Here is a 144,179-nt window from a genome sequence, read left to right as displayed (position 1 = left end):
CCCAAGCAGGTTCCCTGGGCTGGGTCCCAACCATCAGATCTTCCCTCAGCTGACCCTGTATGCACTGAATTAGTTTCTATTTCTTGTTTCTTTTCCCCTGTCCTGACATTTACTTTTGAGTTGAGAAATATAAAGTGAGATAGCAGTAGGAAAATCTTTCTCTGTTTTGCAAAGTAATGGTGGTACTTTGGTGGTGTTCAGGACTTATTCCTGGCTCTGTGCTCAGAGATTACTCCTGGCAGGGCTCAGGGGAGCCTATGTGGTATTGGGGATCGAACCAGGGTCAGCCTCATTAAGACATGTGCCTAAACCCTGGTACCTCTTCTTATCATTGCTCTGGTCCAGGGTCCAGGCACACAGTTGGGAGACAGACTCCTTGGAATATCAAGAAATAAGGAATGGATTCATCCTGTGACCCTGTAGTAACTGTGATGGTGCTGAAGAAGTGATGGTTTACCATGAGAAACTGAACCTGGAGGTGTTGAATCAGAGCCCTCTGGATCCCAGTTCTTCCTGCTGCTGAAATGGAACAGGACTTGGAAGGGGGAAACAAGAGAAGTCTGGAAATGTCTGTGCATACTTGCTGTCTTCTGGAAGCTCCTGGGGGCACTTTGGGTGGGTTGGGACCTGGGAAGGAGAACTGGACATCTGTAGGAAGAGAGTCTGATGCTTGTCTCTCATGCCCTCAGCTCCCCCGCAGCAAGCAAGGGAGAAAAGCAGCGTCTTTGTTCCACCTTCCAAATCCCACACAGATGCACATTGAGTAAATGCAGAGCCTCCAGGGTCATTTTTGGAAGCAGAGTGCTTGTTCATGCAAGCATGATGACAGTAGAACTCTGAAAAGACCTACGGAGCGTCTCTCTCCTCTCTTCCCCCAATCCCCTCTCTCTTTCTAATTTCATATATATATTATATATAATATATATATATTCTTTCTGGGTCACACCAGGTGATGCACAGGGGTTACTCCTGGCTTTGCATTCAGGAATTACTCCTGGTGGTGTTCAGGGGGCCATATGGGATGCTGGGGATTGAACCCGCGTCAGCCACGTGCAAGACAAACACCCTACCCGTTGTACTACTGCTCCAGCGGTAGTGTATTTTTTGCACACTTCTATTACTTCTTGGTGATTCTTATCTTAATATCCTACTCCCCATTCTGTGATTCTTCCATTGAGCTTGGCGCATTTAAATGTGTGCCTCTAAGAAGCTAAGAGCATATGCCAATGATGTACCTTTTGCTACTTGTTCTTGTGGAACCCTGCGGGCAGCTGTTCTCTGGCCCACAGCTATTTTCCCAAACGCAGTAAGGGGCTTTGGAAGGCTTGTGGGAAAGAAACTCAGATGGGCATATATAAGCTGGTGACCTGGACTTTATTAGTTCACAGTTTCAGATGCTAAAAATGAAAATGTAGGGAAATAATTCATATTCACAGGGGCTGTTGATTACATTGTCCAAGTTACAACGTTTTGGACTAAATATAAAAAGGTATTATTGTGTGCTTCTAGTCCTGTGTGGACTCAGGTAGCAGCTGTGAGGGGGTTATAGTCAATTAATTGCTGTTTTTTTCCATAGTTCAGTGGAAAGAAGTGGAGGAAAAAGGACTGGAAAGTGTTTTCAGAGACAAGAAATCTCGAGCAATGGATCGACCTTCCTCTCTGCTTCCTTGGGACTTCCTGCCACCAAGCCAGTGTGGGGTGATTTATTCTTACATGAGCAGAGGCCAGAGATGCTAGAGGAGAAAGGACCATGCAGAAAGGGGCAAGTGGCTGCTCTGAAGAGCAGAGAAAAGGGGAGAGAGAAACATCTTAGAAAGCTGCAGGGGACTGAAAGATGCCTTCTCCACTCAGGTGTAGAGACAATGGCTTCTCTATTTAGGGTTCCCAAGAATACTCACAACTGTGTTCTCCTTTCTTATCAAACCTGTGCCTTTCACTATCCTTTAATTCAGTGCAGTACTGTGTAGTAAAAAATAGCCCACAATTTTAAAGTTAATTGTCACCACATCCTGAGCAAATTGTCACCACATCCTTTGCCAATTATGCAAATGGCAGACCGTCTTATTGCTCACTGATTTTCACGACAGGCCTATCAGCTGGCTGCCATGGTGATCCCCAAATCAGGAAGCAGCGATGGAGACAGAGTGGGAAACGTGACCTGGGACAGGTAAGGAGGCTTGAGCAGGGATTAAACACATTAGCGTTGAATTTGGATGAGATATTGCAAGATGCTTAGGTTTGGGCAAGTTGATTGATGGAAATAATTTTTTTAGTTGAGAAAATCATATTATTTAATAGAAATAAGGCTTGATCCTCAATCTCAGTATTGTAGTAAGGATTAAACAGTATTGTGGCACTTACATACCTTGTACATAAGATCTCAGCATGTGTTCCACTTTTACTGGTACTTCCTAGGGCCTTTGAGGCATTTTTCACCTCAGCTGCTTCTCACCGTGCTTTCATGTTAAACCAAGCTTGTGTGTGTGTGTGTGTGTGTGTGTGTGTGTGTGTGCCTATGTGTACCTCTGTGAACAAGCTCAGTCTCCTGGTGGATGGGCAGGAAGGGTGAAGGAAAAGTAGGGTGGCCTGTCAGAATTCAGAGCTACACCACAGAGGGCTCTGTGAGAAGGACTCCACCTGCTACTTTTTTGTTTGCAATTTATTTTGATTTGACACAACAGGGCAGATGGTTGGGAGAATGGGGGCTGATAAGAGTCAATTTTGGGTGACACATGAATAATATGTTTGCAGAATAAGTCACCCATATTATCTTAGGGGAGTTGCTGTGGCTCTGGGAGTCATCTGTCTTGTGTATTTTATAAGTATGTTTGGACCTGAGCATGCCCCTGGCTCTCCAGTCATTTTATGCACCAATGTTTTAGGCAACTCAGGTTCTGTAAATGGCAAGAAGCTCATCTGTGCTTTGGATGATTTTCATCTGCATTCTAGGGCATTCTGGTTGTAAAAACCAGAAAACTCAGTTTATGAACCCACAGTAAGACCTCATTTTGCTTTTCCACCAAAATGCATAGAAAAATCTATTAACCAAGAAATCTATTAATTTGAAAAGGGCACTTTAATGTTGCTTTATGTCATTCACATAAGCAAGCACATCCCACGAGTTATTCTCATGCATATACCTTGTCCCTATGAGGCAGGAGGACAGAACACAACATAGAGCTTCATTTGGCATGACATGGGGGCAATTCCTGGGGTCACAGCAATGGAGCATTGAGCAGCAGGATTGCAAGAGTACCGAAACAGAAAAAAATGAATGGGTAATCAGTTCACAGATTGTTTACTTCCTGGGGATGGCAGAAGCAGGAGCACAAGTAAACTATTAGCAGATTTGAGTAATGTTGTTGGGTGGTAATGGCTTCTTGCCTGGACTTTCTTAGTAACAACAAGTCTCACAATGGAGATGTTACTGGGGCCCACTCAAGCAAATAGATGAACAATGGGATGACAGTGCTGCCTACAAAGTGCTCCATAAAATTTGACTGAGAATTACTGAAAGTCAAATGGGGTTATGGTGGGGACAGAAGAAGGGACTCCAGACAAGTGGCCTAGCTGCAACTCCCTTCCCTTCCATGCTCAGCAGCTGCACTTTGTACTCATAAAGATCACAGTCAACATTTCCCCTTAACTCAATAAGAATCTTAAACCTCAGGCAAACTCCATTTGTTACCTCTGGAATCCAGCTAATTTTCTTTTACTTGGGTAAAATCCTTTCAAGGCATGGCAGTTACTAGCACTTGTGACATGCTGGGTGAGGGGCTTGGCTTTGGAGCTTAGCTGCTTAAGCTCAAATATTGCTTCCTCCATGAGAAGCTTCATGATCTTTGGCAAATGACTTAACTAACCTCTGTGCTTCTGGTTCCTCATTAGTAATTTGAGAGATTCACAGAACCTTCCCCAGTACTTCATCCTGAAAATGGGGTAGTTAGTACAAGCCAAGTACTTCAAGTTAATGCTTGTCACTGCCATTAGTGCTCAAGAGTTGCCTTGAAATTCCCTAAAAATTCAGGCAGATAGCTCCACATCTCAGACCCTCTTCTTGATCTCTCATCCTTCCAGGTAAGGTTAACATCTCAGCTGACAGCCTCAGGAACTAGAAGATGGTTCCCTTCTCTTTCCGCTGCATTCTGTCAGCCTCCGTGCCTGCCCTCTGCATCTTATGAGGCTCACCTCCACGTCTCTTGAATCATATGCACTCATGTGACACTTGACTCATCACAACTCATATTGATCACATTTATATCTCTGGTCACTGGATGAAGATAGGCAGGGAAGGAAAAAAACACTCAGTCTTTCCCCCCAGAGTTTCCCATAGGGGTTAACTTCAAAGATTCACCCTCAGCAAGGCAGAAACACAGTAAACACAGTGGGGGAAGACAAGTAGAAGCCCACCATGCTCAATGAACGAGAAGAATAACCCAGAAGGCTCATCTAACACCAACCAGCTCTGTAAACTCTCAGAGAATGACTTTAGTGACACCCAATTGGGGATGATTAATGAGCTCAGAGAAACAATGGCACAGGTGTCAACACAAGACAGTATAAGAGCAGAAGTGAGGAAAGTATGATCAGAAGTGACAGAAATAAAGAGTATGGTAGGTATAGAAAAAACTCAGAAGATCTGAGCAGCAGAGTATGAGGGAAAGATCAGTGACTCCAAGGTCAGAGGCAGGAACCCTCTAAAAAAACAACAGGCTGGGGCTGGAGCGATAGCTCAGCGGGTAGGGCATTTGCCTTGCACGCGGCCGACCCGGGTTCGATTCCCAGCATCCCATATAGTCCCCTGAGCACCGCCAGGAGTAATTCCTGAGTGCAGAGCCAGGGGTAACCCCTGTACATTGCCAGGTGTGACCCAAAAAGTAAAAAAAAAACCAAAACAACAGGCTATATTTAAAAGTTGGAAAAGAAATGAACAGAGAACTAGAACATAGTTCTCAGCAGAGAACTATGGGAAGAGTTCAAGAGGAACAATATAAGATCCTCAGAGTCCCCAAGGAACAGCAAGGCATGTTTGATGAAAAACCACTAGTGAAAGAAATCATAGATAAGATTTCCCAAAGTTGAGGAGTGCAGGCTCCCAGATTCAAGAACCCCAAAGGGTCCCAGTGAAAATAGACCCAAGTTGAAAAACTCCAAAGCACATTATAATTAGAATAACAAGTCCAAGACGAAGACAATACAAAAGCAGCAGTACCATAAAAGAAGCTCTCATACAGAGGACAGTCCACAGGATTCACAGCCCATCTATCAAATGAGCCCAAATAGAATGATGAAATATAGTAAAAATGAAACAAAACTCAATAAAGTGAATACATCACCAAGAATACTCTCTCCAGCTAGATAATCATTTAGACTTTTAGGAACAATACAGAGCTTCATGGACAGACAATAACTCATGGAATTCATAGCCTTGAAACCAGTTTGGCAAGAAGAATTAAAGGAGCTTCTACAAAAGAACAAGACAAACTTCTCAGCACTTTGTCACTTAGTGTGGCATTCACTTGTGGCACTTAATGCTGCCCTCTATTGGATTAAGAAAGGCCTGTCTTAGTCTCCCACTCTGTTATTCTATATACCATAGATGAGTGCAATCTTTCTAGGTTGACTCCATGGCTTCGAGGCTGGCCTCACATTCCGGGGAAAGGTCAACTCAGAGAAGCGATCACCAACTACACTGTAGTCGAAGGCCATGTGGGGGAATGGAGTTGCGGGCTGAATGAGGGCTAGAGACTGAACACAGCGGCCACTCAACACCTTTATTGCAAACCACAACAGCTAATTAGAGAGAGAAAACAGAAGGGAATGCCTTGCCACAGTGGCAGGGTGGGGTGGGGGGGAGATGGGATTGGGGAGGGTGGGAGGGACACCGGGTTTACGGGTGGTGGAGAATGGGCACTGGTGAAGGGATGGGTTCCCAAACTTTGTATGAGGGAAGTATAAGCACAAAAGTGTATAAATCTGTAACTGTACCCTCACGGTGATTCTCTAATTAAAAATAAATAAATTAAAAAAAAAACAGTTTTATTAAAAAGCAGGTTTACTGAAAAAAAAAAAAAAGGCCTGTCTATTCCTAACTTGCTAAGGGGCTTTATGTTTTTTAATAATTATTTCTTCCATTTATATAGAATGTTCTGTTTCTACTCTGGTGATTTTTTACATTTACAGAGATTTTTATTACTTTATTAATTTATATTTTACTTATTAATGAAGGTATTTAAACATTATCTAGAATATAATACTTTCTAACATAAAGTCAGTATTCACTTTTAAAGATAAGTGGTACTTTTATAGTCCTGTTTAGATTTTAACCTAAAAATTTCCTTAATTCTCATCTTCTCACTCTTACTAAAATGTGTATTTGTGTTACTATTTCATGTAAACTTTAAAATACATCAGCATAGTTATTCATAGTACTAATTTTTAAATTTGTATACCTATTAAAATAAATAGAGTTTTGGGGGCTGGACGTAGGTTGTTTGCCTTGCAGACAGCAGACCCAGGTTCAATCTTCAGCACCCAAATGGTTGCCTGAGTTTGCTAAGAGTGATTCCTGAGTGCAGAATCAGGAGTAACCTCTAAAAACCACCAGGTATGGCCCCCAAAACCAAAAAAATTAAAAATAAAAATAAATATATAAGTCTTTAAAATTTTGTATCAATTTTTCTTTTATTTATAAGGTTTTTTGAATATTAAGAGCTTATCTTTATGTATACGCATGTAGGTGTCACCACCTCCACAACAGAATATTTAAAAGGTCTCTCTCATTTATGTGATATAAAGAAGCAAAATGATTAAAGTCATCATAACTGGAGATTTTGTCACAGAACTGAGCTTATGTGGGAGGGGGCTGCCTGGGAGGGTCATTAGTGAGGGAAGTGGCTCTTTGGGATGGATATGGTGTTAGAATGATGCATGCATGAATAGTATTGTAAATCCCGGTATATTAATATAAATGTTTTGCAGAAAGGTAAACTATCATTTGGGGTCAAATTGATCCAATCAGCTAAGGGCAGAATTGGAGAGAGATGGTTTGCCTCCAATGCCTCTGAAATTTAATTAATTTAATTGAATATGACTTAGACTTAAATTTTGCAGACCTTTCTCCCCGCTCTGTGAAGTAGAATTTCGCACGAAGGAGACGGTGGTCCGATCCGGTTTGGAATTTTGGGACAACAGCGACATCGGTCAGGCAAAACTTTTGATTGAATATGATGTGGTCAATTTCATTGTGGAACTGTCTACCAGGAGACTCCCATGTCCAGCATTTAGATTCGGCCTTCTGGAACTGTGAGTTACCATGGATGGTCTTGGTCGACATGATGAATTCAGACAAATCTCTCACCCTGATCATTTTAGGCCATGGGTCCCAATGTGGAGTTCTTCAGGTAACTTTCTTGGACCTATCTTGGCATTAAAATCACCAACAATGATCTTGTAAAAGATGTGATCTTCTTTATAGAACTACTCCAGTTCCATATGGAACCTCTCAATTTCTTCTTCATCATAGTTGGAAGTTGGTGCGTAGACGAAGATAGAAACTGCAGGAAGTGAGCCACATCTATTTAAGCATAATCGTCTTATTCAGGTTGTTAGGCATTCGAATGAATCAATGCTCATGGCCAAGTTCATGTTGACAAGGACACCAACGCCACCAATGCCTCTGTTGTCGCATGTTCTGAGGAACAATTCTTCTCCAGTGTCAAAAATGGCATGATGTGATTGATGTCTTCTCGTTTCGGTCAGACCAATGATGTCGTACTTGATCTTCTGCGCTTGTACCATCAGGTCCTCGATGGATGCTTCTGATGCCAGTGACCGTGCGTTGAAAGTACAGACAATCATCTTAGTCTTTCTTCATTTTGGCAGTCTAGTTCATCCCCGAGAGTTTTTCAGCCTCTCCTTGCTCATCTTTCTTAACGCTGCCGTATTGGGGGCTCTTTCAGTGTCAGGTGAATGAGGCCAATTGTTGTTACTGTTGTTGGCATATTGAATATGCCACGGGTAGCTTGTTAGGCTCTGCCATACAGGGGGATACTCTCAGTAGCTTGTCTGGCTCTCCAAGGGACAGAGGCTTTTAGGGCGGCCTCCAATCGCAGCAAATTTGAACCCTATCAAATATGGTGCGGGAATAATGGGTATTAGTGTCTTGTGGTTCAGAGAGTGGCCTGGAGCATGGCGGTGGCTGGGTAGTGGATGTAGTGGTGGTCGGCCAGTGAGGTCTGGCTTGGGTAGGGTGGGGCATCTGGGTTTGATCCCTCCCTCAGATGCCAGAGATTGGGGGAGGCAGACAGAGGATCTTGTTTCCAGGTCTCATTGAGTTCAAGGTCGCAAAGTTCTGCTTACCTGGTTTTGTGGGGCTTTACTCGTGCATGAGGTTCGGCCCAAGTGTCTGGAGAGCGGCCTGGAGCGTGGCTGTGACTGGGTAGTGGATACTTAAGTCTAAAATTTAAGTCTAAGAAAGCAACTCCCAGAATGACCACCAACTGGGAGCTCTTTGGCACTATTGCAGCAATGTGGGAAGATGCCATCCTTGACAACATCAATGAGGAATACGATCGACTGGTTCAGCACTTCCATGACTGTACAAAGAATGCCAAGAGTGAGAAAGCCACAAACAGACGCCTGTCTTTGGAAATTCTCGAGCTCATTTGTCAACGTGGTTTGGCGCAAGCCTCAGGCAACCACAAGCTAACTTCTGAGCTCACAAAGCTGTGCAGAGATGCGATAAAGGAAGACCTCAAAGAGAGAAGAGCAGCAGTGTTGGCCAGTGCAGCAGAAGCCAGGAAAAGTATTCGCAATGCTTGCCTGTCCTTCACCAACTACAAGACCAAGATGACTGCCCTCTGACATCCCGATGGATTTATAACATCTTCCAGAAAGGCAATGGAGATTATTATTCATGACTTCTACTCGGATCTCTTTGACAGCCATGTCCACCTGCCCACATACCAAATTCCGCAGGATGGATATGTCGTTCCCAACGTCCTGAAGTCCGACACGTCATGTTGTTGGTAAAGACGCATACAGCACCTGGTCCGGACAAGGTCAGACACGAACACCTGAAGAATCTGCAGCCAGTACTCATCAATACACTGGCTCAGCTTTTTACATGCTACCTGTCTGAATGTAAGGTTCCGTCTCAGTCGAAAACCAGTGGGACTGTTCTGTTGTACAAGAAGGGAGACATCCACGACATCAGCAACTATTGTCCCATCTGCCTGCTCTCTGTCATCTATAAGTTGTTCACTCATGTCATCCTGAATAGGAAAGGCAGAACACTAGACAAAGGACAACCATGTGAGCAAGCCCGGTTCCGAAGGGGATTCAGCACGATAGACCATATCCACACAGTGACCAAACTCATTGAAGTTTTGTGAGAGTTCAAGATGCCGCTCTGTCTGATGTTCATAGACTTAAAGAAGGCCTTTGATTCTGTTGAGACTGAGGCGGTCATAAAAGCCCTAGCCAAACAGGGCATTCAAACTCAGTATATTAAAATCCTCTGCGAGCTTTATTGTGGATTCACCACCAGGATCTCACCATTCTACAGGGAAGTGATCATTGATGTAAAGAGAGGGGTGTGGCAGGGTGATACCATTTCACTGAAACTCTTCAGTGCCACCCTCGAGAACATCATGCAACGACTGGAATGGGAAGGAATGGGAATGAAGATAGACGGTCGGCAATTGCACCACCTCCGCTCCGCTGATGACATCGTTCTCATAACACCACACATTAGCCAAGCGGCACAAATGCTGGTGGACTTTGACCACGAGTGTGGAAAGGTCGGATTGCAGCTGAATCTCAACAAGACGATGCTCATGAAAAACGAACTAGTCCCTGAAGCTTCATTAGCTCTCAATGGAACGAACATCTCTGAATGCAGCAGCTATGTGTACCTGGGTCGAGAAATCAACACGAGGAACGACTTGGCACCAGAACTGTGCAGGAAGAAGAGAGCAGCATGGAATGCCTTCAAGAGTATCGAAGAAGTGGTTAAGAGAATGAAGGACCTTTGACTCCAGGCACATCTTTTTGATTCCACCTTTCTTCCTGCACTAGCACATGCCTCAGAGACCTGAGCAAGCAGGACGAGAATGCTATTAGGGTATCCCAAAGAGGAATCGAGAGAGCTATGCTAGGAGTATCACGTCTCACTCAAGTGAGAAAAGGAATCTGGAGTTCTGACCTCCGTTGACTGTCGAGAATCAGGGACCCTGTCTCGTTTGCCAAGGCATTGAAGGTCAGATGGGCCGGTCATGTAATGCGATTCAGAGACGACCACTGGACTAGAACTGTTTCCGACTGGATTCCATGGGACGTCAGAAAACCTAGTGGCCGCCCACCAACTAGATGGTCAGATTTCTTCATCAAATCCCTGAATGAACGATTTGAGGCTCTTCCTGTTCCTGGAGCGAGCGGATATCATTGGGCTACACTGGCATGCAACAGGGACAAATGGAGATGTTACTGGCGCCCGCTCGAGCAAATCAAAAGATCAACAGGTCAACAAGTAAGTGATACAAGTGAGTGAGTGAATTGAATATGCTAATACATTTAAAGACCATATCAATCAACCACAAGAGCAAGACACCACAGAAACCAAGAAGACGCTGCAATGCAAAGACAAGCTATAACTTGGTGGGCGTTGATGCCAAGAACTTTAATCACTTTGTGTTAAAGTTTCCCAGCCTATCTTAGTTCAGACCCCTACAGTGGAGAGGGCTTCCCCACGCATCTTTGCTGTTGCTACATCTGCCCATCTCCGTTCTCTTCTGACCCTGTACTACAAAATCTCTTTCCATAGCTAGTGGGCTGCCCGCCCAGACCATCTACTGGTGAGTGGTTTGACGCTTCACTCACTGCTTCAAGGTGAGCTGTACTCTCTGTCCACTGGAACCAAACAAGTCAGGGAGCATGGTTCATTGTTAAATGAACAATGGCCATGCTTGAAAGGCTCTCACAAGACAGCTGCCAGTTGTCTTCTGAATTTGAATTTCTGTGGGTAGAATTTTTTTCCTGTCAGCTTATACTCAGGCAACTCCCACGTTCAGGAAGGGCCAGCATGTGGATGTGGGCACTTGATGGGATCAGACCACCTGGAACCAAGTCCCCGGTCACCCTCAAACTCCACTCTAACTCTGCCGTGGAGCCAGGCACACACTTGTTACACTTCACTAGAGTTGGATTAGAGGCAAGGGAAGATCCATCCAGTGTCTGACTGTCTTGGAATAAGAATGATAAGAATGACTAGTTCCATGGTTCTGACCTCAGCTATATCACTATCACTGTCATCCCATTGTTCATAGATTTACTCGACCGGGCACCAGTATCGTCTCTATTAACTCAGCCTGGAGATTTTAGCAGCCTCTCTATACTCTTCTTTCCCAACGATTGGAGGCTCTTTCAGGGTCAGGGGAATGAGACCTATCATTACTGTTTTTGGCATACTGAATACACCATGGGTAGCTTGCCAGGCTCTGCTATGTGGGCAGGATACTCGCAGTAGCTGTGTCACCAAATAAAAGACCACCTTAACACCTTAAAAAACTACATGAGTACTGGAACAAAGGCAGAGCTGCAGACCAATGGAACAGGGAGGAATATCCCCACACACAACCTCAAATGTATGATCATCTAATCTTTGATAAAGGAGCAAGAGATGTGAAGTAGAGCAAGGAAAGTCTCTTTAACAAATGGTGCTGGCACAACTGGACAACCACATGCAAAAAAATGGGCTTAGAACTCGACCTGACACCATGCACAAAAGTCAGATCAAAATGGATTAAAGACCTCAACATCAGACCACAATCTATAAGGTACATTGAAGACAAGGTCGGCAAAACCCTCCACAATATTGAAGATAAAGGTATCTTCAAAGATGACACGGAACTAAAAAATCTAGTAAAAATAGAAATCAACAAATGGGACTACATTAAACTAAAAAGCTTCTGCACCGCAAAAGATACAGTGACCAGAATACAAAGACTATCTACAGAATGGGAAAGGATATTTACACAATACCCATCAGATAAGGGGTTAATATTAATGGTATATAAAGCACTGGTTGAACTCTACAAGAAGAAAACATCCAACCCCATCAAAAAATGGGGCGAGGAAATGAACAGAAACTTTACCAAGGAAGAGATACGAATGGCCAAAAGGCACATGAAAAAGTGCTCAAAATCACTAATCGTCAGAGAGATGCAGATCAAAACAACCATGAGATACCACTTCACACCACAGAGGCTAGCACACATCCAAAAGAACAAAAGCAACCGCTGTTGGAGAGGATGTGGGGAGAAAGGGACCCTTCTTCACTGCTGGTGGGAATGTCGGCTAGTTCAGCCCTTTTGGAAAACAGTATGGACGATTCTCAAAAAACTAGAGGTTGAGCTCCCATTTGACCCAGCAATACCACTGCTGGGAATATATCCCAGAAAAGCCAAAAAGTATAGTCGAAGTGACATATGCACTTATATGTTCACCGCAGCACTGTTTACAATAGCCAGAATCTGGAAAAAACCCGAGTGCCCTAGAACAGATGACTGGTTGAAGAAACTCTGATACATCTATACAATGGAATACTATGCAGCTGTTAGAAAAAATGAGGTTTGCATATAGTGGATCAACATGGAAAGTATCATGCTAAGTGAAATGAGTCAGAAAGAGAGAGACAGACATAGAAAGATTGCACTCATCTGTGGAATATAGAATAATAGACTATAAGACTAACGCCCAAGAATAGTAGAAATAAGTACCAGGAGATTGTTTCCATGGCTTGGAGGCTGGTCTCTCATTCTGGGTAACTCAGGGAAGGGACCACCAAGTAAAATGTGGTTGGAGGTCATGTGGGGGAAGGGTGATGCGGGCCGAATACAGACTAGAGACTGAACACAATGGCCACTCAACACCTTTATTGCAAACCACAACACCTAATCAGAGAGAGAGAACAAAAGGGAATTCCCTGCCATAGTGGCAGGGTGGGGTGGGGGGAGACGGGACTGTGGAGGTGGGGAGGGATGTTGGGTTTACTGGTGGTGGAGAATGGGCACTGGTGAAGGGATGGGTTATCGAACTTTGTATGGGGGAAACATGAGCACAAAGATGTATGGATCTGTAACTGTACCCTCACGATGACTCTCTAATTAAAAATAAACTAATAAAAAAAATTAAAAAAAATTTAAAACACTAAAAAAAAAACCTACATGAATAGCTTTTTAAAATATGAACTTGGAGCAAAACACTCTGCTCCCTGCAACCCCAAACTGGGTGTCAGTTGTTGAAATGAAGCTAGATGAGCTTCAGAATGTGTTCCTCTTGTCTGGGCCTCTCACACTCCAAGTTGTCACTTGCATGAAATTCCAGGACCTCGAATACCTTTCTTCCTTGTCCCTGGAAAGTGCCTATTCCCCAAACCTCACCCTGAGCTCTAAGCATGGGTGGAGCATAGGGTCCCTATTTTGTCTCCCAGATGCACAGTATTTCCAAGTAATACCGGTGAGCTAATCAGGGACTTAGACATTTACCATCTTAACCAAGTTTTGGGGGAGCTACTCCAAGTGGTACTTAGGCTCAGAGGCTATGAGGTGCCTGGAATTGAACCTGATCCACAAGCGTGGTCCCACCAGCCAATAGTTCTGGTTGGAAAATAAGCTTGCTGAGCTTATCTAACATCAGTTCAAAGCAAAGAAAACTGATATTCTTAGCAATTTCAGCAAACTGCTCTCTGGGAACTATGAAACTTTGAGTAATATTTTTGCAGAAAACAGCTAAGTAAGCCCAGTGACAATTTTCCAGGCTCTCTGCAGTTCGGAGACTGCAAAGATTTAGCCCCCAAACGTCACTTCTAAATGAATTTATTTATTTCTTATGTTGGGACCAGCCAACAGGTAACTGACATTCAACTCTACTGGGTAAGGATTCTAGGAAGTGCTCTCTACTATCCTCATTCTATAGGCGAGGAAATGGAGACAAGAGTGAGTACTTTTTGCAAGTTAACCAGTTAAATAGCTGGTAAAAGTAAGTTAGGACACTGACTCAGTATGACATTTTATCTTATTTAATTAATGAATGATGAACCTGTTTATTGGTTTTCAGACCACCCCAGTAATGCTCAGGAGCTACTTCCCGCTCCTTACTTAGGAATCACTCCCTCTACTGCCTGGGAAACCACTGGGCCTCCTGCACACAAATCATGTGCTGTTGAGATCTCTCTCTGACACTTGGTTTTGCTTTCATAGCTTTCCTGAGATATAATTCATAAACACTTCTGGACCCCACGCCAGGCTCACATCTGGGGCACCCAAAGTCATCAGCTAGTTAAAATCTAACTGTGTCACCCCATTCAAAATTTTTCAATTCCTGAAGCATCTGGCTGCATTTGTGGCCATGCAACATCTCAAACTCTACACCAGTGATAAAACAAGATTGGCACACACATTGGATGGGTTGTAGAGCAGAAGGCAACCAATCTTGATTAAGAAAATATAAACACACAGGCTTAATCTGTAACAATATGTTAGTAATCTCTTCTACAAAGGCTTAATAGCTCCATGGTAAGATACAACAATATTCACATATTCTTCTAAGGAAATATTGTTTGATCATTTTTAGAGAATTATAACAAGCCATATAAAATAAATTATTCAAGGCCTATTATAGGCGCAGGCATGATGGGTGGTTGGGAAATTGGAAATAATGTTGGTGGGAAGGTACAGTTGTGGTAGGATTGGTGTTGGAATATTGAATGTAATAAATTATTAACAACTTTATAAAAATTAATTAATTAATTAAAAATAACATACAATATGACTAGTTAGCATTTAATGGACACAATTGTTTTATTATATTCGGAGTTTTGAACCCCTCAAAAAAGCATTGCAAAAATTTTCTATTACACCCCAAAGAATCCTGTATCTGATAGAATATTAGGCAGCCAAAGAAAAAAATGAAATCTTGCTGAAACTTGGTTGGAGCTGGCCAGCATCATGTTGAGTAAAGTAAGCCAGAGGATGAAGGATAAGTAAGAGATTCTCACTTGTCTATGGTATATAGAACAGGACAAGGGAATTGTTTGCTTCAAACTGTTGGCCCTGGATTAAGAAGAAAGGTAAGAAAGGGGAGGCTGAGGAAGAGGTGGGAAAGTGATAAGGTGGATAAGGTAACAAAAGGACATTTGTTGGAGGTCTTGGATAGTTTGATTGTGGGAGGTGAGGCAATGGTGTATATCAAGATAATGAGAGCTAACACTGTTTTAAGCATGTGATCCAAACTGTAATAATTCAATGAAAAAAGGAGTTTGTTAAGGCAATAGAATGGTCCAGGGGTGGGAGACTCGAGCCATTTGTAGAGAGATACTGACTCTAAAGGTGGGTTTGGAGTTTCAACACTCTATACCTGAAACTCTATTATTAACAGTGTCTAAATACAAATTATTTTTTTCAAGAGGAAACTTATTAGCAGCCACTGTCATTTTGCTCACATCTTAAGTATTCCTAGGCAATTGCCAGTCTACTTTCTTTCTGTGTGGATGAGCTCTCTATATTTGATACATCATAGAAAGTAAGTGAGGTTCAAGACCCTAGCCCAGGAATCAAGGCAGATGGCAAGCCCTTTTCATAATTGTATAGGCTGTTTCTTATGTAACTTTGGAAGTACATAGAAAGGGGTCCCAGTGTAGTTTCAGAAATAGAGAAGCTGCCTTGCAGGCATGATGTTGTGAGTTAAATTCCTGGAACCATTCATAGTTACAACCATCCATAGAGACAACCATCTTTGTGACAAGACAATCAAGTGAGGGATCTCGCAGGCACCAGTACAGAATATCCCACTCTTGGTCCTTGCAACAACGAATGGAAGATGAAGGGGGAAAAGGAGGAGTACAGAGACAGTAGAAGTAAGCACCCCTCATATTTGAAGCATACCAAATATAAAAACCTGCAAACATTATTACACATCAATGAAAACTGACATGCAATTATTTAGCTGTCATATCCTTGACCTTGAACATCATCTCTTTTACTCTGTTGCCACACTTTGCAGGCACTCACCCAGCATTCCGAGAGGAACCTTCCCTGACAAACGCTGTGTTAGTCTTCTTGTCATTTTGTGTTGAGTCTGTCACCACAACTGCCTCAGACAGCTGTCTCCTTCTCTAGTTTGCAAGGGTTCTAGTGCAGGTGATCTGAGGTCTCTGTCCGATTGAAGATCCTTCTGTGTTGCTGGCTCTTCTGTTCTGTCCTCCTTCACCTTCTCTGCCCTGCAAATTGCTGTGGGCAGCATGATTTATTCTCCTGCCACAGACACTGGGGATGTTTAACACCCATGTCTAATAGTTTCCATATAGAATGCCCCACTTGTCAACTGTTTAGTCTCTAGGGTTCAGGTTTTGTTTCCCCAAGTGATTAATTATACCTGAAAGCTACAGGAATTATTCCTTTGGAATCTTTGGGGCCTTTTCTGGAAGTCTGTTGTGAGATGTGTGTTGACTGGTGCCTTGGGTGTTGGTGAAAACTGCTTTCATTTTGCAGTCAAATTAGTTCTAAAGGACAAGAACCTTTCAGAAACTGATAGTCCCCATGAAGCCACTGTTTTATTGTGCATTTGTTCATGTTCATTCACTCATTCCTTTTCTTATTGGGGTGTGGAGACACACCAAGAAGTTCTCAGGGCTTACTTCTGGTTGTGCTCAGGGGTCACTCCTGGCAAAGCTTGGGGAGTCATATAGGTGCTGGGGAACTAACACTAGTCAGCAGGGGGCAAGGCAAACACCCAATTCACTGTACTATATCTCCCTCATTCCTTTTCCTATTGGCTGGTCTAGGGCTATCTCCAAATGCTGTAGGGTATGGGACACTCACCTCTGATCAATGTTGTCCCCACCAACAATGCTTCCCACTTAAGGGACAAACACGTTCCATCCACCTGTATGAGTTTGAGGCAGGACTCACAAAATTCTGAGACAAGCAAGAAGCCTCTTTCTGGAATGGAAAATTTATTATCTGGAGGGAATTGTTGTTTTGAAAGCAAGGACTGACCTATTACTAGAAGTGAAAACTTGGACTGAAGAGTTAGCACTTGGGTAAGGCAATTGCTTTTCACATGGCCAAGGCTTCTTTGATCCTAGGCACCACATATGATCTCCTGAGCCCCACCAGGCATTCTCTCTGAGGACAAGCCAAGAGTAAGACTGCCAGGTGTGGCCTCAAAACAAAAACAAAGAAGTGAAAAAAACTGTGAATTACCATGATTTTTAAAGATCTGTAAGAGGCCCCGAAGATGTGTAGGAGCCAGAATAAGAATGTCTTCCTCTCCCTACAACCCTGACTCCTTTTGCACATGCTGGACACACTCATACCCACTGTTGGGGCACATTCCCAACTTTTGACAGGCAGGAGGGCTTCAAGATCTAGAGAAGGAGAAGGACTTATGCATGCCCACAGTAGAGTTTATTGAATAGGATCTTCTTGGGCTCTTCCTGGTAGTAATTTCCCACCCAACACCCCGTACTGAGCCCATCTGAGCCTCTCCTGGAAGCCTAAGAGGTGACTCCTCTTGAGTGGGCCTGGAGACAGAAGCAGCCTTGTCACTGAGGATTGACTGCTCTTTCCTACATAGGAAAGGAGAAAGCAGGTACTTATTCAGGGTGAGCTGGCCCCTTGGGATGACCTGTGCTTGTGGAGTTGACACTCTTCATTCATCTATGATCATGTTCAACTGCTACTTTTATTATTTAAAAATCATGATGAGAGACTCACAAATGAATCTCGGAACTGAGCAGCTCGCTGCAGGGATGTCCCCAGACCATGCACCAGGATGATTGCACCAGGGCGCCTCATATGGGAGCAGGTATCCTCTCTCCGCCTGTACCAGATGAACCCTGGAAGCCATAAACGTCCAGAAACTAATCACCGCCACCCTCATGGCTGATTGTCACAGGATCATTCTGGGCCTCCCGCGCTGAATAAACCACCAAAAAGCCCAGGTATGTGGGACCAGTGACTGAAAAACACCAGGCTTCATCATGTCAGGACTGGGCTGTCCCTTCCCATCTCCCTGCCCTCTGGGGTCCTGGCTGTCATGCCCACGAGCTGCCTCTGGGTGCCATTTTAGCATATTAATGGCCATGAACCAGAGACTCACAAATTAATCTCAGAACTCAGCAGCTCGCTGCAGGTATGACTCCGGACCTAATTATTATTTAAGTTTTTAGAATCCCAGGATTGCATGGCTGCAAAAGCAGTCGTGTGATACCTTATACTATTTTTTGCTCTTGTGTTGAATCACTGTGAGATAGGCCGTTAAAGACATCTTATACTGTTCATAACAAGCAATACAAAATATATTATCTAGCATCTGCCTGTGGGGCAGGCTTGAGTGGTGGTGGGAAACTTCGAAATAATGGTGGTGGGTAGGTGTACTGGTGGTGGGATTGATGTTGAAACATTGAATATAATCAATTATTGTAAACAACTTTATGAAAATAAAATTTTAAAAATAAAAAAATCATGATGAATTTCAACTGGTCTTTGTTCTTTGTTTTGATAATTATTTTTTTAGCTTGTGGGGCCCCACACAGAAGTTTCCCACATTATTTATGGCTCTTAAAGATTAATCCTGGAGGTGCTCAGGGGAACATATGCAGTGATAGGTATTGAACCAAGGTTGAACATGTACAAGGTTACCTTCTGGAACCTGGTTTTTGTTCTGAACAACTCACACTATGATGTGACCATAAACACTTGTGTATTCTTAAGAAATGGTCTGAGGCCCCACCTCAGATCACTCAAAAGACCACTGTGGTCAGTTCTAACATGAGGCAAGAATTGGGTCTTGCCTCCCACAATTGCTGATGGACCAACCAGCAGCCCCATTGGTCAGACACAGGCTTACTAGGAAAATCTGGGCCTGTTCCTTTACAGCAAAAGGCACTCACCAGGAGTTTACATCTGACAGTGTTGTTATGAAATGGGCTACAGTATGAAACACCCCTAAGTGACGTATGTGGCCCATTAGGGAGCTGGGCCACATATAGTTCTTATTTGTTCAATAAATATGCACTGAAGAATTGCATGGTTGAAACCTTTTCATCACTAGGAATACCCCCATTATTTTTGTCTCATGTGCTTCAGCTTAGGGACATAAGAATAGCTCATTAATAGAGATGAAGTTATCTGTCTTTTTTTAAAAAATCAATTCCATTTTAGAAATGACTTGAGGATTCTTAGTGATTTGTCCTTATGTAGGAATCTCAAGGTTACCAACAGATCCTTTTCTTTGGGTATTGTTTACCTTCTGCGTCTCAGTCTGAGTGTGTGTGTGTGTGTGTGTGTGTGTGTGTGTGTGTGTGTGTGTGTTTGTGTATACTTCAGGATGTATATTTTGCTCATTTCTTGTATTTGCCAAAGATTTGGCAATTTGGGGACACAAGTTCTTGGATCCTAATCTCCTGGGATCCCAATTGTCTGAGAAACAATGAGAATTTCACAGTTTCCCCAAATCAGAGGAATAAGGGCTCACTATCACATATTTTGAATGGGAGTTTCTCATTGATGCTAAAACATATGTTCAAACTAGCACTTAGAGGCCCACCATAATTCCACTCTGGGCTCTAAGACCCATTTAGCAAGTTGATATTCTACCTCAAGCAACAACAAGTATCTGCCCACGACAATGCTGAGGCCCTTCCTTCTGGTCAGGCAGACAGTACATCTTGTATTACTGCTTTGTCCCAAGCTCAACTTTCTTAATGAAAATCCTTCATTCCTTTGGTCTGTCTCTAGGTACCTCTCATCTCTCCTGAGAAGCTAGAAGATTTAAAGCCAAACATCCTTCAGTGTTAAGAAGGCACCAGGAGCTACGATTAAATATGTATTAGAATAGTGCTCTCACAAAAAGGGTTCATAAAAGAAGTCTTATTTGGAATGCCTGGGTCGACTTTGGAACTCTCTGCTCTCCATTTATGCTTTCTGTTGGCTTGATTCTGATCTGGACCATTGATTCTCCAGCTTCTGGTGCAGTGTTTCACATTCCTTTTTAAATGGAACAGAAGCTAATAAGAATCTTCACGAATCACAAAATCACGAAAATCCTGTTAATCACCGATTTTCCTGAGTGGGCTCAGTAACCTCTCATTTTGTCCTTTCCCTGAGATCTTAGAAGGCTATCTTGACTTGGCCCTCCCAAGGATGTCTCACTGGGGGCTCTTTCAGGGTCAGGGGAATGAGATCCAGCTTGTTACTGGATTTAGCATATGAATACACCATGGGATGCTTGTAAGGCTGTCCCATGTGGGCAGGGAACTCTCAGAAGATTTCCAGTTTCTCCCAGAGGGAGAAGCAGGCTACATGATATCTTCTGGGAGCTTGCTTTTAAGTCTCTCTCTGGATGTTGGCCGTTGATAGGATTATACACACCTGGGTTCCTCTGCCAGTACCTTCATGCATGAGGTTTGTCCGAATGTGTGGAGAGGGGCCTCCAGCATGGCTGTAGCTAGGTTCCGGTAGTCTTCGGCAGCCAAGAGCTCTGCTCAGGGTGGGGAGGGAAGCTGGAGCCCATCCCCTCTGAGAGGCCCTGGGGAAGACAGCCAGGCATGCGGGCAAGAGACTCTCTGCATCGCTCTCTTCTGAGAGCTTGCTTTTAAGCCTCTCTCTGAATGTTGACCATTGATGGGATTACACACACCTGGGTTCCTCTGCCAGTACCTTCATGCATGAGGCCTGTCCGAATGTGTGGAGAGGGGCCTCCAGCATGGCTGTAGCTAGGTTCCGGTGGTCTTCAGCAGCCAGGAGCTCTGCTCGGGGTGGGGAGGGAAGCTGGAGCCCACCCCCTCTGAGGGGCCCTGGGGAAGACAGCCAGGCATGTGGGCAAGAAACTCTCCTCTTCCAATAAGAATCTTCAGTGACTTATTTTCCTTCATCAGACGATAGATGACATCACTCCCTTCGTGGCTATTTTTATATACCTCTCCCTATTCAGCCTCACAATAAAGATATTAATTGCACAATTTTAAAGCTGGAAGGAGATTAATGATTCTCTCCAGTCTTTTTCAAAAGGGTGATACCACCCCCCATGGGGTTCTAGACAACCCAGGAAAGAACAGTGACCTCATATGCAATTGAGGGGTGCTCTCTGTTTGTTCACTCAGAGAAGTAGATTTCTAGTTAGTGTTTTCTGAGAAGGGGAACATTAGCCCAGATAAGTTTGGGAACCTCTAACTCAGACCTACTCTCTGACTTTACGGCTAAGGAAACCATGAGAAGTGATCCTCAGTAACCACAGATTATATTTCACAGGGAGTTGATAAAAACCATAGTTCTGAACCTCTTGATTAAGTTGGGGGGAAAGGGTCGGGAGAGAGAAGTTTGAGAGGGCAGAAAGAAGTTTATGACAGAAAGTGGAATAGAATAGGGAACTGGAAGCTGGCAAATAATGGAAACAGAAGCTGATCTGTAAAGCAAGACCCAAATGAGGAGTTAGATGTTGGTCCAGACATGTAGAAAGAACATGGGGGCCCCTTGAGGCTGTTCATAGCATGGCTTACTCTCAGGGAATGTAGGAGCACAACAACCTGATGTGTGGCCTCGTGAGCCCCCACAACTGGGAACATGTTCTACCTCAGTCCACAACTGCCAGGGGCAGGAAATTACATGGAAGGTGAGGAAAGGGAAGTAAGTGTGTGGGGGAGGCATGAGGAAAAGAAAAAAAAATTGAGTTGTGAGTTTATTTTCTACTCTAGTTGGTAAAACGCAGTAACTCTGAGATTTGGGTCCTACCCACCCCTGGCCTCCCTCACCTTTATTTGAACTATTCGGATTAAAGATAAAGAAGATATGGCTGAAGCCTGTGGAAAAAAATCCCCTGTGTAGGCTGCCACCAGCAGGCTTCAAGGCTGTGGAGGGGACATGTTCACCTGTGTTCTGGCTCTGTCACACCTTCTTGGCTGACCAGTCCAGGGCCCATGGCATCTGCCCCTCTATCTCATGACCTGTCTCTGCTGCCTGAGGAATTTTCTGTTCCCACTTGAGATGAGACTGTAGATGTACCTACCACCCACATGTTCTCTTGGTATTCTGGTATTCTGAGATACTGCAGGCAGACATGGAAGCACAGGAGTGTTTATTGAACCAAACCCCATTGCCTGGATGGCACTGCTAAGGAAAGTGGCCTCCTGGGTGACCTATGGCAGGTTAGAGGGAGCGTCACAGAGGGGTGGAACAGGAAGAGTATCAACCACGTAGATATCCAGAGTTCAAGTTTATCTATTCTGAATCAGACTGTCAAGAGGATAAAAAGCCTCATCAGCATTTATTTCTTAATTAGAAGCTAAAAAGTTTGCCCTCTATCTCTAATCATATTACTTATTTGTCTATTTATTGCTTCCCTTCCATCCTCTTCTACATTCTGGCTTATTTTGGTCTCTTTTATAGGTGACTTCTGGGAGAAGAATGGGACATTACCTCCAACATTTGATGATTCTTGGTTGTCTGCTTATAGTTGTAACTGTGGCACCAATAAAGATAATTGGAAAAATTCCATGCCTTATGCTCATACATTGGGCAGAAGGAAGGTGGCCTCTGGCCTAGTAGGGGCTCATCCATTGAGTCTACTTTCTTTCTCTGCAGGGGAAGCAATCCTTCCTGACCTGGGATGCAGTACTCTTCAGTCTGTGTCCAGCAAGACGGGGTGCTGGCAGTGGCCCCTCCATTAGTGAATTTCCATCACTTTGATGGTGCCAGCCCAGTGACTTACTCTCTGCTAAACCTGTAGTTCCCACAGATTAATGCCTTTACTTTTTTGGCTTTAGCAGAAGACAATCTTCTGATCTCCCAGTGACATCTAAAGCATAGAGGTTATTGGCTCCCATTAGTAGAGACCACCAAACAAACCCCTCTTCCTCTCCTCTGCTTCCATGCAAACTGAGCTCCCTGGAGGCTCCATGGAGAGTTGTCTCCTCTCTTCATTCATTGCTCTCCTCTTCCTGGAAATATACTAGTTATTTCCCCCATAGTCCCTCCTGTTCCTTCAATCCTTTGGGGTTTATAGCTGCCTCCCCCACTCACCTTTGCTTTCACCTGAATGAGCTTTTATTTTTTATTTTTAATTTGATACAAAGTAAGATCTATTGGTGGGTGACTTAGGTGAGGCAGTTCTAAGGTTCTCAGAAGTGCAGGGCCTACCATTTTTTCCCCAGGAGGCCATGCTTAGCATTATGTTTGCCTCCATAGCCATGTGAGTGACTTGCTTTTCAGCCACCATATCCTCAAACTCCTCTGAATTATGGTTGACAAAGCCCCCTTCTTAGAGATTTGGATCTTTGGGTGGCCAGAAAACTTGAAGTTGATGCCACTGAGAATGACTCAGGCAGCTATCCTGTTGGTGAGTATGGACACTACAACTTGGCCAGTGTGGACTCTGGTCACCGTGTCAGGCTTTCCAAAGGTACCACCCATTCTTGTCTGTAACCAGTCAGCACAAGTGCAAGTCAGTCAGAATCTTGTTGATGAAGATTACAAGGAAAGAGATGGAGTTGCATTTGGTTATGAAATCTGCTTATACCACAGTTTCCCACCATGTCCTTGTTGATATAAATAGGGTTGCCTCCAGGGCTTTGGAAGAGAGCTGACACCAGAGAGTGGGAATTCATCCACTTTGACCTTCTTCCACCTATTAGAAATAAAGTTGGTATAGATCCATTTTCAAGACAAAGTATTTAATCCTAGAAAATGACTGGCAGCATGTCTACTTAATGACTTGCAGCTACAGAGCATTTGAACCAACAAATAGTGTATTAGGAGGTGGGGTGTATTAGGGAGGGAGGTTAATGTAGAAACTCCATACTGGCTACAAAGCATATATCTAGGAAAGTCTTCCAGCCACAAGAGAACAAAAAGAGGTAGAGACAACAGCAATAACAAAAGCAACCAATAGGGGTACATGAGTTCAAACTATCCAATAAAATTTAGGTGACTTTTGATAAGATTGTATGTTCCATGGTACTCATCCAGTGAGGAACAGGAGATGGGATTTATTGTTAGGGAATATGATGCACATTCTGGCCACTTTGGGTATACCTGCTCCTTAGCAACTCAATCTTGCAAGACTCTAATCAATAGCTGCTAAAGCCTCACTTTTGCTGATGCATTTTTAGACAGGTGGAATATTTCTCATAATTCCATGTCAAAGTCATGAATCTTAGCATTAGGTTAACCAACAGAAGCAAGATTTTGCATATAACTAGTTCTTATGGGAGGGGTGGTGGGCCCTAGAAGCTCTAGGATCTGAAGACTTGTGTGGGTCTTTGAATGTAAAAACTTCACTTGTCTCTTTGATAGGTCAACCTTTTGCCCCTAAAAGAGAACTTAACTAGCTCTCACATAGCCAGTAGAATGGTTTTCAGTTCCAGAAAGATCACGTGTATAGAAGCAAGTGGAGCTGAAAATAAGAATATTTGGGGAAAGGGATCTCAAGAACATCTACTGGAAAAATCCATCATTTCCTTTTAAAGCTCCTAAATATCTCTTGATGCTGGTACTGGGAACTCAGACAAGATAGAGGGAACCACAGTAGAGTCACTGAGCTCCCTGGGAATCTTTCCTGTGTTGGGAGTACCCTGCAGACCAGGAGGGAAGGCAAAATCAGTGTTGATCTTTGCATTCCTGTAGAAAGAATTTTCAGAAGCAAAAACAAATTCATCATTATTAATATAATATTATATAGTAAATATACTTATGTACTATATAATTATGGGAGAGAAAAGAGCTTCGGAAAGTAATTAGGTACCCAGAGTTGGGATGTGTGGGAAACCCCAAATTGGAGTGCACAGGGTTTGCTTTCTCTAAGCCCTCTGTGCAGATAAGAGTCCATAGCTAAGACATTATCAACGATAAGGGACTTCCAAAACCTGGTGGTCCTTATTTAATGTCTTATCACAGGCTTGGTTCTTGCTGAAACATCTCCAAAGGAAGTCCAGCCTTAGGCATCCTCAGTGTGGGGATAGATGGAACTTCCTTTTAGATCACATCTTAGTTCTGGACTTGGATTGGCCTTGCCAAGAGCTCCCCTTGTCTCACTACTTTATCTTTCTCTTTTGGGGCATACTAACACTGGCCCCACTTCCTTTGTTTCTTTGTAGGACAGTGGGCCTCTCCAAGCTCACGCTTTTCCCCTTCTGATTCCTAGATATAAGTTTACCAGATTTAGAAAAAAAAATAGATTCATTAAAAAAACAGCAGCAAAATGTGCAGCTAAATTTGAACTTCAGATGCATAGTGGGGGGTTGTACTTTTAATACAGATAGGTCCCATACACCCTTAGTGACATTCACTAAAATGTTTTCATTGTTCATCTGATATTTAAATGTAACCTAGTGTCCAGTATTTCTTCTGGTAACTCTATCCAGGTGGCCTTTCTTAATTCTCTGAAGATCTAGGAGGTACTCATCAGCAGCACAAAAGGGCTTTCTTTTCAAGCCTTCTCTTGTCTTAAAGGGAACTCCAATTATTTACATAACATATGGCAGACTCACACACCCATGCAATTGTAATTAGAGCCACTTATTCATTGTCAAGTAAGGAACACAGCCCAGACATATTTCCCAGTTGTCTTCAGTTCTGCAGCCTTATATGAAATAAATAAATGCATTGCTCTGTCTTTGTACTTGTACTCCAAGGGTCTGTGACTGTGTGTGTAGGGGGGGTCAGAGAACACTGACACCCTTCTGGGACACTCCTTCAGGATCAGCCCCCTGGTTTATTGTTTGGACCCTTGGAGGGAATGCTTTCTGGGTGTTGCTATTTCAGAAAAAATTGCTTATCTCTTCAGCCTCTTCACTGAGAGGGGCTAGCAGGTGACGTTGTTCTTAGCAGGATTTGATCCTACCATGTGCTCAAGAAAATGAACTTGACAAAGAGCCCTTGTTCACAAAGAAAGGCTAAATTGTGATGGAACCAATTACATCAAAGGATACAGAAAATGAACACAACAAATGAAAAACTGCTCAAGAGAGCAATTCACAAACCACTGTGAATACTTTCATCTAATCCCTTTTCTTTGAGGTGATTTCCATAAAGACATTTTTCACAAGTCATAAACCTGTTCATGTTCTTTCACCCCTACCACCCCTTCTAGAACTCTTGAAACCACATTTCTGGGAACTGGTTGTGATCCATAGTCTCACAGCTCCTTTATGTTAGTCTCCAGCCTTCACTTGAGAGTCCATTCCCTGTTACCTTGGTTCTCTCAGAAGAAGGGAATGCAGAAGGCAGGTCCAGACACGTGAAGAATTAACTCAGAACCAGAGCCAAGCAATGACCAGCACAGTGGAAACACCCCAGAAATGGCCTGCTGGAACCTACAAGGCCCAGCACCAGATTCCTATTTAATGCCAGGATTTGGGCACATTGGAAAAGGAACTGAGTATGGGTACCAAGCAAGCTGAGTGAACTGTCAACCCAGAAAATCGATCCCCCTGACAACCTGTCTGCAGCTCCATGCCAAGAGGTTGTTTTACTCTCCAGATTCCCAGTTCTCTGCTCAAGGTAGCTTTTCATGAAGAAAGCCTTCCTTTTTGTCAATATTCAGGGCTCCCCAAACTTTGGGGGTTGGAGAAAGGTACCTTATTATAGCACCATTAAGATGCCATTATCTTTATGTGGTTGTTTGGTTTTGGTGGGGGAAGGGCACCCAGCTGTATCCTAACTCAGGGATCACTACAGGCAGGGACTGGGGAACCTTATATGGTGGCTGCATTGCAAGGCTTCTCTCCCCTCCAGCCTATGAATCTTTGAAAAACCCTGTCTACTCCCACCCCTCTCTCCATTTTACCATCACACAGCCCCTGCTTCCATGTAAATTATAAAGTTCACCCCTAGTAGAGCAGCAAAATCCACACTCCAGGATGATGTGGGGCCCATCACGTGACATGTGTTCTGTGTTTTGCTCCCCAGTGGGAAGATGCAAAGATCTTGGAGTTATTGTCCTTTCCTGAGAGAACAACAAGGTCAACAGTAAACAAAAAAGTATTTATTTGGGTTCTCAGAGAATTGCCATTTGGGGATCAAATGGTTCGAAACCCAGATATGTCCTGGGATGGCCGAGGTGAGAAACTCTTGGGGAAGAAGATGGATGGGGTGAGGGAAGTGGAAGTAATGGTCAGATGCAGGACTCACAAGGTCAAATGTTGGGCAGAGGGCTCATGGGGTGCAGTAGCTGAAAACTCTCCCCAATCCTCTTCAGTAGACTGTCTCGCTTCTTGCTAGCTTCTTGGAATGTTGCTAGGCTAATATGCAGGATAAAGAGGAGAATAAAGTATTTTTCTTTTCCCTCTGACCCTTTAAATTTTTTTGAATTTAATTTTTTATAGGACCCCTCCCATGCAGTGCTGAAAGGGTTCCCAGAGTGACACCAGGGGTGAAGTTACTTGAGGTCTCGAGCTATTTCCTAGCCTCTCTAAGGCCCTATAATTTGTTGTTTTTGAGCCACACTTGGGGGTGTCAGGGCTGGCACCCCAGAGTGCCCAGGGATCATGCATTGCTGGGGGCTAGCTGTGTGAAAAGCAAGTGCCTTAACCACTGTACTATCTCTCCAGCCCACAGGGCCTGTTTTAGTGCTTACACTGAGAGTATTCTTCACAAAGCAGAGTCTGAAATGGGAAGTTGCAATTTTTTTGGTTTGTGGAAAAGGAGCTTTTCCAAGAATGAGATTTCAGAGCTGAAATTGGGATCACCTTGAAAGACCCAGACAGGTGTTTGTCCTCTGCTTTGCCATCCCTTCCTTTCACTCTCTTCCAGGTTTCTCATTCACTGAGAGAAGGAGAGTCAGGTCAGAACCTAACACTGAGCTCTGGAGGCTTTTGTCACACAGCGTCCAGAGGTTTGGAAGGTTTCATACTAAAGCTTTATATAAATTTTTCTTAAGGTTTTTTTGAGGGAAAGGAATAAGATTGTAGGGAAAGGTGTGACCACTGTTCATTTGTGAAGAAACTTTAAAGAGCTATTTAAAATATGTTTATAATTTGCATTGTGTTTCTATGCAGTAAAAAGAAGCATTTATGATTGTGACCTGTAGTGTTTCCACCCCAAGTCACTTTGTAGTTTCAGCAGATGCCTGCAGCTAATGGTCCAGCCCTCACACCCATGACTCATAACCACAGTGTATGTGACAGTGTACATGACAGTGTACACAGTGACAGTGTACGGAAGACAAGTCCTGATGGTCCAGACTCTGCCATGTTTTTTGTGTGTTGAGAGCATTGTTTTTCTAGAGAACTTTTTAAGAGCCCAGATACAAAAATAATAACTCATTTCATTTGATACCATCATCCACAGTTAGAATATTAGGGTCACTTAAAATCTGAGATTTTATCTTTGTGTTTGTGTTATGCCTCACCTGTGAGATATTGAGCTAATGAAGACATTTAAATAGTTGCTCCCCTTCATTTCATGAAGAATGTGAAAAAAGAGTAATCAGGGCTGGGGAGAAACCGAGAGCACTGAATGATGTGCAGAGGCCCTGAGTTCAGTGCCAGGAGACTCATGAAAAGGCCACCTTGAAAAGGCCACCCTGTGTAGCCTCCATTGCCACACCAGGCCTATACATTTGGGTATAGCTGTGAGTACCACTTGGGGGCTCAAACACTGTTGAAGAGATGCAACCTAAAATAACTTTAAAAGAAAAAAGAAATTGTAAGCAGACACTATGAAACTAAAAGAAAATATGTCTCACATCTTCTTTTGGAAAGAAACTGAGGTTTTCAGAACCAGGAAGCAGGTAAAGTACTTGCCAACCATACGGACGGCACCAGTTTAATCCCTTGATTCCAGAATACAGCCACATGTAACACTCTCAAACAAAATAAAACAGGTTGAGGTTTCAACTGATTTGGCCACTTCTATAAGCAATCAAATTGTTTTCTTCCTTTATCTGTAAAACACACTATTTTTCTTGACTTCCAATGTCACTCCCAGCCAAAACCCTGTAGATTTTGATAGATGTTCTCCTTGCTGGGAGGCCATCTCTATGAAATGGGCCTCAATTACTGTTCTTGAGTTGAATAAGCTCCTCCTGGGAAAGAAGAAGAGAAGAAAGAAGAAAGAAGAAAGAAAGAAGAAAGAAGAAAGAAGACAGAAGACAGAAGGAGAAGGAGCCCTTTTTGCGCGGCTGCCGATTGAGCATGGTAGAAGAGCCCAAAAGAGCGCCCTTGGACTCCAGCAGCCCACTGAAATAATTCCAGAATGGGAACGGAGACTTTACGCTGGGCTGCGACAGTGGAAGCCGGGCATTCCCCAATTTTTTTAACCTCTCTCTCTCAACCCCTTCCTCCTGAGCACAGCACAGGTTCCACCGCTTTTTGAGCGCAAAATGGAGACGCCGAGCCAGCTCTCTCTAGGTTTCTCCATCTTATGAGCACCATAAAAGGGTAAAAGTTTGTAGTGATGTTATTTCTGGTTGTACTTTCCCTGGACTTTATACAGAAACCCAAAACCACGCAGCCGCGGCTGCGGCCGCGCGACCTAATGTCATCTAAGCATCAGCAATATGTAATGGTTCCTTTTTAACGGGTCAGACTTTGGGGGGAAATCTTAACAAGAATAGTAAGTCTTTTGCTGAAATATTGAAGGCAATCAAAGTGGTAGCCATCTCTCTAGACTGAACTAAGCCATATCCCCACGCCGGCTGAGAAGAAATATCCTTCTTTCTCGGGAAGAAACGCGGCGTGGCGTTAACCATAGTATGATGTCCATTAAGCAAACACAGACCTGGTGACGTGGGAATGGGATATAAGGGAAAAAATTATGTACATGGAACAGCGGGACACTGGTGGAATCTCGAACCGGAGCCGATACCAGCGCACTACTTTTGGTTCCAGAAACTGCTTGCAGACATTCTACTAGACTATCAACTAAGCCAGAGCCCCACGCTGGCTGATGACGGGAAATAACCATCTTTTTCATTTTTTTCCCTTTGTCAGGCAGCGTAGAGATTACTAAACAGGCATAAACTCAGTGGCGCGGGACGAGGGGGGAAAAAAGAAAAGTTATGTAACAAACAGCGGGACTTAGTATCTCTACATTCTCAGCAATGGAGAACTATCAAATGCTTCTTTGGCAGTAGGACTGTCTTTTTCTTTTTGGGGGGAAACCCCAGCAACAATAGTGAGTTATGTGTTGAAACATGGAATGTAATCAAGATAAAGCGTAAACAAAGTGAAACTTATCACTTACAAGGGCGGGGACTGGGAGGGTGGGAGGGAGCAGGAGGTATACTGGGGTGGTTGGTGATGGAATATGGGCACTGGTGAAGGGAAGGGTGTTTGAGTATTGTATAACTGACATAATCCTGAGAACTATGTAACCCTCCACATGGTGATTCAATAAAACTTAAAAAAAAGGAGAAGGAGAAGTAGGAGGAGGAGGAGGAGACAGCAGCAACAGCATTCTCAGGCTCTATTATAGGGCATACTTCACATGTGTGAGGGCTGGATTCAATGGCCAGCTCCTTAACAACAAAAATCAAGGAACAAGAGCAATAGAAACCTTCCAGAATAAGATGCCAGACTGTTTCCTCCTACCTGGAAACCAAGTCACTGACAGTCAAGTTATTCATTGTAACGTTTTAGAGATGAAGTGTTCCAATATCCATCCCATCTCGAGTGTCCTTTCCTCCTTCAGTGTTCTCCAGATTTCCCCCTACTCACTGAGCCTTCCTACTTGATAGGAGCATTCTAAAATTTGGTTGCTGCAGCTTGAGTCTCCTGCTTACAGTGCTGTTGGTTCTGTGGTCTAGATACATGCATATGCATCAGTTCTACACTACCGCTATGCTTGAGGCCTCTGCCCTCTGTTCCTATTACCGCCATTGGCCACTTTTTATTTCTTCCCTTGATTTCTTTTCTTTTTCCCCTTACTTTTATAGTCTAGATTCAAAGGTAGTGTAAAATTTCCCCCACTTTATATCTTGCAATCCCTTATTTTATTATTCTATGTACCACAGTATTTGTCATCAGTACCTGTCCTTCTGATTTAGTTCACTTAACATTATAGCCTCCAGCTTCAGAATATTGCAAAATACAGTGGGCATCAACTTGTCTTCAAGTTTGCTGACCAGGTTCTCTACATTCAGAATTCTGTTGTTCTGGTTTGGTCTTGTATTTTTCAGCTCCTTAAATTCCATTTGTATGGATTATTTCATATTCTGAATCAATTCTTTTTTGAGTCAATTGAATTTCTCTTCCAGTGATTGCTTAATTTCCACTGATTTTGCATAGAATGTTACTTTGAGGTCCTTCTCATTCAGATTCAAGGGTTTTGAGGAACTTAAGGATTTGCCTGGACTTCTGTCCTTATCTGCCAATGAAACTGAATTTCCTTTTATTTTATTTTTCTTATAGTTTTGTGAAATCTGACAGTTGAGTTTTTACATTTCTGGTTATCTGAGTATAGACATGATTAGTTATTTTTCCCTAAAAGTCTATTGTTTATGTCCACAATTCTATTTCCACACACATATTTAATATGAGTTAATATGTGATTTCCTTTAACAATTTTTCAGCTCAACATACAGGCAGGTATATATAATTTTCCCATTTATTTCCTAGGGCTTTAATGGGGGATTCTGGCACCAAATTAAGACCCTGTAGTTTCTTACCTGTCCTTACAGTGTGTGATGTCGGAGAGCACAGCAGTAAAGATGTTTAATACCTGAGCAGTCCTGGGTGTCTGCTCGGTCCTGGGGGCTGTGGCTGTCTTCTCCCCACTGTGAAATAGAAGGTGTGGGTCATTTTTAACTTAAATTAATCATGTTGAGCTTTTTTGCTTGCCACCAAGAAATCTAGTTCATCTCTTCAGCAAATAAAGTAGTAATTCAGCGATTTGCTTTCTCCATCAATATTTTCTGAGCAAAACACTGTTGTGAGGTAGTTTTACATTTCTTCATTTTGTTAATACAAAGATGGGAGTTTATAAAATTTATCATCATCATCACCATCATCATCATCATCATCATCATCATCATCATCATCATCATCATCATCATCCTGTTGATCGTCGAATTTCTCGAGTGGTCTCAGTAACATCTCCATTCATCCTAGCCCTGAGATTTTAGAAGCCTCTCTCTACTTGTCCTTCCCAACGATGCCACACTGACCTCTTTCAGGGTCAGAGGAATGAGACCCAGCTTGTTACTGGTTTTGGCATATTAATACACTATAGGGACTTTTTGAGGCTCTCCCGTCTGGGCAGGAAACTCTCGGTAGTTTGCAAGGTTCTCATAGAATGAGAAGTAGGCTATAAGATATCGTGGGGCCACTTTGTGGCTGCACACTTCCAGGAGCTTGCTTTTAAGTCTCTGGATACTGGCCGTTGATGGGATTACGGAGGTGAGAAGGGGCAGTCCCTGGGTGTGATTGACTAGTTACTAGGAAATGGGAAGTCTGGGCAGAGGAGGCCCAGTCCCGATCCGTGCAGGCTTGGAGGTCTCAGCCCTAGGTCCCACACACCTGGGTTCCTCTGACGGTACCTTCATGCGTGAGGCTCATCTGAACGTGTGGAGAGGGGCCTTGAGCATGGCTGTGGCTAGGCTCCGGAGGTGGTGTTCGGCTACTGAGAGCTCTGCTCAGGGCAGAGAGGGAAGCTGGAGCCCATCCCCTCCGAGAGGCCCTGGGGGAGACAGCGAGGCGTGCGGGCAAGAGACTCTGCTTAACTTTAATTTAAGTTTGGAAAATTTAAGTTTGGAAAATTAACAATATGATCAAGGGTTTTGTGTTTAATGTGGTGTTTCCTGTTTCTTTATGGTGTGCCTCCCTGCAGGCAGGAGAGTCAACATTTTGTCTCAAATTCTGGAATATGTTGAGGTCTGAACACTGCATAAATGTCTTATTTAGATAAAGTTTTGCCTGATCTGGGAAGAATCCAGTTTTATGGTCAAAGTGCCCGTCATCTGTAAGAACTACATACCCCCCAGTATCTTTTCGGTGGCATCTTTTTTTGACTAGCAACACTAGATGACTCCAAGTGTGTGTTTGAATGGGGCAGGGAAGGGGAAGTGGGGTAGGGAGAGCAGAAAGATAAGAAAGGCCAGAGTCAGAAGGCTGAACTGTCAGATTATTATTTCAGCAAATTATTCTGTTTTTCAAATTAATTTCATTGAAACAAAGATTATTTTTTAAAAACATTTTTTTATTTAATCACCATGAGATACAGTTACAAAGTTGTTACTGATTGGCTTTTGGTCATATAAAGGATACCCATTCTTTCGCCAGTGTACATTTCCCACCACCCCACTCCCAAGGTCTCCAGGTTTCTCCTGCTGGCCCCCTCACCCTTGCCTCTTTGCAAGAAGGCACTTTTCTTCTCTCTCTCTCTCTCTCTCTCTCTCTCTCTCTCTTTCTCTCTTTCTCTCTCTTTCTCTCTCTCTTTCCCACACAGCCCCACCTCTCATTTTGGGGCATTATGGTTTGCAATACAGATACTGAAATATCTGTGTGTATCCCTTTACCTACTCAACACTCATTTCAAACAAAGGTAGTCTCTAAAATTATGTAGTCTCTAAAACTAAATAAAACCTTTCTACCATTTCTTCAAAAGGAAAAAGAAAGAAGTATCAATAGTTAATGAAATAATGAAGTATAACAGGTAAGATCAACCCGGGTTTGATCTGTGCCATCTCATATGGTTCCCTGAGCACCACCAGAAGTGATTTTGGAGTGCAGTGCCAGAGTAAGCCCTGAGCACAGGTGGGGGTGGCCCAAAATTAAACAAACAAACAAAAAAAGAGTCAATGAAACATAAGTCTCCTTACCATGCCCTGGGAAGGTGAGAGATTTGTGATTGATGAATGAAACAGCAATCAAGACAACCAACTGAAGGCCATTTGCTAGATGATTTTCCCATAAAACACAGATAATAGCATCCTTCTAACTTTTAAAATCACTTGACAAGCATTTGGGGAAAGTTTGGGGGGGGTTGGTAACTTGAATAGAGCCTTCTAGTGTTGAAGGTTAGAGTTGTTAGTTCTCCTGGAGAAGAGACCACAGACTTTTTACAATGATGTGAGACAGAGGGAGGGTGGGAAAGGGGGGGGGTATACCCGGGATATAAGTGGTGGGTAATATGCACTGGTGGAGAGGTGGGTGTTTGATCATTGTGAGATTGTAACCCAAACATGAAAGCTTGTAACTATCTCATGGTGATTCAATAAAATAAAATTTAAAAAAAGAATGATGTGTATTTCTGGGACTAAAAGACAGGGTTGGAGTGGGGTGGCTGAAGTGTTTTCCAACATTTGGTGCTTAATAAAATGAATTATAAAACATGGTAGAAATTAACAATCTGATATCCCCACTTGGTCTTGGGCAGTTTTCACCTTGTTCTTGTGATATGTTATTTCTAATTCTACATTACTTTTACACTGCATTTTTTCAAAATAAAATGAAAAATAAAATATCATCATTTTAATCATTTGGGAAGGCAGTTTAGCTTGCTCCACTGATGATTAAGCCAAAACTGTGGAAAAGTTTAAAAGTTAAAAAAATGGAGAGAAGCGGCAGGCATTCTGGTGAGCAACGCGGCCCGGACAATGCTCCGGACCCGAATCGGGGCCAGCAACACTGGGGGGCCGGAGGGAGGAGGTGCTGCCAGCACACCTTCTCCAGATGGAACCCTGGTGCCACTGAGCAGCAACTAACACGGCTCCAGGATTCGGGACTGGGACAGATCCGAGCCGCGCGGCCACTAACGCGGCCGCGCGACCTTTTCTAACACCTGAAAACATACAATCTTTGAATGGAAAATTAATTATCAAATGCCTCCTCATTAGGGTTATCTTGTTTGGGGATATAACTCCCACAACAATAGTGAGTTTTGTGTGGAAATATGGAACGTAATCAAGGTGAAGAGAAAATAAAGTGAGGTTCATCAGTTATACAGTTGGGGTGGGGGGCGGGGGGTATACCGGGGATTTTGGTGGTGGAATATGGGCACTGGTGAAGGGATGGTGTTTGAATACGGTATAACTGAGACATAAACCTGAGAACTCTGTAACTTTCCACATGGTGATAAAATTTTTAAAAAAGTAAAAATTAAAAAAAAACCAATTCCCTTTCTTAATATAAAAATCAAAAAAAAATTAAAAAAAATTAAAAAATGGTAAACTCAGCCTCAGAGTCAATGTTATGTAGGGACTTACACATCACAATATCTTTCCTATAATTTTGTGTTTGTGTGTGTCTGTGCAGCACCAGCAATCAAAACAGGACTTAACACAGTGCTTCACCACTGAGCTACATTCCTGGCCACAATTTCTTCTCTTAATCATCATTACTCTGTGTTGACCTGTCTTAGTACTTATAAGATTTCCCCACTCAAATGTATCTCCCAGCAGTGTTCAATCTCTTGTGCTTTGGCTTTGTAACCAGATAAAATTACTTGGTAGTATTTTTTCAGTGACATAGCCTATTAATTCTCAGAGGAACATGCAGTTCCAGAGTTTATATTAAGAGCCTCACATATACTAAGAATATGCATATTACTGACCTTCTCTAGTTGTAATTTTTTGAGTCTCTACATGGTTGGCCTTAATTGGTTTGCATCAGGTCAGATTCTTGCAATATTCATGGCTATAATATCCAAAAGTTAAAAGATATCTATTTCTATTTGGATAATATCTTATAGTGTGGAAATAGGGGGGATGTATTCCTTCAAGCTCCTCTACCCCAAGAAGGGGCATTATTCTCATAAGAAACAAATTATCTAGATAGAAGCATATTCTTACACATAGAAACAGAGGCTTGAAGCAGAATTGTTCTTTTTTTAAAATTTAATAGTTTATTTTTAATTAGTGAGTCAACGTGAGGGTACAGTTACAGATTTATACATTTTTGTGCTCATGTTTCTCCCTTACAAAGTTTGATAACCCATCCCTTCACCAGTGCCCATTCTCCACCACCAGTAAACCCAACATCCCTCCCCCCCTCCCCAGTCCTGTCTCCCCCCACCCCACACTGCCACTATGGCAGGGTATTCCCTTTTGTTCTCTCTTTCTGATTAGGTGTTGTGGTTTGCAATAAAGGTGTTGAGTGGCCATTGTGTTCAGTCTCTAGACTATATTGGGCCCGCATCATTTTTCCCCCACATGACCTCCAATCACGTTTTACTTGGTGTTCCCTTCTCTGAGTTGCCCAGAATGAGAGACCAGCCTCCAAGCCATGGAGACAACCTCCTGGTACTTAGTTCTACTATTCTTGGGTCTTAGTCTTATAGTCTATTATTCTATAGTCCGCAGATGAGTGCAATCTTCCTATGTCTGTCTCTCTCTTTCTGACTCATTTCACTTAGCATAATACTTTCCATGCTGATCCACTTATATGCAAACGTCATGACCTCATTCTTTCTAACAGCTGCATAGTATTCCATTGTATAGGTGTACCAGAGTTTCTTCAACCAGTCATCTGTTCTAGGGCACTCGGGTTTTTTCCAGATTCTGGCTATTGTAAACAGTGCTGCAATTAACATATAAGTGCAGATGTCATTTCGACTATACTTTTTGGCTTTTCTGGGATATATTCCCAGCAGTGGTATTGCTGGGTCAAATGGGAGCTCAACCTCTAGTTTTTTGAGAATCGTCCATATTGTTTTCCAAAAGGGCTGAACTAGCCGACATTCCCACCAGCAGTGTAGAAGGGTCCCTTTCTCCCCACATCCTCTCCAACAGCGGTTGCTTTTGTTCTTTTGGATGTGTGCTAGCCTCTGTGGTGTGAGGTGGTATCTCATGGTTGTTTTGATCTGCATCTCTCTGATGATTAGTGATGTAGAGCACTTTTTCATGTGCCTTTTGGCCATTCGTATCTCTTCCTTGGTAAAGTTTCTGTTCATTTCTTCGCCCCATTTTTTGATGGGGTTGGATGTTTTCTTCTTGTAGAGTTCAACCAGTGCTTTGTATACCCTCGATATCAACCCCTTAAGCAGAATTGTTCTAATAGAAACTCTCTGACAATTTTCAGAAGTCTTGTAGAAAATTTTGGATTTATAAATGAGGAAATGGAATTTTAAATCAGTCTCATACAGATTTCCAAGGATTGCTTGACTTTAATATATCTAGCTAATTTTATCTGTTTTGTCTTTGGGGCACTTGTCTGTGCTCAGGACTTACTTCTGGCTCTACACTCAGGGGTCACTCCTGGCAGGTTTTGGGGGTTATATGGAGTGTTAAGGATTGAACTTGAGTCTGCCATATATAAGGCAAGTGCCCTATGCACTAAACTATTATTCTGTATATAAAATTGCAAACAATTTTAAGGGAAAAATAAAAATTAAATATCATTTTAAATTGATGTTAAATGATAATGGCAAAAAAGGTCAAATACAAAACAACCCCCAAATTGGTGTAATTGTAAGAATATGCAAATGAAGTAGGTATTAGTTTGTATGGATTTTTCTTTTTCAATGATGCGCTCATGATCATGTAGAAGTATGTACTGATTTTGAGAGATGCATGGCAAACAGGTTATTGATAAAGTCTCATGAATGTAGCAACTGAAGAGATTTCACACACAAAAATAGTAGCATGTTTTTTTCTTCTGGGTTTCTTAGTAAATGAATAGACAAGGCAGATAATCAGATAGATTAGCTAGATATTGACACAGAAAGATTAATAAACTGCATCAAAAATGCTAATAACTGGTAAATCCAAACCAAGATTACATAGGTACTATTTTCTTTTATTTTTCTTAGAGCTTTGACATTTTTCAAGATAAAAAGTATCTGGCCATATAATGCAAGACCTAGAAAGGTCCTTACACTTTTTGTATTCTAAATATTGCATTGTGTATCTCATAAAATTAAGCCACAAAACATATTAATAGCTTTTCCAGAACCACGGAATCAACAAGCAAGAGAATGTGGCCTCAGGATTATTTTCAGTACCCTCTGTTCTCTCTCAGGGAAATTGGCCTCACTTTCTTAGCAGGAAAATTCTTTCTGAAATCTTCAGTGGCACTAGCTTTCTAAAGCTTGGCAGGGAGCATAGCAGAACTCATCTCACTCCTCAGTGCCATGGTTTCTTGTCTGTTAGACCTGAGCATATAATCTTCAGGATATCTGCAAACTCCCAGACTTCTGCTTATTCAGTCCCAGATATAACCACTGGGGTTTCATGGACTCCTGTGTTATTTTCTGGGTGCCACTCCCACTGAAGTAATCCCAGCACATTTCTTAATAGCCCTTGGCAATTTTTTAAAGAGTGGTGTTTGCACTATTGAAATTAATCATAACATAACCAAACAAACATAATTGTAGAATGTTCATTGGAAACATCAGTTTAAAACAAAAGATTTAGAAATGCCAATATTGTTTTCTCAAAAAACTAGAAATTGAACTCCCATACCACCCCAGCAATACCATTTCTGGGAATATATCCTGGGGGTGCAAAAACACACAGCAGAAATGCCATCTGCACTTCTATGTTCATTGCAGCACTACTCACAGTAGTAAGAACCTGGAAACAATCAAGTGCCCAAGAGCAGTCAACAGGTTAGAGAAGCTATGGTACATCTACCTACACAATGGAATACCATGCAGCCACCAGTAGAAATGAAGTCATGAAATTTTCTTATACATAGATGTACATGGAGAGTATCATGCTGAGTGAAATGAGTCAGAGTACAGGGCCAGATATAGAGTTATTGCACTCATTTGTGAGATACAAAAAAAACCCCAACATAGTATGAGACTAATACCCAGAAACAGTAGAAACAAGGGCCAGGAGGATTGGTCCACAGTTGGAAGCCGGCCTAAGTGCTGGGGGAGAAGACAGTTGGGATAGAGAAAAGACCACTGTGACAATGGTGGTTGGAAAGACTGGACAAGAACTGCGAGCTAAAAATGGCACTGTAACTTCTCAGTGTCTGTATTGCAAACCATAATGCCCAAAAGGAGAGAGAGAAAGAAAAGAAGTTCCTGCCATAGAGGGAAGCTGGGGTGCAGAGGGATGGTGGGAGAGAAAGTGGGGATGTTGGTGGTGGGAAATGTATACTAGTAGAGGGATGGGTGTTGGATCATACGTGTGACTGAAACACAACCATAGCAGCTTAGTAACTGTGTATCTTATGGTGATTCAATAAAATTTTTAATTAAAAATAAATAAATAAATAAATAAATAAAACCAAAGACTGTGGGCTAGAATGATAACAGTTGGTAAGGCACTTGACTCATTCAATGCAAACCTGCGTTCAACTTCTGGCACCCCATATGGTCCCTTGAACCTGCCAAGAATGATCCCTAAGTATAAGCCATAAGTACCACCAACTATGACCCCCCCACAAGTATGATCCTCCAAATAACAAAATAAAAAATAAATAATGAAACAAAAGATGGTGCTGAACTATTTTCCCATATCTCCAAAGGGCAACCTGAAACACGGTTTTGCACTGGCTGAGTTTGTTCTAGAGCATGCTGAAAAGTGTGAACACTAAGGAATGAAAATTATTCCTAACCAGCTCTCCTGCCTGTAAGGGATGAGCGATTGCAGTGGACATGCTTTGTGGAAATCAACCACACAACTTCCCGGTGCTTAGGCTTTCCTATGTGGAGAATGAGAACAACAGAAGATTGTTCTGGGTGAATTCCCTCTCCTCCTAGCTGATACCTCTTCTCCCTGCCCCCACCTTTTGTTTCTTTTGCATGTCTTTTTTTTCCTATTCTGAGGTTTCTACAGTTTTTCTTCATTAACTGAACAGAGATGATTGTTATTCTTTAATATGCATTTGAAATTTGGCATAAAAAATTCTAGACACTCAATTCCTTTCCCCCACCTAGTTGTTACTTACAATGAACCTTATTTTTCAATGAATATCTAATGAAGGTAGCTGTTAAATAAAAATGAGCATCCCATGTAAAATTGTGAAATGTTATTTTCTACCTGATAAAGAGAAATATGTCAGTGCTGAATGTATAATTTATAGTCAAGCTGGAAAACTGTGGCCACTTAAATGGCATCAGACTTGCAGTGGGTTGGAAGTCTAAAGGGATTCAGGAAACAGGAGAGTATTCTAGAGATGGCTCGACAATCTCTGGGAATTCAGTGTATTTGCTGAGTAAGGTCCTTGGGAAAACAATACTGGGTTTTCTATTATAGGCACATTCTTTTCAAATGAGAGACATTACTTCTTCTCTGAATTTATTGAGCTGAGTCTCAATTCTGGTATGTTGTTTTTCTGCCTTTGGAGCTCTAAAATTAGATTTAAAGACAGTCACAATAAAAGGTTGGCCTGGATTCTGTTTGGTCTGTACAGTGTTTTCAAAAATCAGAGCTTGAATTTTTCTCCTGATTAAATGGATGGTTCCCCATGGCCATGAGTTCTGTGGTTTGCCACGACATCTAGAAATCCCTGTTATCATTGGGGCCGGAGCGATAGCACAGTGAGTAGGGCGTTTGCCTTGCACGCGGCTGACCCGGGTTCAATCCCCGGCATCCCATATGGTCCCCCAAGCACCCCCAGGAGTAATTTCTGAGTGCAAAGCCAGGAGTAACCCCTCTGCATCGCTGGGTGTGACCCAAAAAGCAAAAAAAATAATAATAAAATAGAAATCCCTGTTATCACATATCCAGAAAGATCTTATTTTAAATGACAGACTCTTAGAAGCATGAGAGTTTGAGACTAACATTATCCAGCCTTGAATTCATTTAGATGAAATAATTTCTTTTGACAAAGATAGGTATTTACAACTTGTAAGATACCTGTTTTTTAGATAAGAAATGTGTTTTAAGTTCTTTTGTGCTATAGTCTCTTATTTAAGCCTTCTTACAACAGTTTGAGGTAAGTGCAGTAATAACCACTTAAAAGAAAGGATTCTAGGGGCTGGAGCAATAGCACAGCAGGGAGGGCGTTTGCCTTGCAGGAGGCCGACCTGGGTTCAATCCCCAGCATCCCATACAGTTCCCCAAGCACCGCCAGAAGTAATTCCTGAGCGCAGAACCAGGAGTAACCCCTGAGCATTGCCGGGTATGACCCAAAAAGCAAAAATAAATAAATAAATAAATAATAAAGAAAGGATTCTAAATCTTGGAGATTCTAAATCTTAGAGAGAATGTATAACTCAGCAAGGAGCCAAGCCAAGGTGAATTTGCTATGTCTGTGCTGTGAGGTAGCTCAGGCAAGAGGTTGCTGAGGTCACTGTCTCAGATAATGTCCTTGAAGTGTAAAAAAGTAACAAGGTAGTTTCAAAAGGGTCTCAGGTAAAAGGCCCAACAACTTCATGGAGAACACAGGTTCCTTGTTCTATGGACCTCACCACTTCTAGGTGCTAACCTTGTGAAACTCTTCTTCCTCTCTTGGTCTCAGATTCACAGGCCATAAAATGAGGGTGGGGATGGAATGAGTAGGGTGAACCTTGGGGTTTCTATTAGCCCCTGACCTTCCAGCTTCCTCTGCCTGATACCTAAATTAGCACACATTTCTTCCCTCCTTCCTTCCCTCCTTCCTTCCTTCCCTCCTTCCTTCCTTCCCTCCTTCCTTCCTTCCCTCCTTCCTTCTTTCCTTCCTTCCTTCCTTCCTTTCTTTCTTTCTTTCTTTCTTTCTTTCTTTCTTTCTTTCTTTCTTCTTTCTTTCTTTCTTTCTTTCTTTCTTTCTTTCTCTCTTTCTTTCTTTCTCTCTTTCTCTCTCTCTTTCTCTCTCTCTCTTTCTCTCTCTCTTTCTTTCTCTCTTTCTTTCTTTCTTTCTTTCTTTCTTTCTTTCTTTCTTTCTTTCTTTCTTTCTTTCTTTCTTTCTTCTTTCTTTCTTTCTCTCTTTCTCTCTTTCTCTCTTTCTCTCTTTCTCTCTTTCTCTCTTTCTCTTTCTTTCTTTCCTTTCTTTCTTTCTTTCTTTCTTTCTTTCTTTCTTTCTTTCTTTCTTTCTTTCTTTCTTTCTTTCTTTCTTTCTTTCTCTCTCTCTCTCTCTCTTTCTTTCTTTCTTTCTTTCTTCTTTCTTTCTCTCTTTCTTTCTTCCTTTCTCTCTTTCTCCCTGTCTCTCTCTCTTTCTCTCTTTCTTTCTCTCTATGTTTCTTTCTTTCTTTTCTCTCTCTCTTTCTTTCTTTCTTTCTTTCTTTCTTTCTTTCTTTCTCTCTTTCTCTTTCTCTCTTTCTTTCTCTCTCTCTCTTTCTTTCTCTCTTTCTTTCTTTCTTTCTTTCTTCCTCTCTCTCTTTCTTTCTTTCTTTCTTTCTTTCTTTCTCTCTCTCTTTCTTTCTTTCTTTCTTTCTTTCTTTCTTTCTTTCTTTCTTTCTTTCTTTCTTTCTTTCTTTATTTCTATCTTTCTCTCTTTTTTTTATTTTATTGAATCACCATGAGATATAGTTACATTTCTTCCTTTCTTTGGCTCCCTCTGCTGGGCATGGAATGAGGGAATATTTTTGTTATTAAAATCATTTAAGATTTCATTCCAATGATTTAGTTAAGATCTGTCTTACTCAAGATCATGGTGAGCTCCTGGTGACTTAGTAAGAAGACCTATACCAGAAATAATTCTGCATTACTTTAAGATAACCACTGATTAGAGGAGAAAGAAGTGAGCATCTAATCTTAAGCAACTCAAGATTCTTTTTCATACATGGAAATCATGAAATTAGAACATGTTATCGTAATTATGATAAAAATAACAAGATCCAACAATCATTGTTTTGACAATAGATAAGGTACAGTACAAGTATTTTTATTTCATTTTGCAGTAGCATGAATATTAGAATCCAATTTCTTCTTTTTCCTATTAAAAAAATTGAAGCTCAGGAAAAGAAGTGACTTACCCAGAGTTCCCCAGCAGCTGACTGTTGGCAGAGTTAAGACCAGAAGATAGTTTAAAAAGCTTTTAATTCAGCTTCTCCAATTTAAAATCTGACTGAAGAGATATAACTAATATACCAAGAGATAATTAACAAGAGGAGGAATATAATTAGAAGCTCACATTTTGAGAGCTAAACAGGGCCTTGGAGTCTCTCTCATATTCTTTCATGCTCAGAAGGAAACTTCTCTCCATATTCCTGACAATTTAGTACTTCACAGTTGAGTTTAAATCTACTCCAAGCACTAATTTTCTTCCCTCGAGTGATAAAGGATATATTTAAATCCTCATCTCTTCCAGTTCTTAATAAGATTTCAAATAACTCTTAGGATCCTCTAAAGCATTATGCTAGTGTCAAAACTTCCTCAATTTAATCATGACATCCTCATCATACAACTGAAAGTAAAATCTATTAAAATCTTGTCCTCCTTCACTAGAATCCAAAGAAGGCCTCTAATGAATACCACCTTCTTGTATTTATATCTTTGTGCAGTTTTTCCTTACTGATGTTTGGTTGTTCTTTGACTATATAAATGGTGTGCCAGTTTTGGACCTCAGCCTTAAGAAAGGTTGACAACTACTATTCACAATGGCCAGAATCTGGAAACAACCCGAGTGCCTGAGAACAGATGCCTGGATAAAGACACTATGGTACATCTATGCTGGAATACTATACAGCCACCAGGAAAAATGAGGTCATGAAATTTGTGTATAAACAGAGAATATCATGCTAAGTGAAATAAGTCAAAGAGAGAGGGACAGATACTGACTGATTGAACTCATTTGTAAGATAATAAAACATAAGACGAGACTAATACCCCAGGACAGTGGAAACAAAGGCCAGGAGGAATGGCCCATGGTTGGAAGCTTGTCACAAGTATTGGTGGGGGAGTGAAGATAGGATATAGAAGGGACCTCTATGAAAAAGATAGTTGGAAATGATCATTCTGAATAAGAACCAAGTGCTGAACATAAAGGGACAAATCTTTCAGTACCTGTATTGCAAATCAGTGCTCAAAAAGAGAGAAAGAGAAAAGAGAAAGACACACACATACACACATACAGAGGAAGAGAGACAGAGAGAGAGAGAAATAGAGAGAGAGAGAGAAGTAAAGTGCCTGCCATAGAGGTAGGCTGAGGGGAGGGAGGTAGGAGGGAAACTGGGGATATTGTGGTAGGAAATGTACCTGGTGAAGCAGTGGTTGTTGGAACATTGTATGACTAAAACATAATCATGAAAAACTTTGTAATTGTGTATCTCATGATGATTCAGTTAAAAATATATATAAAAGAAAGACTGACTATTTTTTGTGCTCTTGGAAACTAATTAACTACTATGTAAGAAGTTTGGCTATTCTGCTGTAGAAGAAAGAGCACTGGGAGATGAAATACCACATGAAGAAGAACCCAGGCTTCAGTTTGCGAGTGAGGAAACCATCTGGGATATTCTTGCCCGGAGCCTCCTGTGTACTCCAGCCCTAGCTGCCAACTAACTGCTACTGCACGGCAGATTCCTAGCAAAACCAGTTGAAGAGTCCCCAGAAAAACACAATTAACACGGACTCGTGCAAGCTGAGAGAGAAAACATTTTTAAGCCACTATGTTTGCATAGCTTACTATACAGCAATAGGTAATTAAAACAGCCCAGTCAAAGAAATTCATAGAACTAAATGCCAAAGAAGGAAGGCCTCTACATGCCTAACACTATTATTGGCTTGGTCCTGCAATTCATTTGCAGTTAGTAATAGTATCAGGATAACCTAAAGCTTTTGTCACAGTGCTCTTTGACTACCTCTCTCCAATCTCTTTCAAAATGGTGTTTGGAACTTAAAGAAGGAATTTTATCTATTTTTTCTTGAAAATTTTTATCTTGTGATTTATCCTGCTGGCTTGATGAGCACTTTAGAGAGTATTTTATTGTGAGTCAGAGAGATAGCTTAACAGTTTTGAGTTCATGCATTGGACATAGGAGACCCAGGTTCTGACCTCAGCACTACAGGGTCCCCTGAGCACTACCTCAAGTGAACCACCCCTACCCTAATTTAGTTGTTGTTTATGATAATTATGACAAAGTACTCTGAAGTTTGAAAAACATCCCATATATCTTCTATTCAAATCACTGATAAAACTTTTGAATAGGGCCAGGAAAACTTAGTCTTTTCACAAGGTCGCTTCCCAGTAGATTTAGATATGTTAATTGAGCAGCACATAAAGAAATGAAGGAACTAACCATTCTAGACCTACATATCTTGCACAAAATAATGACAAAATTATTAAATAAGATTGAAAATTCAGTCTTTTGTCAAGGCACTGAAGAATTTGTGGGGGTGGATTTTTTCCATTGACTGAGCAATGCTTTTAGGAAATGGTTGTACTGGCTCAATGTCTGTTAAATCTGTAGTGTACCAAGCTGCTTACTCTCTGTTGATTGATAATGATACTACCCAGAATTTTCCATGGTTTCTAGTCTGCCTTGATTGGTAAAACTGCCCAATTTAGTGGTTTAGAACTGTATTCTGACGTGATTGGCTATATTAAACAACTCCAGTAGGTTCTTAATAACTAGCCTATTACCTAATAATTATGAGCAATTTTTCTTAGGATTGGGAGAACACAGGTTTGGTAGTCAAGGAACTGGACTGAAAGACTGAATATTTTTACTGTGAACTAAGGCAAGTTACTCAATGTCTTTACTAATGTGCTCCAGTGCCTTCTATAAAATGAGAATAAGAACTATTTCTTTATACCCAGCATTCAATACTTCAATTTTTGTTGAGTTCAAGTACTTATTATTTTATTTCTATTATAATAAATTGATATTCAGTGCATGTCTTTTCAAATTGACCTCTTTCTTTTCACTTCTCTGAAAATATGAATAAAAAAGTCAATCTGGTCTTGTGGTACTGCTTTGAAGAATATAGCAAAAATAAAAATAGTTCTACTTTTTCTCTGCCATCTGTTAAAGTTAACCATCTGCCCAGAGCTGTAGGTCTATCCTATTTTTTGTTCTTTTTGCTCAGAACACTACCAAATGTGTTCTGTACATCTCCTTAAGAAGAAATATCTCAACAGAAAAGACCAGGTTTGATACCTGGCATCACATTGTCCCTGAACACCACCAGAAGAGATTACTGATTAACAGTGGGGTAGCCCCCAAATAGACAAAATGTGACCCCCCAGCAATCCCTGTAGCTTCACTCACACAATTTGTGTTACGTGGCTCCACTCATATGGGACCCAGACTACCATCAGGCAGACCCACTAGGGTCACTTCCTATACTCCTGACATTTTGCATAGTTTTGTCATCACCATGAATGAGTTTCACCAGACCTAGAAGTTATTTAACGTTGCCTGGAAGGAAGAAAAAAACAGTCATAAGAAGAAGTCATAGAACCTAAGGTTAGAAAGAAGGACATAGAGATTCAGGGGTACACCATAGTCACAGGGAAATAAGGGTATTAAGAAGAGAAATAAAATGCAATTATAGTAGAAAATATATGAGCATAAATTTATAGAACCAGGTTGACATAGATATCAGAAGGAGCAAAATCAGGGCCCCAAGCCTTGTGGTAGCAAATCTTGTGTCTAAATTTAATCTCTCAGTTAAATTGACTGGTGTGAGAAGGTTAATAAATGCTTTTGCGCTGTCCCAGCAGGAAACCAAGTAAGGTACTAAACTGGCCTTCACAAGAGTTTTCAAGATTTCATTACTTGCTCATCCAATTCAGTTCTTGGAGGTGATCCTGAATAAAATCGTAGAGATTCTATCAACTGATCTCAGAGGCTTTGAGCGATAACTTTATTGTAAGACCCAATAAAAACATGGCTTCTTTTTTTGGCTGGAATGACAATATTTGACCAAAGCTGATTGGGGTCTAGGTCACTGATAAGTCTCAGAATATTAAAAAATGTCAATTTCAGGCAAGACCAGATTTGATAAAAATCTTGGGGGGGAGGTTGTTTGTCACTAAGGGTTTATACTGCCCAAATCAGTCATTTTTATCATCTTTAATGATCTGAGGGAATGGGTCTATCTGTAACTTCAAGATGCCCTTCACTCACTCAGAGGCTTCCTAAGACTCTGGCCATTTCTTTCTTTTTTTTAATTTATTTTTTAATTAGTGAGTCATAGTGAGGGTACAGTTACAGATTCACACATTTTTGTTCTTGTTTTTCCCTCGTGAAATGTTTAAGAGCTCATCCCTCCACCAGTGTCCATTCTCCACCACCAATGAACCCAGTACCTCTCCCACCCCCCCACCTGACCCCACCTCTGTGGGGGCCATTCCAATTTGATATCTCTCTTTCCTTTTGGGTGTTGTGGTTTGAGATAGGGGTATTGAGTGGTCATCCTGTTCAGTCTCTAGTCTACTTTGAGCACGCATCTCCCTTCCCGTGCAGGATCTCCAATAACATATTACTTGGTGTTCCCCTCTCTATATGGTATGACTTTTCCCCAGTGTGTGAAGCCAGCTTCCAAGCTATGGAGTCAACCTCTCGGTATTATATACTACCATTCTTGGATATTAGTCTCGTACTCTGTTGTTCTATATTCCACAGATGAGTGCAATCTTTCTATGTCTGTCCCTCATGTCACTTAGCATGAAACTTTCCATGTTGATCCACTTATATGCAAAGTACATGACTTCATCCTTTATAACTGCTGCATAGTATTCCATTGTATAATGTATCAAAGTTTCTTTAACCAATCGTCTGTTCTCAGGCACTCGGGTTTTTTCCAGATTCTGGCTATTGTACACAGTGCTGTGATGAACATATAAGAGCACATGTCATTTCGACTATACTTTTATTTCTCCAGGATATATTCCCAGAAGTGGTATTGCTGGATCAAATGGAAGCTCAATTTCTAATTTTTTGAGAAGCATCCATATCGTTTTCCAAAGGGGCTGAACCATTCGGCATTCCCACCAGCAGTGTAGAAGGGTCCCTTTCTCCCCACATCCTCTCCAACAGCGGCTGCTTTTGTTCTTTTGGATGTGTGCCAGTCTCTGTGGTGTGAGGTGGTATCTGATGGTTGTTTTGATTTGCATCTCCCTGATGATTAGTGATGCAGAGCATCTTTCACGTGTTTTTTGGCCATTTGTATGTATGGGAAAGTTTCTGTTCATTTCTTCGGCCCATTTTCTGATGGGGTTGGATGTTTTCTTCTTGTAGAGTTCAAGCAGTGCTTTATATACCCTTGATATCAACCCTTTATCAGATGAGTATTGAGTGAATATCCGTTCCCATTCTGTAGATTGCTTTTGAATTCTGGTCACTGTGTCTTTTGCGGTGCAGAAGCTTTTTAGTTTAATATAGTCCATTTTGTTTATCTCTGTTTCTACTTTATTGCTTAGTTCCATGTCATCTTTGAAGATACCTTTAGCTTCAATATCGTGAAGGGTTTTGCCGACCTTGTCTTCAAGGTACCTTATAGATTGTGGTCTGATGTTGAGGTCTTTAATCCATTTTGATCTGACTTTTGTGCCTGGTGTCAGGTCGAGGTCTAAGCCCATTCTTCTGCATGTGGTTGTCCAGTTGTGACAGCACCATTTGTTAAAGAGGTTTTCCTTTCTCCACTTCACATTTCTTGTCCCCTTATCAAAGATTAGATGATCATACATTTGGGGTTGTGTGTAGGAAAATTCTGCTCTGTTCCATTGGTTTGCGGCTCTGCCTTTGTTCCAGTGCCATGCTGTTTTAATTGTTACTGCTTTATAGTAAAGTTTAAGGTTGGGGAGGGTGATGCCTCCCATCATCTTTTTCCCAAGAATTGTTTTAGCTATCCGTGGGCGTTTATTGTTCCATATGAATTTCAGGATTGTTTGATCCATTTCTTTGAAGAATGTCATGGGTATCCTTATAGGGATCGCGTTAAATCTGTACAATGCTTTAGGGAGTATTGCCATTTTGACAATGTTGATTCTCCCTATCCATGAGCAGGGGATATGAAATAAAAGAGGACATTTCCTCATGTCCTCTTTTATTTCATGGAGTAGCATTTTATAGTTTTCTTTGTAGAGGTCCTTTACTTCTTTAGTTAAGCTGATTCTAAGGTATTTGATTTTCTGGGGCACAATTGTGAATGGGATTGCTTTTTTCATGTCCCTTTCCTCTGTCTCATTGTTTGCATATAGGGAAGCCATGGATTTTTGGGTATTGATTTTATAGCCTGCGTCTTTACTGTACAGGTCAATTGTTTCTAAGAGTTTCTTACTAGAGCTTTTAGGCTTCTATAGATATAGTATCATATTGTCTGCAAAGAGTGAGAGCTTGATTTATTCCTTTCCTATCTGAATCACCTTAATATCTTTTTCTTGCCTAATGGCTATTGCTAATACTTCCAGTACTATATTAAAGGGAAGTGGTGAGAGTAGGCATCCTTGTCTTGTCCCCGATCTTAGAGGAAAGGCCCTTAGTTTTTCCCCATTGATGATAATGCTTGCTATAGGTTCATGGTAGATGGCTTCGACTATCTTGAAGAAAGTTCCTCCAAAACCCATTTTGGTGAGAGTTTTTATCATGAATGGGTGTTGGATCTTGTCAAATGCTTTCTCTGTGTCTATTAATATGATCATATGGTTTTTATCTTTACTTTTGTTGATATGATAGATTATGTTGATCGATTTCTGAATGTTAAACCATCCTTGCATCCCCGGGATGAATCCCACTTGGTCATGGTGTATGATCTTTTTGATGAGTTGTTGGCTTCCATTTACAAGCATTTTGTTGAGGATCTATGCATTGGTGTTCATCAGGCATATTGGCCTGTAGTTTTCTTTGTTAGTGGTGTCTTTGTTTGCTTTCGGTATTAGGGAGATATGTGCCTCATAGAAACTGTTTGAGAGGGTTCCTGTCTTTTCAGTTTCCTGGAAACTGAAAAAAAAGTTTTCCTTGAGGAGAAGTGGCAACAAGTCTTCTTTAAATGTTTGGGAGAATTTTCCAGTGAATTCGTCTGGACCTGGGCTTTTGTTTTTGGGGAGACTTTTGATTACAGTTTCGATTTCCTTGATATTTATGGGCCTATTCAGGTATGTCAAGTCTTCTTGGTTCAGTCTTGGGAGATTGTAGGAATCTAGGAATTAGTCCATTTCTTTTAGGTTCTCTTGTTTTGTGGCATATAAACTTTCAAAGTAGTCTCTGATGATCTTTTCAATCTCATTGGTTTCTGTTGTGATGTCCCCCTTTTCATTTCTGATTCGGTTTATTAGGGTTTTCTCTGTCTCTTTCTTTGTGAGTCTTGCTAATGGTTTATCAATCTTATTTATTTTCTCTAAGAACCCGCTCTTTGTTTCATTGATCTTTCGGATTGTTTTTCGGGTTTCCATATCATTAATTTCTGCTCTAAGTTTTATTATTTCTTTCCTTCAATCTGGTTTGGGTTCCTTTTGCTGGTCCTCTTCTAAGATCTTGTGCTGCGAAGTCAAGCTATCTATATAGGCCCTTTCTTCCTTTCTGAGGAATGCTTGCAGAACTATAAATTTTCCCCTGAACACAGCTATAGCTGCATCCCATAGGTTCTGGTAGCTTGTGTCTTCATTCTCATTTGTTTTGAGGTATTTTTTTTTATTTCTTCCTTGATTTCCTTCATGACCCACTCATTGTTTAATAGTGAGTTGTTTAATTTTCAAGTGTTTGATTTGGTTCTCCGCGTCTGTGTCTGATTAACTTCCATCTTCAGTGCATCATGGTCTGAGAAGATAGTTGATACAATTTCTATCTTCCCGATTCTATTAAGGTATAATTTGCGACTCAGAACGTGGACTATTTTGGAAAATGTTCCGTGTGAGCTGGAAAAGAATGTGTATTCTTTTTTGGGGGGTGTATGTATAGGTATATTAGCTCTGTCTCCTCCATTTCTTCCTTCAGAGCCATTGTTTCCTTGCTGAGTGTTGTTCTTGTCGATATATCCAGAGGTGATAACGCAGTAGTTGAAGTCTCCAACTACTATCGTGGTGCTAGTTATGTCCTCATTAAATTCTGTTAGGAGTTCTTTTTTGTATTTAGCTGGTCGTTCATTAGTTGGGTATACGTTCAAGAGTGTGATTACTTCCTGTTGTACATATCCCTTGATAAATAGAAAATGACCTTCGCTGTCCCTTCTGATCTTTTTCAACCTGAAATCTATGTTGTCGAATACTAGTATGGCCACCCCCACTTTTTTGAGGGAGCTGTTTGCTTGCAGGATTGTTTTCCATCCTTTGATTTTGAGTCTGTGTTTGTTCTGACTATTCAGATGTGTTTTTTGTAGGTAGCAGAAAGTAGGGTTTAGTTTCTGAATCCATTTTGCCACTCTGTACCTCTTGATTGGTGCATTTAGACCATTGACATTAAGAGAAATTATTGTCAAGGAATTTTGTGCCATCTTTCTGTAGGGTTTGTTGTTCTTGTAGGTTTTTTCCTTGTCTTATGTCCTTTGAGTCCTTCTTTTAAATTTGGTCTTGAGTCTATGAAGTTACTTAGCTGTTGCTTCTCCATGAAATAGTGTATGGTTCCTTCAAGTTTAACTGAGAGTTTAGCCGGGTAACGTATTCTTGGTGAGGCGTTCATTTCATTGAGTTTTTTCACTATATCCCACCATTGTCTCTGGGCTTGGAAGGTTTCCTCTGATAAGGTCTGCTGTGAATCTAAGCTCCTTTGTATGTGATTTCCTTTTTTGATCTTGCTGCTTGCAGTATGGTGTCTCTATCCATGGCATCCATAATTCTGACTATGATATGCCTTGGGGATTTTTTATTTGGGTCCCTTTTAGCTGGCACCCTTCATACTCCTTGGATCTGGATGCCTGCATTCTCTAGCTCTGGGAATTTCTTAGCAATGATGTCTTTAATTGTGTTTTTTTCATTGGGATTAGTTCCCTGTGGTTCTGGTACTCCAATGATTCTTATGTTGTTTCTCTTGAGGTTATCCCCTAGGACTCTAATTCACTCTAGAGCCATTTTGAGGTCTTTTGTCATTATTTGTTTTTGCCTATATGCTTTCTGCAGCTCGTCTTCAAGCTCACTGATTCTGTCTTCGGCTGTAGTCATTCTACTATTGAGGGCTCCTACCTAGTTTTTTTTTTTCATCTACCAATTCTTTTAATTGTGTGACTTCTGTTCATAGCTTTGAAATTTCTGATCTCGTTTCTTTCTAGATTATCTTGGTGGACCATTCCAATGCTGCATCCATATTCTCCCTTAACTTATTGGATATTCGTTCCATAGTCGCTTTGAGTTCGTCAACCATCTTCACGATTTCTTCTCTGAATTCTTTATCTGAGAGGAGGTTGTATTTCTGGGAAGTCACTGCTGGGATTGCTGAGATCCTCCCTTCCGTTTCTCCTGGTGGTGGGGATTTTCGCTGTTTCTTCATGTTGTTATGGGCTTTACTATCTGGCGCCTCCTTAGCTTGAAAAGGGCCTTAACAGAAGACGTGGGGCTATGATCTTTTTACAAAGGACTTTATTTGCAGCTTGATGTGTTCACTGACAGTTTTTGTGAATTTAGGATAGGCTAGGCTAGTTGACTATTAACATATAGTGACTAAGATGACCAGGGCATTCTTCAGAGGAATAGATTATATCGATTGTGGCCCAAGCACAATGCATGAAATGGGAAAAATAACTGCCGCCGCTCCATAAGGAGGCCACATCCTCTTTTTGAGGCCACGCCCCCTGATGTGTGGACACGCCCCTAACAACCTGGTGAAGAGGGAGGGGTCAGGGTACCCCCCGCCCCCCCAGGTGACTGAGAGGCTCAACGGGTCTGGAGGCTTCAGGCCCCAGACCGAGGACAGCGGGGAGGGCGATGGGAGAGCTCTTCGACAGGGGGCCAACTTTGGCCATTTCTTTATCTTTTATAATGAAAACATGCCCAAAATGATTTTTAGAAATATATGGAGAAGAAAATCACATCGCCATCATCCCTTGGCCCGTTGTGAAGACCCTCACTGTTGAAATGTGGGAGTGTTCCTGGACTTGTTCCTCTGTGCCTTCTCTCTTCTCCTTCCCTTCCTTCGTGCCTCATCTCTCTTGAGACCTCAAGGGCAGATCTGAGTTATTTACATTCCTCTGTCATGGGACATGATTCAATTGTGCACATCCTTGGCTTGGCTTCTATTTCATCATGATCCCTTCACTTTGAGATGTTAGTTTTATGTCTTTTCCCACCCTGGTTGTCAGTCTAGGAGGTGATTCCTGAACTTTCATGCATTGTCAATGTCTTTTCAATTGACATCAATGGAACTTGCCATAGGACTTGTTCTGTTTCTTATGTTTTTATTTATTTTTAACGCAGCGCCATTTCCATGATCTATTTATAGTGTGAGGTATCCATCCAGCTCATTGATGTTGGCTTCTGCTATATCTTAATGATATGCAGCCAGCACATTTTATTCACCTATTTCAAAAGTGATGGATTTGGAAGTTACTTCTATCATCCCATCTCAGAAACAATGCATTAAGCATCCTTCTGCATATGAGCCTATGGATCTGATTAGCAGGAGCACATAGGTAGCACTGAGATTGCTGAGTCATAGATACATGTATTTAGCACCATTAAGTGCTTATAGTTTATTCTTCAAATGATCATAGGATTATTTTTTAATTGAGAAATGATCTGCATGCCAGAAAATCCACTTGTTTAAAGTTTAAATAATTCAGTATTCTTTAACGATATTTAAAGATATATTCACAGAGATATGCATCTAATTCTAGAACATTCCAGCACCTTTAAGCATGTTCTGTAACTATTAGCAGTCACTCCCTATTTCTCCCCTCACTCTTTCCCCACAACATGCCTGGCAACCGAAGGTTGAAGATCAACTTTCTGTCCATATAGATCTGTCTATTCAGGATATTTCTTATATAGAGAATCAAATGTGACCTTTTGCATCTAGTTTCCTTCACTTAACACATTGTTTTTCAAGATTCATTTCTGTCCTAGCTTCAATCCTTTGTATGGTTAAATAACCTTCCATTGTTTAGAGATCTCATATTTTATGTGTCCATTTGCTAATTATGGACATACAGGCGTTTTATTAATATTTTCAGAAGCCAATAGAAAAAGGATGCTAGTATCATTTCCATTTTATGAGTTTAGAGGGTCTCGCAGCTATTTGTCAGTGAACTGGAATTCATCCCGACTGTCTGTAAAGGCTGGCTGCCTTTATTATTCAATGTTAGGCTCAAACCCAGGGTTTTACACATGCAAGGCTAGTGCTCTCCAATTAAGCCACATCCATGGCCCCTAAAGCCTAGCCTGGAACACTAGTCTGTGGTCATAGATCCCCTTCACCGCCTGTTCTAAAGGTCAATGACTGGGCAGCTAAACACCACATCCCTGACCCTAAGCCCAAGCTAGCTCTGGTGTATCATGCCTGCTTGATCCTGCAGAGGCAAGTTTTGGCTATTCCTTTAGTGGAGGTGATCTCATCCTCAGGACATTGCACAGTGAGATCAGCACCTGAGGGCTGACAGACCACCAGATGGGATGATTTAGGAAATTAGTCTGAAATTAGTCTTTTATATCCAATTTTATATCCAAATATAAAATATAAAATATTTATATCCATATTAGTCTTTTATATCCAAAGTTCTTAAGTCTTTGGCTAAAACATACAAACAAATAAAAAGTGAGGATAAACAGTACTGTGGTGCTGGTTCTAGGAGCTCAGGGATGTGCAATCTCACTGACTTTAACCAGCCAGAATTTCACACAGCTGCACAGATGTTGAATATCTGGGCTTCCGTTCACAGTGGGCTTTAGTTTCTGAATGTAAGCACTTTGCAAATGTGTCTTTTTGTTGGAACAATAGTGACTAAGTACCTTCTCCACAATTTCAAGTAAATTCGACTTCCTCTCTGCCTAAACATAGCATCCTTCCTGGAAGATGGCTACTTTTAGTAATAGCAGGCAAAAGCATTTTCCTAGTATCTTACAGAAAACGCTGATATAAAGTAACAGAGGCAAACTATTTCTTCAAGGACCCCGAATTCCATAATATTATATGTAATTATATAATACATAGCCTATATTATGCTATATATGATACGTATGTCTATACTATGTTATATACTCTGTAGTATATATGTTATACATACATAAACATGTGTAATATACGGCAAGTATATGTAAATATAATACATATACTATTGTGCTCTCATGTATAGCTTATATATGTATATATCTTACATACTGGTTACATAATAGACACATATTCATAATGCATATACTATAATGCATATATTATGCACAACACATATATTATAATGGATATATTATGACTGGAGCCATATATCAGGACTGGAGTGATAGCACAGCGGGTTGGGCGTTTGCCTTGCACGATGTCAGCCAGGGTTCGATTCTTTCGTCCCTCTCGGAGAGCCCAGCAAGCTACCGAGAGTATCCTGCCCGCACGGCAGAGCCTGGCAAGCTACCATGGTGTATTCAATATGACAAAAATAGTAATAAGTCTCACAATAGAGACGTTACTGGTGCCTGCTCGAGCAAATCAATGACAACGGGACGACAGTGCTACAGTGCATATGCTATGGTTATATCTTTATTATTATACTATTATGTTCTCATTATATTCATTATATGCATTCATATTCCCTACTATTTAAAAGATTTAAGGAATTCCTAATGACTAATGACTTCTATTAAAGATTTTTAAATAATACTGAATCCTTAGGTATCTATAAGGTTGTTTCTGAAAGATACACATAGCACTGTGTATTGATACACCTACCCGCTGTGCTATCACTCGTAACCAAATGCTAATTCCTTACTCCATATTTTCAAACTAACATATTTCAACAATGATATTAATAATAAGAGCACTGGCTTTGGCAACACAAGCTTGTGTTTATTGAATATATACCATGAGTCTTGAATTGTTCTAAAGCAGTGTATGAGCTCTTTTAAAAGATGAAGTCATGAAATTTGCATATAAGTGGATCAACATGGAGTATCATGTTAAGTTAAATGAGTCAGAAAGAGAGGGACAGACATAGAAAGATTGCACTCACTTGTGGAATATAAAATAACATAGTGGGAGAGTAACACCCAAGGATAGTAAGGGTCAGGAGGATCAGTCCGTGGCTTGGAAGCCAGCCTCACATGTTGGGGAAAAAGGCAGCTGATATAGAGAAGGGACCACCAAGTAAGTGATGCTTGGAGGACTCGCTCAGGATGGGAGATGTGTGCCGAAAGTAGACTATGGACCGAACATGATGGCCCCTTAGTACCTGTATTGTGAACCACAACACCCAAAAGGAGAGAGAGAGTAAAAGAGAATGTGTCTGCCACAGAGGCAGGGGGGATTGGGAGGGGTGGTGGGAGGGATACTAGGATCATTGGTGGTGGAGAATGAGTACTGGTGGAGGGATGAGTACTCGATCATTGTATGACTGAAATGTAATCATGAAAGTTTGTAAATCTGTAACTGTATCTCACGGTGATTCATTTAAAATTTTTTAAAAAATATAAGAGCAGCACATGGATTACTTCACTATTATTATCCCCATTTAATAGATGAGCCAGACTGAAGTTAAGTAAAATCCTAAAACACTGAGGAGCCAGGATTTGAACTCTGAGTCAGGCTGTACAATCTCTCCTTTCACTCATTTAACAAGAACATATTCCAGGCCCTGAGAGTGTGAACTTTCTACTACAATCAAAGTAGACAGAAGAAACCCAATATGCTTACCATGTTGTCTGTGGCCTTCAGACACAGTAGTAAGTGCTGTGGGAAAAATAAAGCAAGGATGAGGAAAGGTTGGGGAGTGGTCGAAGCATGTGATGCTTTTCAAATCTGAGCGGGGTATGGGGAAGGAGAAGGAAGTGGGCCAGAGAGGAACTTTAGCTAAGTGTCCCTCGGGATACTGATGCCAGGCAGGCAGCAGAGAAATGGGCATCCTAATGGGTGGAGCTTACCAGCTCAGATCTTAGAGGCTTTCACTAGAGTTTGGAGTGAAAAGAGGTTAGCTTTGGAATATATTTTGAAAGTAGAGCTGACAGAACATGAACAGGCTGGGTTAATATCTACCAACTGGCCGGTCGGTGTCAAACAAAAAATATCAGCTCACATATTTATGAATATAAATTTCACTGTCACTGTCATCCTGTTCATCGATTTGCTCGAGTGGGCGCCAGTAACGTCTCCATTTGTCCCAGCCTTGAAATTTTAGCAGCCTCTCCTTACTTGTCCTTCCAAATGGTGCTGTATTGGAGGCTTTTTCAGAGTCAGGGGAATGAGACCCGCTATTGTTACTGTATTTGGTATATCAAATATGACACAGGGAGCTTGCCAGGCTCTGCTGTGCAGGTGGAATACTCTCAGTAGCTTTCTAGGCTCTCTGAGAGGGACAGAGAATGTATATAAGAGAATACAAGCAAGTATTTAAAACCAAACACATGTGTGCTGCTTTAGGTATATCAGTGGGCTAGACTATAAGAGGTCTCAAGACCATGAATGCGGCCACGCACTTCCGGGAGCTTTGTCTCCTAGTCTCTGGATCTTGGTCGTTGATGGGATTACATGGCGCCAGGGCAGTGTGTGGGTGCAACTGCAAAGCTACTGGAAAGTGGGGGATCTGGGTGGAGGAGGCCCAGTCCCGGTCTGAGTAGGCTTGCAGATCTCAGCCCCAGGTCCTACATACCTGGGTTCCTCTGCCGGTTCCTTCCTGTGTGAGGCTCACGCGTGAATAAAAATTTATTCAAATGTAATTGCTAGAAAGACAAAGGAAGATATTCTCCCTACCTAATTCAACATGGAACTCTGCAAAAGGCCTGCATCTGAGGCTCCCTGTTCAGCCTGGGTCATGAGAAGCTTAGTCAGACTGGGACGCAAGTGCATTGCTCTCCAACATCCCAGGAAGTCTTGGAGTTGCAAATGCACTTGCTTGGAAAACTTACTCAGACACAGGGTTTGCATGTTTGCTCTCCTACCTCTTGCTCTGAAATTTGGCGCAAGCCCTTTAGGTTTCTGAACCTATATGAGAATGCTAACCTCCCCTCTTAGAGCTGGTTCCTCCAGAGGGTGTGATCTGAAAGCTGCGAGACACCTCACAAGAATCAGCTAATAACTACAGGATCTCTGGATTATATGGAGTCTATATGGGGCTTCTTCTCAGAATTCCAGGAAGTTCTTTCTCCCTGGGGGTGTGAAAAAGAGGTCGAGGGTAAAGCTACAGAATCCTCCCCTCCAAAGCTGTGAGTTGTCGACTCTAGGCTCACTCTAGCTTCTTGTCTGTCTGTCTTTTATCTCTCCTCTGAGGCTTAGTGGTTCCTCCAGAAGGCAGGGATTTGAGGTTTCCTTTCCCTCCCCTAACCCTGGAGAAACTGTTGCAGTTTTCCAGGGGACCAGAATGCTCTCTGGAGGGAGCAAGTGGGAGTTTGGGTTTCCCATTTGGTATGGTATTCAGAGACTTGGGTAGACCAGGAAACATTTTCCAACAGCCTATGATAAATGATATAAACTCCAGATGGCACAAGCATATCTACAAAATAATTCATTAGAAGTTTTCTGTGAGAGAAGGGACTCAACCGGAAACTAACAGGCCTAGCACCCACAAGGACACACTGTAGCTTGGGTGGGAGTCGGCCTGTGCTTGAGCAGCATCAACATCCAGAGTTCCACAGATTGTCTCAGATAATACAGTTCACTTCTCATGCTTGATTGATATGGGAGTCCTGTTTTCCTTAATGCAGAGAATGCTTCTCATTAACAACAGTGAGACTGGGAACTGATCCCCATGTCTCCCTCTCTACTTATGCACCTGTCCTCTCTCCCTGCCTCTCTGTCTTTTCTCTCTCATTACCCACATACTTATCTCTATATACTTTGAGAGACAACACAGTAAACCCAACCAGGACTTCCTGTAACTTCTCTCCAAAGACTGTAATTAGTGAGTATTTTATCTCAGGAAAGTTCAACTTCCAGTTTGAGAATGGACACATACAGTATCTCTCTGGGGGTGCTGGGTGGGTTGAGGAATTGTGTTTAATAGAAGTTGTTTATTCAGAAATTTCCCTTGGAAAATTCCCTCAACTAAAATTGAACATAGCTTTTGGTGGGTTCTACCCTTGAAATTTTATAAAAGTATCCATTGGCAACTTTCCTCAAATTTTTCATTGACTGTGAAATTTTTCTGAAAGTTCCCTTTCCCCCAAAACACACAGTTTCTCTGCAGACACCCCTCAGCAACTGCATTGGAGAGGTATTCTGCAAGGTGATATCACAAGCAGGTTGAAACACCCTCCTACTTTCAACCTGCTTTTAACCCAATTCCCCATCTATTTAAAGAACTTCTGGTTTACTTGTGAATACTGCATGAGTTTTTATTTGAACCACAGATCATTTAGCTAATAATACTTTCTTCATAGTATTTTGAGCACAAGTGTACCTTTAAAGATGACTTGTAGGTATCTCTGTGTGAGTAATAAGTAAGAGTAAGCAACTTAAAGGAAAGAATTTACAGCTTTAGATCAGATATTTTAATGTCATGTGCTTATGTCACGTTTCCTGTTTGAAAACTGGAGATTAAATTTGCTCCTACTGGTTAGAAAAGTCCTACAACCTTCTATCATAGGACTTCTATCATACCTGAGATCTCAACAGATATGGGAATCATAGGGGAATTATATTTTTGCATTGAAGTAAATGTTTATATTAAGGTTTACAATTGGCAAAGAAAAGAGGATAGAGATGTTAGCTCCTAAAGCCACTGGTAATGAATAGATTAATATAGGCTGGAGTGATAACACAGTGAGTAGGGCATTTGCCTTGCACACGACCAACCCAGGTTCGATTCCTTTATCCCTCTCAGAGAGCCTGGCAATCTACCAAGAGTATCTCGCCCACATGGCAGAGCCTGGCAAGCTAACTGTGGTGTATTCAATGTACCAAAACCAGTAATAACAAGTCTCACAATGGAGACATTACTGGTGCCCGCTCAAGCAAATTGATGAGCAATGGGATGACAGTGATACAGTGATCTCTATCTAGTTGACTTCTAATACACATCATTCAACCTTATAAGCACTGTCTTGGATAGAAATCTCACACAGACATGTTCTTGTGTTACTTACAGAATGGGAAGGATCTGAGTTCTAAGTGTGAACACCTGGAGCAAGAGATCTTTCTTTCTCATTATGTAAAAAAACAAGATGAGAGAAAGAAAGAAAGAAAGAAAGAAAGAGAGAGAGAAAGAAAGAAAGAGCGAGAAAGAAAGAAAGAAAGAAAGAGAGAGAGAAAGAAAGAAAGAAAGAAAGAAAGAAAGAAAGAAAGAAAGAAAGAAAGAAAGAAAGAAAGAAAGAAATGAAGAAAAGAAGAAAGGAAGGAAGAAAGGAAGGAATGAAGGAAGAGAGAAAGAAAAAGAGAAAGAAAAGAGGAAAGCAAACAAGCAAGAAAGTAATGAAGAAAAGAAGAAGGAAGGAGAGAAGGAAGGAAGAGAGGGAAGGAAGGAAGGAAGGAAGAGAGGGAAGGAAGGAAGGAAGGAAGGAAGGAAGGGAGGAAGGAAGGAGGGAAGGAGAGAAGGAAGGAAGAGAGGGAGGGAGGGAAGGAAGGAAGGAAGCAAGGAGGGGGAGGGAGGGAGGGAGGAAGGAAGGAAGGAAGGAAGGGAGGGAGGAAGGGGGAGTGAGGGAGGGAAGGAGGGAGGGAGGAAGGAAAGAAGATTACTTTTCTGTAGTACTTTAGTTACTACAGAAACAAATGCAGACAAAGAAATAAAGAATGAAAGAGAGAGAAAGAAAGAAAGAAAGAAAGAAAGAAAGAAAGAAAGAAAGAAAGAAAGAAAGAAAGAAAGAAAGAAAGAAAGAAAGAAAGAAAGAAAGAAAGAGAGAGAGAGAGAGAAAGGAAGGAAGGAAGGAAGGAAGGAAGGAAGGAAGGAAGGAAGGAAGGAAGGAAGGAAGGAAGGAAGGAAGGAAGAAAGGAAGGAAGGAAGACAGACCTTCCTGGTGTTGATTGCATAAGCCTACATGTCCTCTCAGAATCTTAGTCATCCATCATCAAATAGCATGTAATGAGCACCTGTGTGACTCAAAATTCCACAATTCATTCTGAAAACTCAAATTTGGGGCTGCCTCTTCCTCTAACGTTGATGATCCATTTAGGGATGCTCCTGATTTGTTTGGTGTCCCTTGGTGATAGGATTCGAACCAGGACACTGTGCTTCATGCATCTTCTCTTATTCCTCTCGCCCGTCCTCAAATTCAGAATCTCTCCACCTCCACAAGACTGGTGCTTTGAAATAAACAATTTTCTAGGGCACAGGCAAAATGGGATACATTCTGAGGCTTGTAAAATGTTCAGTCTCATCTAAAGTGTCCCTAGTCATCACCTAATATTCCTTTGCATGCTTGGCAGGTAAGTGTGGGGAGGAAGCAAAAGTACCCCCTGCTGAGAACCACAGTTACCTAACTCATGGGAATTCTCAGACTCAGAACTTTGCCAGAAATGATTTGCCTGCCACTATCCATTACGAGCAGGGATTATCCATGTAATTTAATCATGTCAGCATTCTCTACCCTGTCTGCATAGTTGTTACTGAAATATATGCAATGATCACCTGAGCATAACTATTTCAAACAGCTTACCAGGAGACCTCCATTTGAGACAGGTTCGACAACCTCTAAATTACATGTTTTTAAGAAGTTTTAATACACATATTAAAAATACAAAACTATTCTATTTTCTAAAAGGGATTATCTAGTGTTGCAGAAGTGGCTCATGGATAGAACACTTGCCTTACATGTGTGAGGCCCTGGGTTTGATTCCTGGCACTGCAAACAAAAAAGCAAAATAAAAATAAAATAGCTGGGTAATTTCAGAGCAAGAAAGAAGTTTCTTTTGATGAGGGATCATAGAACATGGCCACCAAATACAGCTCCATTTGCTTTTTGTTGTGCTGTTATCATCACAAAGTAATCAGAAAACTGGATTATCTCTAGGAATTCTGGACTTTGTAACAGTTTGATTCGGAAGTGTGTCATCTCCCTTGAAACAATTTCTCCATTGCTAGAAACTCATAGAAATGCTCTTCACCAAAGTAACATTACAGAGAAATTCAAAATGAATAACATGACCAAGAGGATGTTCCCTGAACAGAGCATCTGGGACTTTCAGAGTAAAATTACCAGGACTCCCCACGGCCCAGTTAGGACAGGAGACATTCTGTCAATGCTTTTCAGCCATTGATAAGTATAATCGAACTTCTCCCTCTTTTCCTATTAGTACTTCAGTTACTACAGAAATAAAAGCAGACAAAGAAGGCCTTTAAGATCCAAGAAAATTATGTCCAGAAGGTGTCTGTGTTCTGTATTCTACAAAACCTGTGAATTCTATTTCTGTGTAGCTTGGAAAATCTGGCCAAGATACAAAGGCAGGGGTAGGAAACATTAGAGGCATTTAACATTCTATGTGGCCTTAGGAAACTTCCCTGAGATTTGTTTTCCTAGCTAAAAAATGTGCAGCAGGTCATTGACCTCAACCACTGAAAGAATTCTATGAGAGAACATGCATAGAATTGTTTTGTTGGTTCTGATATCTAATATGGTAACCCATGATTTTTGGGACCTCCATCCTGAGAACTATTAGACTAGTGGTGACTTTTGATTGGGGATCTTAAAACTGTGAGATTACGGATGAGGGCATCCAGAGAATTAATTGTCAAATGTCTGCCCTCAAGTGGGCAATTAGGAAAACTTATTTGGGCTAAAAATATCGTGATATATTTTTTATGACTGAAGTTGTAGTTGTAGTTGTAGGTTATTAGATATGAAAGATCAGGAAATGAATTTGGTGTCCTCTAAAATGCAAAGAGCAAGAGATTAATCTTCTAAATGATCTCCATGGAAATATTCCTTTTAGTTTCCAAAATTTCTCTTGTCCTCCAAGGTTTCTGAATGCCATGGTGTTTTCCTGTGCCTTGTAGCAGTGTTCTACAGCTTCACACATCGTTAGGTTTGAAAATATCAGTATTTATATAAAAATATGATATAACTACAGTTGATTCATTACCAGTGATGATTATGCATATTAAATTCATGATCATGTTAAATTCGATCACTGCTTTGTCTTTCAATCCACCAGACATCTGATATTGATACTCAGCATCCAATATTGTAGATTTTGCAAGCAAGGCTTTTGGAGGCATGGTTTCTTTCTAATAAGTTCATGGTCAAGGTTCCAAGTTATTAGCAGTAATACAGATTCTCACCAAAAGATTAAATTACAGGAGAGAGATTGTATTTGGGATGGTCAGTGCAGAGGTCAATATTTTCAAAACTTCATTTGGATGCTTTTCCAGGTAGGGTCCTACATTACTAGCAGAGGAAAGTGTGTGGATTTCATCTTACAGGTATGAAAACATAGACACCCGGATGCCACTTTTTCTGAAGAAAACAAACTTAGCCAACAGCAAACCAGAAGTGAGCACACCACTACATTATCACACTCAGTTCATATTTCTCTGGTATGTCCTCGGAGTGTTCTGTCTTGAAGTCTGTGTTGAGGTGATGGATTTCAATGAAAAATACATAGATGAGACCTCCAATGACAGCACCAACCAAAGGCCCCACGACTGGAACCCACCAGAAGTTATTTCCAGCTCTGAAATCAAACAAGAAATTACTGATGTATAACCTGGCATTCCTTTTGGCATCACTACCCAGTTATTTACTAACCAGTTTGTTTATCTCATACTCAGGCTTCCTTTGAACAACACCGCAAAACATGTATTAGAACACTCCTGGTATCTTGGAAAACATCACTCTAGACTGTGCAGTCAGTCTGATTTCAGACGCTCCATACTATTGTCCTTTTTGTACCTATCAGAGTACATGATCCAATTATTTTCTTTTTGGAAAATATGGTCTTGAAATCATAGTCAGAATCAAAAGAAATAGGTGAAAATTCAAAGGGACTACTCAGAGATTTATTTTTCCTTAATCTGAAATAATGTGTCTAAAGGATTAGGAATGAAAAGAATTCATGGCATTTTGTGAATATCATTTATCGGTGAGAGCAAGGTCAAACTAAACAACCAGAAACTGTTTATCCATAAATAAATGAATTTAAAAAGTCAAAAATGGATAGCTGAATTACCTCCTAAATAAAATTAATTTGGTGATTTATTATTTTGAGGTTGCAGCTTAAAGTTATTCTCTGATAAGACTTTAACCTAATGAGTCTTTTTTCTGGAAATCTTTAGTGTCAGTATCTTATACAAAAGAGAGTTCTAAGAGAAAGGAGGAACTTCTCTGACAATTCATCATCTCTTGAATCATTAAATAAGTCCATAGAAGTTTCATGTTGCTCACAAGCTAGTGAAAGTGTAGAAAGACAACTCTTTGAGAGAAAATCTTTTGAACATAGGGGATGATAAACACAAAATTTCTGGATGATGCTGGCAGACAGGGAACCAGAAGGAGTGCACAGCTAGAAACACCTAAAGTTTTCACAGGTCCTAGCTGGAGCAAGAATCTGTGTCTCATCTTTTTGCTGCTTTGCTTAATCACTGTCACTGTATCACTGTCATCTCGTTGCTCATCGATTTGCTTGAGCTAGCACCAGTAACGTCTCCATTTTTGAGACTTGTTGTTACTGTTTTTGGCATATCAAATATGCCATGGGTATCTTTCCAGGCTCTGCCGTGCGGGCGATATACTCTTGATAGCTTGCCAGGCTCTCCGAGAGAGGTGGAGGTATCGAACCTGGGTCGGCCAAGTGCAAGGCAAATGCCCTACCACTGTGCTATCGCTCCAGTTATTAAGCTTTAAATTCATTTTTCTTTCTTTTGTTTGTGTAAATAAAATTCCCGTTAGGAAGAAAAATAAAGGAAAGAAGCCAAAAACAAGACCCCTGTTCTAGAATTCATGAGATCTAGTTCTAACCTCAGGGTGATCTAGAATGCTCTGAGGAAAGCTTCCCATCTGAGATTCTTCCACAGCAGCCACCAGATGTCACTCTTGCTTCGTGGGAGAGAGAAAGTGCGGGGGGCGGGGGGGTCTGTTTCCTGGCTGCCCTTACCAAGCTCCCAAATCCAGAAGTTTTTGATGACAGGCACATAGACTTTCTGCTCTACTCATAGTGACTCTGATGCACTTCATTTACCCATAATTCATTTCCTTCTATCATTCTTTCATAAGTATTATTTCACAGAAGAGAATCCAAGATATCTGCCAGGACATTTTTCTTCCCACAGTGGGGCCCTTTCTTCTTTCAGTGGGGAATACATTGTTCCAAGATAGTAAGTTGTAAATGGAGATGCTAAGATGTGTTACCTGCCCATCTAGTCTTGCATCTCTAAGGGGTATCTGTATGATGGATTTAAGGATCCAAATAAATCTATAGATCCATTTGATCACTATCAAAGGGATTATCATCTTTTAGTTTGAGGGATCCCAAAAAAAGTTCTCTTAACTGTTTAAAGTGCCATCATCAGAAATTCATTCCTTTGGATAAAATAGCTAAACCCCAACAGCTTCCTTAACACCTTTGTTCCATTAAGTTACTAATTCCTGACTGAGAATTAGTCTAGAGAACCTGGATAGAAATCCTCACATTTTAAGAACGGTTAAGAATCAGGCTGAATCCATGAGCTCCTGGCCTTGTTTCAGCCTCTGATTCCACCACTTGGCATGCAAGGACAAGTGAAGACATAAAAATAAGGGGGGCTTGATTTTATTTGATAAATTGGGGCTGCACAAACCAGGATATCCAGTGAAATACTTATTTTGGAGAGACTCCTGAAAGAATGAAACATCTGCGGGACATTTTGGATGTATGCCCTCCCCCAAATTTTTCTTGGTACGTTTTATCAGTAATCCTAGGTCTTGCCTGACTAATATTTTTCTTTTCTTCCTTTCTTCCTTTCTTTCTTTCTTTCTTTCTTTCTTTCTTTCTTTCTTTCTTTCTTTCTTTCTTTCTTTCTTTCTTTCTTTCTTTCTTTCTTTCTTTCTCTCTCTCTCTCTCTCTCTCTCTCTTTCTTTCTTTCTTTCTTTCTTTCTTTCTTTCTTTCTTTCTTTCTTTCTTTCTTTCTTTCTTTCTTTCTTTCTTTTTAAAATCTTGTCTGACTAATTTCTATTCCTCCATTCTTCCCACTTTAATATATATTCTACAGAGGTACAAGAATAACTTTTGCTTATCACCTCTTCTAAATGTGTAGAACTTATGCTCTGGATCCTTTGTTGCTCTCCATAACCTATAGGGTAGGAAGGTGCAACCCTCCACCCCACACATCCCATTTTCATTATGGGATGGATAATATTACAATTAATCTTTCTTTAGTTCTTCATGCAGCTTTCCAATAAGACTAGATCACTTTACTTTCTTAAAATTTTGTCTCTGCATATAGGATTCTCTTGACCTGAAATATCCTCTATCCCTCCATTAAACATGTTTCAATACTATATAATGCCCCACTTCTGTTTCCCAAACTTAAAACTTGGAGCCCCAAACTTTATCTTAATTTCTGAAGTTAATTAATCAAGTCTCCTTTATTGGACTTGACAACTTCAGTCTTATATCAAAGCTTATGTCAATTTTCTAAAGCAAAAAAATTGAAAAAGCACCAACAATATAAAGCAGTGAAGAACAGCATCTTGTTCTTAACCTTTAGCAGAGGGTCTTGGATGCATCTGGTAGCCTTATAGATAACAAATGAGTATTTACAGGGCAAATGCTTTTAGGTTAAGGAGGGTGATAGAGCTTAGGATTTGACGTTAGACAGCTGCATCATTTTCCCACTGACATGATATACCACATACTTATCAAGGAAAAGAGCACAACGGCAAAATGTCTATCTTATAACTATTACCAATTCCTTTTTTGTTTGTTTATGGGCGACACCTGGCAGAGCTCAGGGCTCACTCTTGGCTTTGTTCTTAGGGATCATTCCTGGTAGAGCTTGGGGAACCATATGTAGTACCAATTGAACCTGGGTCTGGCACATGAAAGACAAACATCCTAGCCATTGTAGTATTGCTTCTGCCTTACTACCATCATTCTTAGAATGTTAGACAAATCACTGAGGAAGGCTCTTTGGGGAGAAAATGGGAAGGAACTAATGAACAAAGTTTGTGCTGGGGAAGTTTGTGCTGGCAATAGATATAACCTCAGCACGTTCTGAGGTATGAATCATGGGTTTTGCCATTTCCCATGAACTCTTCGATGTCTTTTCTGCCAGGAATTTCTTGCTCATCAGACTCAAAGCAACTTTCACTTATACTGCCAGAGTTTTTCCCAACTTCCCCAACAGAGTTATCATCCATGAAGCATTCCTTCAGCACTTTATTTTATGGGTTTCCATAGGATTTTACATTGCTTGAGGCTAGTGTCTTCGTTGATATTGCCTGGCACATAGACCACAGCATAGTGTTCAATAAAGATCTGTTGAATGAATGAATGAATGAATGGTGTGTAGCTTGTGTGGTTCCCTAGGAAGTGTTCTTTATTATCACCAAAAAATAAATTATAGTTCAACTTTATTACAAAGTGAATGTGCAGATAAGTAAATTAATAAAAACGTTTACATAAAAATATACCAACGGGGGAATCTCTTTATATCTACCTACTTTTAATTTACCTGAAACCCCTCTGAGTTTACTCTCTCACACTGTCCTTCTGATTGTTGCTTTCTCTCATGCACTCTCTCTCTCTCACACCTACACACCACGCACCATATCACCAGTGAAATCTTCCATATGTATGCCCGATTATTTCCTAATATATATTCTGGTGTCTGGAGTATACAAGAATATACTGCTCAGCCTCTATTCTCCCTTCTCACCTCTCAAAGTGTGAGCCTTTTCCAGCGGCTCTAACTATGAAGACTCTGACCTTATCACCCCAATGAGGCAGCTGTGTGGCTCCTATTTAGTCCCAACCCCCCACTCATACTTACGTGAAGACTTCAAATCCCCATCCTGCCAAAGCAGTGAAAAGCCTGGGACTCAGGTCTCGAGCTGGGTTCATGGCACAACCACTGTTCAGGCCCAAAGATGAAGAAATGGTGATAATCAGGAGACCAACAGCAATGGGTTCTAGACCTTTGGGTACTCCCAAGTTTCTGGTATCAAAAATAGCAAAGACAACCATGAGGAGGAACATGGTGGCCACTACCTGGGGAGGGATAAAATGTGCATGGAGGTTAGTTTGCCCTATGCAAAATTGTTTACCTCAAAATTAATCACTACTTATTTGAAACATACCTAACACACACACTGGGTGAGCACAAGTGCTTTTCTTATCGAGCAACTCTACACCTGGGTGTTAATATTCTTCTCATTTACAGATTAGTTACCTGTGCTTGGTCATATACTGAGTAAGAAGCAGTCAGTAGGGGACCCAGGGAAATTGATTATTGAGATTATTCTCTTCACCACACAATCCTGTAATACTACCCAGCTAAATAGGGCAGCAGCAGCTTGAAAAATTAAATGAAGAATGTACTTCCAAATAGTGAGAAAATCAAGAAAGACTTAAAGAAAATCAACACAAATTTCTAAAGAAAAACAAATTTGGTTGCTGCTCTGCCATTACAGGTGAGCTGTCTCTGGCAGACATCACTGGGCCTAATCTGGAATGGGGAGATTAGACCCAGTGGACAATCTCTCCATTTTGGCTAGGACCCAACAGCCTTCACACTTGACCTGTGCCATATAAGGCACATGGTCACTTACCTGGCTGTGCAAAACATTATTCAACAAATTACATTTGCTCACAGTTATTTTTCCTGTCATTTGGTGAAGATGGGCAGGGAAGAGACAGAGCAAGCACAGCCTAATCTCTCAGCTTCTTCCAGGGGCTCTAACTATGAAGACTCAGCCCAACACAGCAAAAACACTAGAAAACCAATAGCATGTAGAAGTCCAACAAGCTCAATGAGTGAAAACAATATCAAGAAAGACATAAAAAATGCCAGAAAATCCTCATACAATGTCTTTAATGGCACCATCTTGAGCCCAAAGAAATGATGGCACAATGAAATATAGAAATGTCAGCAAAGCACAAAAAAGGTATAAATGAAAATGCTACTACACTCAGAAATGACCAAATTTCCCAGAATTGAGGATTACAGGCACTAAGATCCAAGAAACATGGAGGGTCCCAGAAAAAATAGGCTCAACTAGGAAAATTCCAAGACATGCTGTCCCCAAAATAACAAAATTCAAAGACAGATGCAGAATACTGAAAAAAGCAAGATCAAAACTTGAACTTAATACAAAAGAAAACCCATACAATGTACAGCAGATCTATCAAATAAGACTTTGAGAGCCAGAAGAGGAGTATGGAGGGGTATAGTACAATATGAACACCTTCCTAAGAATATTCTATCCAGTTAAAATATCATTCAGATTTCGAAGGAATGATACAGAGCTTAATGGACAGGCAATAGATTAGAGAATTCATAACCTTGAAACCATCACAAAAGCTTACCTAAAAGGCAGGGCAAATCTCTCAACACGTGTCCCTGAGTATGGCACTCACTAACAGTACATGTGGTCACCCTCTATTAGATTATGAAAGGTATGTATACTCCCAACTTGCTAAGGGGTTTTATATTTTTCCAATAATGAATTAATGTCTTATTTTTATTGGTTAAAATCACTTAATAGATCATCACAAATTGACTTATCAATTTATTTTCTCATAATTTTATTCACCATTCTTTTAAGTTTTATTAGAGAAAGTAATATGAAATAAATTTGCTCTCTGCCTGCTAAGGGGACAGGCTGGAGGACAGGTAGGAAACCTAGGGACAATGATAGAGGGAAGAGGACACTGGCAGTTGAATTGCTCTGGAACATGGTATGCCTGAAGCATTTCTACTACGAACAATTTTGTAAATAACCATATCTTAATAAAAACTGAGAAGAAAAATCTCAATTCTAAGACATATATATACATATATATATACACTCTATGTTTATTATTAACAAAGGCCAAGAGCTGAAAACAAGTGCTATTAATATTGTATGAAGATGATTTGATATATATATATACACACACACACAATGGAATAATCACTGTCATCACTGTCATCCCGTTGCTCATCTATTTGCTTGAGCAGTAACGTCTCCATTGTGAGACTTGTTACTGTTTTTGGCATATCGAATATGCCACGGGTAGCTTGCCAGGTTCTGACATGCGGGTAAGATACTCTTGGTAGCTTGTCGGGCTCTCCAAGAGGGATGGAGGAATATAACCTGGGTCGGTTACGTGCAAGGCAAAACACCCTACCTGCTGTGCTATCACTCCAGCCCACAATGGAATAATACCATTAAAATTTCTATAAAGAAAAATGAAATCCTGCCATTTGCAACAAAACAGATGGACCTACGGTGTATTAGGCTTAGTGACATAAACCAGGCAGAGAAAAAGAAATACCTTATTATTTTACTCATATGTAGTATATAAACAAAAATAATGCATGAACTAAGTAAAACAAAATTAACCTATCAACTCTAAGAAGACTAAATTAGTGCTCATTAGAAAGGAAGGCAAGAGGATTTTGAAATAGGTAAATTGGGTGGTCAAAATCTATAATAAAATTGGATTTCCAGCAGTGAACTTAATGTACTGTATTTTGGTTTCTTTTTCATGGGCACCTGAACTGTGCATGTTATAATGCAGTGTTACTTCAATTAAAGCAAAAAGGGTGAAAGGAAAACAGATTTAAGGAACAAATGAGAAAAACAGATATTTTTGTTTGTTTTTGTTTGGAAGTTACACCCAGTGGTGCTCCGGGGCCCACATAGCTCAATGCTTGGGAATTTCTCCTTGCGGTGCTAGAGGAACCATGAAGTGCCAGGGATCAAATGTAAATTTGATATGATCCTTATGTAAAGCATGAAATCAATCCTTGAGCTTTCTTTCCAACATTTAAAATTGACTTTCCCACTTACTTTGTGCACACTCAGTGGTTCTCATGGCTTATTCCCGACTCTCCACTCAGGGATCACTCCTGGTGGTATTTAAGAACTGTTGAGGATCAAACAGATTGGCTGGGTGCAAGTCAAGCACCTTTACCCTCATACTGTCTCTTGGTCACTACCAAAACTAACCAATAATGAAAAAATACAAACGACACAGTAAGGGAAATAATATAAGTTAGCTCAGACTTTTCTAGTAGAAGTGACTGAACATGTATTACACTTTTGAAAAGAAAGTCAATGATAGTTTAGTTGTAGGCATTAAAAAAGTTTGCTATACAACTTGATTCAATTGGGAATTTTGGAACTTTACTTAGAGAAATAATCTAAAATGAGGGAAAATATCATAAAATATGCTTACTTAATCATAGTGAATAGTAGCAAAAACCTGGAAGTCAACTGTATTTGCATCAATAAGGAAAAAGCTAGAACATTCATTTTATAGTCTAATGTACATCCATTAAAAACAATAATTAACTTCTCTCCTGGAAGGGAACATAACATGACACTCGTTATAACCATGCCGCCAGAACCCGTGCCAGGCTGTTTCACTCGGGGTGTGTGAGAGCCCTCCCCGCCCCAAGGGACCCAGCCTCTGCAGTCAAAAACGCCCAGAATTCAACCGTTGCCATGCTCATGGCTGCTCTTCACACACTCGGGCCAAGCCTCATCCACAAGTGAACCTACTCTTTTTTTTTTTTTTTTTTTTGCTTTTTGGGTCCCATCCAGCAATGCTCAGGGGTCATTCCTGGCTCTGCACTCAGGAATTACCCCTGGCCATGCTCAGGGGACCATATGGGATGCTGGGAATCGAACCTGGGTTGGCCGCATGCAAGGCAAACGCCCTGCCCTCTGTGCTATCACTCCAGCCCCAGACTTTTTTTTTTTTTTTTTTTTTGCTTTTTGGGTCACACCCAGCGATGTTCAGGGGTTACTCCTGGTTTTGCACTCAGGAATTACTCCTGGCAGTGCTTGGGGGACCATATGGGATGCCGGGGATCGAACCCGGGTCGGCCTCATGCAAAGCAAACGCCCTACCCGCTGTGCTATCGCTCCGGCCCCAGTGAACCTACTCTTGGACACTTCATTCCATACACCCTACCCATACTCTAAAATTGCCGTACCACATTTGATGGAATTCAAAATAGGAGGCAACCAATCTTAGGGGGAAATATATATGTATATATACATACATACATAGACTGGAGTGATAGCAGGACTGGATAGCACAGCAGGTAGGGCGTTTGCCTTGCACACAGCCGATCCGGGTTCGATTCCTCCATCCCTCTTGGAGAGCCCGGCAAGCTACCAAGAGTATCCACACTGCAGAGCCTGGCAAACTACCCATGGTGTACTCAATATGCCAAAAACAGTAACAACAAGTCTCCCAATGGAGACAAGCAAATCTATGAACAATGGGACGACAGTGCTACAGTGCTACCTACCTATATATATGTATATAAATGTATGTATATATGCACAACACAAGGCTCAGCCTCTAGCAACACCTTAGTTATCTCTTATAGAAGGGATTAATGGCTTCTGGGTGAAATACAACAATCTTTTCCCTCTTTCCTCTAAGGATACTTTTTGGTACCATTTTCTTTGGCTTTCATAACAAATTATGCAAAATATATTCTTTTGGTTCTGCTTTGGAGCAGGGATTGGGATTGGGGATGGAAACATCCAAAATATGGTAGTGGGAAGGTGTAATGGTGGTTGGATTGGTGTTTGAATATTAAATATAATGAAATATTGTGAACTACTTTATAAAATAAAAACTTATTAAACAATAAAAACAAAACCATTATTAGGGCCTGGAGAAATAGTACAGTGGGTAGGGTGCTTGCCTTCCATGTGGCCAACCTAGATTCAATCCTTGGCACCCAAGCCCACCATAAATGATTCCTTAGTATAGAGCCACGAGTAACTGCTGAGCACTACAGTGTGGCCCCAAAGCCAAACTAGATAAATAAAAGTGAAAAGGAGCTGGTAATAACCTCTTACTGCCTGTCAATTCCCTTTCTCTAGTCCTCAATTTTTAATTTGACTAATACTAGGCACTGGAACAAATACAATAACTATGCATTAAAATTATTATGATATTAAGCTCAAATATAGATTAAATTACATGGGCATGTTTATTTTTTTAAATGGCTTATAGAAATCACTGGTGAAACTCTATCTGAATTTAATTATTATGTTATTTGTTATGATTTCAGTACTTGTATTGATCTGTTTAAACTTTCTATTTTTTTAGGTTCATCTCACTTGTAATGGGATTATTCTAAAAATTTCTTCTTCTAGGTAATCCAATATTTTCTCATATATTCTCTTCTTACTATTTTTTCATGATCCTTTGTACTATGTGTAGTAACTTCACATCTTTAATTTCTGGTTTCTTTTACTTTCTGTTATTTATTTTATTTTGGTGAATTTAGTGAGAGGTTTATTAATCATATTGATCTCTTGAAAAAGCAGATCAGTATTTCGCTGATTTTTGTATCGCTTTTTTTTGTTATACTTCATTTATTTTCATTTAAAATGAAAGTAAATGAAACATCTTTTAGTCTTTCATCATTCCATATTATGGTAGCTTTGAGTCTTTTCCAAGTTCCCTTCATTAGTAAGTTCCCTTAATTTAGAACTTACTTATATTCCTAGTTTAAGTATTTTAACATTGAAGGATGTTAAATTTTGTCAAATGCCTTTTCTGCATTTATTCAATTGACCATATGACTTCCCTTTTAATGTGGTATCTTACATGTATATATTTACTTGTTCTGAACCAGCCCTTCATTCCTGTAATAAACCCCTCTAGCCATGGTGTATAAGCCTCTGTGTGCTGCTGGGTTAGGTTTGGTAGTGTTTGAGGGTTTTTTGTACCTATTTTTACAAGTCGGGAGAGCCTGGCAAGCTCCTCGTGGCATATTCATATGCCAAAACCAGTAACAATGAGGATCTCATTCCCCTGACCCTGGAGAGCCTCTAATGTGGCACCATTGGGAAGGATGAGTAAAGAGAGGCTGCTAAAATCTCAGACTGGGACGAATCGAGACATTGCTAGGCCCACTTGAGCAGATCGGCGATCAATGGGATGACAGTGGTACAGTAAATTTTATTTATTAATGATTCCAAATATTTCATTTGCTTTTAATAATTTTTTTCCTTCTGCTATTTTGGGTTCTGTTTGTTTCTGCAGGTTAGTTAATTTGAAACTATTCTTGCTGATTGATGTGGGTTTGTACTGCAGTGAACATCACTTTTAATATTGTTTCTGCTGCATCCCATAAGATCTGATATCTGCTTTTGTTTTTGCTGTTCTCTAGGTAACAGCTTTTTAATTTCTCCTTTGATTTTGTCAGACCCCAAAGTTGTTTAGAAACATGTTGTTTAGTTGCCATATGCTTGAGACTAATTTCCATTTTCTTGTTGTTAATTTCTTTCCTTTCATTTTTTAGTTTAAAAAAAAGTTGTTCCAGCTTGCTCTTCAGACCCTGAGCACCCCAGCCTCCCCCCCACACCCGACTGCCGCCCTAGTGGCCGGCACGCTGCCCCCAAGCACCGCAGCCGGTCTCTTTCCTGGCATAGGTGTGTGCTATTGTGAGAAAGGGGTGTGGCCTAATCGACAGGGGCGTGGCGTAGGCAAGTGGGCGTGGCCTCTTTTCAGGATGGCGACTGCATTAGCAGCTGCAGATGTTCTCCTAAGACCCATCAATATGTTATTTCATCTCAGCCTTCATTACTTATGTCATGTCCAAGAGTAACATCCTAGCCATCCATCAACAGTAGGAAAATAAAACACAAGACTTCACATAAGGATTAAAGGAACATCTGAGTGAGAGGCCATGTTCTAGAATGGGATAATAAAAAGGCAAACACCATTGACCGAGCCCATCCACAATCCTTTTTCACAACAAGAGGGAACAGGGATACTGATCTTCAAAATCCCTCTTCCATACCACCACAACAACATGAAGAAACAGCACAAATCCCCACCACAAGCGGAGGAAGATGAAAAGAGTCCAGAAACCTCAGTAGGTGTTTCCTACAAACTTCAGCTCTCTGATAAAGAATTCAGAGTTGAAATCCCCAAGACGTTCAATGAACTCAAAGGAAAGATAGACAACTTAAAGGAGGACCTGACAGAAACAGTACAAAAGACAGCTGAGAAAATATGGAAAGGAATGAGAGCAGAAATAAAAAACCTACAAAAAGAAATGAAGGATTCGGTAGATGCAATAAAAAACTCTGTGCTGCCCTCAACAATAGAATGACTGCAGCGGAAGACAGAATCAGTATGCTTGAAGATGAGCTGCAAGAAGCCTACAGGCAACAACAAACAATGGGAAGAGATCTCAGAATAGCTATAGGGAGACTCAGAGTCCTAGGGGATGACTTCAAGAGGACCAACATTAGAATCATTGGAGTACCAGAAGGACAGGGAACCAACTCCAAGAAAAAAGCCACAGTCAAACAAATCATTGCTGAAAAGTTCCCAGAGCTGGAGAATGCAGGCATCCAGATTCAAGGTGCCCAAAGGGTGTCAGCTAAAAGAGACATTAACAGAAAAAACACAAGACATATCATAGTTACAATGATGGACGTCATGGATAGAGACACAATACTGCAAGGAGTAAGGTTGAAGAAGGAAAGCACATACGAAGGAGCACCCCTTAGACTCACAGCAGACCTATCAGAGGAAACCCTCCAAGCCCAAAGGCAGTGGTGGGATATAGTGAAAAAACTCAATGAAATGAATGCTTCACCAAGAATACTTTATCCAGCTAAATTCTCATTCAAACTCGAAGGAATCATACACTATTTTGGGGATATACAACAGCTCAGGAACTTCATAGACTCAAAACCAAACTTAAAAGAAAAACTAAAGGGGCTATTGTAAGACAAGAACAACCCCTACAAGCACAACAAACCCTTACAGAAAGATGGTGCAAACTCCCATAACAATAATCTCTCTTGATGTCAATGGTCTAAATTCACCAATTAAGAGACACAGAGTGGCAAAATGGATTCAGAGACTGAACCCAACATTTTGCTGCCTGCAAGAAACATATCTGAATAACCAGAACAAACACAGACTCAAAGTCAAGGGATGGAAAACAATCCTACAAGCAAACAACTCTCTCATAAAAGCTGGGCTGGCCTTACTACTATTGGACAACATAGATTTCAGGTTGAAAAAGCTTAGAAAGGATAGAGAAGGCCATTTCTTATTAGTCAAGGGATATGTAAAGCAGGAAGATATCACACTCTTAAACGTGTACACACCCAATGAAGGACCAGCCAAATTCCTACAACTGCTAACAGACATTAAGAAGGACATCTCTAGGAACACAATAGTAATTGGGGACTTCAACACTGCCCTATCACCCCTGGATAGATCAAGAAGATTAAAACCCACCAGGGAAATACTGGCTTTGAAGGAAGAAATAGAAGAGATAGGGCTAATAGATCTATACAGGGCTTTATATCCCCCCAAAAGGAAATAAACATTCTTTTCCAGTGCACATGGAACGTTATCCAGAATAGACCATGTGCTGGGCCACAAAACATACATCAACAGATCAGGAAGATAGACATTGTTTTAGCTATCTTTTCAGACCATGATGCACTGAAGATAGAAGTTAATCACACACAGACACAGAAAACCAAATCAAACACCTGGAAATTAAACAACTCGATGTTGAACAATGAGTGATTATTGGAAGGAAATCAAGGAAGAAATCAAAAGGTACCTGGAAGCATGTGAGAATGAAGACACGAGCTACCAGAACCTGTGGGACGCAGCTAAAGCCTTGTTAAGGGGAAAATTTATAGCTCTGCAAGCATCCCTCAGGAAGGAAGAAAGGGCCCACATAAATAACTTGACTTCACAGCTTAAGATTTTAGAAAAGGACCAACAAAAGGAGCCCAAACCAGGCAGAAGAAAAGAGATAATAAAACTTAGGGCAGAAATCAACGACATGGAAAACTGAAAGACAATCCAAAAGATCAATGAAACCAAGAGCTGGTTCTTCGAGAAAGTAAACAAGATTGATAAACCATTACCAAGACTCACAAAGAAAGAGAGAGAGAGAACCCTTATAAATAGAATCAGAAAAGAAAAGGGGGACGTCATAACAGAAACCAAAGAAATTCAAAAGATTATCAGAGGCTACTTTGAAAAGCTGTATGCCACGAAAGAAGAGAACCTAGAAGAAATGGATAAATTCCTGGATTCCTATAATCTCCCAAGGCTGACCCAAGAAGACCAGGAATATCTGAACAGTCCTATTAATATCAAGGAAATGGAAACTGTAATCAAAAGTCTTCCCAAAAACAAAAGCCCAGGTCCAGATAGATTCACTAGCAAATTCTTCCAAACATTTAAAGAGGACCTGTTGCCAGTTCTTCTCAAGCTTTTCCAGGAAATTGAAAAAACAGAAACCCTCCCAAACAGTTTCTATGGGGCTCATATCTCCCTAATACCAAAACCAAAGACGCCACAATAAAAGAAAACTACAGGCCAAGATCCCTGATGAACACAGATGCAAAGATTCTCAACAAAATATTAGCAAATAGAATTCAACAACTCATAAAAAAGATCATACACCACAACCAAGTGGGATACATCCCGGGGATGCAAGGGTGGTTTAACATCTGGAAATCAGTCAACATAATTTATCATATCAACAAAAGAAAAAAATTAAAAACCATATAATCATATCAATAGATGCATAGAAAGCATTTGACAAGATTCAGCACCCGTTTATGATGAAAACTCTCGCCAAAATGGCAAGAATAATCCTTAATGGGGAAAAACTAAGAGCCTTCCCTCTGAGATCAGGGACGAGACAAGGATGCCCACTCTCTCCACTCCTGTTCAATATCGTACTGGAAGTATTTGCAACAGTTGTTAGGCAAGAAAAAGGCATTAAAGACATTCAGGAAAGGAAGAAATCAAACTCTCACTATTTGCAGACGATATGATACTATATTTAAAGAACCCTAAAACCTCTACCAAGAAACTCTTAGAAACAATAGACTTGTATAGAAAAGTTGCAGGCTATAAAATCAACACCCAAAAGTCCATGGCTTTCCTATATGCAAATAATGAGAGAGAAGAAAGCGACATGATAAAAGCAATCCCATTCACAATTGTTCCTCAAACGATCAAATACCTTGGAATCAACTTAACTAAGGAGCTAAAGGACTTGTATAATGAAAACTACAAAACGCTACTTCAAGAAATAAAAGAGGACATAAGGAAATGGAACGATATCCCCTGCTCACGGATTGGAAGAAGTAATATTATCAAAATGGCAATACTCCCCAAAGAATTGTACAAATTCAATGTGATCCCTATAAGGATACCCTTGGCATCCTTCAAAGAAATGGAGCAAGCACTCCTGAAATTAATATGGAACAATAGCACCCACGAAGAGCTAAATCAATTCTTGGGAAAAAGAAAATGGGAGGAATCAAACTCCCCAACTTCAAACTCTACTACAAAGCGGTAGTAATTAAAACAGGAACAAAGGCAGAGCTGCAGACCAATGGAACAGGGTTCCATATTCTGACACACTACCCCAAATATATGATCATCTAATCTTTGATAAGAGAGCAAGAAATGTGAAGTGGAGCAAGGAAAGCAAGTTTAACAAATTGTGCTGGCAAAACTGGACAGCTATATACAAAAAATGGCCTCAGATCTCTACCTATCACCATGTACAAAAGTCAGATCTAAACGGATTAAAGACCTCAACATCAGACCAGAATCCCTAAGGTACATTGAAGGTCGGCAAAACCCTCCAAGACATTGTAGCCAACGTTATCTTCAAAGCTGACACGCCACTGACCAAGCAAGTGAAAACAGAGATAAATAAACGGGACTACCCTAAACTAAGAAGCTTCTGCACCTCAAAAGATACAGTGACCAAAGTACAAAGACAGCCTACAGAATGGGAAAGGATATTTACCCAATACCCATCTGATAAGTGGTTGATATCAAAGATATACAAGGCACTGGTTGAACTCCACAAGAAGAAATCTGCTGACCCGATCAAAAAATGGGGTGATGGAATGAACAGAAACTTTCCCAAAGAAGTAATCCGAATGGCTGAGAGGCACATGAGAAAGTGCTCGACATCACTAATCATCAGGGAGATCTGCATCCTACCACTCTACTATTGTTCTGACCTCTCAAAACAACGAGATATCATCTCACACCACAGAGACTGGCCCACAACCAAAAGAACAAAAGCAACCAATGTTGGTGCCGATGTGGGGAGAAAGGGACTCTTCTTCACTGCTGGGGGGAATGCCGATTTGTTCAGCCGTTTTGGAAAACCATGTGGATGATTCTCAAAAAACTAGAAATTGACCTCCAATTTGACCCAGTAATACCACTCCTGGGAATATATCCCAGAGAGGTAAAAAGGTATAGTAGAAATGACATTTGCATTTCTATGTTCATTGCAGCACTGTTTACAGTAGCCACAATCTGGAAAAAAATGGAGTGCCCCAAAACAGATGACTGGTTAAAGAAACTTTGGTACATCTACACAATAAAATATTATGCAGCTGTTAGAAAATATGAAGTCATGAAATTTGCATATAAGTGGATCAACATGGAAAGAATCATGTTGAGTGAAATGAGTCAGAAAGAGACAGAGATAGAAAGATTGCACTCATATGTTGAATATAAAGTAGCAGAATGGTACAAGCTAGCAATGATCCAACTTCTGGCAGAAATTCCTCTTGACTTAGTTACTGAAATACTAAAATACAGAAATTCAAAACCTCGTGGCTGCTATGGTGGCCACAGGACCTCATATCTGTTCATTCTCAGCAATGGAAAACAAATTATCAAATGCTTCCTTTCCAGCATGTCCGACTTTGGGGGTGAAACTGCAGACAATAATAGTGAGTTTTTTGTTGAAATATTGAATGTAATCAAAGTAAAGAGAAAGTAATGTGAAATTTATCAGCTACACAGGCGGAGTGGGGGGTTGGTGGTAGGGGGCTGTGGGGGAGATTTACTGTGGTTCTGGTGGTGGAATATGTGCACTGGTGAAGGGATGGGTGTTTGAGCATTGTGTAACTGAGACTTAAGCCTGAAAGTTTTGTAACTTTCCACATGGTGATTCAATAAAAAAATTAAAAAGACAATTTTTTTTAAAGTTGTGTTTTTTGGTCCACATCTGTCAGTATTCAGGACTTACTCCTGGCTCTGCACTCAGGGATCATTAATGGTGGGTTCAGGGGACAATGTGGGGTGGTGGGGATCTAACCCTGATTGGCTGCTTGTTTTGTAAGCATCCTACCACTCTACTATTGTTCTGACCTCTCAGACTTCTGCCTCATTCATTGTCTACTTGTGTCATATTTCTCTGGGCACATTAATCATCCTCAACAGGGTTTATAGGACTGATTGATGCAGTTTATGTTTCATTATTTTCACTCATTGAGCTTTGGGGCTTCTATGTGCCCTCTGTTTTTGCTGTGCTCCTGTTGTGCTGATGGTGAATCTTTTCAGTTAACCATCTTAGGAGTTTCTGAGGGATTTTATTTGGTGTTGCTCTTTTTCTTCACTGTTCGACTTCACCCAATAGTAGTATGTAATGTGAGTAGCGTGAGCTGTGATGAGTAGAGCTGTTGTGTGGCTATGTGTGCAGAGGGACTGTGATGTGGTGCTGGGTCTGCTGAGAAGGTAGAGCTGGAGCATGGGAGCTGCTGAGACCCGGCCTGACGGAAGGAGACCTGTTTCAAGTTCTAAAAGGCCCTGGAGATGTCCAGCCAAAGATCAGTCTCACCTCGAAGACTGTGTAAGCAAGCAGAGGGTCTGAGATGTGGAAGTGCACCTACTCAGATGGTGGGGCAGAGGGTCTGGGGGGCTGCATCTACCCTGTGTCTTTTGATTGACCAATTCAGCCATTCACATAGAAGGTTATTGTTGGTACGTGGGACTTGTTACTGTCATTCTACATCTTATTTTATGGCAATTTCATTTCTTTCCATTCCACACCCCATCCTTTGTTTCTAGAATGTTACTTTTATTCAGGTACTAGGTCCTCATCAGTTAACTCTACAGATTCTGTCCTTTTCTCCCTCCTCTTTTGTTAGTTGTTCATATCACTGCTCTTTATGTTTCTGCTACTGTATCATGTGTTTTAATTACTTTTTTGTGTAAAAATTTTTTTCAACATTTCTTTTAGGTCAGGTGATGGTGAACTCTATTGTTAATGGAAAATCTTATAATTACTGTTACAGGGGCTGCAGATAGGCTAGCTGACAGAAACTTATGCCAGACTTGGTGCAATCAGGCAGTTCACCACCCCTGGTTTCTCAAGTTTCTCTTTCTCAAATGTGTTAGACCCACTGCCCTAGGTAAGATACCACAGCCAAGCACTGTAACAAGGATAGCAAGTGTTTCTTATATAAGGAAAATATAAAAGGGTTTGCACTTTACCCAGCAACATGTTCCCACTTGAAGGATCCTGGGCCCTTGTAAAACTTGCCTGAAGATTTGTATGGAAAAAAAGGGTATAAAAGCCATGTTTTTTCTATATTCTAGGCCCAGAGCATGAGATTTGACTTGCTTCTCTGGGTTTTTGCCAGTGATAAATAATTGCTGCTATTATTAATTTTTTCCCACGAGTGCCATTTGTTCCTTTTGGTTAAATCAGGCCACTTTCCATAATACTATTAGCTTTTGTTTTTCTGATACAGTCTTATTTATATATCATACTTAAAGATTTTTTTTCTGCTTACACGTCTGGATTATCAGGAGGAATTATGGGATTAGAGTTGCAAACCTGTTTCGAAGGGAAAGTGGTGTTGGAGATGGGGAGATATGGAATGAAGTGGTTGCCAGGGAAGGTGGAAGGGAAACAGTCCACAGGGAAAATTCTAACTGCATCTCTGCTCTCAGCACTAATCCTGACCTCTTCTTATGTCAAAAAAACAAACAAAATAACAGCAACAATAAAGCTGTAAACCAGTTGCTTTGCTATTTCCTAAAGGTGGAAGGAATTTGGCTGGTCCAGGTATTGCTAACATACAAATCCAGACTTAATTTTTCTGGGGTTGGTTTGTTTGTATTTGGTCCCAGAGTCCATTTTCTGCAAGCAGTTAAATATTTCACCCTGTCTGGAAACTGAACTATTATTTAAACAGTCTCTGTCCTTCTTGGTCTGCGGGGTCAAACTAACCAACAGTAATGATGGCTGGTATGCCCCATGACGTGCTGGGGGTGGAGTCTCTTTACAAATTGATTTCTCTCTTCATCTCATGCTGCAGTCACCAACTTTCAGATATCTGGGTTTGTGTGTCTCTCCATCAGACCAGGCTCTGAGCTAATTGTCTTTTCTACATTCTGTAGTTGCTCTCAGAGGTGTAGTTACCATCTCTGGGTTCCCATAGCAATCTGACACTATTTCTGCTGGGGCTCTGACTACTGCAAGAGAGTGACTTGTCTGACTGTCAACAACAGGAGCGCCAGCCTGAACTCTTGGAAGAGGAGACACGCAGACCTGTATGCTAATTGGTATTTATTGGGCAATAAGCCCTGATTAGCCCAACATATAATTGTTTATTAATTAAATTATAGAATATGCTCACACAATATTAAAACAGAATAAGTGAATAATCTTGGAAGAAAGGTGACAGAACTATGGCTTTGTGGCCAGGAGTTTTGTTAGGTGTCCATTGACAACTGGTTCTAGCCTGGACTATTATTGGAACCTAAGGAACATAGAACCTTCAGAGACTGCAAGCACTCAATCATGAATACTTAGGGAAGAATGAATAACAGTGAAAAAAAACTGAAGCAGTGATATGTGAATGAACACCAGGGAAAATATATGATTAATCTTCATTGAGGTTGGATCTCTACTAATCAGAAGAACAAATGTGTGTGTGTGTGTGTGTGTGTGTGAGAGAGAGAGAGAGAGAGACCAAGATGCTGATGAAACATGTCTAAAATAGTAATAGGGAAAGGTAAAATTCTATAAAATTCCATGGTGGGAATAAAGTTTAAAGGGAAGAGAGGAAAGGAGAAAATACTAGCTTAGGGTAGGAAAGATCAGTGCAGGAGAGTGGATTTCAGAAATCTGAAACTAGAGTCTCCTTGCCACTCTCTCTTTTAGAGAGATTGATACCCATGGACATCAGAAACTTGTCATTGTCCATTTCTCTCACTGCAGCTTTGTCTTCTCATGTTTTTCAAGTTCATAAAATAATTACCCTCCTCCCCCTCTTTTCAGATGGAACCAGCTTCCAAAGAGTGAACCTAAAATCCTTGAAAGGCTCTTAAAGTTTACTTATTTCATATTCCCACCCTAGGGCACTGGGATTTCCTTAAGAGTTCTTAAAAGAATCTCTTTCTATATCCCTAAAGGCCTTAGAGTAACATCCTTTCCCATATCACAGGTTTATAAGGTCTATAAGTGATATTCCTCTTATGAGATGATGTCTTTTCTTAAAGTTAGGTCCTTGCTGAATGTCCACTTACTTGGTCTGCAAGTGCATTCGTCAGAGACAGATATGGAGATGGGTATGTTGCAAAAATTTGAGCTGTTGCATTTTCTCCCTCGATGAGCAATTTTCCACCAGCAAAGGACATCAGTCCATCTATGGGAAGACAGAGCTCTGGCATGTTAGTGGGCTCTGGGCATGGATGAGACAGATTTATGTCAGGTTTGTGCCAAAAAACAACACTCAAACATACAGCTTCAAATCAACAGAGCCAGATAATTTGCCTCTTTTATTCATTTTACAAAGCCATTGTTTTAGATAGATGCAGGAAGATGCAGGAAGATCTCCAGAGAGCAGCTACAGATATAAGTCCTGCCTTGACTTGGTGGTTCCATTTAAGGGACCCAGATCCTTAGCCATTGGATCCTGGGAATAAATCTTTTGGGATAATTCTTGGAATTTTTAAAAGAGAATCTTGGTGCTGAAGAGATAATAGAGCTTAATCATTTGACTTGCATGTGGGTTCCCAGCTCAGTTCCTAGAACCACCTAAGAAACCCTGACTTTTGCCAGAAGTGAGCTCTAAGCAGAGAATTAGTAGTAAACCCTGAGCATCACAGGTGTATCTCAAAGAACAAGAACAAAAAAAAGGAGGAGTTTAGACCTACTTTAGGAAGAATTCATAATTTTATGAGTCTTCACAGCAACCCCTAGTATAAGCCCCAAATTTGAAGGTGCTAAGGGGAAGTTAGAAAGCACTTAGAGCTTAGAGCAAGGGAAAAGCAGGCCCACCTTGGCCAGAGCAGACCAGGGCACTCATGACACAGTGGCCAGTTGCCTGATTTCTTGTCTGGTCTAGACCTAAACATTGGTATTTTAGAATCTGCCTCTTAGAAGGACTCTCTATGGGAGAGTTTCCTTTTCTAAAATTTGGCTCATAATTAAAGTCCCCTAGTTGGGTTAGACAGAAGGTGCTTTGATGGCCACTAGATTTGTATAATTCCGCTCCCCCCTTTTTTCTTTTGGTGGAAGGGTATTGAAAGTCAACTAGTTCCCAGCTCCTTAAATTGTGGGCTGCAATCCCATATAGAATATGGGAATCATAAACAATCTTAACATTTGGCTCCAGGACCAGAGAGAGAACTCAACATCTGAGCACGTGCTTTGTGTGTAGAAGACCCAGGTCTCATCCTCATCACTTTCTGGTTCCTTGAGCATAATCAGGAGCAACTTCCTGGAAGACTTCCCGAGAGAGACACCTGAACACAGATCTGGAGTAGCTCCTGAGCACTTCTGGGTATGGCTCCCAAAATGAATTGTCTTAAAATAAGTTTATGATTTGTTTGACATGGATACCTGTTTTTATGTATCTCTATATATCTATGGTTGCATACAGGTGGAGAAATTGTAAAAGTTCTCTGATATAAAGGCATTATAAATGGACAAAGTTTAAGAAATCCCTATCTAGTTCAATTTACTCACTTTCCAGAGAGGAACACAAAGTCATATGACTTATTTAAGTCACACAGCAACTCACTGACCCAGCACAAAACTCTATGCTGATCAGAACTGCTCTACCAGGACTGGTACAGTGAGAAAGCTTGGCTGTTAAAACAGAAGGCAAATGAGCTGCCCATTAGCTCTTTCTTCTGCTAAGCTTTTGCCTGCAGACTGCTCAGGATTCCTTCTTTAAATCCTCATTTATCACAACTTTACCAATGCCAGTGCCCCCTCTGCACACCACTTCAGAGAAAGGTGTGGAGAAACATAGACTCACTGCTTAGTTTGTGCATGCAGAGCACTGCAGCTTGGCTGGACCCGAATAGAGGCTGCCTTTAAGATCTTCCCACATCTACCCCCACTCTTTCTTACCCTACTCCAAACCCCACCCCAACTGTGTTTAAGCTATGGTCATTTTCACAAAGAATTTGCTTTACTTCTAGCAAGGTTGGCCATTTTTTCCTACTTAGAACTGTCAGAACTTTTTTTCAATTGTAAACTGCTTCTAATCTTGCCTCCTCTCATTTCTTGCAATCAAATCATTCTACTTTCCCATTATTCCCACCTCAATTCTAACCCCTGGACTTCAGACCTTGCTCACCATAATAAATGCCAAAGAGGGTGGCAGCCCCTACAAAGGCTCCCAGGAACTGGGCTCCTACATAAAAGGGCAATTTGTACCATTTCATTCGTCCAAAGAGACACATTGCAAAAGACACAGCTGGATTGATGTGGCCACCTGTAAGGAAGATAAGACAGGAATGTCAGAGTGTGGCCAAGGAGAATTCATGATGAAAAGAATCTTATCTAAATACCTCAGGTTGAACTCACCAAACTTGGTTATCTAGGTAGAGAACTGTATCTCAAGAGAAAGTTGGCGTGTGTGTGTGTGTGTGTGTGTAGGAAAGGAGAATTAATATGCCATGGGATAATTTAACATTGTTTAAGAATTCTAGCTTTCTGCAAATGACACATAGAGAAAAAGTTTTATGCTCAAATAGTTCTCATCCTTCTATTCATTTATCAACCCTCTGGGCTTTATAAATGAATAAAGCAATAGCCCCAATGAGATTATTGCAAACTGCTAACTCTACTGCTTTTTAAAAACTCAGAATACTTACACAATGTACTGAAAGGTTTTTGTCTGTTCTTAGAAACTCTCCTGTCCATGTCCAGAGATTGCAAAAGCCATTGCTACCTCTGTAAGGGCAAATGACCCTTGTTTCTCACTACGCTCTCAACAAGAGAAGATGCTCCACTGATTCCGAGGTGGCACAGTCAATCTGAGTGGATTTTGCTCAGGTATTCTGCATGAACAATACATTTTCTCACATACAGGAAAGTAGTAACACATGCATTAGCCCCATCTCAATCGTGGCAAGAGAGACCAGCCACCCGAACTCTCATCTAGCCATAAGATCTAATAGAGGGTCTCTTCTATTCTGGATCAGCAATTTCCCCAACACTTTACTACCTTAACCTAGTAGTACTGGCAGTGCTATTAGTAACCTTCTCCCAGTACTAGTAGTAAGTAGTACTAGTAGCAATACTTACTTTGATAGTAACAATGGCAACCCTCATATGAGATGGCTGCTATTCCAGTTTACATGAAAGGAAACCCCTCAGTCTTCAGGATCAAAGCAACATTTATTAAGATTACCTGGTTAGAAAACAGGGGTTAGGAGGACTGGTCAATTGTTGGAACTAACCACAAGAGTGTGGGGGGCTGAGGATAGGTAAGATATAGAAGAGACCAGTATGACAATAGTAGCTGGGGATGATCATGCTGGATAAGATCTGAGGGTTAAAAGTAGGTAAAGAGATATTCGTGATAACTTTCAGTATCAGTATTGCAAACCACAATGCCACAAAGGACAGAGAGAGAGAGAGGTGCCGTCCATAGAGGCACATGGGGTGGGGGTTGTGGGGTTGTGGGAGGGAAACTGGGCACACTGGTCCTGGGAAAGGTACACTGGTGGAGGGATTGGTGTTGGAATACTGTATGACTGAAATTCAATCATGAACAGCGTTGTAAGGGTTTATTTCACAGTGACTCGATAAAAAAGTTTTTTAAAAAAGATTGTCTGGTTAATTAATAATACTAGGATTACAAAAGATGTTTGTCTACACTTGGCGCCTATACCTTTTCTAGGCCTTCTTCACCATATCTTTGGAAGATTCTCTTCCTTTGAGGGAAGGGAGAATAAAGAATTTCAAAATCAACGTCTTGAGCTTGGGGGCTCACTCTGGGATGAAGGATGTTCACTGGGAAAGAACAAATGAAATTTGTGTGAAAATGGGTCCCTGGTCCTGTGCCTTGTAGAAATATGGGATTTCAGACTCTAAAGTATGGTGTAGATGAGCTTATTGGCACTTGACTATTTGACTCACACAGTTGCAGAGGAGCTTGTTTGTGAAAACCTTTCCCCCATGGAGAAAGAAGTGTTCCTCAGGGCTCACAGGAGGTAGCTCTGCTGCCAACAAAACTAGTGCTGTTTTTCTTCACCTATTCATGCCACTCAGGGGCTAATGTAAGCAAGACAAAGCCAATGTTTCAAAGCGGAGACCTGTTATCTGAAGCATATAAACACAGCAATTGTTTTTATTTTTAGTTATTTACTTTTTTGGGTGACCTTTGGGATACACCTGAGTAGTACTCAGGGATCTGTGCTTAGGAATCAGTCCTGCTCAGGCCTAGGGACCATATAGGATGATAGAGATCAACAAGGGTTGGTCGCATGCAAGGCACCGCTGTAGTAGCACTCCAGCCCTTGTTTTAAATTCATTTAAAAATGTTTTAAATTATTTTTATTTTTTAATATATCTCTGTGAGGTACAGTTACAGAATTTACTCAAATTCCAGTAAACCTATTACTTTATATTCCACAGGTGAGTGCAATCTTTCTATGTATCTCCCTCTCTTTCTGACTGATTTCACTTAACATGATACTTCCATGTTGATCCATTTATATGAAAATTTCATTACTTCATCTTTTCTAACATCTGTATAGTATTCCATTGTGTAAAGATACTAAAGTTTCTTTAACCAATCATCTGTTCTTGGGCACTCGAGATTTTTCCAGATTTTGGCTATTGTAAACAGTGCAGCAATTAACATACAAATGCAGGTGTCATTTCTACTATACTCTTCTGCCTTTCCAGGATATATTCCCAAAAGTGGTATAGCTGGGTCAAATAGGATCTCAGTTTCTAATTTTTTGAGAATAGTCCATACTGTTTTGCAAAGGGCTGAACCAGTCAGCATTCCCACCAGCAGTAAAGGAGACTCCCTTTCTCCCCACATCTGCGTCAGCACCGGTTGCTTTTGTTCTTTTGGATGTGGGCCAGTCTTTGTGGTGTAAGATGATATCTCATAGTTGTTTTGATCTGCATCTCCCTGATGATTAGTGATGAAGAGCGTTTTTTCATGTGCCTTTTGGCCATTCAGATATATTCTTTGAGAGAGTTTCTGTTCATTTCATTGCCCTATCTTCTGATGGGGTTGGATGTTTTCTTCTTGTAGAGTTCGATCATTGCCTTGTATAACCTTGATATCAACCCCTTATCCAATGGGTATTGGGTAAATATCCTTTCCCATTCTGCTGACTATCATTGTATTTTGGTCACTGTTTCTTTTGAGGTGCAGAAGATTTTTTTCATTTTGCTTTTTGTGTCACACCTGGCGATGCACAGGGGTTACTTCTGGCTCTTCACTCAGGAATTACTCCTGGCGGTGCTCAGGGGACCATATGGGATGCTGGGAATCGAATCTGGGTCGGCTGCGTGCAAGGCAAACGCCCTACCCGCTGTGCTATTGCTCCAGCCCCTGAGGTGCAGAAGATTCTTAGTTTAAGATCTTTTAAGCAAATTTTTAGCTAATTTAACAAATTAACCACTTGGTAATCTCTGTTTCCACTTGCTTGGACAGTGGTGTGTCATCTTTGAAGATATCTTTAGTTTCAATGTTGTGGACGGCTTTGCCAACCTTGTTTTCAGTGTATTTTATGGATTCTGGTCTGATGTTGAGGTCTTTAACCCATTTTGATCTGATTTTTGTACATGGTGTTAGGTAGAGATCTGAGCCCATTTTTCACATGTAGCTGTCCAATTTTTCCAGCACCATTTGTTAAAGAGGTTTTCCTGCTCCACTTCACGTTTCTTGCTCCCTTATCAAAGATTAGATGATCATATATTTGAGGGTGTGTATAGGATACACAACCCTGTTCCATTGGTCTGCAGCTCTGCCTTTGTTCCAGCACCATGCTGTTTTAATTATTACTGCTTTGTAGTAGAGTTTGAGGTTGGGGAAGGCGATGCCTCCCATCTTCTTTTTCCCCAGAATTTCTTTAGCTATTCATGGGGGTTTGTTGCTCCATATGAATTTCAGGAATGTTTGATCCACTTCTTTGAAAAATGTCATGGGTATCCTTATAAGGATCACATTGAATCTGTACAATGCTTTGAGGAGTATTGCCATTTTAACAATGTTAATTTGCCCAGTCCATGAGCAAGTGATATGTTTTAATTTTCTTGTGTCCTCTTTTATTTCGTGAAGTAGCGTTTTGCAGTTTTCTTTGCACAAGTCCTTTACCTCCTTAGTCAAGCTGATTCCAAGGTACTTGACTTTCTGAGGCATGATTGTGAGTGAATGGGATTGAATTTTTTCATGTCACTTTCTTCTCTCTCATTATTTGAGTATAGGAAAGCCATGGACGTTTGGGTATTGATTTTATAGTCTGCAACTTTGCTATACAAATCTATTGTTTCTAGGACTTTCTTGGTAGAGGCCTTAGGGTTCTCTAAGTATAGTATCATATCATCTGTGAATAGTGAGAGCTCGATTTCTTCCTTTCCTACCTGAATGCCCTTAATATATTTTTCTTGCCTAATTGCTATTGCAAGCACTTCCAGTATTATGTTGAACAGAAGTGGAGAGAGTGAGCATCCTTGTCTCATCCCTGATCTTAGAGGGAAGGCTCTTAGTTTTTCTCCATTGAGGATTATGCTTGCCATAGGCTTGTGGTAGATGGCTTTGACTATATTGACGAAATTTCATTCGATACCCATTTTGGCGAGAGTTTTCATCATAATCGGGTGCTGAATCTTGTCAAATGCTTTCTCTGCATCTATTGATATGATTATATGTTTTTTATCTTTTCTTTTGTTGATATGATGGATTATGTTGATTAATTTCCAGATGGCAAATCATCCTTGCATCTTCGGGATGAATCCTGCTTGGTCACAGTGTATGATCTTTTTGATGAATTGTTGAATTCTATTTGCTAATATTTTGTTGAAAATCTTTGCATCCAACACATCCAAAAGAACAAAAGCAACCGCTGTTGGAGAGGATGTGGGGAGAAAGGGACCCTTCTTCACTGCTGGTGGGAATGCCGACTGGTTCAGCCCTTCTGGAAAACAATTTGGACGACTCTCAAAAAATTAGATATTGAATTCCCATTTGACCCAGCAATACCACTGCTGGGAATATATCCCAGAGAGGCAAAAAAGTACAATTGAAACAACATCTGCACATGTATGTTCATCGCAGCACTGTTTACAATAGCCAGAATCTGGAAAAAACCCGAATGCCCCAGAACGGATGACTGGTTGAGCAAACTTTGGTACATCTATACAATGGAATACTATGCAGCTGTTAGAAAAAAGGAGGTCAAGAATTTTGTAGTTAAGTGGATGGGCATGAAAAGTTTCATGCTGAGTGAAATGAGTCAGAAAGAGAGAGACAGACATAGAAAGATTGCACTCATCTATGGTATATAGAATAACAGAGTGGGAGACTAACACCCAAGAACTGTAGAAATAAGTACCAGGAGGTTGACTCCATGGCTTCGAGGCTGGCCTCACGTTCCGGGGAAAGGTCAACTCAGAGAAGCGATCACCAACTACATTGTAGTCGAAGGCCATGTGGGGGAAGGGAGTTGCGGGCTGAATGAGGGCTAGAGACTGAGCACAGCGGCCACTCAACACCTTTATTGCAAACCACAACAGCTAATTAGAGAGAGAGAACAGAAGGGAATGCCTTGCCACAGTGGCAGGGTGGGGTTGGGGGGAAATGGGATTGGGGAGGGTGGGAGGGACACTGGGTTTACGGGTGGTGGAGAATGGGCACTGGTGAAGGGATGGGCTCCCAAACTTTGTATGAGGGAAGTATAAGCACAAAAGTGTATAAATCTGTAACTGTACCCTCACGGTGATTCTCTAATTAAAAAAAAAAAAAAAGAAAATCTTTGCATCCATGCTCATCAGGGATATTGGCTTATAGTTTTCTTTTTTTGTGGGGTCTTTGTTTGCTTTTGGTATTTGGGCGATATGAGCCTCATAGAAACTGTTTGGGAGAGCTTCTTTTTCTTCACTTTTCTGGAAAAGCTTGAGAAGAACTGGAAATAGGTTCTCTTTAAATGTTTGAAAAAATTCGCTAGTGAATCCATTTGGACCTGAGCTTTTATTTTTGGGAAGACTTTTGATTAAAGTTTCAATTTCCTTGATATTAATGAATCTATTCAGGTATTCTAGGTCTTTTTGATTCAGCCTTGGGAGATAATAGGAATCTAGGAATTTATCCATTTCTTCTACGTTCTTTTGTTTCATGACATATAGACTTTCAAAGTAGTCTCTGATGATGTTTTGAATTTCTTTGGTTTCTGTTGTGATGTTGCCCTTTTCATTTCTGATTTTGTTTATTAGGGTTCTCTCTCTTTCTTTTTGAGTCTTGCTAGTGGTTTATCAGTCTTGTTTATTTTATCAAAGAATCAGCCCTTGGGACTTACAAACTTATGTTTAAATCATATAATGATCGAGTACTCATCCCTCCACCAGTGCCCATTCTCCACCACCAATGATCCCAGTATCCCTCCCACCACCACCACCACTACCCTGTCTCCACCCCACCCCGCCTCTCTGGCAGGCATTTCCCTTTCGGTCTCTCTCTCTTTTTGTGTGTTGTGGTTTGCAATACAGGTATTAAGTGGGCATCATGATCGGTCTATAGTCTACTTTCAGCACATATCTTCCATCCCTAGCGAGCCCTCCAAGCATCCCTTACTTGGTATTCCCTTTTCTATCTAAGCTGCCTTTTCCCCCATCATGTGAGGCCAGCTTACAAGGCATGGAGAAATCTTCCTGGTCCTTATCTCTACTATCCTTGGATGTTCGTCTCCCATTATGTTACTTTATATTCCACAGATGAGTGCAATCTACCTATGTCTGTCCCTCTCTTTCTGATTCGTTTCACTTAGCATGATGATTTCCATGTTTATCCACTTATATGCAATTTTATGACTTAATCTTTTCTAACAGCTACATAGTATTCCATTGTGTAGATGTACCAAAGTTTTTGTAGTCAATCATCTGTTCTCGGGCACTCGGTTTTTTCCAGATTCTGGCTATTGTAACTAGTGCTGCAATGAACATATAAGTGTATATGTCATTTCTACTATACTTTTTATCATCTCTGGGATATATTCCCTGAAGTGGTATTGCTGGGTCAAATGGGAGCTCAATTTCTAATTTTTTATATAAATTTATTTATTAAATCACTGTGAGAGCAGTTACAAAGCTTTTGGATTTAAGTCTCAGTCATACAGTGATGAAACACGGGTCTCTTCATCAGCGCATATTTTCCACCACCAAAAACCCAGTATAACCTCCATCCCACACCCTGCCCCTTCCTGTGTGGCAGATGATTTTCACATAACTTTAACTCTACTTTGATTACATTCAATATTTCAACACCAGACCCACCATTATTTTTTTTTGACTGGTAAAATTCAAATTTATTGAATCACTCTCTCTGTCTCTCCCTTTTTGGCATTGCAGACCCACCATTATTATTTGAGATTTTACCCCAACACTCAGATCTGCCAAAAAGGCAACATTGGACTGTTTGTTTTCTATTGATGATTGTGAATAGCATGTGATGTCATGTGGCTATGTGATTTGGGAGTTCTGAAATTTTAATAATTTAATCAGGAGGGATTTCTTCCAGAAGCCGGTTGGTTCAAAGATTTGTTTCTGAGTCTCTGGGATCATGTCCGTTAAGCAACTTGATAGGGAGTCAGAGAGGCTCGTGGGTGGCGACTCAGGATCTAGTTGGGGCGGGGGAGGAAAGGGCCTGCTCCACTCCCATCCCGTGAGGCCCCAAGTGTCTTGTCACTGCGGGCCCATACCTGTCTGTCCATTGGCTTCTGAAAGATGGCCGTCACTGAGCCGCCTGAGGGAAAAGGCAGTGCGATGGCACCCTTTCCCACCTAGGGTGGCCCAGGGCTGGTAACCTAATGCAGAGTCCGGACGCATTTCTGCCAAAAGCCACTGGGTTCTGAGACTTGTTTCTGAGTCTCTGGGATCATGGCTGTTAAGTGACTTGATCAGGATCCAGAGAGGCTGTTTGTGGGCGGCGACTCCAATTTCTAATTTTTTGAGGAATGTCCATACTGTTTTCCAAAAGGGCTGAACCAGACAGCATTTCCACCAGCAGTAGAGTCCCTTTCTCCCCACATCCATGCCAACACCGGTTGCTTTTCTTCTTTTAGATGTGTGCCAGTCTCTGTTTTGTGAGATGGTATCTCATTGTGGTTTTGATCTGCATCTCCCTGATGATTAGTGATAAAGAGCATTTTTTCATGTGCCTTTTGGCCATTCGAATTTCTTTTTTTGAGAAAGTTTCTGTTCATTTCATCGCTGCATTTTCTGATGGCATTGGGTGTTTTCTTCTTGTAGAGTTCAACCAGTGCCTTGTATATCCTTGATATCAACCCCTTATCAGATGGGTATTGGGTAAATATCCTTTCCCATTCTGTAGACTGTCTTTGTATTCTAGTCACTGTTTCTTTTGAGGTACAGAAACTTCTTATTTTAAGATAGTCCCATTTGTTTATCTCTGTTTCTACTTGCTTGGTCAGTGGTGTGTCATCTTTGAAGATACCTTTAGCTTCAATGTAGCAGAGGGTTTTGCCAACCTTGTCTTCAATGTACCCAGTGGATTCTGGTCTGATGTTGAGGTCTTTAATCCATTTTGATCTGACTTTTGTACATGGTGTTAGGTAGAGGCCTTGTTTTAAATTCTTATTTAAAACGTTTTTAGTTGACTGATATTTTGTTAATTACAATACATGTTAATGATGGTTTTCTGTAAACTAATTCCAACATGGGGTTATTCATGCTTTCAGGAATTCTTCTGGCAAGTTTGCAGGCCTGTTTGGGATACCTGAGATAGAATCCAGGTAGGCTGTGTGCAAGGCAGGAGCCCTATCTGATATATTATTGTTCCTCTCTCCTCTAGTTGGATATTTGGGTTCAGCTCCAGACTAGAGGAGTTCAGCTGCAAGGACAGCTACAAACAGAGTGGGAAGAACAGAGCAGAGCCCAGGGCTCTGGAAACTTCCTGAAGCTGCCCCCAAACCATGTTCCTGAAGACTCTGGGGAATAGTCCCTGGCCAGCTACTGTCACACCACACGGGAGGTGAATCCTGTGGGTAAAAATAGGAGCCCCAAGAAATCACTGCCGGGGCCCAGGGAGATGAACTCTGAATCTCACCTCCCTCCCAGTACCTCATGGCCCCCTGAACTCAATCAGGAGTGGCCTCTGAACACCACTAGATGTGGCCCTCAAACAGAAAGAAGAATCAAATGAGGAAATAAAAAAGACAGGAAAATACTTTCTAATGTGCCCACAGTGAGTTGGCTGTCAGGAAGCTGGGTTTGTGTTTCTTAGCACCCTGAAGCAGGTGACCCAATTGGTGATGCCAAACACTTAGTAGGGGCTGAAGTGTGAGGACTGATGAGAATCAGAAGGCTTTGGCTAGGTACCAGACCACAGATCTGTGAGGAGGCCAGAGAGGGTCTGTCTGGGCGTGGCCCTGGGAGTGGGGTGCAGAGCATGGAGGAAAATGTAGAGGTGAGCGTCATCAGCTTACCAAGGACACAGCAGAACTGCCAAGTAGAAAGAACAGGAGCACCGGAAGCAGAGGGTAGCTGTCAGGCTGCAGCTTCACCAAGGGCCAGATGGGTAGATTATTCCCATCGAGTGCCCAGAGCAGGGACTGGGTCACCTGCCAAGAAGGGTGTCTAATGGGAGTGGGGTGAGCCTTCTCTGACTGTCCAGAACAGATCCCTTCTGCCCCCACCCACAGGTGAATCTGGAACCAAGATAACATTTGTTACTGGCTTTTCCCTATCAATTCTCATTTCTTGTAAAATGCTATGTCAAGAGCAGACTATGTCAAGTCTGGCTACAGGTGGTAATGAGTGGCTTCATGGGGGACTTTGCACAATAACACCTTGTTTGTCAAGTTCAACTGGGAGAAAGGCCAAGCAGTGTGACCAGTGTCGCGCTGAGCAGCCAGGGGACCCTGGTTGCATTTGTAAGTCTGCTAGGGGTCAGCAGACTTGTCTGCCAGCTGCAGTGGGTATGAAAAAGTCATTCACTCACACATATCCATCCACAAGCTACCACCTCCATCCACAAACCCACATCCAGTACACAACACACACAGCATACAGATTACACATACACACCAACAATCACAATCATGATCACGAAATCCAGTTATTCATCGATTTCTCGAGCAGGCTCAGTAACCTCTCATTTCATCCTTTCCCTGAGATCTTAGAAGTCTCTCTTGACTTGGCCCTCCCAACGATGTCACACTGGTGGCTCTTTCAGGGTCAGGGGAATGAGATCCAGCTTGTTACTGGATTTAGCATATGAATACACCATGGGAAGCTTGCAAGGCTGTCCCATGTGGGCAGGAAACTCTCAGAAGCTTTCCAGTTTCTCCCAAGGGAGAAGTAAGTTACAAGATATCGCGCTCTGAGAGCTTGCTTTTTAGTCTTTCTCTGGATGTTGGCCGTTGATGGGATTACACACACCTGAGTTCCTCTGCCGGTAGCTAGGTTCCGGTGGTCTTCAGCTGCTGAGAGCTTTGCTCGAGGTGGGGAGGGAAGCTGGAGCCCAACCGCTCGGAGGGGCCCCAGGGAAGACAGCCAGGCTTGCGGGCAAGAGACTCTCTGCTACACACCAACACCAGACCCATATCAACCCCCTCCCCACCACACACACACACACACACACACACACACACACACACACACACACATGCCTGCCCTTTACTCTGCAGTGTGACCTCCTTGAGTGGGAGTTACTTGCTGGCCAGCAGCTGTGGTCTACACACTCCCCAGTGCTGGGTTCCCAGTATGTCCTCAGTTCCTGGCCCTCCCGGACTGAGGAGGTGATCTATAGCATAAGCAGTCCCTGTGCTTCTGGTCGTGTTCCCCTGAGCTGAAGGTCTGAACACGATCTGGGTGCTGCTTGCGAAGACTCCAGGCCACTCCAACTCTTTTTTTTTGGTCTTCCTGTTGGCCCCTCCCCCTTTCCCCTCTAAGAGGACCACCAGAATTCCCAAGCATCTAAGTGGAACTCAAACACACGTGGCAAAGAGAGTGGGGGAGGATAGTAACTACTTTGGTGGGTCAGGTGCCATGCATTCTAAGCAAACATCAGGCATTGATCAAATAGACAAAACGTGTCTCCCTATAAACTAACTGTGAATGTACCCACACTTATGTGACTGGGTTTGCAGAAAGTACAGTGTGGAGATGAAGGGGGGTATGTAGTGCATCAGAGCAGCCTGTAGACCTGTCATAACCGAGTTGTGCTGTGTCTGGGGTCAACACTGCCCCATTAGCAGGTCCAGATTCACTCAGCAGGATCCCGCAGGGCTGGCATCACAGGAAGGACTCAATAGGAAGTTTGAACAGTACTTCTGTTCCTGCCCCAGAGACAGGAATCTGGAACCTGAGTGCTCTAAAATCTAAGTCTGACTGTGATATGAGAGGGTTCTAGCTGACAAATGGCCATTCCAGTTGGCTCCCAGGGAGTCTAAGCATCATTCTTCACAACCCCAATGGCAGTGACTTCACCAGAGCAGTGCACTGAGTCCTCTAGGCACCTTCCAATGGGACCGGCAGGAAGCTTGAGTAGTAACTGACCAAAATTTTGTTGTCATGCAAACCTGGACCAGACCTTTGTTCTGCCTCTCACCAGCTATGGCACTTTCACAATTTACTTAATCCCCTGGAGTTCTGGTTTCTTGAAGAATGGAAAAAGCAACACTCTTCTCAAAGTACAGCTGCAGAGAAAGGAACTGGTATGTTGCACCCAGCCCTGTGCCCCGCTCGCAGTGCTTCCTCGGTTCCTTCCTTCTCTGAGTGCTCTGAGCGTTCAGAGCAGATTCTGAAAGCGCCCAGGTGCCCTTGGCAACTTGATCGTGACTAGTCCAGTCTTAAGTGCCTGGTAAGTGTTAACCATCATAGTTCCATTTTGCTCCTAAACCCCTGAGAATGGCTTCTAATTGGCCCACCCTTAAGGAAAGAATTGGACCAGGACTTTCTGGGTCAAAACTGCTTTTCCAAAAAAGCACCAGAGACCTAGATTTTCTCATCACTATAATGGAAGTGTTGGGACTTGCCTCAGTTGAAGACTCTTTACTAAGCCAGTCACAGGTTAGTGGGAAGTGACTTTCAGGTGTGGAGTAAAGCATGTCAAAGAGTGTGTTTACAGATGAAGAATATGACACAGTCGCCAGTTTTGAGTTTCAAGTTCTCACTTTCCTCTTGCTAAATGTTGCATTTATACAGGTCAGTTATTATTTGCTGCTAATTTATACTTCGCCATCTATAAAGTTAGAATTAAGGGACTGAAGAGATAGAACAGAGGCTAAGGTGCTTGTCTTGCATGCAGTCGCAGCCATGACAGTGGTTTGGATCCTGGCACCATATATGGTCTCTCGAGCATTACCAGGTGTGTACTCTGACAGAAAGCCATAACTGGGCTCCTGAGCAAACAATCAGGTGTGAAACACATAGCCCCCCCATTCCCCTGCCAAATGACTCAAATTTATATTATTTTAGGATTGTCAACATCTAAGTGAATGAAAGCACACCAAACAGCCAACATTGTGTTAGCCCATCAGAGCCACGGTGTTGAGAGCAGTTATTATTTTTTCATTACTTACCAGAGACACCTCCAGTCACATAAATCGCCATCACAACTGCCATTGCAAAGCCAATGTTAATAGTGACAACTCCCCCTCCTTGTCCTCGACTGAGGACAGCTTGGGCAACAGAGCCACATCCAAGAACCTGGGAGGAGAGGAAATTGAAGTGTAACTGGAGACTGTCATATAAAAGCCTCTGCAATGAGAAGTACTTTCACTTTTTAAAACATTTTTATTTTTATTTAAGCACTGCAGTTTACTTTTAATGATTTTTAAAATAATTAATGATTTAATTAATGATTTAATTAGTTTAATTAAATTTTAGTAAATTGTTTGCAAATAGAAATGTATCTATTTGTAGTATCAGTTGTAGAGATCAAGTGATGGGATGGTTGGGTGGGGGCCCTCTTTCTATTTGCAGTCTTGTTTCCTTCTAGAACAGCAAAAACTACACTCTCTAGGATGTCCCTCAGTGCACTAATGAGATTAATCCCCATTGACCTATAGATCTAATCATGTCCCAAAAGTTTTAGCTCTTTTTTTTTCTTTTTGGGTCACACCTGGCAATGCACAGGGGTTACTCTTGTCTATGCACTCAGGAATTACTCCAGGCAGTGATCAGGGGACCATATGGGATGCTGGAATTTGAACTCATGTCGGCCGCGTGCAAGACAAACACTCTACCTGCTGTGCTATCGCTTCAGTCCCAGTATTAGCTCTTAATGCCATCACTTCAGTCTCTGGGTTTCCATAAAATGAATCTTGAGGTCACACAAACAATAGGATACTAACATCATATATCTCCTTCAAAAACATAGGCTCTGTATTTTCATTGAACAACCAAATAAAACCATCTAATCAAGGTTCAATAAGGGAATGAAGTGAGGGAGACTTACTGAAAAGGATGGAGTCATCACATACCAGTTTGGTAGGAAAACACGACCCCAAATGATCACCATGTGACTCTTTAAAGAGCTAGTGTAGGGCCAGAGCAATATTATAGTGGACAGGGCATTTTCCTTCAAGGTGTAGACCTGAGTTCGATCCTTGCATCCCATATGAGCCCCAAGCATTGCCAGGAATAATTCTTGAATGCAGAGCAAGGAACAACACCAAAACCAAACAAACAAATAAAACAAATAATCAAAAACCAGCTAGTGTAGTCTCAGAGGAGTGCATCTGTGACTGTAGAATCATTAGATTACCGGAATTTACATGTTGTGTCTGTCAGACTTCTTCAAGAACACTAATTTCACACTGTGTTTCATGACTACAGAAGAGCAACCAACGTAAGGGGGAGGTCAGCCATAAGTGAGAGATACTGCTAAGGGCACATGAGGGAAGGTTTCAGGATAAATACATTTATGACTACAACCAGTTGTTGTGTCTTGTCATGAAAGGATGAGAAGAAAGGTCTATAACTGAGATATGAGATGGTGCTCATAAAGAACATCACTGTATCACTGTTACTGTCATCCTGTTGCTCATTGATTTGCTTGAGTGGGCACCAGTAATGTCTCCACTGTGAGTCTTGTTGTTACTGTTTTTGACATATTGAATATGCCACGGGTAGCTTGCCAGGTTCTGCCGTGCAGGTCAGTAGCTTGCCAGGCTCTCCAAGAGGGATGGAAGAATTGAACCTGGGTTGGCCATGTGCAAGGCTAACGCCCTACCCACTGTGCTATCACTCCAGCCCCATAAAGAACATACTGATAGAAATTAATCAATTCTCAATATCGTTCCTGGGAATCAATATAGTTTACAAATAAGGGCCATTTAATACAGATGAGACACATATGTATTTCTGAAGGAAGAGATTCCCCCTTTAGAGCTCAGCAGATCAATTTACCTGAGGCGTTGGGTTTGATACCTGGCACTGGGGTGTGAAGGGGGCAGAGAAAGAGTGCCTAAGAGATGGTACGGGATTGAGGCATTTGTCTTGTATACAATTAATCTCGGGTTAATCCCCAGCACCTCCAGGAATGGCCCCTGAGCACGTAGTGTGGACCAACACTCTTCCCCCAAAGATTAACAAAGAAAGAAAGAGTACAGATTTGGTCCTGGAGAGCCAGTATCAAGGTCCAGCCCATGCTCTGTGCTCTGGAGGCCAGTTTTATCCCAGCATTGCATGACCCACAGTGTACTGCCAGGAACACCCTCTGGAGCACCATGCCTGAAGTATTTCCCAGGCACCACCTTGTGTACATAACCCCCTTCCTCAAAAAACAAAACAAAACAAAAGCTCCTCATCAGTCCTCCATTCTGAGATATGTTAATTTGTTTTATTTTTGCTATTAGGCAGAGAGAGAAGAGGAAAGGCTTGTAAACTGTCACAATAGACAAGACAGACTTGGGCTTTGATAACAGAGCTGGTTTCAGATGCCACTGTACTAAATAAATTCTCAGCAGGAACATATTCCCTCGTTCCTCTTCAAATAACTCCATGGGTATGCATTTTTAAATAACTATTTAATTTAATTTTTATCTTAGTCACCATGATTTATAATTTTATAGTGCTGTCAGACTGGAGTGATAGGACAGCGGGTAGAACGTTTGCCTTGTATACCGCTGACACAGGTTCGATTCCTCCGCCCCTCTCGGAGAGTCTGGCAAGCTACCGAGAGTATCTTGCCCACATGGCAGAACCTGGCAAGCTACCTGTGGTGTATTCTATATGCCAAAAACAGTAGTAAGTCTCACAATGGAGACGTTACTGGTGCCCGCTTGAGCAAATCGATGAATAATGGGACAGTGCTACAATGCTAATGCTGTTAACTTTAGGGTATCATGTACATAACATTTCAGCACCACATCTGCCACCACTATTCCAGGGTCCCTCTCTCATGCCCTGCCTCCCACTCCCATTACTACCCACTACCCACCTCTCGGTGCCCCAATAAGTTGCACTCTTTAGACAAGTTTTTGATTCTGTTGCTTTTGTTTTCTTTCTCTGGGTTTTATATATCTCTTGTCAGAGATCATTCTATACATCTCTTTCTCATGGATAACTTTATTCATCACGATATACTCCAGTTCTCTCTATATAGAGACAAATTGCACAATTTTAGTTTTTCTTATGCCCTAGTATCATTTCAATGTGTCTCATATATAGATATGTAAAGATGTGTGTATATGTGATATATATTATTTTCTTTATCCAGTCATCTTCTCTTGAATGCTTGGGTTGTTTACAGGTTTTGCAATTAATATCACTGTATCGCTGTCATCCCTTTGTTCATCAATTTGCTCGAGTGAGTGCCAGTAACATCTCCATTCCTCCCTGTTGCATGCTAGTTTGGCCTGATGGCAACTGGGGGCTCTTTCAGGGTAATGGGAATGAGGACCATCGTTGTTATTGTTTTTGGCATATTGAGTACACCACTGGTAGCTTGCCAGGCTCTACTATGCGGGTGGGATAATCTCAGTAGCTTGATGGGCTCTCTGAGTGGGACCAAGGCTTTTGGGGCGGCCTCTATTCGCCTTTATAGGTGTTCTCAGTCTACCGAATGTAAGCTTTTGGTCAACTGGCATGTTGTAACTATCTGCACACTGACAAACACGCACCTGCCTGGGTCTCTGGGCAGCACCTGGGACATCTACGGCCTCAAGTTGATCTCCTTGAGGATGATGGAGTGAGCCCAGAGGTTGTTGAGCAGCTGGCAGAGGAGGGCCCTATCGAGGAGGGTCTGTGCCAGGTGGAAAACCTGTGCCGAGTCCCAGGTCACTCGGTGTTTGGCTGATAGCACCTCACAATGAATGAGCCACTGCGTGCACTGCTGCCATGGCTCTATGTCCGACGGTGCTGTGACTCAGCCCAGCCAGAGCAGGTGGTGATGCTATGCCATTTTGTCCGAATCTTGCAAAACAGCCAGTGAAGTCCATCAGGAATCACGTGTAGAGTTCCAGCAGGGATCACGCATAGAGTTACATGCATGGCATTTTGAGCTGCGCCTTGTCTAAAATGAGATGGTAAGCTGGGTTTGGGAGAGTGTGAGGGGTTCAGAGCGTGATGGCCGATAGCTCCATCTTGCAATTAATATAGGCGTACTAATGTCTTTTCTGAATAGATTTTTGGAACCTTGGGGTTATATCCAGAAGTGTGATTGTTGGGCCTATAAAAGTGCAATTCTTAGTTTTTGAGTAATGTCCATATTGTTTTGAAAAAAAAAAAGAATGAAACAATTGATATCTCCACCAGCAGTAGATGAGGGTTTCTTTTCCTCCACATCCATGCCAATACTGATTATTTTTGTTCTTTGTGATGTAAGGTAATATCTCATTGCTGTTTTGATCTGCATTTCCTTGACGACTAGTGATGCAACTCATTTATCCATATACTTCTTGGCCATTGGAATGTCTCTTTTGAGAAGTTTTGTATTAATATATTCTCCCCATTTTTGATGGGGTCGACTTTTTAAATTTTTCTTATTACAGTTAACCAATGGACTGGAGCAATAGCACTGTGGGTAAGGTGTTTGCCTTGCATGCAGCGGATCTGGGTTTGATTCCTCCATCCCTCTTGGAGAACCTGGCAAGCTACTGAGAGTATCCCGTCCACACAGCAGAGCCTGGCAAACTACCCGTGGAGTATTTGATAGGCCAAAAACCATAACAACAAGTCTCACAATGGAGACGTTACTGGTGCCTGCTTGAACAAATTGAGGAACGGGACAACAGTGCTACAGTGTTACAATTATCTAATGCTTTATATATTTTGGATACTAGATTCTTTTTGTCAGATGAGTGGTGAGCAAATATTTTGTCCCTGTATATGAATTATCTTTATTCTGATCATCATTTGTTTTGTGGTACAGAAGTTTCTTAGTTTGATGTAGTCCTATTTGCCTAACTTCCATTTGCTTTACCATTGGCATTGAATCATTGATTCTGCCTATGTTCTCCTAATATAATTGATGGATTCAGGTCTGAAATCTAGATCTTTAATCCAAACTGTGCACTGCAGGAAAAGAACAGAAGGGGAAACCAACAATGTAGGGACTTTAGCTCTTCTCAGCAGAAATCGCTTCTCAGGAGATGTCAGTTTATATTTACAGCATTACATCATGTTTAACTGCTGAGCGACAGCACAGCAGGTAGGGCATTTGTCTTGCTCGTGGCTAATCCGGGTTTGATTCCTCTGTCCCTCTCGGAGAGCCTGACAAGCTACTGAGAGTATCCTGCCTGCACGGCAGAGCCTGACAAGCTACCAGACATTACTGGTGCCCGCTCAAGCAAATAGATAAACAGCAGGACAATAGTGCTGCTATGGTACAACAGTGCTACAGTTATGGTGTAATCAGAAATGAGGAAGACAATAGATTGCCTATTAATATCTGCTTTGCCTGATGCGCACACAAGAATTTTCAAAACTATGGAAGCAGATCTTGGCTATTCAGTGTATCATGGGAATTTGTCACTCACTCTGGGTTCCTGCATGACAGTACTCAGTGTAATTTTCTTCTCTTCAAAAATGTGAAAGATGTTCTTACTGGTTTTATTGACAAAGATTTTCCCATCCAAATCTTGCCTTAAGAAATTATCAGAGCAGTGTCATCTCAGAGAAAAAGACACCGCCCTCATATCCACCCTATCAATTTGGGGGATTCCCTGTAAAGTTTTATTGGTTCTATTACTCAATCTTCTCACCAAACTACTCTTCTCCAAAATGCAGTTGTACTCTCTATACTATATATGATTTTTTTAAGTGCATTTTTTTTTGCTTTTCAGGTCACACCCAGCGATGCACAGGGGTTACTCCTGGCTCTACACTCAGGAATTACTCCTGGCTGTTCTGCGGGACCATATGGGATGCTGGGAATCGAACCTGGGTCGACCGCGTGCAAAGCAAATGCCCTATCCGCTGTGCTATTGCTCCAGGCTCTAATGTGTATGTTCTTGATTTTACATTTAGAAATAAATCTCTAAGATTATTTTTCATGCCAACAGCCAAAAATATGCTATTCTGTTTTTGTTGCATTCTGTTCTCATGGGTGTGGTTTCCTAAACCTACCTCTCAAACCTGTGCAGGCCTCTGCAGAACTTCAAGGTGATATTTTTAACCTGCTCGGATCCATTGTCTTCTCAGCTGCTTTCTCCAGTGTGAAAGAGAACAATAAAGAACTATGTAGGGGTGGAAGTATACTACACAGTCATGGGACCAATACTGGGGTCCTTCATTGGGAGCTGTGCACCCAATCTCCATGTTATTCTTTTATTTCTATTACAACTGCTTTATCAAATAGCCTCTCTTCTGATCGGATCAGCACACCAATTCACCCTTCCATAATGAGTGCTACCTTTGACTTGATACCACACTTGATACTCAATGACAATTCAGAATATCATGTGTATCATGTTCCAGTGATCCTGTTCTGTGTAACTTCCTTCCCTCACTTTATTATTATTAGGGTAGGGACACTAGAAGACACCCAACAGTGTGCAGGGGCTGCTCTGGAGATCAGGTATCCTGCTGCCTGCACAATAGCCCTTTGAGATATCTCCCCTCCCAAACTTCTTGATTTCATACAAGAAGGGGTTTTTTTTTCTTTTTGCTTGAAAATCTGTTAGGAAAAGTTTGGCAGGGTATATCATTTCTGTTTCATCTGTGTTGGACAGCACTGGGTTGTCTTTGCTGCTCCCGCAGGGAGCTTAAGTCTATTGAGCCACTCCCACAACAGAGCAACTGAGGCACAACTAATAATCCTATATTATTTTTATCTTTCCTTTGCATCATTTGTATGGTTTATTTAGCAATGTCCTTTTTGTATAGACATAGGAAGATAATTGATGCTATCTATGTAACATGGGAGTTAATTGACTCCAAAATAATATTTACTCCTAGGCATCCATGTTTACTTGAATTAAGCCTCAGTTGCCCTTAGTTCCTAGCACTCCAAGAGCAGGGTCTTGACAAAGGACTGATGGATCAAGGGCAAGCTGTGAGCTACCCTGGCATCGAAATGGGCCAGGCCAAGCACCATAATACCTTAACATAAGTTAAGAGCACGGTCATGGACAAACTCTGTCATGACCCAAAAGAGGTAACAGAATAAGGACCCTGCTGGGGTTAGGAAGACTAACCTGGCCTGAGGACTGCGGTCTGGAATATATAGTGAGATGTCCTCAGGAAGAACCAAACTTTAAGCTTGATATATCTCTTATTGTGCTCATACAAATGACGTTGCTAGAAATATTAGAAGTAAATTTACTACAACTATTTAAGTGATGGGACTCCGTGTCAGGCTGTCTGCACTTGGGGCACCCCAGAGGGGGACAGGTGATAGCCCTCCCCACCCCAAGGGACCCAGCCCTGGCAGCCGACCTCCACTACCCCACCACTTCCATACTCCAGGCTGCTTTCCACATGCTTGGGCTGAGTCTCACGCGTAAGTGAAGTCCCACAGAACCCAGGTAATGTGGAACTTTGTGATCTTGGACTCTGGGCTCAACAGGACCCAGGATCAGAGATTCTCTGCCTGCTTCCCCCAATCTCCAGTGATCTGGGGATCACACCCATAAGCCACTTCCTGCTGGTGCCAGATAATCTCCTCATTGACCACCCTCCAGAACTCACTGCAGCTTCTCACGGAAGGGAACATAAAATGAGGCCCCCATAACCATGCCACGGGACTCTGTGCCAGGCTGTCTCCACTTGGGTGCCCCAGAGGGGGGGTGAAAGACCTCCCCACTCCAAGGGACCCAGCCTCAGCAGCCGACCTCCACTACCCAACTGCTGCCATGCTCCAGGCCACTTTCCACATGCTCAGGCCGAGCCTTACACATGAGTGAACTGCATGGACTGCACGGACACATCATCATAGAGGGAAATAAATATATATGCCTCTCTGAGAGCCCAGCAAGCTACTGAGAGTATCCTGTCCATATGGAAGAGCCAGGCAAGCTCCCTGTGGTGTGTTGATATGCCAAATACAGTAACAAAGACAGTTCTCATTCCTCTGACCCTGAAAAGAGCCTCCAATCATTGGGAAAGATGAGTAAGGAATGGCTGCTAAAATCTCAGTGTTGGGACAAATGAAGACATTACTGGTGCCCACTTAAGTAAATTGATGAACAACAGGATGACATTGATACAGTGATTTAAGTGGATTACTAGCTGAGGAAAAAAGAAAGCAATGCACCCTGAATGGAATCCTGCCCTTGAGCGGATCTCCTAGTAATCTGGAGTAATCTCCTTAGATGAGATTTTGTCCTTGAGTTAATCTCCTGGATTACCTTTCTTTGTTGATTCAACCCCACCTTTGTATCCCCACCCTACATGATTTCTATATAAACTATGCTGAAAGGGGCCGGGGTGGGGGGGTCAGAAACTTAGTTAGAGGTTAGAGGCTAGAAAGGTCAGGTCGGATGGTTACAAGGTCCTCACAATCACAGGGTTAGAAGAAGTCAGAAGAAGAAGAGACCAGAGACTGAAGAAGAAGACAGTGGCGGCAGACTAGAGAGCAGGAGAGACAGAGACAGAGAGAGCGAGACAGAGCACCATGGCATGGACAGAAGGCAGAGGACTTAAGAGCACAACACCAAGGAAGTTAGGAAAAGACAGACTATGGAGACTGGAGAGGAGAGACTGAGACTGGAAATGAAGACCAGAGGAGAGATATAGAGACAAGAGTCAGAGACTACAGAGACAGATAAAAGAGAGCACAGCAGCACAGATAGAAGCAGAGCACAAAGGAAGAAGAAGATAAAAAGAGAGCACGGCAGTGAAGAGAAGACAAGAAGATGAGAAGGAAAACTGAGACTTTAGAGACTTTGAGGTCCGTGAGAAGACTATGATGATGGAGCTCTGATGACTGAGACTACAGCTGTAACGACAATCATGACTGCCCCATAAAGGAGAGATGGGATGACGTCCATTGCCCGTCCTTCGCCCATTGTTTCGGAAGAACCTGGGGAGGCCGCTCCTGGTTCACTGACCGCCACCTCTGTGGCCTGCATGCGGGTCTGCTTTTGCAACAGCCCACTGTTCCTTACTTCTTAAGTATCACATGTTGAGTTGTGAGGTGTGAAAACTCAACAATTCTGCCAAAGATGATGTCTCAAAGTTGGAATTAGGGGGCAGAGAGACAGTGCAACAGGTAAGGCACTTGTTTTGCATGAGGCCAGATTGGGTTTGATCCCTTGTATTCCCATGAGCACCACCAGGAGTGATCTCTGAGAGCAGAGCCAGGAGTAAGCCCTGCTGGCTCTCAGTTAGGTCCTTAACAAGGGTATTGGTCAAGACACTTACAAATGGCTTTTTGACTTATCCTGGATTCTTCAAGTATAGTACATATATCCCCAAGATAAGCAACCTTTAGATTTCAGAGCCTGTGCTATTGAAGACTACACAGTTTTCTCATCTGTGACACTATGTTGAATACTGGTTTGACAGCATACAACTGGATTTAATATTAGCATTCTTTTTCATAGTAAATAGATACCTTCCTGGGATGCATTATGTTTTTCTTGGGATAGGATACTTATTAACTCCTTGGACAGATTCCTCTATAGGTTTTTGTTGTTCAGTGGTGGGGAAAGCTGGAGTCTTCTTTTCTACAACTGCATTTCATTAGCTTCCAGACCCAGTCTTGGGAAAATGAAGAAGCCTCATTTGTGAACCAGTTATTCCTTGGAACACAAAAGAGAAAGAACATAAGGATCTTCCTGAGTTTGCTTCTCCTGGATGACTAATCTCTGAGGTTCTTCAGATTCACAGTGATTACTTTCTGCCTAATAGGTTTTAGGTTATCAGCATTCCCCTTTTAAATGGAGCCCTAAAATGGATGCAATCCTCCCTTATTTATGCATCAAGTTATTATGTGTCAGATAATTAGACATCTGCTTGTTGTTATTCTGCCCCGTAGATGGACATTTAGCCACGGATGCCATTTACCTCTTCATAGATTTATGCCCAACTTTTCACATATCTATTTTCCAAATTTTAAAGACATTTGTGATTATGTATCAAACTTCTTTATCCCTGTAACAGCATCTAGTATATAGGAGGCAATTACAAAATAGATCCCAGGGATTAGAGCAATAGTACAATGGGTAGAGTACTTGACTTGCACACAGCCCACATGGGTTCAATCCCTGGCACCCCATTTATTCCTCACTAGTACCACCAGGAGTGATCACTGAGCCCTTAGTGTAGAACCAGGAGTAAACCCTGGCACTGCTGGGTGAAGTCCAAAAATGAAAGGAAAAAGACTCAAACGACCAAGTAAACAAAACCCAAAAAAATAGATCCTTGATGTTATTGTCAGGTATGAGACTTGAGGATGTACAACGGGCCATGTTACTTCCCAGTCTTAGGTTGTGCAGCTACTATTAAAGGAGATTAACACCTTCCAGACTTGGTTTATAGGGTTGTTGGAGAAGATCCAGATGGGACAACATTCATGAAGATACTACTTAAGCAGCAAAGAAGAATACTGGGTGTGACGTATTACTGGCTTTGGTAAATGCTCAAAATACAGAATATATGAAACAAAAGAGTTCATGAGCAGAAACACAACTTAATGCCTGTCAAATAAAACAGGGAAGAAAATACATCCATGACAGAATTTAGAAATAGCTATTGTTTATTTTTTTCTTTTTGGTTTTTGAATCACACTCCACTATGTTCAGGAATAATTCCTTGCAAGTACTTGAAGGACCATATCTGTTGCCAGAGATCAAATGCAGATTGACTGCATGTAAGGATTCAGTGCACCTCCTTGGAGATTAAATTAGGAGTCAGTAGAGCAGAGCTGGTGGGTGAGTCAAAATGATGATGGCTCTATACATTCTCAATTAAGAAGTGTATACCTACTTAATAAAAAGTTTTACTATCATGTTCTATGTATGACAAGAATGGGAGGATGAGATTCAATGATATGGAAAGAAAAATAGTTGAAAAGCAGAATCCCTTTGAAAGAGTGAGTTTCCTTGGCCATTTCCAGTCATGCAGATCAGACATTATTCCTCCCCCTTGGTCACCTATAACTGAATTTCACTGAACTTCCTAAAGTTGCCATGAAGGGTTCCCATCTTTAGCAACATTCTCTCAGTCACCATACAAATGAAAGTTAACTGATGTTTTGTCTCCTGCCTGCTCCATTGAGCAGAAAATGCCTGAACAAGCACCTGGACATAAATCTCAGTGTGCCTCTGGTATGTGTCTCCTGAACAGGTATCACTGTCTGGGAAGACAAGTGTAACTGCCCCGTGTTGCTGTGCATGAATGTTCTGCACCAATCAGGCTGGTGTCTTCATCGCTTTCAGCACTTGAGCTTATTCTTATGATGCTCATTCTCTCCTCTGCACACCTGCTTACACTCTTTCAACAAGAAGGCCCTTTTCTTGTGCTTTTCCCAGAACAACCTAATGGATTCTTGACACTGATCTACAATCCTCCCTTCTATGTGGTTCTTTCTCTGGCAACGTCAGCCCTCTAAGGTCTCATTGACTTCTATCACATACTCTTATTTCATCTCATCTTGTTCTGTCTTGTTTTGTGAAACCCTCCTTAGTCTAAGCTATTTATCAGGGCAGTTGTTCTTTTGCATATCTCATCAAATCTTTTTTGGTTAAAATATTAAATTTAGAGGCCAAAGAGAGAGTACAGAGATGAAAACACAATTGCCTTTCATGTGACTGACTCTGGTTTGATCCTTGTACAGCATGGCTCCTTGAACACCAACAGAGGTGATTCCTAAGCCCAAATCCAGGAGCAATGCTGAGCATTGCCAGGTGAGACTCAAGTCCTCCTCCAAAATAAGGTATTCAGTGTTCAAATCACACGTGTTTTTTTAAAGCTGTATTTTTTCAAGAGAAAATGAGGGAAGGAAGTGAAAACTGGGAGGTGTAACTTCTACAAATATTTATTGGAAACACAAGGAAGTTCCAGCTAAGCCATAAGGGATGACCTGATGCCTGGATACAAAAAAACATTGTGAATAGGTGACTACCATGAATCAAAATACTGGGAGTGAGAGAAAATAATTAGGACACAGATTTTCTCAAATTTAAACATACGATACTCCTTTAACATGTAAGCTATCATGTTCCTAGTACAGTGAACAGAGTATTAGACACTCAGTGACTGCATACAGAGTTTCTTGCCCCAGCACCTGGCTGTCTTTACCAGGGCCTCTTGGAGGGGGCAGGTTGAGTTTCACTCCCCGCCCTGAGCAGAGCCCCTGCAGCCAAAGACCTTTGGAGCCCAGCCACAGCCATGCTCAAGGTCCCTCTCCACATATTCAGACAAGCCTCACACATGAAGGAACCGGCAGAGGAATCCAGGTATGTGGAACCTGGGGCTGAGATCTCCAAGGCTGCTCAAATCGGGGCTGGGCCTCTTCCTCCCAGACGCCACATTTTCCAGTCGCTAGGCGGTCACACCCAGGGACTGCCCCGACGCCGTGTAATCCCACCAATGACCAACATCCAGAGACTATAAAACCAAGCTCCTGGAAGTGTGGGGCAGCAAAGATGTTGCATGACATCTTATAGCTTAGTTCTCCTCTTGGAGAACCTGGCAAGCTACTGAGAGGTTCCTGCCTGCATAGGAACCTGGCAAGCTCCCCATGGCATATTTATATGCCAAAATAAGTAACAATGATGGGTCTCAAAAAAAAAAGAAAAAAAATGATGGGTCTCATTCCCCTGACCCTGAGAGAGCCTCCAATGTGGCACCATTGGAACGAACGTGTAAAGAGAGGTTTCTGAAATCTCAGGGCTAGGATGAATTACTGAGACCGCTCGAGAAAATTGATGATCAACAGGATGATGATGATGATGGTGATAATGATAATGATGATGATGATGATGACTGCATGTTTAGTCAGTATGTAAAAATATAACTCTTACAGAAAAGAATTTATGAAAGTTTAAAATTCCCTTAGTCAATTTTTTTTGCCAATTCATGCAACCATGGCCACGGCCAACCTGTGGACCCTGCAATTGTTGCAAGAGGTCTGCTATTCCTTGTACAAGGACATCAAGCATTATTCAAAGAGGTAAAGCTCAGTATGCCTTGCAGTCATTGTTTATGATACAGTAATTTCAGAATTAGCAGAGTGAAAAAATAGCTATAATCCTATAAATTCTTGAAATATTTTCAAAATTAAAAGGAACAGATTGAATGATTTTTTTCTACTTTAAAAATTTTTATTTTAGGGCCTCCCGGGGTCCCCTGGTTCCCATGCAGCCACCCAGGCTTCAGTTGTCCAGCCACCCCACCTGCGTCCCGTGACCCAGCCTGCCCGCCTGGCTCCCTAATATGGGCCCTTTTTTCAGGTAATTGGACCAGACCACTCCCCAGTCATACCTCCCCGGGTCCCCCTGGTTCCCACGTGGCCGCTCGGGTTTTGTCATCCAGCAGCCGCCAGGCCCCGTCTCCAGTGACCCCGCCAAGAAGAAACTGGGGGCGTGGCCTATATCGCAGGGGGTGTGGCCTCAAAAGGGGCGTGGCCTCCTGCAGGAGCAGCTGCCGTTATTATTTTTTACCTTAGCATAATAGGTATAGTCTTTTTCTTTGAAAATCACTTTAGCCATCTCAATCACTTATGCAAAATAGTCCATTAGCTTAGTTTAACTTTATAAAAACTATCAGCGAATAAAAGAAGCTTGGCAAAACCTTCGTAAAGAGAACATAGCGTTAAGCCTTCATTAGAGGCCCACATCAATCAGGAAGAGCGCCTGAGTATAAGGAAGAACTCTAGAATAGGAACAAGGCTGCCATCAGCAATAGCACAACCAGAGCCCCTCCCTTCCAGCAAGAGGGAATAGGAATAAACAACTACAAAGTTCCAACTCTATACTTCCATAACAATATGAAGAAGCAGCGAAGATTCCCCTCCACGAAGAGAGGGAGAAGAAAAGATTCCAGAAACCTCAACAGGGGCTACTCACATCTACGACCTCTCAGATAAAGAATTCAGAGAGGAAATTTTGAGGAGAGTCTACATACTCCAAGCAACCATGGAACAGACATCCAATAAATTAAGGGAAGATATGAATGAAGCACTGGAACTGTCTACCAAAAAAATGCAGGACAAAATGAGAGCAGAAATTTCAAAGCTACAAACAGAAGTCACACAGATAAAGGAATCGGTAGATGAATGAAAAATCTCAGTAGATGCCCTCAACAATACAATGACTACAGCCAAAGACAGAATCAACTACCTTGAAGATGAGCTGCAGAAAGCATACAGACAACAACAAATAATGGCAAAAGATCTCAAAATGGCTATAGAGTGAATCAGAGTCCTTGGGGATGACTTCAAGAGGAACAACATAAGAGTCATTGGAGTACCAGAAGGACAGGGAAGTAACCCAATGAAAAACACACAGTCAAAGACATCATTGCTAAGAAATTCCCAGAGCTGGAGGAGGCAGGCATCCAGATCCAAGGAGTCTGAAGAGTACCAGCAAAAAGAGACCCAAATAAAAAGACTCCAAGGCATATCATAGTCAGAATGATGGATGCTATGGATAGAGACACAATTCTGCAAGCAGCAAGGTCAAAGAAGGAAGTAACATACAAAGGAGCACCCTTCAGATTTATAGTAGACCTGTCAGAGGAAACCCTCCGAGCCCAAAGACAATGGTGGGACATAGTGAAAAAACTCAACAAAATGGACGGCTTACCAAGAATACTTTATCCGGCTAAACGCTCACTCAAACTCGAAGGAACCATACACTATTTCTCGGATAAACAACAGCTCGGGAACTTCATAGACTCAAAACCAAACTTAAAAGAAGGTCTAAAGGGGCTATTGTAAGACAAGAAGGAACCCCATAAGAACAACAAACCCCACAGAAAGATGACACAAAACCCCATCAGAATAATCTCTCTCAATGTCAACAGCCTAAATGCACCTATCAAGAGACACAGAGGGGCAAAATGGATCCGGAAATTAAACTAAACATTCTGCTGCCTGGAAGAAACACACCTGAACAATCAGAGTAAATACAGACTCAAAGTCAAAGGATGGAAAACAATCCTGCAAACAACTCCCTAAAAAAGCTGGAGTGGCCATCCTAGTATCCAACAACATAGATTTCAGGTTGAAAAAGATTAGAAGGGACAGTGAAGGTCATTTTCTATTTATCAAGGGATATGTACAACAGGAGGAAATCACACTCTTAAACTTATACTTACCTAACGTATGACGGGCTAAATATTTAAAAGAACTCCTAACAGACTTTGAAGAGGACATCACTATCAGCACAATAGTAGTCGGAGACTTAAATACCACCTTATCACCTCTGGATAGATCGACAAGAACAAAACTCAGCAAGGAAACACTGACTATGAAAGAACAAATTGAAGAGAGAGGCCTAATAGAATTATACAGGGCTTTACACCCCAAAAAGAAAGAATAAATATTCTTTTCCAGTGCACACGGAACATTTTCTAAAATAGACCATGTTCTGGGCCCAAGAACATATCTCAATAGAATCTGAAAATAGAAATTGTATCGACCATCTTTTCAGACCACGATGCGCTGAAGATAGAAGCTAAGCACACACAGACACGGAGACAAAATCAAACACCTGGAAATTAAACGACTCAATGTTGAACAATGAGTTGGTCAGGAAGGAAATCAGGGAAGAAATCAAAAGATACTTAGAAACAAATGAGAATGAAGACACGAGCTACCAAAACATATGGGACACAGCTGAAGCCGTGTTAAGGGGAAAATTTATAGCTCTCCAAGCATTCCTCAGGAAGGAAGAAAGAGACACATAGATAGATTGACTTCACGACTCAAAACCTTAGAAAAGGACCAGAAAAAGAAACCCAAACCAGACCGAAGTAAAGAAATAATGAAAATTAGAGCAGAAGTTTATGACAAGGAAACAAAAAAATCAATCCGAAAGATCAATGAAACAGAGCTGGTTCTCGAGAAAATAAATAAGATTGATAAACCGCTAGCAAGACTCACAAAGAAAGAGAGAGAACCCTAATAAACCGAATCAGAAATGAAAAGGGGTCATCATAACAGAAACCAATGAGATTCAAAAATCATCAGAGACTACTTTGAAAGTCTATATGCCACAAAACAAGAGAACCTAAAAGAAATGAACTAATTCCTAGATTCCTACAATCTCCCAAGACTGAACAAAGAAGAGTTGGAATACCTGAATATACCCATTAATATTAAGAAAATTGAAACTGTAATAAAAAATCTCACAAAAACAAAAGCCTAGGTCCAGATGAATTCACTGGCGAAATCTTCCAAACATTTAAAGAAGACTTGTTGTCAGTTCTCCTCAAGCTTTTCCAAGAAATTAAAAATACAGGAATTCTCCCAAACAGTTTCTATGAAGCACACATCTCTCAAATACCAAAAGCAAACACATCACTAAGAAAGAAAATTATAGACCAATATTCCTGATGAACAATGATGTGAAGATCCTCAACAAAATACTAGCAAATAGGATCCAACAACTTATCAAAAAGATCATACACCATGACAAAGTGGGATTCATAAAAAATAAATAAAAAATAAATAAAAAATCATATAATCATATCAATAGATGCAGAGAAAGCATTTGACAAGATCCAACACCCGTTTATGATGAAAACTCTCACCAAAATGGGTATAGAAGGGATCTTCCTCAATATAGTCAAAGCCATCTACCACAAGGCTACGGCAAGCATTATCCTCAATGGGGAAAAACTAAGGGCCTTTCCTCTAAGATCAGGAACAAGACAAGGATGCCCACTCTCACCACTTCTCTTGAATATAGTACTGGAAGTACTTACGATAGCTGTTAGACAAGAAAAAGAGATTATGGGCATCCAGATAGGAAAGGAAGAAATCAAACTCTCACTATTTGCAGATGATATGATACTATATCTAGAGAAGCCTAAAGCCTTTACTAAGAAACTCTTAGAAACAATAGACTTATACAGTAAAGTGGCAGGCTACAAAATCACCACCCCCAAATCCATGGCCTTTCTATATACAAACAATGAGGCAGAGGAAAGGGACATGAAAAAAGCAATCCCGTTCACAATCATGCCCCAGAAAATCAAGTACCTCGGAATCAGCTTAACCAAGGAAGTAAAAGACCTCTACAAAGAAAACTATAAAACGCTACTACATGAAATAAAAGAGGACATGAGGAAATGGAAACATATACCCTGCTCATGGATAGGGAGAATCAATATTGTCAAAATGGCAATACTCCTCAAAGCATTATACAGATTCAACGCAATCCCTATAAGGATACCCATGACATTCTTCAAATAAATGGATCAAGCAATCCTAAAATTCATATGGAACAACAAACGCCCACGGATAGCTAAAACAATTCTTGAGGAAAAGACGATGGGAGGCATCACCCTCCCCAACCTCAAACCTTACTACAAAGCAGTAACAATTAAAACAGCATGGTACTGGAACAAAGGCATGCCGCAGACCAATGGAACAGGGTGGAATATCCCTACACACAACCCCAAATGTATGATCATCTCATATTTCATAAGGGAGCAAGAGATGTGAAGTGGAGCAAGGAAAACCTCTTTAACAAATGGTGCTGTCACAACTGGACAACCACATGCAGAAGAATGGGCTTAGATCTCGACCTGACACCATGCACAAAAGTCAGATCAAAATGGATTAAAGACCTCAACATCAGACCACAAACCATAAGGTACATTGAAGACAAGGTCGGCAAAACCCTCCACGATATTGAAGATAAAGGTATCTTCAAAGATACATGCAACTGGCCAACCAAGTGGAAACAGAGATAAACAAATGGGACTACATTAAACTAAAAAGCTTCTGCACCGCAAAAGATACAGTGACCAGAATACAAAGACAATCTACAGAATGGGAAAAAATATTTCTCCAATACCCATCAGATAAGGGGTTGATATCAAGGGTATATAAAGCACTGGTTGAACTCTACAAGAAGAAAACATTCAACCCCATCAGAAAATGGGCCGAAGAAATGAACAGAAACTTTCCCAAGGAAGAGATACGAATGGCCAAAAGGCACATGAAAAAGTGCTCCACATCACTAATCATCAGGGAGTAGCAGATCAAAACAACCATGAGATACCACCTCACACCACAGAGACTGGCACACATCCAAAAGAACAAAAGCAACCACCATTGGAGAGGATATGGGGAGAAAGGGACCCTTCTACACTGCTGGTGGGAATGCCGATTGGTTCAGCCCTTTTGGAAAAAAATATGGACAATTCTCAAAAAATTTGAAATTGAGCTTCCATTTGACCCAGCAATATCACTGCTGGGAATATATCCCAGAGAAGCAAAAAAGTATAGTTAAAATGACATCTGCACTTATATGTTCATCGCAGCACTATTTACAATAGCCAGAATCTGGAAATAACCTGAGTGCCCTAGAACAGATGACTGGTTAAATAAACTTTGGTACATCTATACAATGGAATACTATGCAGCTGTTAGAAAAGATGAAGTCATGAACTTTGCATATAAGTGGATCAGCATGGAAAGTATCATGCTAAGTGAAATGAGTCAGAAAGAGAGAGACAGACATAGAAAGATTGCACTCATCTGTGGAATATAGAATAACAGAGTAGGAGACTAACACCCAAGAATAGTAGAAATAAGTACCTGGAAGTTGACTCTGTGGTTTGGAAGCTGGCCTCACATGCTGAGGAGAGGGCAACTCAGATAGAGAAGGGAACACCAAGTAAAATGTGGTTGGAGGCCATGAGGGGGAAGGGTGATGCGTGCTGAATGTAGACTAGAGACTGAACATAATGGCTACTCAACACCTTTATTGCAAACCACAACACCTAATTAGAGAGAGAGAACAAAAGGGAATACCCTGCCACAGTGGCAGGGTAGGGTGGGGGGAGATAGGATTGGGGGGGTGGGACGGATGCTGGGTTTATTTGTGGTGGAGATTGGGCACTGGTTCACCAAGTGGGATGGGTTCTTGATCTTTGTGTGAGGGAAACATGAGCACAAAATATATAAATCTGTAACTATACCCTCACGGTGATCCACTAATTAAAAAATAAATAAATTTAAATTGTTTTAAATTTTAGGTCACATTTTTACAACAATAATATTTATGGTACTAATACACACAGTTATTGCTTCTTACCACTACCGTGCCCAAGACTCTACTGTCCTTATGTCACTTCTGATCCTGCTCTTCTTTCTTCCACCTTACTCTGCTCATTTCTCTCAATTTTGTCATCTAAAGTCAACGGTTGGTTGTCATTCTACATTCTATACTATGTATTCCCTTTTTTGTTTCTATGTGACAAATGAATGAGATCATACAGTGTTTGTCCTAATCCCTCTGACTTATTTCATGTAACACACTCAAACTACAAATTTAATCTTTTCTTATAACCACACAGTACTCCACTGGGTCTATTGCCCTTATTTATGTTTACTGTAGCATAAGGAAAGGTATATAAATACTAGCTTCCACTTGGTGTGTGCTTAAGTCTGGTTTTCCTGCTAGGTGTGTTTTCTGTATGACTTTGTCATTATCCATTATGAACTCATGATCATGCTAGGAGAGAAATATAATTATCTCCATTTTATGGATGAGGAAATTGAGGTTGAGAAAGGCCAAGCAATACTCCCAATGTTCCATAACAAAAATAGAAGAGCCATAGGCTTGTATGATGGTACAATGGGGTAGAACAATTGCCATGTAAGTGGCAGACCCAGGTTGGATGCCACCAGGAGTGATCACTAAGTGCAGACTCAGGAGTGTAAAAAGAGCCAGAACCAGGATTTGACCCCAGCTCTGCTTTAGTCAGAGGTCTGAGCTTAGTGACCACACATTGACTTAGATGAGGCAACAGGTCATAAGAAACAATAAATACTCAGGGAAGACTTGTATTTTTAACAGGAAGTGGCATGAGCAGTTGTTGTTTTTGTTTTGTTGTTTTTGCATATGGAAAGTATAGGGCTATGTGGGGAGGTTGAAGAGGTTGGAGACCCCAGACAGCAGCCATCTGTAGTAGGTGACAAAATAGACCAGAGTATACCAGAAGTTTCCATCTAAGAAAAAGGAGTCAGGCTGAAACTCACACTCACTTGCGAGGATTCTTTTTTTTTAATTTTTATTTTTTAATTATCATAAACATTTCCTTAGAGGAAGTATGTGAAGATTGTTGTATTTCACCTGGAGCCATTAAGCCCTTCCATATGAATGAGATGTCATGAGGTTGTGGGCTCCAGGAATTCTAAAATTTTAAATACTGTTATACAGCTGAGGTTAACTTAATTAATTTATTTTTTAACTGGATAGTGGCTTTGCGGTGCAGAGACATCTCTATGGTGTTATCGTTCTGTGCTCTCCTGTGAGAGTTTTTTTTCTGAGTCATTGGCTCATCGCAATTAATGAGATGATATGGCACCAGAGGCAGTTTCTGGGCATGACTGTCAGGCTATTGGAAACACAGGGAGATGGGTGAGGGCTCCCATCCCTGAATCCATGTGAACCTGGAGGTTTCAGTCACTGTCCCACATACCTGGGGTTTTCAGTGGTTTTGCTCATAGGTGAGGCTTATCTGAGCCTGTGTAGATCAGCGGGGAGCATGGTGACAATTGAGTTCTGGAGGTTTTTGACTGCTGAGGCTCTGTTATAGTGGGAGGGGAACTCACCTGCTGCCCATCGGGTTGCTCCAAATAAGTCAACCTAGTGTAGGATCTGGAGGCATCTCTCTGGCATATTGTGGGATTCTTATACTTTCTGATTTTTGACCCACTCCATGTGGCTTTTCTGGGGACAAGAAGTATGGCCACATAGAAGTGGACAACATGTGCCTTTTTATGTTTTCCCTGACCCAGAGTAAAGCTCTCTTCAGTCCCATTTCCCTTCCTTTTTGTTCAGAGCTTAATCAGACTTGATAATGCTAGGAATTACAGCAAGCTTTTTCAGTGTAGACAAACCCGATTTTATTGATCGGAATTGGCTTGATTTATAGCTTCTCTTGCACAGATAACTTCTACTACATGACTAAGCAAGATTCTAGACCTAAAAATAACTTAAACCCTTTCTTCCCTTTTTCTCTCTTGCTATTCTTTTCTTTATACTATAGCATCCCACAGCTGTGTGGTTTTCAGCAGAAGACACACTCTTCCCCAAATACTGGCTAAATTTTCCAAATACTGAGGCTGAGACAAAAAAACAGGCCATTTACATACTGATAAACATCCTGTGCCAAGACACTGTAGAAGGCTTAAGGCACCTGCTTTGCATGCAGCCAACTCTGGTTCCATCCCTGGCAACATATGATTCTCTATGCACTGCCAGAAGTGATCCCTGATCACAGAGTCAGGAATTAGCTCTGAGCACTGCTGAGAATGGCCTTTCTAGGGAAAAAATATCCAAAAGAAGACAAAAGTAGTACAATAGCACAAAAATATCACCCCCAAACCATATCGATTCCTTGTGGTGTTGTCAACATTTGGGGAGTTTTGTGAGAATTACTGGTGCCCACTTGAACAAATCGATGAGCAACGGGATGAGAGTGACAGTGATATCTGCACAGGGGTGTCAAACCATTGTCCCAACTCTGCCTGTTTTGAGTATTTTTAACTGAGCCAGAGTTGAAGACATAACCCAGGCAGCTAGTACGAAATTTCTCAGTACCTCCAAAACTCACCTCACCGGTGTTTGTTTATTATTCTTTAAAAATGTCTCTAGTAAACTAAAATCTCCCTTTAAATCACTGATGGCAGTTTGGGGTATGTAAGGTATGTCCCATGTGGGCAGCAATTAGATTACTCAAGAACATGAGTCATGTATGATTGTTTACCTTAGCCATTGCTGCAAGTCATTTTAGGGAAAGGAAGGGGGCTTATTTTCAATGAAAAATATCCTCCAGTAAACTCCAAACAATAATAGTGAGCTTTTTGTTGAAATATTGAATGTAATCAAAGTAAAGTGAAAGTAAAGTGAAATTTACCAGTTACACAGGCGGGGTGGGGGGCTGGGGAGGTGGGGGGGAGGTATACTGTGATTCTTGGTGGTGGAATATGTGCACTGGTGAAGGGATGGGTGTTCGAGCATTGTATAACTGAGACTTAAACCTGAAAGCTTTGTAACTTTCCACGTGGTGATTCAGTAAAAGAATAAATTAAAAAAAAAGAAAGAAAAATATCCTCCAGAGAAGAAAAGTGTCTACCACAGAGGCAGGCTGGTGCATGGAGGGGGTGGAAGAGAGCCGGGGACTTTGGTGTTGGGAAATGTATACTAGTGAAGGCACCGGTGTTGGGCTAGTGAAGAGACTGGTGCTGGAACATTGTATGACTGGAATCCAATCATGAACAACTTTGCAACTGTGTATCTCATGTAATTAAATTAAAAACAATAATAAAAAATAACCTCCAGGACATATTTTGTCAATAAATGATGCAAATGCTCATACAAAGGACTAAGTCTTAGTATTTTTTTTTAGTTTGTCAAGGCCAAAGTGATAGTACAGCAGGTAGTGTGCTTGCCTTGCATGCAGCTGATCTGAAATCGACCTCTGGCACTTCAACTGCTCTCCCAAGAACCCCTAGGAGTGATCCCTAAGCACTGCTGCATGTGGTCATTCCAAAACAAAATAAAAATGTATTTGTGGCAATACCACCTTTTTAATGAACAAATTTGTTTCATATGTATGTGTATCTGATGTGTTTATATACAGTCACACAGACACATTGCAAATATACTCATTTGATTCCCATAGACTCCTAGAGGTTTCTATAAAAAGCACTCTTCTCTTTTATTCTAAATAAATCTTGAGGAAAGAAGTCAAGTAATTTACCTGAAAACATACAAAAAGTAAAAAAAGAGGTTTTTAAAAAGATTAATATTGATGTCCAAATTCATGTTCCTGTATGTACACTAAGCCCAAAATATTATCTGAGCCCAATATGTATTTTCTACAATCATAGATGCTGAAGATTCTGCATCTACAAGTGCTTCTTCTTAGGATTTGACATTTACTCATCCATTCTTCTATGAATGTGTACATTTGACATTCTAAGATCTAGGCAAGGCGACTGCCAAGGATGAAAACAAAATCAGACAGAGCTCCTCCAAAATCTCACTGTCTAGTACAAGAGGAGGAGAGCCATGACCCTGTAAATATCATAATAAAAGTATAGACCAAGTATGGCACTGTCACTTAATCTCCCACACTTGTTTATAATGAATGGTTTGAGCATTCATGTCTTTGGAAAGTAAACATGGAAATATGGTTTTGTGGCTAACTAGATGAAGGCTATTTTGACGTTTACATCTGCCCACATTCTTGAATAGTTTGACTAATATTCAAAATACCCAACTTCCAGACACAATAGAGTTACTAAAATATATCAGTATAATTCTAATGAAGAAATGAAGATGTTATGAGTTTAAGATTTCTCTTTTGATAGTCTAAAATAAAATGGCTCTCACATCATAGCCTCAACCAGTTTTGCCAGTTGTGGGATGGGAAAAGAAAAGAGCCAAAGTCTGGCATGTAGAACTAGTTACTCCAATAAATAGAGGAGGGAGCGCTTACTCAGAGACTCCAATGGCTCTTTTTTTGCTTAAGATAATATATCTAAGAACAACTTCAGAGTCACAAACTAGTGGCACATGACAGACAGACTTGAGTAGGATTGATGCATTGTTGTGTTTTTGAGGACTTGATATTAAAATGGTAATTTTTAATTTATAATTTGTTGTACTTTACCATTCTTGGAAAACTGGAAAATCATGATAGAAACTTTTTCTCAGCCACTGTGAAGTTGGAGCCCACAAGGGATCCAGGTAGAAGGTGCCTCCACTGTGCAGCTCTGTTCATCCACTACCCGCCTGTTCTCAGTAAACTTTGAGGATACTCAGTTCCACTGTACATCTGAGAAAAGAAACCCATTTAACCTTGAGGCTAATAATTCCTGTTCCCTAAGACTCCTCGTAACAGTACACCAGGCTGAAATGCAAGATAGCCTGGCAGTGTCCCAATAAAAGACCTGTTGCTTCTTCAAAGGAAAAACTGAACTAGAAGCAAAATTTTTCTCTTAGGTGATGGTTCTAGGGGATCAAACATCAGTCCCAGTTCTTGAGAACTGAATTGCTTTGGGGCTTGCCACATCCTCCCCTCTTCCTGTAAATATCTCATGGTTTGTAGGAAGAGAAGAAGGTGAATATAAAATCAATGTCAAGGAAATCAACTGATGTTGATCCACATTCTCTGCAGATGCTGGCCCTCAACTCTGAGCTCTAGGTATCACGCAAGTCTCATAGCCCGCTCCAAGTTTTCCAAATGGACCTGTTAGTCTTTATATGTTTATCTTTAGTTTATAGTCATTGGAAAATGTAGCGATCACAGCAACAGCTACTACTTTTGTTGAGTGATTTGTATTAACTAAGAATTTTCCTACATCAGTTCATTTATCCTTATGATGACCTGAGTCAGGTTCTCTTGCTTTCTATATTTTACAAACAAGAAAATAAACTCAGAGTACACTAAGTAATTAAGAGGACAAAATAATGTGTCACATTTGTAGGTAGTATATGAAGGGGCCCAGGCTGACTTTACATCATTGTTACTTAGACATGGTTAGTGAACAAACATTTTAGTATGTCTTCTGTGCACCAAGTAGTCTCTATTAGGAGAATGTGCGTTACATCTGTTATTCTTCCCAATATTCAGCCCCATTTGTAAATTGAAGACTGAACCACTTGACAAAATTCCTATAGCAAATAGGTGCAAAACTTGAATCTGATTTTGTTTTTTGCACGACATGGTTGGTGCTCAGAGTTTACTCCTGGATTTACACTCAGGGATCATTTCTGTGATACTTGAAGGTCCATATAAGTGCGGCTGACAATCAAACCTGAGTTAGCTGTATGCAAGACAAAGTACCCTATATGTTGTACTATCACTCCAGCTTCTAAAATCAGAATCTGATCTAATTCTCCTGTTCCCAGTCCTGTTTTTTTTCCCTATGATAACCATTGCTCTCTTTCTCTGGGTCTACTTGTTCCCTTTATAAGGACAGAATGCATATTTATGCTTTACTTTCCAGTCAGTTAGTTTCTCAGTTGAAAAATAAAATTCTCTCATTCATAACAAAAATAGTCACAAAGAACCAAGACTGAAACCTGGACATTCTGGCTAAAAATAAAGTATTTGGTGGCATAAAGCCCGAGAGACTATCTGAATGAGATCAATCACCCATCAAGAACCAGCTGTACTTGAAAGGAGATTATATTAGGGGTTGGCTCATAAAAAGAGAGGAATATGATATTTGAGAAAACCAGGTGATGGGCAAATGGCCAAGCTCAGTGTTCTGAGAATAGAATATTACCAAGAACCCATGCAGGTCTTAGAAATTATAGGTGATTCAATCCCATTATTTCCTCATAGGCTGAACTGGACAATGCCCTTTTGCAGACCTACAGCAGGCATTCACAAGAATCCAAATTAGTTCTAATTTGGATAAGAAGTTTGTCATGGTCCCAAGGGTCAGAATAATATACCAAACATTTATTAAGTTGGCTGTATTCATAAGATAACCTCTAAGATAACCTTGGAGCTGAATGAACTGAATGTGAATGGGACATTGCTAAAATGACTCTGTCTTCATTCATTGAAATCAGATTTGTCAGGTATACCTTGGGTCAATGCCTTTCATACCATAATATAAAAGATGTCTGATCATAGAGGAGCTCTAGAGACTAGAGACTGCTTTGCTGCCGAGATTCATTCTAGGCTTTGCAATTCCCCAAATATGTTCATGATCATGAGTTTACTTTGTGGGGGTGAGGGAGGAGACACCTAGTGGTACTCCAGGCTTCCTCTTGGCTCTGTGCTCAAGAGCGACTCCTGGCGGGACTTGGTGGACCTTATGTAGTACTGGGGATTGATTGTAGGTCTATCTTCTGCAAAGCAAGTGCCTTGTCTCTTTAGTTCTATGAGAAACTCCTCAAATAAAGGAGTTTGGTCAGAAACATTTGGGAAAATTATATATCCCATTCCCGTTACACTCCTGATATTCACCGCTAACATTAAAGGCTCTGGTCATTCCTGTGGTTGAGAAAACTGTACTTCAGTTGGTTCAACTTTATTTCTTATACATGTTAGAAAAAGACATTCAGTTGATTTCTTTTTCTTTACTTATTTTTCACTTGTATTTAAAGCAACTAGTTTTTCCTCAGAACACATTTTGAGCATCTCCCTAAAACACATAAAGCAGTAAAGAGACAGACTCCACTGAGTGAAGTACTTACAAGGAGTAAGGGGCAAAGACAATGTACATGAATATGTAAAATTTTTCAATAACAAAGGTCATATGGTAAAGCATTATAAGTTCAACTCTTCCAAATTCATAGTTTATTCTATATAGGTTACATATTAAACAATACTTTCTGGTATATTCTGTCAAAAAATGTGTGCTTATATAAGGAAGTATTTTATACCTGCCATTGTCTGCCTGTCCTTCAATTTAATAATTAAAATGTTGTCATCACCACATAAACACTGACCTCACTGTCTCCAATCTTTTGCATCAAGACACCCAATTTTTCAAAACTATTAGTGGTGGTAGCTAGAGGTATTAGAGGAAGTTCTACCAACGTGGAACTCAAGCATGTGACCAGCTTCTAGACTGAAGAGGATTAACCTCTCAAGTCCTGGTATTTATTGATCATTTCAGAAATAAATATCTGCATTATCAGGTGTCAAAATGGATGAGGAGTGCAGTGTATCTAGCACATTCTGTTGTATATTTTCTCTTAAAATTTTATTATATTCATTGTAGTTTAGGTGGCATGGGAACAGTGGTGCTGACTTTCACGTTATTTATGTACATGGTTACTACACTTCCATCATCACCAAAGTTTCCAAGCTCTTTCACGACTGTTCTTTTCTTTTGGGGGGAGGGGTAGGGTAGTCACACCCAGAGATGCACAGGGGTTACTCCTGGCTCTGCACTCAGGAATTACTTCTGGCAATGCTCAGGGGACCATATGGGATGCTGGGAATCGAACCCAGGTCGGCTGTGTGCAAGGCAAACACCCTACCCGCTGTGCTATCGCTCCAGCCCCCTTCACGACTGTTCGTATGTCACTTATAGTCCACCTATTCCTTCCTTCACCATTTGTTAATGTCTATCCTGCCCCCCCATGTCTCTCCCCACCAGTGCTTGTAATATCAGTTTTGCAATCAAAGGCCAAGGGTTCGTCATCATTTGATAAATCTATTCCCTTGTTTTGTTTCTCTGTGTACTACAGATGAATGAGATTCTCCTGTATTCATTCTTTTCCTTCAAACTTATTTTAATTGACATGATTCAACTCAATTTTTATCCAAATTGCAGCAAACTGAAACATTTTATGTTACCTTATAAGATTAATAGTATAATATACTTTCTCTGAAAGTATTTGCTTTGCAGGTTTGGTGAACACAGACAAAAAAAACAAAGCAAAATCCCACCAAACTTGCTCAGTTGTTTTAGGCCATTGATTTTAAGAGATTTTTTAAAACAGGTGAAGTAGGAGAAGTATTTCACAGACTGCAAAAAACTAAAATAATTCATTATAAAATATTTGCATATCAATATTATAAAAGTATCACTAAACTATCCAATTATACCTCCGATTAAAGGGCAATAAGTTTTTACAGACCAACAGGAAATATCTGCAGACTCAGGTGTTGAAAATCTTTCATTTAGGCCATTTGATCAGTTCTTTTCTGAAACTCTATTTTATGAAGTTTTTCTTCCCACTGTTTCTTCATCTTATGAAATGTCCTCATAGTAAAGCTGACGTGGAAAGGGGAGCCACTTTCTACTCCCTGTGTATGACCTCCTTTCTTGTAAGGTAAGGACAACATGTTGTAATGACCTTTGTAATGAAAACTGACCCAAACCCCTTCTGGAAAAAATAAAAACAAATTTTCTCCTTTGAAAGTCAATAAAAATAGAAAGTTTTCCGCATCAAAATTAAGACTCAGTAATCAAAAGCAGGCTTCTGCTCCTCAGGACCAAGTTAGAAGAGTCTGTAACATGAGAGATCCATAACATTTCCCCCACCCCACAATTTTTTGCAACTAAGCAATTCTTAAGGTATTTTTTGTCTTTTCATATTCACTACTGGTAAGAGAAAGCCTTCAGAAAAATCTTTCTCCAGCTGGTGCAAACTCAGGACTCAGTGAAGAGAAGCAGCCTCATTCAGAGACAACAAAGGTAGATTTTCTACTCCTTCATTATCTATTTGGTTGAGGAGAGCCACTCTTTCAGGAGAAATGCTCTTCCAAAAACCTTCCATAGTCGTCATTATTCTTTCTCTCACTTTACAGTTCATGATAATCACGTCTGGCTGATGATGTACCCAAGTAACTAGCAAAAGCCAATGTACAATGTACACCAGTTCTGGAAGAACATTGAGCCTACACGGAATGCCCACAGAGAGACACAAACCTTTTTGAATTGCTCACAACACAAAATCATAGAACACTCTAGGGTATGGCCATGACAGACCATGGGTCAAATAAGCAGGATTTGCAATAACAACTATAAAATACTTTTTATGATAAACAAACAGGACAATAATAAAATGCTTTTTATGATAAATGATCAGAACAATCATAAAGTCCTTTTTATGAAAATAAGCTTCAGTGAGTTAAAGAGATGAAAGAACTCGAATGTGGCTCAGCCATGAAGTGCTGGCCTGGCATGTATGTGTAAGGTCCTGGAGTGGATCCCCAGAAGAAATTGAAAAGAGAGAGAGAGGCAGGGGGAAAGGGAGAGAGAGCAGGGGGTGAGAGAGAGGGAGAGAGAGTGGAAGAGAGAAAGAGAGAGAGGAAGAGAGAGAGAAAGAGAGAGAAAGGTTCAAGAGAGAACACCACGGGCTTCTCCAGAACAGCTGGGAAAAGCAGAGAACAGCTTTTGGGAGATTATATATCTATCTCCTCAAATTTACTTGGAATGGAGGTATCTGCCTACATAAGTGTCAATCTGGGTATTGTAACAGAAAAAAATGCTTGAGCTCTTCATGGTCCTTCTATATATTTTTAACAACCTTTAGGTTCTTTCTTTTAAAAGAAATTTCTATATTCCAAGCAGAGAGTCTGTAGCAACTAGGTGGTGCTAAGGGAATTATAGTATGCCCCCAAATCAAAACTGTCAATCAGAAAATAGTGGGGAGATCATGGGGAGATGGAAGGTCAGACCAGAGGTGAAATAGGGACAGGGGTGGAGGGTCATGGGCACTTCAGTGGCAATGGTTTAAAAGAAAGTATGTGCATCAATATGATTAAACACTATTGTAACTGCATTAACTAAACTATAATAAAAATATTCAATTTTGTACAGTGGAATATGGTAGGGAATAAGGGAGTCAGAATATATATTTGAAACAAGTGTATAAAAGTAATTATGAATAGGTAAAATATGAAAAAATGATTGAAAGACAGAAAAGGGTCAGAAAATTTAACCTATCTATAAATAAAATATAAGAGGAATTCTAAGAGGAGAAAAAAAGAGGGATCAGGGAAGAGGTAATAAAATTGGACATATTTCAAAACTGGTGAAAATTGCAAATCTTGGGGCTGGAGAGATAGTATAGCAAGTAGGGTGTTTGCCTTGCACGTGGCCGACCCAGGTTTGATCCCCAAAATCCCATATGGCCTTCCTGAGTTCAGTCAGGGTTTACCCATGAATACTGCCAGAACACCCCCAAACCTAAATGAATAAATAAACATAATTGTCATATTTAAATTGAAGATAAACTATGGATTCTGGCTACTATGAACAAGATAGTTGATCCTAGTTATATTAAAATAAAAAATTTGAGATAAAAGTAACAACCTACCAGAGAAATAAAAATGATTACTAAGAACAAAAATTATACTAATAACAAGCTTGTCAGTATCACAATAGAGACATTTCAAGATAATACCTGGTAAATTTTAAGTAAATTAATGCATCAACCTATAATTTATGAGCTAATTTATTTTTGAAACTTGGGACATTCAGATAAACATGATTGAGGAATTAATTCTTCAAACATACTTCCTGACATATTTCCAAAGAAAGCTTTAATTTAATTTTGTTTTAAAAATTAAAATAATTAAACATTATGCATCAGAGAGAAGTAGGAAATTTACAGAATAAGAAATCTAAAATCTTGATAAAAAGACAGTCACCTCTTTTAAGGATTGCTTAAAATTACTAGTGAAATTCTATTTCCTAGATGTCAGATGGACAAAATAGAAAAGTCAGACAATATCATGGGACAACAAATACCGCAAATTTGGGAATCCATCAGTGGTAGCTCATAGTGCATGTTTGAAAGCACTTGAGAAGAATTTTTGTAATGGTAGGTTATAGAATCAGATAATCCAGGGATTCCAAGCCCAATTTCAGGTCATACTTAAGAGAAACTTGGCAACACAAGATTTCCTGTGGTGATGTAGGCATTTGTGACAAATGGCCAGCCACATAATATCCCTGATCTTGAAGGGACCTTAAATATGCTGTGCTGCACAACAGCTACAAATGTTCTCCCTGTGTCTACATATGTTCCTGGACAGAAAGAACTGACAATGACAGTCTCTTTGTAAAGAAATCTCAAATTTCAGAAAATCTCCAAGCTCTGAAGACACATATATTGTCTTGGAAAGGTTTAATCCACAGTAGCATAGATTGTTAGACTAGAGGTTCAGTGTCAACACAGGAATGGTAACTTCACATCACGAGAAACCAGAGTTACTAGACACTAATCCTGGCTCTACCTCAGCTTGGCTCCTGGGCTATCTGCTGAATTTAGTCTTCACTTCCTCATGTGGAAGAAAGCAGTGCTCTTATCTCGTGAGATTTGTCAAGAATTAAAGGGTGTCTGGGTGTTAACTCTTCAGGAGCCATGTCTCTCCAGCCTCCTGCTTGGGACACACTGCCTTTTTGCTGAAAGTGCAGCAGACCCTGTAAAACCTCAGCGTTTCTTCTCCCATACTAGTAGATACAGAATGTTGGGGTTCCTTGAATTGACAGGATCTCATTCAGATGTGTGAGTTCTTAAAAGGCTGAGTCCCAGTCATAAATCATTATAGGTGTCAGCAAACCTGTGGGATTTACAGAGTTAATGCATCAACCTATAATTTATCAGGGCAGCCTAAGAGTCCAGCTATGGTGGAAAGAACATTTAGTGGACTTCTTGGACGGTGTGCTTATCTGTCCCCTACTCTTAGTGTGGCAGGGTTGGACAACAAAGGACTTTATTTTGAAGCCAATGTGCAAGGCTCCAGGGCACAGTCAGGACAGGGGCATTGCATTGCAGGGACACCTCCAGATCAAGCTTCATAAAAGCCTCAGTCTTGGATATCCCATGAGTAGAAGGATGCAGCTCAAGCCAGAAACAAGGAAAGAGGAAGCTGAGAAAGGGCAAGGGTATTGTTGGACACTGAAAATTAAGAGAGGTTAGAGGGTCTCTCAGATCCTAGTCTCTGTGGGTCCTTTGCTTTGAGCCACAGGTTGGTCTTAAGGAGAATCCAAAGAAAAGATTCAGTAGGAAGATGTACAATGCAATGCACAGACAACATGTTATTAGAGTCACAAAGGCATAGCTCAGCTCCCTGGTTTTGGAAGACAGTTGATTGTCTCACTGAAATGTCTCCTGACTCTCCGCCTTTGCTATTCATCTTTAGTGCACTGATTCACATTTTACATGTTAGGAATACTTGCATTTTTCCATTATGTAGATCTCCCCCAATGAAACTCTCTCTTCTGAAAATATAACATGGTGAGAAAAATATTTAGGGTCATTCCTGATAGAGGACTAGACAATCTCCACTTCTAGGAGGGAGAAGTAGAAGCCCGAGCATCATATGTTTTCTGAATGCCTTCTATGAGCACATTTATTACCCCAGAGAAAATGAGGACTCTAACTTTGGGAATAACCAAGAGCCTGCCTTTAACAGCACAGTCTACCTTCATCAGAATAGCCCATATATCGAACCCCTATTCCCAGAAGCAACCGTTATAATAGAGAGAGTCTGATTTTCTCTGCAGGGTATTGTGGTAATTGAATGCTAGGAAGCGGTCAGCTCTGAAGATCAAAAGAACACAGTTCCACACTACTCTGGTTTGGTCAGAGTTACTTCATCTCTTGGCGTTCTCACTTCTCTAACTACTCATAGGTGATCATCAAGAATTCTGAATGCAGCTAACTCTTGTTTGAATAAAAAAATGTATACAGATGTGTACAGGAGCTATCAGAGGGGTAGTACTTGATATATAGGGTTCCCCATCTTGCAGCCTCTTCTCTATGGTAGGGAAATAAATATGGCACATTGCTCTCTGGCACTAGCAGAGGCTAACTGGTCACCTACCTCAAGGTCTAAAAGGCACATTATAATTAGTTCTCAGGTTTTTTACTACTATTACTTTCAGTTAAAGCTTCAAATGAATTTTTATGAATCATCTCTTTCCTTAATGCAACCAGTAGACTCTATCAGTCATTTACACAATGGTGTGGATGAGCTTGAGATGCTGCCCCTAAATACAGAGCTTTTGAGCAATGGCAGAAATGGCACCAGAGTCCCAGGGTCTGGGAACAAACCAGCCTCATCAATTTGAAGGACAGATGAATCCTATACACCTTATGTCTTCTTTTAATTTTTTTGAAGGTAAAATAATCTTATCTAGAGAAATTTACTTAAAGAAATACATGGAAGGGAGAGAGATGTGTTTAAGAGAGAACAGAGGTTTCTTGAGAGAGGGAAAAATCTCAGGTAAAGATGGGGCTAAATCTCCAGGGCAAAGATTCACCCCACTTGCCCTTACAATATCAGGCTTCAAGTAGGAATTCTACCAAACTTCCCCCCTACCTGGGGACTTTCTGTGTTGCTTAGGGCATTGCCAAGAGGACAAGGTGAGGCTGCTGATGATCTTTTATTTTATTATGACCTTTAGATTCTCTAGATTCTCTAGAAGCTTATCCTTTTCTAAGGGGGGGCCACCCTTATCTGGACATAGCCTAGTTTCCGGTGGTGCTTCGTTTTCTCTATCACAGAAGAGACCAGTATTTGCTTCTCAAAGAAGTTTGATCTTCTTGCCCTTAGAGTAGTCAGGGCTGCTGGGCAGGCAGTTGCCCAGAAAACTCATTACCAGGCACACAACCATCCCAATCTATCTCCCTGCCCCCTAAGCCCCTAGAGATTTCAATCCTTTAAATCTTGAAGGAGAACTGAGTGATCTGTCTTCAATAACTATTTTCTGCTGTCTGTCATCTTTTTAAATGCTTCCTCTCCTCTATGTTTTACCAATATTTGAATCTTTTTATTATTAAGAGATAAAATGTATGTTTGCTTTTTAAAAGGGCAGAAACAACTATGTTGGATACCATTGAATAAAAGTATGTGGATTTATATTAAAGATTACTATGTTTAGGTAGAAATATCCTCACGATCAAAAATAAATAAATAAATAAATAAATAAATAAATAAATAAATCGGGGCTGGAGAGATAGCATAGCAGGTAGGGCGTTTACCTTGCACGCGGCCGACCCGGGTTCAAATTCCAGCATCCCATATGGTCCCCTGAGCACGGCCAGTGGTAATTCCTGAGTGCAGAGCCAGGAGTAACCCCTGTGCATCTCTAGGTGTGACCCAAAAAGCAAAAAAAAAAAAAAGAAATGTCCTCACGAGACTCAACAAAATTGAAGAGTGGGACTGAACAGATAGCACAGAGCTCTGGGACAGCCTACTGGGTCCTTTGCACCAGGTGTCCCCCAACATAGCTGTTTGTGGCCCTGGAGGTCCTGAACATTGCAAAGGCATGGCAACAATGCAGGCTCACACTCTGCTCATCCATCCTATCTGGCTGAGTATTTCTGGGAGGAGGCCCGGAGTGGACCCTGAGCTCCTAAGCCCTGATTGGGAAATGCTTCTTCTCCCCAAAGTTGAGGATTGGGACCAGAAAGATAGTGTAAGTGGTAAGACATTTGCCTGGCTTCCTAATGACTCTGGTTCAAATGCCCAGTTCCACATATGGTCCCATGAGCACTTCCAGGGGTCAGTCCTGAGCACAGAGTTAGGAATAGCCCCTGAGCACCCAGTGCATGTGATCTTAAAACCAAAAATAAAATAAAATAAATAAAATTGAGGATTGTAGTCACTACTTGTATATACTCAGAGTTCACTCCACTTGGAAGCCTGCCTTATGAGCTGAGGGAAAAGACAACTGGGATAGATCACGGATCACTAAATCAATGATAGTTGGAGGGATCACTCAAGATGGGAGATGTGTGGTGTAAGTTGATAAAGGACCAACATAATGACCTCACATTATCTGTATTACAAACCATAATACCCATAAGTAGAGAGAGAGAGAGAGAGAGAAAGAGAGAGAGAGAATAAAAGGGAAACTGCCACAGAAGTAGGGAAAGGGGTGGGGGAGGGACATTGGAGAGGTTGGTGGTAGAAAATGTACACTGGTGAAGGGATGTGTGTTCTATCGTATGACTGAAACTCAAACATGAAAGTTTTGCAACTATAGCTCACAGTGATTCAATAAAATTTTTTTAAATGATAGAAATAAAGTCTTTCAGGACAAAGATTAGCTTTCATCAGAAGAAACTGCCTTATTTTTCTATCTACAGCATTAATCCTATTTCTTTCTCTCCCGCATGACATTAGCAAAGCAGTAACCAGCTGAAAACCACTTTCCCTTACTCAGCCCTGGCAGGATGGGGTAATGAAACAGGATCTCATTAAGAAATAGAGGTTTAAACTTATGTGGGGGTGGGAGGCAGGTTGTGAAATGAATGTTTCGTTCACTTCCTCCTCTGCTTTGCTCAGCACTCAGAATTTTGACTGCCTGCATAGCTTTACTTCTCAGTCCCTGCATAACAAACAAGATGAGTCCTTGAAATTGTGGTGACACTGTTCCTCTCTTTGGGTCAAACCGTCAAGTACATGACCCTGGGCTTTCTGGCTCCCAGAGGGCATTTTCCCAATAAACAGTGACTGCAATCAGTGGAATGACTAGCTCTTTTTCCCCCCTTTTTTCTTTAAATTTTTTCCTACCTAAATCAAACTCCCACCCCTCCTAATCTAATTCCCGTAAGGGAAGTCAAGGACATAAGAAACAGTCACACCACCCCAAAAATACTTGAATGAATTCACTTGAAAGGGGGATTTCAGAAAACAAAAATTTTCCAACTTCCTATTCATTTTGCACAAATTTTCAAGTACACATTTGTTTCTCAATCTTGTGTTGGCATCCTAAATTCTTACATAACTGTTCAAAGTAAAGCACTTTTAACGAACAAAGTTTATAGACAATTCTCTATAACAGTAAGAAAAATGAAATTGTTTTTACTTGTAGTAAAGACTCTTTGAGCAAGTTTTAGGGTTATTTTGGGGTTATTTTTTTTGAAACCTATTGAAATCAGTAGTTGTTATGCATGAGCATAATTAAACTTCAAATACTTGGTTCACAAATGGTCTGCTTCTGAGAAATCAGAGGCAAGAATTCAGGATTCAGCCGGATGAAAAGCACAGGAGTTAGCTTTCCAGTATTTATTTAATAGCTGTGATACTGGACAAAATCCTCGAGAGACTCTTGAATCAGTCTTTCCTTAATATCTAGAAAGTTCTCTGAATTATCTAATTAAAGATCTTGAAAGATTAGCTTGAGTCAAAAAGAGAAAAACATGATATCATATTATAGTAGATTATATAATAGTAGATTATTGCCCAGTATATAACTTGTATCTCATGCAATTTACAGTTTATTATCTGTCAAGACAATCTCTGCCAAGCATATGTAATATTAATGAGCAGGTTTTTGTTCATCGTATTTATTGACTGTCAATACTTATTTTAAGTGACTGAGTCACCTCAAATTTTAGAGAAAACAAAGTATAAATCAATTAAACAAAGAGAAAAATTTCTAACTAATGACTGGAATCATAAGGACATCTTAGAGAAAATCTCTGAAACAGAAAAAGGCTCCCCCTTAGCTCCTATCAACTTTTATGTAACTGAAAAGAATATATAGATACAATACCATGGCTACTAAATAGACAAACAGCATGGAAATAATTCTCCCTTGTTTCCTGAAAGCTACAAATCTAATGCAGAACTTTATGAAAAAAGCAAACCAAAACAAAACTCTCCCCCACCAGTAGTAGATAGGGAAGCATTGTTGGGTCAGAATTCAGAAATCAGGAAATACTTACAATCATTATGAATGTGCCCAGGAACTCTGAGACTGTTTCTTTAGCTAAACTGCTCTTTAAGACCAGTCTCTGCTTGAAGCTTTTCCCTTTGTGCTTCTTCTCAGGCTGCATTTTTGAGGTTTCTCCAAGGACCACTCTTCTGATGGATACTTGCTTTTTCAGGCTTCTACTCCACTTCCGTGTGTTACAGAGGTTTTGACAAGTACTCAGAGATTCTTGGAGATGTCTGGTGAGTTTCTCTGGCTGTACCAACTAACACTCCTATTACAGCCCGTGACTTAATCCTCTCCTAGTAAAACTTTCATTCCCTGTATTCCCAGCTGTTGAACTGAATTTGCGAGTTAGAACCTGAAATTCCCAAAACAAACCTTTTTTTAATTGTGCCTGATAGATTAATCATTACCTTTATTCTCAAGGTATTTTTTTTCTCTGCTTTTTTTTTTCCAAGAGATGAGAAAAGAGATGTTGTGCTATCGTGTTGCCAAACCACAGTGATGGGCCTGAGTCCAGAAGAGATTTACATGTTTCACAACTGCAGCCTTCTGATGTTTTTTTCTTCTTTTAAAGTGGGTAGCTAATGTGTAGTTTGGTATTGTCAAGAATGTGTATAAATACATCCAGTGTAAACATTATTTTCTGAAAAAACTTTCCATGAAAATTGGAAAACATAAAATAAAGATGTACTATTTGCAAAATTGATCACACATTTTTCTCCCAGTATCCTTTTAGTGGTTGAATGACCTCTGCATCCACTTGGAGATGAAATTAACACAAAGGGAGACCTTTGCAAATTTCACATAGTCTTACATACTTGTAAACTTACTCTATAGCTGTTCTAGACTTCCTCTGCTGAGAATGAATTTTCAGAAGATTGAAAAGGCAATTTATTGAGTTTCTTCTAAAGAAGAACCACAGTTTGAAAATCAGGTTATACTACCCTCATTGAAATATGTAGGAAACAGAAAATTAATAATAGCAGCTTGAAACTCTAAACGACTTTGAGATTACCAAGCCAGAAAGAGATTGATTCAAGTATATGCCACCACTTAAATAAGAGTCCAAGGTTAGACCATTTAAGTTAAAATAATTAACATCCTTGCCAGTAGCAAACTATGTTTAGGACTTTCTGTCAAGCCAAATATTCAAGCCTTGTTTTTCAAAACTACTTTGAAGAAATAGAATCCAGCAGTAGTTTGTAAATAGCAAGGCAGTTCCAAGGAATTATCACCCACATTATACCAGGGAATTAGCGCCCACATTATATGCTTTCTCCAAGCCTCCCACAAGGGAACAGCTCTGGTTCCAGTCCTCACTTATCTTTGCAAGGGATCCACAGTCATTCCCAGCTAAAGAGGCAGGCAGGCAGGCAGGCAGGAGAAGTGTGAAGGGAACAGCTGTTGATGGTTCCAAGAACAGGGGATAAAAAAAAATCACCTAGTATGGAAATATAGAACTTATCTCTAAAAAGTTGCAACTTGATTGTGGACACATCATGGCACAGCAAGGACAAGGAGGTAGTATTTGCCCTCTAACTCCAGGTGAAGGTGTCATGGAAACTATAGTCTAGACAATTTATCTATAACCACAGTAATCCCATTCCCAGTGGATGGACCAGAGAAACAGGACTTTATAGCTGTAATATACAAGGCCATTCTTTAGTTTCTTCATTCACTCATGGAACAAATATTTATGGCATACTCATATGTGCCAACCACTACACTTAGTAGAAGTATATGGGATTCTTGCCTCTCACAGACTTAGAGTCTAGGAAGGGAGACAGACATAAGTGAAACAATGTCACACACACACACACACACGCACACACACACCAATTTTTAAAAATCCCAATTGAGGCATATGATAGAAAACAAATTTTTATGAGAAAACAGATTTTTATGAGAAAACAGGTGGGTGATTTCATCTTGTTAGAAAGCTTTCTTGGGGCTGGAGCGATAGCACAGCGGGTAGGGCGTTTGCCTTGCACGTGGTCGACCCGGGTTCGATTCCCAGCATCCCATATGGTCCCCTGAGCACTGCCAGGAATGATTTCTGAGTGCAGAGCCAGGAGTAACCCCTGTGCATTGCCAGGTGTGACCCAAAAAGCAAAAAAAAAAAAAAAAAAACATAGAAAGCTTTCTTAAATCTTCTCTAAGGACACCAGGTCTAGACCTAGCTGGGAAGAAAAGGCAGGGGTTAACCATATGAAATGGGCAAGGAAGTGCATATTCAAAGGCCTTGAGAGTGGGGATGTAAGCAGCATGATGTCCATCTGAGAATGGAAGTGCCCTCTGTGATTGACTCCCAGACACCAGGATTGAACCTGTTGCTGAAGGAGCCTGGAGCCATGGGCAAGAATTAGACTATTCTGGACCTCATAAACAATGGTTAGAGATAACAGTAATAAGCTTGTGAGATGGTTTTAAGAAGGATAACAATACTGTGATAGATGACTTTTAGAAAGTCATCTTGGCCGTGATGTGATGAAGGGGTTGTAAAGGCCCTAAGGTTGTCAGTTACAGGTATAAATTCATGAGTAGATATCATAAGAATTCTAGGACAAAGTAGTGACTTTGACATGAAGAAAAATGGATAGAATACAGTGTTCTTTTTAGAGTAAAACTGGAACATGTTAGTGCGTTGACTATGAAAGATCAGGAAAAGGGACTCAGAGAGGTTGATTGATATCTGTGTACTCAGAGAGGTGTCAATTGAAATTATGAATAAAAAGGAGACTACCTAGGGTGTTTGAAGAGAGTAGAGACTGTGACTATGGATTGGAACATTCCTTGATCAAATAGAGAAGGAAATCCTTAGCATTTCTTTTATTACCCTTTCAGATAGTCATCACACTTGAGACTTCCATCACTATGAACAATTCATTATCAAAGAAAACTCACTCGCCAGGCAACCAGCAAACAAAGTACTCCAAAGCATACAGCCTAAGTCAGCAATGGTCATCTTCACCTGATGTTGCCAGTGCCAGTGTTATGTGGGAAGAGAGGGGAGGAAGACCCAGGAAAAGAGTTCTTTTGCCTCACTGCTTGACCCACCTTAGTCACGAATACTCAGGGAAATTCCTGCTTGGGTCAGGACTGGTGAAGTCAGCAATGAACACCTACTTGGCAGAGTAGCTCACATCCAGCTTGCCTCAAGAGGCAGTTACCTTTGCCTGAAACCCACTTGTCTGCCCAGGGTGGGGAATGACCCCTGTGCCCATTCCTCAGGGAGCAGGGGACTCAGTCTGGATTAGGGAAGGAAAGTGAGTCTGAAAATCAGCACAGGCATTCTGGGTCTGTCGCCTTTCTCTCACAGAAAAGAATTTCATGAGGAGGCTAAATAGTAAAGAAAGATCATTTCTAATTGAATGAAGTTTTCTTAAAAAGATGTGAGAGGAGACAAAGAGAGAAGTATGTGTTCAAGAGAACATGGACTTCTCCAGAGTGGGGAAAAAACCACAGCAACCCAAAACCCAAGCATAGAGATAAGCAAGCAAAATACCTGTTCAAGGAAGAACAAGGACTTGAAGAGCAAGTCTTGAATGAATTTTGGAAAGAGATTTTATACAATTTTTTCCTAGAGGTATTTTTCATAGATGAAAAATGAGTTTTGTATGCATAAAAATCAATCTGGGCATCATCACAAGAAAACTTTACACTGTGGATTGTCTCTCAAAATCTCACCCCTTGCATTGTGAATACTCTTTTCGTAATCTCATAGATTTTTCTGTAACTTCTCCTTTTCTTTTTTTTTTACCTGTATAAGAACTTTTTATTTTTAGCCATGTTTCTGACATTTTCTCCCCTCCCCCACTTTATTTAAACATTGTGGTTTACAGAGTTGTTCATGATGATTTGTGACAGGCATTCAGCGTAACTTCTCCTTTTCTGAGGAGTCCATCCTTCTGTGGGCAAGTCCTAGATTTCTGTATCTGGGTGGTGCCTCAGTTTCTCCTTTTTAGAAGCTCAGAATTTGTATTTCAAAGGAATGTTACTTTTATGCTTTTGGGCTACTTCAGGGCTTGGCATATTCTTTTTAAGTTTTATTTTTTCCCCAAAGTACAATACCAGAGCCCTCCTACCAATCTATCTCCAACAAAAGGAACCATCTCAAAACATCTTTACACAAAATTTCCTTTAGGAAATACTGACTGTTTCATTACTTTCGTTCGTTCATCCATTTTTGATGTTGCTGCTTTCAGTGTTATATATCTATCTATAGTCTTTGTCATTCTGATTAGGATGTGTCTTGGGTATTGTACTAATTTACTGGGATTTGTTTTATATGGCACCCTTGGGCCTCCTAAATTTGAATGCATCCACTTTTTAACTCTGTGAATTTCTCAGCAATGATGGCTTTGACTGTTGCTCCTTCAGCAGTGTTTTTTTCCAGCCCAATGACTCTTATGTTATTCCTCTTGACTTTATAACGATTTTCTTGTCATCTGTTGGTTTGTTTTTAGATTCTTTTCCATCTTCTGCTGTAGACTTGGGATTTTCTGCACCTCATCCTGGAGCTCACTGATTCTGTTCTCAGCAGCTGTTACTCTGCTGTTGAGGCCTTCCAGTGAGTTTTTCATTTCACCTACCAGGATCTTTTTTTTCTTTTTGGGTCAAACCTGGTGATGCACAGGGGTTACTCCTGGTTCTGCACTCAGGAATCATGTCTGACAGTGCTCAGGGGACCATAGGGGATGCTGGGAATTGAACCCAGGTTAGCCGCATGCGAGGCAAATGCCCTACCCGCTGTGCTATCATTCCAGCCCCACCTACCAGGACTTTTAGATCTGCCAAATATGATTGTATTTTCATTATTTCTGCCCTCCCATCCTCCTTATTTTATTGGCAGTGCATTCCATTGTTTCTTTGAGCTTCTTATGCGTCCTTAACAGTTCCACTCTAAATTCCTTATCACAGAGATTATATAGTTTACTGTTACTCGTGGGGTCAATTGGGCTAGCTTCTTCTCTCCCTGAGCCTGGTGGGTCTCTTTACCCTTGTGACCTTTGTAGTCTTGAGTTGTTTCCTGCTTGTTTTGTATGGTTAGGAGACTAAGTTAGGATGTTTTTGTATGTTTAAGTTGTTTTATGGAGTCGTGAAGAAATGCAAGACCTTGGTGCTCTTCACAGCCAGTTCTGGGTGGTACCTGTTAGAGAAGAATATCTTCCCTGTGTCCAAACATCTGCTCTGATGCTGCCACACTGCTCTGCTTGAGCCCCTTGTTGCTCTGAGGCTCAATACCCCCATGCTCTTCATGTCTGGTCCCTCATTTGTTAATCCAAAGAAGCATTTCCTTGAGCATTTGCCTTGTGCCAATATTAAGCAGTGGAGACTCAAAAATAAAAATATATTTGTTTTCTAAAGAATTATGTAATCAGTGTCTGGAGATATAGTACAGCGGGTTGTTCAGCTGTCTTGAAACAGTCAGCCAGGGTTCAATTCCTGGCATCTTATATGGTCCCCTAGGCACTCCAGGAACATTTCCTGAGTTCAGAACTGGGAGTAAGCCCTGAACATTGTCAGGTGTGATCTTCTTCCCCAAATAAAAAGAATTATGTCATCAAAATAACAAAGACCTGCAAATTAGTATGTCATAATCAAATAAATGCATGTCAATTACTATATAGAGCTAGAATTCAAGTCACCCCATAGACCTCTGAGAGATTACTACTGTATAGTAACTCATCTTGTCATCATTTCCAATGCAATGCAGCTCTGAATCTTAGAGGTTGACCTGTCCATTTTTTTAGTTTATCTTGATTCTGCCCTTCCCTGACCCTGACATTCTCTGTCTGGATTTGATTCCATTCACAGAATTACACAAGTCTGATGTTCATAAGGGTAGTCGGTTTACACCACTATGTAGTGACATATATCTAGCCTTTTTAACTTTGACCAACTTTATCTCCACTAAAGTCCACTGAAGTCCCTTTGATTGACACTTTTAGGATAGTGTAATCTTCTTTTTCAAAAGTTTTTACAACAAAGACAAATCATACTGGCTAAAGTTTCCAGTTCTCATATTTCACCCACTCTCTTACACAATTCTGATTCACATCCTCCTCATAAATTCCAGTGTTTCAGCTCCTCCCTCTCCACCCATTTCTTACCTAGTGATTGCTCAGGTTGATGATGTACTTACCTCATTTCCACATACCCACTGAATTTCTTCTGTAGCCACACTGCAAAATTCCAGTTCCAGTTATACCCAACAATCTATTCTTCTTAAATACCGTCTTCCTAGGCTACTGAATGATGATGATGGAGAAAATCATATAACTAAATTGATTTTGATGTAGCATTTGCAGATTCTACATCCTTAATGAAGCTTTGATCTCAAAGGTTCCACATTTTAGCACACATTAGAATCACCCACATTCAGAGATTATGAGCTGATATATTTGGGGTGGAGCCCAAGAATTTCATAAGCATATCTGATTATTCAAATGCCATGCCCTATCTGTTTTTCTGTGGCAGAAAAATATTTCTTTCCACCCCCTTCACCCCACCCACAGATCCCAGTTACAACTCTCCTTGGCTAGTTATCTTTTCTTCAAATCCACTTAAAATATAGACTCATTGACAATTTTACTTGTGTTTACATCCTGCACAAAAGGTTACTTTTATTTATATTGTGTTCTTTTTCTAAGCATTCCTTCTAAAGTAATCCATCATTTTGATATTATGTTGAATACATGTTGATATTATGTTGAATACATGTTGGTCATTGTCTGTGATTAATATTCTCTTTACCTTTATCTCTTTCTGTCAAAATATTGCCTTCTTTTTCCAGCCCTGAGCAGGAATTCCTAAAACAAGCTCAGATCTTACCTAATGTGTAAAGCATTCCTTCAATTTTTTTTCTCAAATTACCATTGTCTTTGGCTTCCATAGCAAGACATCATCCATAGACAGAATAATTTGAGCAACAAATATTAACTAGCTTATAAGGATAATCTATATAAAGAAAATCCTATAAGAATTCTTTCCACTCTCTAGAAACCATAAGTGACTCAGAAATAATGCTGTGTGATCATTTGGGTCAGTGGAATTTGAGGAAGCTTTTCATGACTCTGGAAAAAAATCTCATCTCTCTGAAAAGTTAAAAAATAGTTTATTGGGGCTGGAGCGATAGCACAGCAGGTAGGATATTTGCCTTGCACGCAGCCAATCCGGGTTCGATTCCCAACATCCCATATGGTCACCTGAGCACTGCCTGTGGTAATTCCTGAGTTCAGAGCCAGAAGTGACGCCTGTGCATCTCCGGTTGTGACCCAAAAAAGCAAAAATAAATATATAAATAAACAAATAATAAAAAATAGTTTATTGTCCAACTCTCTACATGAACATATAAGCTACTAACACCAAGTGTTACAGATGCCAATCTTATAAACTTAGGAGCTGGGGAATACCCTTCTAATTAAGCTGACACAAACATTAGCAGGACATCACGATCATCATGATCACGAAATCCCATTGATCGTCGATTTCTCGAGCAGGCTCAGTAACCTCTCCATTTGTCCTATCCCTGAGATTTTTAGAAGCCTCTCTCCACTCGGCCTTAAAACGATGCTGCATTGGAGGCTCTTTCAGGGTCAGGGGAATGAGATCCAGCTTGTTACTGGCTTTAGCATATGAATACACCATGGGAAGCTTGCAAGGCTGTTCCTTGTGGGCAGGAAACTCTCAGTAGCTTGCTAGTTTCTCCCAGAGGGAGAGATAGGTCATAAGATATCGCTTCTGGGAGCTTGCTTTTAAGTCTCTGGATGTTGGCTGTTGATGGGATTACACACACCTGGGTTCCTCTGCCAGTACCTTCATGCCTGAGGCTTGTCCGAACGTGTGGAGAGGGGCCTTGAGCATGGATTACCTAGGTTCCGGTGGTCTTCAACCACTGGGAGCTCTGCTTGGGGCAGAGGAGGGAAGCAGTACATGAAGACAGAATATACTTGAGTTCTTAATGATAGTTCTAAGTTACTGGATCAATTAACCCTCAGAACCTCTTAATCTGTACTTGCAGTTATGTAAGCCAATATTTCATGTCTTCAAACTACTTTGAATGGGATATGTTTTAGTATCAGTAGTAAAAATCTTTGTGGCCAGAGAGATAGTATAGCAGGTATAGCTATAGAACTTGCTTTTCATGTGACTGACTTGGGTTTGACTTCAGGCACCCAATATGATCCTCGAACCCCACCAGGAGTAATCCCTGATGGCAGAGTCAGAAGTCAATCCTAAACACTGCTAAATTGTGGTCCAAACACCCCAAACCCAAAAAGCAAAAATCCCTGTGCTTTAGGGTACTTGTGCAAGGTGGTGCTCAGGACTGTCAGAGGTGTTGGGGACTACCAGGAATACACTAGATTGTGCTTGGGGTGGGACATAAGTACTAAGTGCTGGGCTTTTAATCCAGGCCTCCCACACACTAGCATGTGCTGTACTCTAAGCATATACCCAAGTCATACCCTGGGTCCTCTTCTAGCTGAAAATGTGTACTTCCTGGCCAACTTTCTCCAACTGTACTCCAACTTTTGGTAAGCAAAAGTTGTTTTATGTATTTTATATTTTTAGTTTTTGTTTGTTTTGGGGGGACTCACACCCAGAGGTGCTCAGGACTTAGTCCTGGTTTTGTACTCAGGGATCACTCTTGTGGGGCTTGGGGGACCATATGGGATGCTGAGAATCAAACTCCAGTTAGTCATGTGCAAAGCAATCACACTACCAGATGTATTATTGCTCCAGCCCTCAAAGCTGAGATACATACAATATTTGTCTTTGTCTGACTTATTCACTTAGAATAATGACTTCATCTACATTATAAGATTGTTTTTGTAATTGTCTTATTATAACTAATAATCTTAGCATGTTAGCTAACATTGAGCATGAGATATAGATAACTTTTCTTATACATTTAAAATTTCGTTCTTTTTTTCTTGAGCCATACCTGGCTATTCTCAGGCCTTACCCCTGGATTTGTAGAGTTTAGCAGGACTCAGGGGACCATATCTGGTGCCAGGGATAGAACCAAGGTTTGCTGTGTACTAGGCAACTACCTCACCTATTGTACTATTTTTCTGTCCCAAATGATTTTTCTACTTAATGTTTTTATTTCTTTGTCTATCTTCTCAGAAATAGAATTGCTGATTCTATTTTTTATTCTATTTTTTCTATTTATTTATTTTTATTCTATTGATTCTGGACTGGAGCGTTAGCACAGCAGGTAGGGTGTTTGCTTTGCATGTGGCCAACCCGGGTTGGATTCCTCTGTCCCTCTTGGAGAGCCTGGCAAGCTACCGAGAATATCCTGTCCTCACGGCAGAGCCTGGCAAGCTACCTGTGGCATATTTGATATGCCAAAAACAGTAACAAAAAGTCTCACAATGGAGATGTTACTGGCCCACTCGGGCAAATAGAGGAACAACAGGACTACAGTGTTACAGGTTTTTTTTCTTTTTGCTATTGAGTTATAAGTTCTTTGTATATTTTGATTAATCCCTAATCAAATATATACATTTTTAAATTTTGTTTTATTTTTATAAAATAGTTCACAATATCTGATTACATTTAATATTTGAACACTAACTCCATTACCATTACACCTTCCCATCACCATATTTTGGATGTTTCCATTCTAAACCCCAACTCCTGGCCCCAAAACAGAACTAAAATAATTTATTTGTATTTTTTGTTATGAACAATCTGCTAAAAATGATCAAAAAAATGCTTCTTAGAGGAAAGTGTGTGAAGATTGTTGTACTTCACCCAGGATCCATTAAGCCTTTCTATAAGAGATTACTAACATGTTATTAAAGGTTGAGATGTGTGTTTACATATATATCTGTAGAAATATATTTTTCTCTAAGATTGGTTGCCTTGTACTTTAAATCCCATAGATGTGATGCGCTATTCTTGGAATATTAGTGGTGTAAAGTATAAGATATCTAGGAATAAATTCACTCTCATGTGTGAGGCTCTACCCAGGTGTGTGGAGAGCAGCTGCAAGCATGGCGGCGATTGAGTTCTGGAGATTCTCACTGCCAGCGCTGGCTCTTTTGGGGCAGGGAAGGACCTCACCTGCCCCCCCTCAGGGTTGCCCCAAATAAAATGGCCTGGTGCAGGACTGGAGGCATGGCAATGGCATATTGTCCTGTGTTCTCTTCTGAGAGATTTATTGTTGACTCTCTGGATTATGGCTTTTGATAAGATTATGCGGCACCAGCAGAGGTGGCCTGTGGGGGTGACTGCCAAGTTGCCGGAAACAATGGGG

The 144,179-nt window shown here is 41.0% G+C and overlaps 1 protein-coding gene across 1 annotated transcript; it reads right to left on the bottom strand.

The window, feature by feature from the left end:
• Positions 1-62,945: 62,945 nt before the first annotated feature.
• On the bottom strand, positions 62,946-134,221 carry AQP9 (aquaporin 9). The gene is made up of 6 exons (XM_004602619.2): positions 133,917-134,221; positions 97,749-97,875; positions 85,319-85,456; positions 83,256-83,374; positions 67,711-67,928; positions 62,946-63,416 (listed from the first exon to the last, which is right to left on the bottom strand). Exons 1-6 carry the CDS (start codon positions 134,025-134,027, stop codon positions 63,248-63,250), a joined length of 882 nt encoding a protein of 293 aa, XP_004602676.1. The 5' UTR covers positions 134,028-134,221; the 3' UTR covers positions 62,946-63,247.
• Between the last annotated feature and the right edge of the window lie 9,958 nt (positions 134,222-144,179).

The sequence above is a fragment of the Sorex araneus genome, chromosome 10, assembly GCF_027595985.1.
Source record: "Sorex araneus isolate mSorAra2 chromosome 10, mSorAra2.pri, whole genome shotgun sequence".
Taxonomy (NCBI): Eukaryota; Metazoa; Chordata; class Mammalia; order Eulipotyphla; family Soricidae; genus Sorex; species Sorex araneus.
The sequence above is the reverse complement of the archived record's forward strand: the minus strand, read 5'-3'. Positions and strand labels throughout refer to the sequence as shown.

What these genes read in the sequence shown, in the direction of transcription:
- AQP9 (XM_004602619.2), bottom strand. Translation starts at nt 134,027, where the DNA reads ATGCAGCCTGAGAAGAAGCACAAAGGGAAAAGCTTCAAGCAGAGACTG. An exon ending in TGGGCACATTCATAATGATT is followed by an intron (nt 97,876 to 133,916) that starts GTAAGTATTTCC and finishes CTCTCCTCCCAG; the next exon opens with GTTCTTGGATGTGGCTCTGT. An exon ending in TGGGGATTTGAAGTCTTCAC is followed by an intron (nt 63,417 to 67,710) that starts GTAAGTATGAGT and finishes GTTTGATTTCAG; the next exon opens with AGCTGGAAATAACTTCTGGT.